Source organism: Vicugna pacos, chromosome 5 (assembly GCF_048564905.1).
Source record: "Vicugna pacos chromosome 5, VicPac4, whole genome shotgun sequence".
NCBI classification, from domain to species: domain Eukaryota; kingdom Metazoa; phylum Chordata; class Mammalia; order Artiodactyla; family Camelidae; genus Vicugna; species Vicugna pacos.
In genome coordinates this window covers 31,389,672-31,513,974 of record NC_132991.1, presented here as the reverse complement: position 1 = coordinate 31,513,974, position 124,303 = coordinate 31,389,672, and the positions used below count along the sequence as shown (strand labels likewise).

The window sequence follows — 124,303 nt, the reverse complement described above, 5'->3', positions numbered from 1 at the left end:
CCCTCCTTGGCCCCCCCACTCCCTGTCCGCGCCTCTGTGGCCCGGGTTGGAAGAAGCGAGGCGCGAGCAGGGGGCGGCGGGAGAGCGGTGTCTGTGCTGGTGCGTGTGATCAGCTGCAGAGCCGCGCTAGCCCCGCCTGTCCCTGCCTTCCCCCGCTGTTTCACCAGCCTGAATTGCACCTCCGCGCCTCAGTTGAGCCTGCAGTGTCTGGCGGCTCAGGAAAAAGCGAGCCCCTCCAATGAAAAGCGACTCAAAATCTGCTCCCAAAAGCCAGCCAACTCTCCTTCCTCGCCCCCCTGCATTGGGCAGAAAGCCCCCGGCAAGCAGCAAATGCTGCTCTTTGAGAGAAAAGAAGTACAATATGCCCCTGTAACTACCGTTCTCACTGAAATGGGTGCCTGGGTTTGAGGGTGCATCATAAGGAGACCCCAGCTGGCTTCAAGACAAGCGTGTTCAGAACTCAAGAGTTGCAAGGAGCAGAGGGGGCACAAGATGGGAACAGAAAGGAGGAGAGACGCTCATTCAGGAAAGCTTACCCACCGTCCGCCCTGAAAATGACTCTGTTGGAAAAGCTCAGAATGTCCGGAGTTAATGGGTGGCTGCCATTGAGGGATGAGGCTGAATTGTAATGGCCCGGGCCTGGCAGTTAACTTAATGGAGGGGCAAAGTGCAGAAACAGCTAATACAGTGCCATGCGTAAACATCAGCTTTTTCACCACATTTCAGGTTTTAAAATGCCATGGTCTCTTACGGCATATACCATTCAGTCCAGATCCATAAAATTGATTTTGTTAGAAAATCATCAAATCGTGGGATTACAAATGCAAAGGGCTGCAGTAAGACCCTTTTGCAAAGGAAAATAAGTACATAATCATTCTATCAATTCTCTGCTCCCTTCTAACGCTCTATCCCTAAACCCTGGTGCAAGTAAGCCCTGCACCTTGTCAGCCAGAAATAGAGGACTCTTTGTCATTGGTTAAAACGTCTGTCCCTGGTTGCAGACTCTTCTGTTTGGCTCTCTGAGAAGAGGTCAGGGACTGCGATTCTTTAGGGTTACATAAGAAGGAAAGTGGCACTGTGGGAAGTGGAAACTGCTCTGGGCTGGATGGCGAGACCTGATTAGAGTTCTGGTCCTGCCATTTACAAACTGAGGGGGCCCTGAGCAAGTTGCTGAACATCTTTAACCCCCAACTTTCTCCTCTGAAAAATTGAGAGTTTTCACATTTTCCCAAAGTTGGTATGTGAAAAAGAGAATGTGTGTGCTTTTATTAACTACTTTTGCTGTGAAGCATGTTAAGTACTGGGTTGTAAAGGCCACGAGATGAGGAATGGGCTTTTGGAGATGGCCCCAGGCTGTGAACTGACACCTATTCTCCTCTCACTCCTGTCTACTCCCCAACAAAGTCATGATGCCCTTGCCAGGCTGGCTTCTTTCAATTCCGGAAACTCACCGAGGAATAATCCCCAACCTTGCACCTTTGCTTATCTGTTTTCTTTTTCTGGAATGTTCCTGCACTGGTACTCCATGTTGCTGGTTTCTTCAACCATTCAGTTCTCAGCCTGAAGGCATCCTCCTCAAGGAGCCCCTCTGCTAAGCCTCGCATGTTCTCCCCATCACGTCAGTTTAGTTCATCTTTATAACACTTCCTCTTCCAGCTGCCATTTTCTTCATTGGTCTGCTGTTTCTCTCCCCCTCCGTCAGAGTCCTGCAGTGTAAGCCCTGCAAGAGCAAGGACCCTGTCGCTCTTGTTCACTGCAATGTCCCCAACACATAGAACACAACCTGTCACATACTAGGTCCGTAATCAATATTTTTTGGCTAAATAACATGTACCAATCTACATACATCACTAGAAACTCCACATGCATTGAGTAGTGCAGAACTGAAAGTCATCACTAAATCAGGTCACTTAAATAATTTAATATAAAAGAGCATGTAAATTAAAACAAAGTAATTCTTCCTGTGCTTGTTATCTTTAGAACTGATATTCCATCAGCTGCCAAATCCTTTTTATTGTTCTACTGTAATAACTCTCATAAAACTTCTCTCTTTCTTGGAAAAAATGCTACCAATTTCCTTCATAGCCCCATTTCACTTTAGGTCCAAAGTCAAATGATGTTCTTGCTTTCAGTCTTTTACTCCTTCAAACTGTCCTGGGTAGTATGACGGGATCTGTCTCCTTAGAATCATATACATTTATCAGCGGCATGGAAACCAAAGAGTTCTCTGATTATTTCATTTGATTATGTTATTTCCAAGCTTTTAAACGTTTCTACTTTTTAAAAAACACTTTTCTATGTTTTTCTTTGCCATTTTCCAACAGCCAAATTTATAAACAATTAATTTTATACCTAAAGAGACATGGTCTAGTCTAAAGGCTAGAAAAGGGAAATCACTTGCTCAAAGTCACGGAGTTAATAAGTGGAAACTTTGAGATTTGAACCCAGCCCAGTGTATCTCTAGCACCTGGGTGCCCTGCCATCCCTTACCAGGGGATGGAAAGGAGTCCAGGATTCCTAATCCACCACCAGGGTCTCCCTCCACTACATCAGGCTTCTTAGATAGGTTGAGATCGAAGGTCTGCCAGAACGTGGACTAACTTAGCTTTCCTAAATTATCTCCTACCTTCCCTTTAATATGGGCTCTGCTCCAGCCAACTTTGATTGTTAGCAGTTCCCCAAATGAGTCCTATATGCCTGTATTTGCTCAACTTCTTTCCTCTCACTTAAGTATTCTGTCTCTCTCCCTGCAAAGTCCAAATTACCATCTCTAGTGTACACACAAGGGAAGGAAAAAAAATTCTTCAGCTTTACTTCAAGTGCCACCTCCTACCAGCCGCAATCTATCCCTTCCCTGAATTCTCATTCCCCTAGATTTCCCAGGTGATATTTTTTTACTTTCTGGGCTGTATCTGAGCTCAGAACTCACCAAGATTTCCCCTGTAAAAAGGCAAGCACCCTGAGCATCCATCTCTTACTATTTTGACACCATCCAGCACTCCAGTTATCAAAATTTGCCTTGCACATGGTAAATATTTAAAACATTTTTAGAGAGAGCTAAAATTTATTGAGCCTACTTTACTGTGCCAGGTGATGTGCTTGGAACTTTACAGTTAGTAGTCCCATCACATAGCTAGAAAGATGGTAGAGCAGGGATTCCAAAGCATGTCTGCCCATTTTCAAGGTCTCTGTTCTTTTAGAGACACAGAACTGCCTGATAAGTGAAAGATTTTTCAGGATGCCATCATGTCACACTTTAAATGTGACTGAGCCTTTGACCTATTTGTGACATTGAGTCGCACTCCTTGAAAGTGTTTAAAGATGAACCAAATTCATCTTCCCCTGTGAGGACAGCTGCTTCCATGATGAGGTTCTGGAGGGCAGCCAGTCCCCTGGTGCCAAGACCGGGAGGGGTGTGTGGACAATGGATGACAGGAGGCCACCTAATCAGGTGCTGTCTGATGAACTGACGTGAAACACTGTAAACAGAATGGGTCACAGGAGGGAGAGGCACACAGTTTCAGCCACGGCCACGCAACCAGAACAACCTAGAAAATTTAACTACAGAATACACAGTCATTTGGAGTCTAACATTTAAAGACAGGGTGGTAGGTTATAAACAGACTACTGTACCGTTCTTAGCTGGGGAGTCGGGGGCAGGGATCAAAGCTATATTTAACTACAAACTCAGGTCAAAACAAGCTATATATTTATTCTTCCCAGAAAGTCCTTCTGGCAATATCTTATTTGCTGTGTCTAAAATTAGTAATAAGCTGAATAACTGTAACTTTAAAAATGAAGGATATGATTCTGTGTTTTAATCCTGAAAAAGCATGACTTTGCACATGCACTCCCCCTATTATATAACGGAACAGTGTGGAGAAAAGAGTATATTTAATGTAAAAGAAAAAAAAAAGAAAAAGAAAAACCTCTGCCCCTAAGAAGTCTAGATTCTAAAAATGATTTAATCTGCCAACTGTGAAAAAAGCAAGGCTTTGAATATCTCAGCAGACCTGGAGTCCATCTTCCCGTCATTCACTTATTGCGACTGCGACTCCCACCGTGGGATAGTCTGCATGGCCAGAAATATTAATTACTCCCAAGGGACAATAGTATTATATTCAATACTCCTTTACTCCTAATCCTACCATTCTCCAAAGTCCAGTGAAGAGATGGGCAGGCTTGGGGATCTGAAGCTCTTATGCTTCAAAGGTGACACTTCCCCATTACGACCATAAGTTCTGCTATATCTGGGAAGAGGTCACTCTTTGAAATTCTACATGCAATTTTGGGCAATAGGATGGTGTTCCTTTTTTTTTTTTAAACCTTCCTAAAAAAAGAATACTGGAGTTATTTTCTCTCTTGCTAAAAAAAAAAAAGAAGAAGAAGAAGAAGAAAAAATTGAAAAGGAGAAATCAGTTTGATATTTGATTGCGCAGATTTGAGAACAGAGGCACTGCCACACCACGACAGATGACTCACCCAGCCCTTCATCTTGGCTCTAAACACTGGCCTCTGCCCGCAGATTCAGAGAAAGGCAAAATTCCATTGTCACTTGGAGACCACTTATTTGGCAAGGTTTTCCTGACTTAAACCCTCTTTTTACTCTAATGCTGTACATGGGAATACTCTGGTTTATAAAAAAAAAAAAAAATAAAGACTTTTTAAAAGTCTTCCAAAACTCAACATCCATTTGAAAAGAAATAATTGTTTTATCAGACTCAAGGGTTTGTTGGAAGAGTAGGAAGAATAAAAGAATTTCCTATCTTTACCTATGTCAGTTGAAGTTACACTTCTGAGAATTTCTTCCCTGGGAATATCAGTGAAGTCCCAGGTGTCAAAATATGTCCAAGGATGCTGCTTAGTTCAATACAACACACACTTACTGTGCACGGACCATGTGCCCAGCACTGTGCCAAGGGTTGTGCAGGTCAGAAGTAATAACAACATCATGCCAACAAAATAGGTTAACTACAACAACAATAATAGTAATAATAACTAATATAATGTGGTAAGCTTCTAAAGGAAGAAGATTGCTTTATCAGCATTCAGAAGAATAAGTCTCTGTAGGAAATACTGTTCCAGTGAAGGTGAGTTTTCTAAACCTATCAAACTGGAATCACTTACATTTTGTTAAGCATTAAATCACCTCTGTTCAAATGACATCGTTTTAGAAATTTGAAGATGGATTTTTAATGGCAAGATCTCTGAGAAGTAACATTTGTACATAATTGGAATAAGATAAGAAATAAATAAATAACTCATAGAAAGTTACAAACATTAAAATACTGGAAGAAAAAATACACACAGGAGCATTTTACAGGGATAAAGGGAATTTTTCACTGTCATGCCTGTGTTTGTGTATGCAAAAAAGATTGCAATTATTTTCCATTATTGAAAAATAAAAATGCAAATTTTATATTAAAATGTTTTAAAAAAGATTGACAGATTGTGTCAGTACAGCTTGTCTGGGAAGCACATACTAAGACAAAGCTAGGAGGGCAGAAGTTTTCTTGAGGGGTAACGCCTGTGAAAGATAAAAGGGGAAGGGACAGGATGGAGCAGAAAGAACCTTTAGACCAGGATGCTGATCTGACACTAATGAAAGGAAAGTTGAGAGGAAGCCGACTTAAGTAGAGAGATGCTATGATGGAAATCTGCTAACCCAATGGGGAGCAAAAGTCAGCTATTGGAATAGTACAATGTTGGGCATAGATAGTCCTGTCCTAATGGGTCCACTGAGCTGTCTGTCATTGGCTGGGGGCAGCCCTAGAAAAATAGGACTTTGTTGGAACACTGAATCAGATTGGGAAAGGTGCTGTAGCTGGAAGCCATCCCGTCCCGTGCACCCCTTTCAGCTGAAGGTAAGTTCTTCTTGAAGGGCGATCAAACGGCACACCTCCACGGCTGCCAGTCAGAGAAGTGGAATTTATCAGTGTCTTTTCAGAAGTTCTGTTACAAATATCAGAAATACTAGTATAGTCTAACCAATTGATTATGACTGTTGGCATAAATCCTCAGTTTTGTCCTGATATAATGACACAAATCTCTATCACCCTTTTTTTTTTTTTTTTGTGGGAGGAGGGGAGCTAACAGCCCATGGCCACATTGACCTTGGCTTTGGTAATAGTCTTCCAGAAGGTAGAACTGGATGGCCAGGGAAAGACAGGAGTACTCGAACAGTTGGGCACAGGACAGGAGAAGAGAGTAAAAGAGAAGTTATAAAAGATGGAGAACAGAAACCAAACAACTTGTCCCTGCAGGAAACCCAGGTTGGAGAGGAAGGGAGAACACAGTATAGAATTTTCTGAAATCGAACTGTCTTGTTTATAGTTGTTAGCTGTGCATTAGAATCGCCTAGAGACTCCAACCCAGATAATTATACCAGACTCCCTGGGCATAGAGCCCAGGCATCAGTCTTTTTCAAAGGCTCCCGTGGTGGTTCTGACAGCACAGCTAAGACTGAGAAACACAGATCTGTGGCAGCTGCGTGGCTGCTAGCAGAGGCGCCCCCCAGGAAATGTCATACGTGGAAGTACCACCAATCTGTCTCCCCTACTCCCTAGGAGCCCCATCGTTTAGCACCAAAGAGAGACAGTGGGGATTAGTAGTCCCTTGTCCCCTGTACTCTCACAAATCACCAGAGCCCAACATGTGTGGCTTTGAACTCAAGGAGATAGAAGGATCCTCCCCTCCTTGGAAAAGCACCTGGGCAAAGCAGGGCACAGTGTGGGCTGACTGCAGTTTAAGCCAATTCTCCCACCCACAGTCATACATAGTGAACATGAATGGCAGGGTCTGGAGCCACTGAATTCTTAAGCCCATCAGTGTTCTAAGACTTGTCATTAATAACATTCCTACAGCTTTCTGTGAATGCAGACGAGAATGCAAAAATTCTGCCTTTATAATTTAACCTCTCTTTGCCACTATTTATCGTCCTTTCCTGAATTAAAGAAAGGGAGGAAGGAAGGAAAGGAGAAAGAGCACAAAAATTAAAACTCTCACAAAGATTACTGCTAAACCAGTGGAAGAGAACATCACGGTGAAATTGGTCACGCGGGCAGAGAGCCAAACTGGGATGGGCAGACAGACCTGGTCATTTGCTTTATATGATGTGATTATTCAGAGAGGAGCGGATGAAGAGGAATTACAGAAAGAAAGACAATAACCATTAGAAACTGGGATGTACTGTTTATACACACTTATTTCCAGAATCCCTCCCAGTTTTTACTCAGGGAAAACTCTCAAGATTTTTATTTGACCCTTCACTTAGGGAAAGACAAGTGCTTTGTGTTCACTCAGTAAAATGACAGGGTAAACTCACTCCTGTTAGCGATTACCCACTGGTCCACAGATCATCTTCATATTCCCCAGGAGATAACAGAAGAGGCCCTGGAGATTAGTAAGTTCCTGGGGTGGAGTGGGGAGGCATTAAAACTCTCCATTTCCCTGTTGTGTGGTTCTTCCTCCAATGTACAAAGCGCATGCTTCAGCAAGTCAAATTTCTGGTTGAGTAAGTTAGCAATTATTGTTCAAAACTGAGCTGAAAGTAAAAATTGTACCTAATTTATTCATTGAGAGCTTCCACCTATTTATTATGACCCCATAGATTATACTATAGCTCAAGAAACATCTTGGCATTGAAATCTTAATTAAATGTAAGGATTCTCCACAGCAACTCTTTTTCCTCTTCTCATCTCTATCTACTAATTGGAAAGCCTCTTCTCCAAACAGAGTTTTGGTGATTGACAGTTTTTTTTTTTAATTAGTGAACTTCTCTATTTGAGAGAGTGGATGGGTGTTAGCAATATGCGTAGAACGTAAAGAAGACGTCTGCTGCTCAACAGTCACATTTCTGTATGGCTTTTGTTTTGTATCAAGATGAAAAAAAATTAAAACATGCTATGAAATGACCAAATAATGAATTAACTTTCCATATATGTAGAAAGTTTTTTCAGCAAGTATTGTTTAGTAAAATCAAAGGACAAGGATATGACAATTAGAGAAGGGGAGAAAGAGAGGAAAGGTGGGAGCCCAGTTCTAGCCACCAATAAAGAGCAGTTTCTTTTTTCGCATTCTGTGAGGCTAAAGTCGCTGAAGATGAAACGTCCTCACATATTCTGTCAATGTCAGAATGCAAACATCACTAAATAAACCCTTGTGTCAAAATGTCACTTAGTGATTATTTATGCTTCTTGACAGCACCAATGAATGACAAGTCCGCCTCTATGGCTGGGAAAGTTTGCATACCAATTGTTAGAGGTAACATAGGTGGACGACGTAGTCAGCAGAATTCATTTACCCTGTGCCATTAAGTTACATACATTACCAGTGGCCAACACAGTAAATGTTTCTGTGATTCTCCTGAAAGAAAGAAATTGACTAAACAACTGAATACAAAGCGTTTAATAATTAAAATGTCTTTCTGACTCCCTGCTATCAAGTAGATAGTCAAACTGAGAGAGAAGTGTCATTTATTTTTCTTCTTTGTTTGCTCATTATTCCAAAGTATTTCTTCGTCTGGAACTGAATTTGAAGTCCACATATTTAGAGGAGACAGCAATTACTAACGAAGTTTGGATAACAAAGAGCAAACCCAAATGACACAATGATTAAGTCTTTGCAACATACACACGAAGTGACTGAAGATATCCAGCTCCTTAGTTGATCCTGAATCTCATATTGCCCCCTGTTCCAGTTCAACCAGGAGAGAGATCAAAGGCCTAGCACTGGTCAGTGGGACAAAATATGGATTGTGAAAACATTGTACAATTATATAATAATTATAAGTCTGTTATAATACATTTTAAATATTAAGGAATAATTAAAAGGCATTGTTTTATTAAGGATAACATTCTAATGCCATTCCCCCCACTCACCACACTGACACATACTGATAATTCCATGTTCAAAACATAATTCAAAGTTACCTAAATCACTAGGCCCTTTAGGATCTTGACTAAGACCTCTGATACTGCCCCTAATTGCTGGACTATGATTCTTGCTTTGAAATTTCTGGCTTTGTGACTTAGGCAAGTTACTAACCTCCCTATACTTAGCTTTTCTCATTGTTACAATGACATAGAAATAGCTTCTATTTCTCTGAGGTAGTATGATGTGAGAATTAAGTGACATTCTACATAAAGCATAGAGCCTAATGTCTGACACAAAATATTTTCAAATTCAGTGAAAAAAAAATAAATTCAAAATTTTTCCTTAAAAGAAAAAAAATCTAGAGAACTTCTAATTTGCTGTTAGCCTATAGATGATTTTATAGCTACAGAAATATAATGAAATTAAAGCAATAACTAAACTCAAAAGATTTCTAATATATTCACCCTTCTGTATAACATTGTGAGGATCTGTTTTCTCAACTCAGCAGAAGTGAGTGTGCCTGCTCTCGTCCCTGACATGCTCCCATTGTCCTGCTTCTGTTGCCATGTTGGCTGTGCGAATCTGAAGTCACCCTATACTGGGTCTGCTCTGTGTGGTCTAATGGGCACTTTCATTCACTCTCATTCAGGATATTTTTGCCTATTGATGGATTGAGGAGAGGAGAAATCCACCTACCATCCCATCCCATCCCATACCACCACCACCATCACCCAAGTCCTTGCCATTATATGAGAAAAAGAATTGGCTTCTTAACCATCCAACAAAAAGATAGCCCCCACCCACTCTCCGCAATAACAAAACTACTGCTAGGAGCAAATCAAAACAAAAGCTTCCTTAAATTTTCCTGTAACAAAATGGTGAAAGAATTATTCACCAGAATGCTTTTTGTGAAGTGTAAGTGGGCGGATGCTGAGACACTGAAAGTGGATGGAGCTATTTCGAGGTCAAACCTCAAGAGATGCTTGTTCGTCCTGAGAGGGAGGAAGGAGGGCAAGAGGAGGAGAGAAAGAGCTGAGAGAAGCATCAGTGCTGTGATGGGACACCTGTTGCTCTGGGTGTCCCACGCCTCCCCATGACAGTCTTCAAAATTCACAAAGTTAATGGGTCTGATGGTTGTTTTTGAAGCCAATGAAGTGCCTGGAATTCACACTCACCTTGATATAAGGCAAAGCCAAGGTGGTACTTGCAGGTGCAGGAGCTGAACGGTGAAGAGATGTGGGAAGAAATAACCCCTAAAAACAGAGAAATCTCTTTGAGAGCTTTGGATTGGATAAAGCCATAAAGTTAAAATCAAGTTGGAATAGTTCTGTGAAGGGCAATGAGGCTCCAAGATGATCCTCGGTTTATAATCCTGATTTTGTTTTTTGAGTTTACTTAAAGACATTTTCCTCACTAAGGCACAGAGACCAGGGAAATCAGTTTTTTTCACCATTAACCTTTCATTGTGTTCTGTGTGAGTTACAAAATGAATGACACAAGTAAGAAAAGAGCATTTTTGAAATTCAGAGATAGGGATGGGCTAGGCTATAGACTGCAAACAACAATCTAGAAACATTAGCAGAGTATTTCAAATAATGCCTTTAGAAAGTAAAGCCACCTAACGTAATAAATAATGCACATTTGAATTGGTGCTATTTAAAGGCAAAATATCTGTACTACAAAAAGTGACACTGATAGTTCAATTCTACATGCCTTTCAAACAGTATGAAAAGCTGGAACTTCAGGGTCTTTCTCAAGTAAAAGCAAATAGTTGTAGCACTGATTATATACATATGTATTATATGGATATATGTAATTTCCCGAGAAGCATCTTAAGGCACACATTCTAGAGCAAGAGAATTTCCTTTTCAAAAGCCAGGACACCTATAAGTAACAGATTAGTTTTATGAGGCTGACACACTGAGAGTGTGGAAAGAAGAAATATTTATATATTGTTGTTCAGAATTGTATATTATTCATCATCGATTTGCAATACGTTATGATTGGCTGCACTAATACCAGGGTTACTTTTGATTCTTGCCAAAGCTAAGTAACTCATGACCCCACGCACCTTCTAGAACTGTAACTGAACGTAGAGAAGAATAAAGTTCTTAAAACTCCTTAAAAGAAAACTTATGAGGAAGGAAAAATAAATCAGATAAAAGCGGAGCTATTCCTGACGAAGCTGGGTCAGGGCACAGAACTTATCAACCTAGACCTTTCCTCCTTTCTGATGGTGGTCCCCGGAAAAGCTGAGACACCACAGGGCTCTGAAGGACATGGTCCATCCTCCATGACTCTGGAACTTAACAGATGGGATGGAAGGGAGGCGGGGTGAGGGCAAGATGCCAACTTCCTCCCAAACTGTGTCCACTTCAGAGCTTCTCTGACATTTTTGGAATGACGGGGCCGAGCTGATGAAAGTAAATTCCTTGAAGGACTTACAAAGCTCATGAAAGAAAAGTCATTCCTTCCAAGGGCAGAAGGATTGAGGCTGAGAAGACAAGTAACAAAGCCTTAGTCACAGAGGGATGAGCAATTCTGCCATGGATTACCTGTCACACAAAATGTCTCTCCTCCAGGCACTAATGGTCTAATATATGGCATGAATCTTACAAATGTGTGGTGTGGAAGAGGATTGATGGGTTTCTAAATTTAAAAAAGAATAGGCTGTTTCATTAAGAATTCTATGGGAAAAAATGTTGAGTGTAAACAGTATGCTTTGGTACAGTTGTGTAGCAATAGTAGCACCACAGGACAGAGCTATTTTGAAAAAGCTTGGTTCCTAAGCATTGGAGTATCCAAAGGATGCTTGGCCTGGCTGCTATGGGATGAATTCATCTTGATTCCAGTTTCAGAAGAAGGATGGAGGCTGTCCACAGCTGGAGAGTAAAATGTCCAGGGGATGCAGCTCCATATGGAGTTCCTCAGGCGGGACTCAAGAAGTGACAGTTAGCAGCATACAGAGAGGTTCCTTCTCTATGTGGTACCTTCCGTTCTCTGAGAGGAGGGTGAGCAGGAAAAAGAGACCTGTTACTTGACCAGACCTTGACTTATACATCAACAATACTGAGTGACCACCAAAAGGTTCCCTCCAAAGTGTGATGGATGGTGGAAGCTGCATTAATTGAAAAAGAAAATGCTAGGATCCAGTGGCAACAAGAATAAGGTTAACCACATAGAATGAGATGGCATAACCTTTACTCCTTTGAGTTTAAAGAAAATAATTGTGGGGTGGATGGGTATAGGTCAGCAGTAGAGCGCATGTTTAGTATGCACGAGGTCCTGGGTTCAAGTCCCAGTACTTCCATTAAAAAAAAGAAGAATTGGCCAAATTCCTTCACCGCTCATGTACACACTCTGTCTTTGTTCCTCCTAGAGTATTCCAGTCATTCTGAGCTGTGCTAAGTAGAGATCCATGGCCCTTTGGAGCTCATGTGGAGGAGGGACATTTCCAGCTTGGTTGCCTTACAAGAGATGAGACGTGTGGATTTCCCTTCTTTCTTCTTTAGTGTGAAAAGCTGGTGCTACAATATGAGACAAACAAGGACGGAAAGCTACTGTGGAATCACGGAGGACAGCATTGTTGAGGAAGGTAATCCTTCTCGGCGTCACTGGGAATGGCTTCCCGGAAGCACAGAGGAGGCCAGTCTTTGGTAAAGGCGGTGGCCCCGAGGGGCTGAGAGAATGCAATGTCCATGAGGTGGCAGGGAGTTGTTGTCTAACCTGACCCGGTGCTCATGGCACTAGATTTGTCTTCCTGGGAGGCAGCCATGTATACGATCAGAAAATCTTAGTCACCAGAACGGGAACCTTCGGTAGAGAAAACAGACTCCCGGGTGTGCTCCAGAGGCAACTACCGGGTGCTGGTTCAGGCAGTGCCTCGCCCTGAGCCCCTTCCTCCACCTCAGCAGCGCCTGGCGTTCACAGTCGTCCGAGCCTCATGGTCTCCTGTTCATGCAGTGACAAGTTATTGAAAGGACTTGACTCTCAGGGCATGTGCCTCTTTGATTGAAGATTTCCTCTTTTAAAGATGCTTTGAGTGTTCTTTCTGAGAACCCTCAGAATTTCCCTGCTGCCACCCTCCAATTGCAAATGGACCGTGCTGGCTGCCTGTAATTCCTCCCTCAGCTTCCTGCCAGGGCGGACCTCTCTTTTCTCCCTTGCTTCCCTGGCAGGAGCAGCTCTGGAGGCCTTTCCAAAATGGCACGCGGCCGACTCCGCTCCCCGCAGACACTTTGCCCACCGAGTGCAGCTCGCTCGCAGTCAAGGCCTCCGACCTACAGCAGCCTTGGCTGCTCTGTCCAGGCGTCGCTCCTCCTTCCACTTTCCAGGTGTGGTTCAGGTTCTTGTTCCAGGGGCCTTCAAGCTCCGGGGAATCTATGTCAAGCTTTCCAAAATATCCTTTTGCAATTCCTTACAGCTGGCTTCATTTTTCACTCTCTCATGGGAAACTGTGAGGAGGACACACAATAATCTGTCAACTCTTCACAAAGCAGTCTCACTACAGACTTTTAAGTGGCAGGTGAAATACTGTTGACTAAACCAATTTCATAATCTCTGAGCATCTCTCAAAGAGGTCCAGCACTTTGTTTCAGAAACATAGGGATGTGGAAACTATTATGTTGTTCATGAATTTTAAGGCCCCTGACGAATGACATACAACTATAACTTTGATAACAAGACCCATGGATCACATGGCACCGTGATCAGATTACACATTACATATTGATAACATTATGCATTAACAGAAAAAAGGATATTTTGAAAATAGAGGATAATGTGAAGATAATTGGTAAATCTCATCCTAAAATGTGTTCTATAACTAATAAATAAGCTAAGTAAGTATCAGCTGAACAGATTATACACCCAGAAACCCACCTAATAACCTATGGTATCATAAAAGAATTCCAAACCAGTGAAGCAAGAATGGGTTATTAATAAATGTTGTTGGCATCATTGTTGAGAAATGTCAGCTTTGGATCCCTGGAAAGCAGATCCTGAGGCAATGGTGTGTAAAATACACCTGCATTAGGGAATCTAATCCCAGACAGCAAGAGTGAAGGAATGGAGAAGGAGGTGAGGAGGGGGGAAGCCAATGGAGGATACAAGGACTGAGCTGAATGACTGCCCTGCCTTGAGACTGTCTTCTAAGAGGCAGTATGGACAATGATTTCTCATAAGGCAGGAAAGTTGATCTCTAGCTGCCCCCCTCCCATCTGTCATTGGTTAGTCAAGGATGTGCCCCAAGGAAATTAATTACTACAGCTCTCCCAGCACGTGCACACACACACAAACACACATCCTGCTTACATGTATTTTGACATCAAATAGAAATGCATCTACATCACTGCTCGGCATCAGTAAGGAAGCTTAGGGCAGGAGGCAGGAGGTCTGTGTTGTGAAGTTGGTCACGGTTCACCCCCAGTTAGTCCTGGCTGTAGTTATTGGTGCTGGAGCAAGTGAACCAGATGAGACAGAAGGGTGAAGGCAGAAGCATTTTGTTGCGGTATATATCTCAGACAAAAAAATTAACTTTTGTGTGGAAGACAGGCATCAGCTTAACCCTATATGCCACATTTCACCCCCAAATAAATGCCAGTAGATTGGAGAACAGAGAAAATGAAACTATCAGATAGAAAGTCATGCTGATGTATATTCATCTTAAAGAAGAGTTTCTAAGCCCACTGGCAATGGAGGAGACTGTGAAGGAAGAGAAAGTGTTAAGAGAAAGAAAACGGTAAGTGAAGCCTGAATTCTGTGCATCATGGAGGGATGATGCTCTGATGCACTTCTTGAGGCTCTTTCCTTCCCTATCATCCAGAACACTACCCTCTCCTTATTTCGTTTCAGTGTTATTGAACTGCACTCTCTTGGTCTTCTCCAAGAGCGCTTTCCCATTAGTCTGCACTATACACATTAGTCTTAGCCAGGGACCTGTCTTGTTTCTGTTTCCTCCTCACTCCGCGCTCTCTGAATGTTCTTGTCGACATTCTCAAATTCAGTTATCTATAGGTTGATGACTTCCAAGTCTACTTTGTCAATCCTGATCTCTTTTGAGTTCCACATCAGTATTTCCACCTCCAATTGGGTATGCCCATGTGGTTACTTTACAGGTATATCAAACTTCGTGGGTTCAGATCTGAAATCAGTGCCCCCTTTCCCAGAACACATCAGTGCTCCTTCTTCTCTCTTACAGTGCTATTGGAATTAGCACCCATGCCACGCCCTAAGATGGAAATCTTAGAGTCATCATTGACTCTTTTCTTCCGCATATTCGAAGCATCCGCTTCTCTTGTCAGTTCTTTCTCAGAATGTCTCTCAAGTCTGGCTTGTCTTCTCTAATTCCACTGCAACTGCTTTAATTCAGAAACTCAGGATCACCCATCTGAAATATTGCAGTAGCTTCCCATCTGTTCCTTCTCTCACCAGGCTCTCCTACTATAGTCCCTCCACTAAATTCCTGCCAAGTGATCTTCCTGAAAGCATTTTTAATTGATCATGTCCCTATCCTGTTTTAAAACCTCCCTTGTTCTCATTTCTCATAGCAAAATTATGTTTTTTTTAAACAATGTTATTTTTTTTAACCTCAAGTTTACCTAGAAGACAAATATATAATCCTCTCCTTGTATCCTACTGTTCAGGCATCTATTAAACATCTAGATCCTGGCTTTGCAATTTATCCATTTGTGTTTCTGGAAATTTCAAACTGTGCCTTCCTTCGGAATAGAAGGTCTATATCATTCATACCTGTATGTCCCAGAGCATAATATATTGCCTAGTACAGAGTAGAATCTCAAACATGGTTGTTATTGAATGTGTACTTAAAGATGGGAACTGCTAAATTAGCACCTTCCAAAATACGTTCAGAAGCATGTTCAATAGTATTATGTATAAATATGGTTTTGTAGATAAACCAGTTTGGGACATTTTAGAAAAATAAATGAAATATTTTTTTTAACTGGAGTACTGCTCAAGAATCACTGGTATTCTTTAACACACATCATGACTCTTTATAAAAGCAATGCTAGTATAAAACATTCACTGAACTTTCTGAATACCAAACCAATTTTTCAAAAGAGTTGCATTTTAAGGAAGTTATTTTGGAAATGCTTGTATATGCAAATTCACTGTAAAAGATAATAAAGACAACTTCCTCTCCTGTATATCTTTATTCGTCAGGAGAATACATATTGTGACCCAAAGTTCAGACAGTTTTCTTATAATTAAATTTAGACTATTTTGTAAGGCAGGCGAAAGCAACTTAGGGCAATGTTACTCTTCCAATACCATTCCAAGCAAATATTATGGATGATGCCCTGTTCCTCTAACAACAACAATAATGAATGAAAGATCATATGTTATTTTTCTGGATTGTATTCATATTCTTCATAAAATTGTTGGCTCAAGCCCTTGAGAACTCAGGGCAATGCTGACAATGGAAAAGCAAGCACACCGATCATTACTTTGAATGTAGCAAAGCAAACAATCCAACAAAATAATAATAACCGCTATATGATTAGGGTATTCAGAAGAAACATAAATTATTCTCAAATTTTACCAGGGAGAAAATGATTTGCTGAGTTTTTAAAAGAGGTAAGATCTGATTCCGTCAGTCTGTATTGGGACTCGAGAATCTGTCCTTTAACATGGTTTCCCCTTAATTCTTATGCAAAGAGTCCAGAATTAACAGATAACACTTTTACGTATCCTGCCTTTGCTTAAAACAGTCTATTATGTGGCTACACAAAAGAAAGTGAACAAACAGGGTGTGATGGCTAATTTTATGTGTCAATGTGGCTGGGCCATGGTGCCTGGAGAGTTGGTCCAACATCATTCCGGATGTCTCTGTGAGGATGTTTTTGAATGAGATTTACATTTAGATCAGTGGACTTTGAGTAAAGCAGATTGCCCACTATAGGTGGGTGACTTTATTCAGTCAGTTGAAGACTTGAATAGAACGGAAGGCTGACCTCCCCACTCCCAACTGAGCAAGAGGTAATGCCCCAGGACACTACCTTTAGACTTCCTCTGCAACAGCACCTCGTTGCTCGCCAGAATACTGCTTTACTATAATTCTCCTGAGTCTCTAATCTGTTAGCCTCTTCCATTAAATTTTGGACTCAAGTCTCTACAATCACAGGCGCTAATTCGAAGGATAGATGGAGAGACAGACAGACAGATAGAGAGCTACAGAGATCCATCTTATTGGTTCTGTTTCTCGGGAGAACTCTGACTAAAACACAGGGGAAACCACGACAGTAATTGTACACTCTACTCCTGGCATTTTCCAAGCTGGGTTATGGAATTCCTATTGATTGGTTTGCCAGGACTCTGTAATCTTTGGGAAACTTCCATCCCATTTATTCCTCTACCTGTCCACTCCACCCTGCACGTCTGGTTAAACCAATCAGACTCTGTCCCTGGAACATCAGAAACAAAACTGAGAAAGTGAAGTCAACCTCCCTTGGGGTACCTGATATATTCTTAAAGAATCCATCCCGGATATAATAATATGAAGGCAGGGCTAAGAACCACTGCTATAGGTCCTTACGTACAATGTCAAGGCCAGTGGTTTTGTTTGTTTTTAAGTCTGGGCATCAATGGAAGCCACTGAAAGCTCTTAAATAAAATGGTGTCCTTATCAAGTTTGAGGGTCTTTATATGCTCATTCTGATAGCTGGGAGAAAATGAATTGGTTACAGAGGGAAAAAGTGTGACTAGAAGAAGATTAAGTGACTTGGATGAAGGAAATAGCAGTGAAGAAGAAAAAGTTGATGGATTTAAGGTACATTAAGAGATAAAACTGACAGGAAATTATCCACTGATTGGGTGCGGGCGAAGAGGAGGGAGTAAGAGGTGACTCCTGGGTTTCTACAAGCAATAAATGGCATCGAGATTCTGCGAGTTACTGAGCAGGAAACAATGCAATAGGATCAAGTTTTTAAGTCCATCTCGGGCATTTGAATTTGAAATGCCAGAAGCTGAGTATGTATTTCAGTATTTGAGAATACAGAAATAAATTCTGGAGTAATTGTTACACTGACAAGCTCAGTACTCTCTCTTTGGTAACACACTGGTTCTAGGGACTATGAATTATTACAGAGATGAGAAATGGGCTGATTTTTTTTTTTTAAGTGTAAAATGTTGCCCTAGGAACTTTTAAAAACTTATTCAAAGTATGGTCAAGGTGTGCTTCTTTTAACTCTGCCTAAGGTACTTCATTGCTTGGTCTGAGGAGGGGAGGAAAAAAAAAGAGATCAATGGTTTCTAAAGAATCCTTCAAAGCAATTTTTTTTCTTATCTCTTTCACTTAGAACTTGAGGGAGGTCACAGTTAAGAAGCAGTTTTTAGTAGCAGTGAAAGTCCACAATAATCCAGTTCTAATCATTTCAATTAAAGTTTATTTAATATTTTTTAATTTAATCTATTAATGGATCTACACATGACGATGCGATTTATTCTTGATATTAGAGAAGTATGTCTAAACATTGACCTACGAGGGGGACTGATTTTCTTGACTCCAGGGTTTTACTTCCATGGTGAATTGCCAACAGGGACTATGACTTCAGAAAACTAGAATTGACTAGAGAAAAATGGTCACTAATTTTTTTTTTCCAGAAGTTAGCAGTGCCTCCCAGAGAAAAACTGAGGTTCCCCACAAAATGATCCTTCTCTTACAGCCTGGCAGAGTGCGGGCCCAGTAATCATTTATCTCTGAACAACAATTGGTGGACGGCCATCAAAGACGTGCTGGCTTGCTTCCAGCAAACATATTCTCCCAAAAGATAAAATAAAATATTCTGACAGGTTATTGACACAGGGGCAACAGGTGAAAAACAAGATAAAACAAAAAGTTGGTTCTGACTATAGGATAAGTAATTTATAATTAGGAGATTTATTTGTTTGTTCTTCTTGATCATAAAGCTTAAGTATGTTTGATATACCATCTGTTTCAAAGACAGCAACTGTCCACAAAACCAAGTTTGTTTTTTGAAAACAACTCTAAATTTTACCAATAATCTATGGCAGTAAATCATGAAAACTAAGGGAGAACAAAATCATGATGTGAAACTGCAAAGTTCTGTAAATGCTGTAGAAATATTAAAAACAAGATTGTGTGTATTTTGACAATTAGCTTGATCTTGGAAACAAACTTGTTTTTAATTTTTTTAATAAAAATAAAAGACAGCAACTTATATTTACTCGTTATGATAGAAAAGTTCAGACCAATAACAAAAGACCAACAGTGAAAGAGATGAAAGAGATCTCAAACTCACAAATATCAAGACATTTGACATCCATTTTTACCACTAGAGTTGCGTTTTCTGAGTAATAAATCTTTCTTACATATTCAAAAGTCATTTAACTACTCAAGGGGTCCCTGTGGAAGGATCTAATCAGGCTATCATTTAATCAGGACTCATAGATTAGGGACATTCACTGGCAACCCATCTTCTTGGCTGTAGGCGCTGTGATTGGCAGAAGCCCATGACATAGCAGCTGTTAATATTTTGAATATCTCTCCCGGGCCTACCTGAAGCCATTATTAGCTAAAACCCGGAGGACTAGTTACACCTGATCAAAGAGATATGGTTAATCCAAAATGATACATGGTGTGAAAAGCATTCATATTTGGCTTTGAAATGTATTTTTGTACTAACATTTGAATGTGTGTCTGATGTTCTGAGAAATGACTTCAAAGAGATTAATGAAGGCATACTGTGCAGACCTGACTCAGGAGGGCTGGGAAATGGTCCAGCTTTCTCTTCATTCCGCTTCCCTGCCGAACTTCTCTTTGACTCCCACTCTCTGACACCACAAGGAATAGCTCAAATGTCTTTTAGAATCACGTCAGTCCATACAGAAAGGAGAAAAGAGCGCATGAGTACCACAGACCTTTTCTGCAGCAGGCAATGCAGATTTTAAAAAAATAACTGTGTTTGTGGATTATACCTTCAGTACATATTTTCCTGTCATCCTATCCTTTCCCAAGAGTCCCTGGCTTTTATTTAGAGATCCCAGTGCTTCCAGGAAAACTGGCTCCCCTCCCAGCCCCAGGTCCGGGTGACGTGACCTGGGCATCCTCCAAGCTTCCGGGCAGGAATATGACCTTGATTCAGCATATCCCATTTCCTTCACCACAGACATGGGGGTCAGACCTGAACATTCACTTGAAGCTGACCCAGTAACAGTAAACTTCAGGATCGCTGAAGTGTTGCAATTGGACTCCCTTCCTTAGGTGATGTTGTGGACAGCTCTGAGGCCTAAATCTGCTGCAGTCATTTTAATAAAGTCATCGTGAGGAAAAACCAATGTATGAAGGTGGACAGAGCTGAGGGACACAGAGCTGGATCCCTTATGAGATTATAAACCTCAGCATGAAGCCATGCCTCACCCTGCCTTTCCCCTTCCATCAATAAATGTACTCAGTGAAAATTGTCCTCTATTTTTTAAGCCAATTAAAGTGGAGCTTTTAGTTATTTACAATTCCAGGCCTACTAATTACAACAGTAAGTCAACAAACAGGTAATTAAGCTGATTAGGAACTGTCAATTATGTTAAAATAGAAATGTTGCCAATTAATATAAAGCAGAATTTCACCACAGACAATCCCAAATTGAAACACACATTCACTTCTCTCTTTCACACACACACACACACAAACCACCAGTCTATGCTGCCTGCTACACTTCAATTCAGTGCAGCTTATATTTTCACGGAACACATGACAAGAAGACAAAAGTGCTGTCTGTGTTATGAGTTAAGATTCACTTGATCCTGGAGAGCAGCCTGCACAAATATTGGAATGTTCGACCTCAAAAGTTCTAGGAGATTAAGCTTTTAATCAGAGGTAAATTAAATCTTTTTGTACAAAGAGCTATACAGATTTTGATTAGAATAAGGATAACCAGAAATGACACCAGCAATGAATGAGAATAACAAAGCAAACGCTGTAACCTAGGCTTTTATCTTTACGTAACCATGACACCCATACAGGCAGGCCATCATTGTCAATACTTCGAACAACAGTTTGATTTTCAGAAGACTCTTATGTTCTTTATAGGTATTTCCTTTGTTATATTATTTAAGTAATAAATTTAATAAATAAACTTTTCTTATATATGTTAGAAACAAAGGCAAAAAGAAGGGAAGTCAGCAGTCAGCAAAGTTAATGAAGTGAAAAAAATGATTTGTCATCTTTTGGAACATGATGATGAGTATAAATATATGGTGAATCTTTCCTCCTAAATTTTACTAAAACCGTTTCTTTGACATATGATCTAGGGGTGGCAGAAAAACAAATTCAGCAGATAAAATGTTGCCAGTATCACTGAGTATCTGCATAGAAGTAACTAAATATTCATGAAAAAGTGTCATGATCAAAGGTCAAGTTGTTGTTATTTGAGACCCACATCTAAGGAATTGCTTTCGCTTCGAAAAATTCTTAGAGCTGTTTCATTAGCCTTGTCCTGTAGTCAGAACAGCCGCAGTGAGGCTGTTCCTAAACGTGCTCATACGTGCTGCCAGGGGAAGGGCTGCGGGGGCGCTCTGCTCTCTGCTGCAGAGATGCTTGGGACCGACTGACAGGCTCGTCATCAGCGACAGCTGGGAATCAGGGATTACCATCCATTGCAGCCACAGCAGCCAGAGGGAAAGGCAGAGAAAGTTCAACGATGGTTCAAGCAGTTTCGGTGGCTTCAGTAGCAGATGTGTAAGATTGAGTTAGCGACTGAATTCTGAAAATCAGCAGAATCTTAGTGATTTCAAGGAAAGTCACAACCAAATCAAAAGTTGGTGTTTGGTATGAAAGAGTCCTAAAGAGAGAAGCTGTGCTTACTCTATAGCTAGGCAAGGGAATAGATGGGCTTACCCGCAGAACCCCGACTTCCTGTAATTTAAAAAAAAAAAATAAAGGAGGGGTTTATTATACTGTAGTCTATCCTATCATATCAATTGTATATTAACAATCAAAGAAATCGTATACTATTCACGTTTTTTCTTCCTTTTTAGTATATGAAAGCAATGTGAGGTGTCTCCCTCTTCACCCTAGCCAAGAACTTACAAATTTTAAAAAATTGTGATTATTGAGTTACACCATAGACGCAATTTATAGAGAACTAAAGCAGAATAACAACAAAGCAGTTTTACAACATCTTTTCAGCCTCAACATCATCATCACTATCACTGCAATCTTCATCACAAGACAAAATGACTCTCAGCTGGACTATATTCTGTAAGTTGTAAATATTATCACTCCTAATGTGGGACTGTGTTATCAAGAGGCAGATTTCTCTGCTGTGAAGACAGAAGAAAAATAAGCCCAAATGGGCAATTGTTGACATGCCAACAGCGCTCTATAAATAGGATCACAGATTCTATACATGTAACAGATACATCCAAGAGTAGGGATGGCTGTGTTCTATTCGTGGCTCAATAACACTGGCCATAGAAATATTGTAACTGACTCTGTTTCTTTTCTTTTCTTTTCTTTTTTAAATGGAGGTATGAACCCAGGACTTTGCACATGCCAAGGATGCACTCTACCACTGAGCTATACCCTACTCGCTAACTCTCCATTTTCTAACTTCATGGTCACCCAGTGATTTTTATAACAATTTGGTTTCTCAAGTAAAATTTCTTGTAGGAGTGAATATGATTATTATTCTCACTGAGTATTAGTAACTTGACATTCAGGTTTTTGTGCATCAGCTCCTTGTAGTGTATTTAACAGAAACCTGTCCCCCAGAATCCTGTGATCTCTAAATTTAATTTAATTTCTAATCATGAGAGGAGGGACAGATCTGGAAATGAGGACACCCAACTAGCAGCAAGACATCCTTCTCAGGTAGCATCCTATTCTCTTCCTCTGTGCCTCTGGTTTTCTGGCTTTCTTTATTTACTCTTACCTCTCATTTACCACAGAAAAAATGATCATTAAGAATGGTTTTGTCCTGTTTGCTAATTCTCAATAATGTTTCTAAAAAGATTTAGTATGTAAGAAAAATTTTAATCATTTTTTAGCAAGATGTGAGCAAAAAGCAAAGGAGACTAAGAAAGTACAGATAATGATTCAAAGGAAGGTAGTTCTTTGATAAGTAAAAATTTCCATAGTCATAATAGTAATTTGAAAAATTATAAAAATTCACAAAATATATGTTAATATAAATCTTTTGGAAACCAATATATGAGTAGATTTCAAGTATTGTAAGGATGGCCACAGACTTTGGACTGGGATTCAATTACTCAGATAGCATTCTAAGGAATAATTCTACATGCAGAAATGAGGTTCATATACAAAAATGTTCATTGCTTGCATTGCTTAAAACCTAACAAAATTGGTCAAACTCAATGACGTATGATAAGAAAATATTTAAGTAAACAATGATGCATCTATTGGATGGATGGTGTTTACTAAGATATTGGAATAACTTTGAAAAATATATAATTAGTTTTGTTCAATGAGTAAGAGAACAAGAAATACACTACTAATAACACTTGTCTTTGGATGATATGATTATGGGTGGTTTCTTAACATTTATTTTTTCTTTTACATATTTTCAAAATTTTTATTAATAAACTTGCACTGGTTTCATAATGAAAAATTGTTTCCTATTGATTCAATATTTAAAAACACTGGTTGGTAGATGAAATGGAAATTGTCACTCTAGACAAACTGATTTATGTATAAAAAAAAATCTCTCGTGGGTATTTATTTTAAGCCTTTTCCATCTTTGAATCAAACACTGACCTTCCTTTGGTTTGTTCACTTATCCAATGGATATTTATAGAGCACTTACTGCATATCTGATGCAATGATATGCTCTGATATGCAGTGAAAACTAGACCTTATTCTACTTCTAAGGATATTTCTAGTTTATATCACAGATGCTATTGTAATATCCAATTAAAATAGAGTGTGACTTGGACTTGGAAACATGGAAATACATGGAGGGCAGCTACTCCAGTCAGGGACACTTCCCCAGAGGAGGACAGCCTGTGCTAAATCCTGATAACTACACTTATTGAATGCTTATAATGAGTCAAATAATGTTCTTTTTCATGTAATAATGTATTTATTAAGTATAACAATCTTAGGATGTTAATTTTGATATGAATTTTATCATGCTTACATACAGATGAGAAAACTGAAGCAGAGAGGTCATACAGGTAATTAGTGACACAGCTGGGATTTGAACCTACAAAGCCTAGCACCAGAGTCCCTAATCTTAGCCATACAGTCATTTGTTAAACATGGTGCAGCTGACAAAGAGTAACCAAAGAAAGAAGCAGGTGAAATGGCAAACAGGTGAGAAAACTCAGGAATACAGCAGGTCGGGGAGCTGGACCCCACGGTATTAGTTAAGGGTAATGGGATGGAGGTTGGAAACGTAGCAGCCATCAGGTAACTATAGATCCTTTGTGCCATGCTCAAGAGGTTGAAATTTATCTTTATTTGATGGGGAAACAATGAAAAAGTGTTTTCCAAAAAGTGGCATGATAAAATACATTTTGGAAAGGTCATTCTTGAGTGAGAAGAGTAGATTGGAGGAAATGTAGATGAAGAGAGGAGGTGAGATGGAAGAAGATTTTATGATCTAACTTTAGATTGACTCATTATCAGGTAATTGTTTTCTGTGTTCGATGGTTTTACATGATTAGAATTGGGAATCTAATATAATGGCATCTCACTTAGACAATCAGTAAATGAGTGTAATGATTATGATTATCCTCTCTGAAACTGGACAGAAAAATAGTAATAGAATATTCATTGCATAGATTCAGGGCACTTGTTAAATTGCAATCTCTCCATAGGGCTTAAACACTTGTCTAGTAAGTCACTGAGTGAGAGAAGGAAGAGAAGTAAGTGGTCAGTTTGCTCTGTCCAAATGAATTCTGTTCTTCTTACACATCCAGATGTATTTATACAACCAAGAATCTTAATAAACCCTCTATTAGTTTTCTAGGGTCACCGTCACAAATTACTACAGACTGGGTGGCTTAAGCAACGTTCTTTTTTTCTCACTGTTCTGGACGCTGGAAGTCCAAGATCAAATGTCAGTGGGCTTGGTTTCTCTTGAGGCCTCTGTCCTTGCTCTGCGGGTGGTTGGCTTCTTCCTGTGCCTTGTATGAACTCTTCTCTGCACCAGCACACACACTGTGGAATCTCCAAATGCAGTCACTTTCTAAGATACTGTTGCTTAGAGCTTCAACATATCAATTTTGGGGGTTTAGAATTCAGTCTTTGACAATAATAGTTCTAATAAGTTGTATGAATTGTAAGTTTCAAGAGATGTTAATTATGTATTTCAGTTTCCTGAAATCAAGGCAAATAACTTACAAAGAAATGCCACTTGGTCAGGAGAACATATATAAGAACATATATAACAGAAACCAAAAGTAGTATTTCTATATAGTGCTGTAATTTACATAGGGGTGCATGTATCTTTTCAGATTAATGTTTTTGTATTCTTTGGATAAATACCCAGAAGTGGAATAGCTATATCACACGATACTTTTATTTTTAATTTTTTGAGGAATCTCCCTAGAAATTTTATAGCAGATGCACCAATTTACATTTCTTCCAGCAATGTATAAGAGTTCTCTTTTCTCCATATCCTTCTCACTATATGATTTCATCCATGTGTGGAATATAAAAAACAAACAAAATAAATAAATTAACAAACCAAACTGAGCAAAAACAAACACCAGATACTAAGAACAGAGTCATGGCTACCAGAGGGGAAGGGGCGGGGCTGGGGAAGGCAAAACGAGTGGAAGGGATCAATCGTATGATGAGCAAGGGAAACACCACTTTTTGTGGTGAGCCTGATGTAGTATACCAAAGTAGAAATACAATGTTGTACACATGAAATTTATATAATGTTGTAAACCAATGTTACCCTAATAAAAAAAATTAATTCATTAAAAGAGGTCTACTGTCTTAGCAAGTCATGTGATATTTTGAATACCAAGTACGAAATGCCAGGTGAAAGCTGTTAAAACGGGTTTTTGTCAGGTAGAAAAATTACTTCAAAATCACATCTAAAATAAATTGATCAGATTTAGAATTAGAGAAAAATCTGTTGTAAAGTACCAGATGATGACATCTCCTGAAGGCAAAACAAAAACCAAAAAAACTATTAAGAGCCAATCATTTTTATTTCTTAGCAACTAGTTGGAAGACTAGAAAATAGGTTAATATTAATGCATACATTCAAATTCATAATAATTTAAAAGCCTAAATTATGGGATTGGGGAGCTTTTATAATTTTTGAAGGAAAAGGCCATTGGCATCATCTGTTTCACCAATATAAATGCTGTAGTGTCCACTTAGGGGAAAATAAAATCATTGACCATAAAGTTAGTTGAAAAAAAAAATTCTTAGTCATATTTGTATATCTAAATAAGAGGTACTTCAATATTGAGTTTACTGAAATACACAGCATTTATTTTTGCTGCTGTTCACAGTTCCAAGAAAAATATAAACAGAAGAGAGAATAGGGCTAATTTACTCCATAATATCACACCCTTAGTTCTCTTAAAGTATCATTTCCTTGCAGAGTTAAAGAAAGAGAAAGAAGAGACTTTGGGACCAAGAAGGGCGTTGATCACAGCTTTTGAAGGACCTAGTCGTCCAGGTCAAGCTTCTCTATTAAATTGGAATAAAAATAGTACTTACTCTAAACAAGTAGTTTTAAAGATTAAGTAAGATAATACTTAAGTGCTTAATTCAGTGCTTATAACTGAATAAAAGGAAGAACTTTGTCTCCTTCAATTTCTTCACATCCTCTTTTTTTTTAATCCAAACACTAGGGAAGGAGTAGTATTAGAGTTTTGGGAACCAGAAATGAATGACTTCACATCCAAATCCAAAATATAATTATTTTTATTATTTTGGTTTATGTGCTTTTTCTTTATGTCAGAGCAGCCTCAATATTTCCTGTCAGTTAAAAAGTTTGTCTCTAATGCAAAATTTGTAGATAAGTACCAAGAAAGTTCTCTTTCAAAAAATTTCTACTCTTCAAGCCTGTTGTATTATTTCCCTGAAATTTCTCATTGAATGATTCATCTGTTTATGTCAAGTGTTGATCTGTCTTGTTAACAATAAAAATATTCTTACAATAGCAGGTTTCAAACCTTTCTCTTTGGTAGCCCAATGCATTATTAAAACAAGCATTAACAGAATTTGAAATACAAAACAAGTGAAACAGAGCTATTCTTGCTGAAGGAGACTCAGAAAGCTAGGAGCCCAAAATACTAAGCTAAAAGCACAAATTTGGAATACCATTACCTTATAGAATGTACTGTTTCCCAGTGAAAAAGTTTTGCCATTCATTTTCTGCGAAGGCATAAAAATGGTAAGTGTAACTAAATTAGAAACACAACAGAAAAAGAGATGTCTTATGATTTGAGGCTAGTACTAATTGGCCCTCTCTGAATTTTTTTTTAAGGATGCTTTTTTTCCCCCAGTATGGCTCAGTACAGTTACAGGAAATATATGAACAGAACTTACTCATTTTCCCACTTGTCTGCTTTTCCTAGAATCATTTTATCCATGTGCCCACTTGTTCACCCAACCATTTAGTTGTTTATCTCTAAGTACATTTTCATATACAGAATTTTAAAAATTATATAATGTTATAACTTGCACAAATAAATGTTTGTTTCAAAGAAGTCTAGTGCTTGTTGAATGCCTAGGTGGTACTGCAGTATGTACATATACTAAGAAATTAACAGCCATCACTTCATTGACTGGTTTGGAAATTATCTACTCAGTTGTAAGTCTTGTAGCCATTCCCCAGATGTTCATTAGTTATTGCTTATTCAGAGGATTGGCTATATTGGTCCTCACATATTTTTAGGTTTATTAGAGTGTGAAGATATACTGTAATTACATGATGCAAATGAACAACCATCTGCAGATATTTCTCCTCCTCTCAAGGACTTTCAGATCGAACTGAGTCATATTCCACTGATGAGTTTCCCCTGGATTAAAGCTTTACAGCACTGTAAATGACAATAATTATGGAGCTGAAAATATAATGTTTCTTTGGACTAGAAACTTCCTTTTCTGTCCTTTCATGCATTTAAAATAACTTCTAAAATAAACTACATCTTGTGTGATATGTTAATAAGCCCTTTCGGTCAACATTATTAGGTATGTTTTAAATAGACTGTTATTGATAAGGGAGCGATTTATTTTTAGGTCACAATTTAAAGACCAAAACAGCAACTTAAATATTCAATGATAATTTTTAAAGATACATCATCATTCATCACCTCAACACATCTTCCTTTTTAGTGCAAAGACTCATCCTATCTCAGTTGTGCTGTGTGTTTGTTTTATGAGTATTTTGAGAAAATACTTACTGGGAATGCCGACAGGAGAGAGGTTCTCTGGAAGCTGCTCGGGAATTCCTGCCATAGCCTAATGTCACCAATGGGACATTCCAATTCTATCAACAAATTTTGCTCATAAAAAATGAATTTTCAGAGTTGATTTGAAACAGGGGTACTTTAAAAATTGCATTTTCCTTTGTCTTGTGGATTACCCACTCAGAAATATATTATTTTAATATTATGGAGCAAAAGATGATGACTTTGTATGGTCTCTTGGAGAACTCTAGCTTTGTTTTTGAATTATAACAAATGAATAGGCTTCGGAAAGTTAATACACAGGTGTATAAAACTAGTATATCCAGTTTGAAAGATTTCTTCTCAATCTCCATGTTACATTATTCAACACACATTTATTGCATGTCTGAAATGGACAAAGCTCTATTCTATATTTGGTGGATCCAGATAAAAAACAACAACGTGGTTTTTGATGTCCTGCTTATTAACTAATGGGAGCAGTTAGACAAAAAAAGCCCAACTCTAGTAACAAGAGTTAACTAGAAATTGACACAACATTGTAAATAGACTATAACTCAATAAAAAAAATAGAATTAAGCTGGTGCCAGAATATAGGCTCAAGCAATGTTCTGGAAGAAAATAGATGAATAGAAAGGATTCATTCTGGTTGGGATTTCCCAGCTTCCTGTCAGCCAAGTATTCTTCTTGTCTTTTAGCTCAGCTCTTTAAGTATTTATATTCTTTTCTGTCATTTTGATGAATTATATGTAAGGGGTGGAAGATCCCAGTTTAGATTCAGTCTTGAAATCAGAAGGCCAACAAACAAATGACAAGCTACTTGGCATATGCATGGAGTTGCAAATTAAAGCAAAAATAATACACACAAAAAAAAGAAAACAGAAAAAGAAAAAGGTTGATAAGTTTGCATGGTGATGTGGAGAAACTGGTAGTCTCAAAAACTGCTGGTATGAAGGAGTCAACATTTATTTTTTCCATACGAATATCCAATGATTTAGCCCATCAGAGCACTGCATTTTCATAAATCAGGTAATTGTACACAACAGTGTCTTTCTAGATTCTATTTTGTTCTATTGGCCATTACTCACCCCTACACACTTGCACCAAAACCACAGTTACTTAAATTCTATACAATCTGTCTTTGATCCTGGTTGTGTGAGTCTTCCAGGTTTGCTCGGCAGAATTGCCTTAGCTCTTTTTAATCTTTGGATTTTCTTATGAATTTTAGATTCTCCATAAAAATACACAGTGCAATTTCTATTGGGATAGCATTAAATATATTGATAATTTAGGAAGATTTGATTTTTTCAAAATAGAGTCTCCCAATCCATGAACAAAAAGTATACCCTTCCCCTACTTAGGTCTTCTACAGTTTTTCTCAATATATTTTGACAGATTTTAGTATAAAGATCTTTCACATCTTTTGTTATGGCTATTCCTAGGTGTTTATGTTTTGGTTTCTATTGCAAATTTACTGCTATGTATTTGTTTGAGGCTGGCATATACAAATTTAAATGATTTTTGCACATTGACCTTGTATCCAGCAAACTTACTAATTTCACTCAATATTTCTTATAGTTTATTAACAACTATATATACATGCATGCCATTTGAAAATAATGCTAGTTTTATTTCTTACTTTCTAATTCATGTGTTATTTCTTTCTTTTACTAGGCTTTTTGCACTGACTAAAGAGAAAATTTAAAACTTTAGCCTATATGCCCAGCTGAATTCCTTTCTTCTTAAATGGATGTAGCTGCAATTCACCCTGAAATGAGATCACATGAGCATTTTAAATGGGTGGCTGAATCAACAGACCGATGGGAGCACAGGGTGTGGATACGGGAGGAGTAGGTCATGTTTTTGAAATTTAACTTTAAAAGTACTCAAAACTTCTTTAAAAAATCTAAAATAAACTGTATTGTAGGATCAAAAGACCCTTAAGTTATTCTCATCCACCCACTCTTTTGTCCAACTCTTCATTTCAATGTTCCTGACAAGGAATCAACCTTTCCCTTGAATGCCTCTAATCACAGGGAACTCACTGCCCACTGGGACATTTTGAACATCTCACTTTCTGAATTCTTTAATGGCTAGAAAATTCTTCTTGATTTAAGAGCTTAAACTTGGACCATATAACTCGGTCCTAGTGTTGCCGTTTGAAGTCATACACACACACACACACACACACACACACACAGCCCAATCTCTTTTTCCCAAGACATCTCTCTCCTGGGTCTCTTTTCCATGCAATGAGTTTTAAGTGCCTTCACCAGTCTGCCTACTGCATTATGGAAAATATAGAGTTTGCTAATAACATCTTCAAAATGTGGTTCCCATACTGAGATGTAAAACCTCTGCCACATCTGTTCCCAATGTGAAAACACACATGCATGTGTTTGCACATGCACACGGAAATAAAGTTCCTCTAACTGCATTTTCATCCTTTCCACATTTCACATCATATTGTCAAATGAATGGCTGAAATTCAGGTATTATATGCATAGCATGGTTTTTATCTATCACCATGTTGACTCTATCAAGAAAAAAGAAACTTAGAAATAAGGAAAGGTGCCCAGAAATGCACCGAGCCCTGCCATGGGTGGTCTGAAAACACAGGAATGGGCTGGACCTCCACTTTCCTTATTGTGGACCCTATTTTCCTATTAATTCCACCTTGGATTACATTAATCTTCATGGAAGTCAGAGCTCATTATTGACTCAAACTGAGCTCTGGGCCAGGTCATAGGCTCAAACTGTTGTTTCTGTGCTTTAATACAGGAATATCAGAAGAATTAGTAAGATAATGTATGAAGTATTTTGCCACCCAACTCTAGGATAGGCCAGCACTGGGCTTCAAAAGTCCCCCTGAGTGGGATTTTTGTTTAAAGGTCCTACAAGGGGTGTAGAAGGAGGCAAATGCTTTGGTTAGGGGAGATGGACAAGGTAGATCGTGGAGAGAATGAGTGCTTCCCCAAGACTGGGCAGAGAGAGTGATGGAATGGCCGCAGGCCCCTGGAGCTTGTTAGCAAGGAGGGCTGCTGTCAGAGTATTTTTAACCGTTCTACAAGAGAGTGTGTCCAAGAAACAAGGGTGGACTGCAGGGCTGAACCTCAGAATGAAGTAGAAGAGAAGTGATTTTATAGGTAAAAACCAAATGGAGCAAGGACCCAGCCAACATCTTTGAGTTCTGCCCCACAGAGGCCAGGAAGTCCTGGGTGATCATAAAGGGATGGAGACAGGCCCAAGAGGTGAGGAGGTTGGATTTCCAGCCACCCCACTGGGGAGTAGAGTAAATCTGCCTCACAGAAGTGAAGATGTATGATGTTGAATAAAGAATGAATGAATGGATGGAAGGAAGGGAAAGGAAAAGAAAAGAAAACAATTGCAATGAAAATAAAATCCCTGTGTCAAATGTGGAATTAGGTTGAATATCAAAGTCTGCTTAGAATTTACTTTGGAAAAGAAGTTTGGAATTAGGTATAAATGACTCTATTCTACCAGAAAGGGAGAAAAGAAATAGGTAGCTAGAATAAAACATGAAACTGTTTCAAAGTTCAAGTTATTTAGATTAGTCTCTTGAATTCTTTGGTCACATATTAATCTAATTCCTAATCACTTAAAATATCATCTAATGCAATGGTCTGAGTTCTTGTGTGAATGTAGTTTTTGCTAAGTGTCACAAAATATATGCAAACATATATACGTGACATCTTTACTCCACTCTGCAGAACTTTCCCAATGACCTCCCAAATCAATTCAAATCCTACCTACTGCCTTCAAGGCTCATCATTTTTCAGTTACCTTCCCAAAAGTGTTGATTGCCCACCACAATATGTTTCATCCTTTCTTGGGAATGTTGGAATACTCAGAGCTATTGCTGAGTTGTATATATGATCATTTTTAGGAGGAGTGCATGAATGTGGGAAAGGGAGGTGATAGATTGCTGAGGTTGGGAAGAGCACTGGCTTGCTGAGAATGATAAACAAGTAGGATTTGACACAAATGAGTGGCTTTTCATCCTCCAATTTTGGTTCCATGGAGTTGCCAAGAAAAAAAAAAATGCAATGGGACCAGAAGCATTATCTCAGACACAGTGTTTAATAGATCAAAAGAAGAAAAATGTTCTTAGGGTGAACATGAGCAAAGAATAAAGGACAGGAGTCAAAGTCTTGGGTTCAGCAATCAGTTAGACATAAGAATAGAGCAAAGACAGAAGTAAAGCAAAGGGACTTCAGCAATAAGCAGATCTGTGATCCTCAGAGCTTGTTTTTGGTGGGAGTTGTACCATGTTGTGTAATTGTGTTTTTCATTTATAGCATTAGAGCGGATGTCCAGTACCTTGATGTTGGATTTGCCCTCCATTAGTTCTTCCTCATTATAGAAATCTTCAGAGAAGATAGGACCAAATTCAGAGGGGTGTCTGGTTAATAAGGCTCAAATGATATCTCTATTGTCTGCTCAAGACATTGCTATTCTTTTCTCCCAGTTAGCCTATTAGACCTTTGAAACTAAATGTTCTAATAAAACTTCTAATGTATCATTGCATTGTAAAAAAATTTTAGAATGTCTCCTTTGTCTTTTTCTTTTAGTTGAAATCTTGAAATCTTACACCACAAATCAAAGAGTCTGACTTCTGCCTCTTGATTTGATTCACTCTGTTAGTAAATTTAAGAGTTATTCAAGCCAGTAACTTTTGTCTTTTTTCTACTCTTGCCCATCTTGGCAATTTCCTAGCAATATTCATATTAATATTCACAAGCAGGTACATAAAATTTGAAATTCAGATCAAATATATGTGTTGCATTATAGCAGAGCTAGTAAAAGTTTATGTGTAAAAGGTTTTTACATGACTTAAATAGAGGCATTGGATTTTTCAGAAATTATTTTCTCATTTGTTATAATTTTGTTTCATTTTGCCAAAGACATTCAAATATAAAACTCATGACATTAATATTTGCTAAGTTTTTCTCTTAAACCCGCTAGTCTTCATATTTGCATTCTCATTATGATGAATGCAATATATTGAATATAGTAGGAGCCCATTAAATATTTGTTAATCTAACGAGTGGCAAATGAATGTGTATTCAAATTGAATCTGCCCCAAAATGACTATAAATCTACCAACATTCTAAAATATTAACTGGTTAACTGCAATGAAAATAACTGCATCTGATTTAATATCTGTTTTATCCTCTCTGACAAACTTTATAGGTATGGTTGTATCCAAGACCACTGTCTTGGTCCATTTGGGCTGCTATAATAAAATACCATCAACTTGATAGATTATACACAACAGAAATGTATTTCTCACAGTTCTGGAAGTTGGGAGGTTCAACATCGAGGCACCTGCGGATTCAGCGTCTGGTGACAGCCTGCTTCCTAGAAGTCTCCCTGGGTCCTGCCATGGTGAAGGGGCAAAGGGGCTCTCTTGGGTCTCTTTTATAAAGGAATTAATTCCTATCATGAAGACTCTGATCTCAGAACTTAATCACCTCCCAAAGAATCTACCTCCTAATATTATCAACTTGGGGGTTAAGATTTCAACATATTAATTTTGGTGGGGGGACATAAACATTCAATCTTTAGCAACCACCATGTTATGCTCATTTTAAATGTAATATGTAACATTTGAAATGGGGAATATTATACATTCCTGGCAACAAAGAGTTTGTATCTGGAAAATTAGTGGTATGGTAAAAATCTTAATTCTATAGCAAGCCAGAAGGCAAAGCCTTAGGACCCTTAAACTCGGAATTAAATACAAAAGTACTAAACACCTAAGGATCTTCTAGGAATGTCCCAGAAACAAAGGAGATTGTCAGACAGATTCTCTCATTCATCCCTTCCACTCTTCTCTTTATCCTGGGAACTGGAATAAAACCATGTTACCCAGAGTGGTGAAAAGAGAAAATGTTATTTATCCAAGTGTGTATTTTAATGGGTAAGTGTGTGCGCTCTGGAATATGGCAGAGAGGAACTTGGAGTCCTGGGTCTGCTACTTACTAGCATATTCACTTGCCCTATCTGAGCCTGCTATGACAAAACACTACAGAGTGGGTGACTTAAGTAACAGAGTTGTATTTCCCACAGTTCTGAAGACTAGACTTCCAAGATCAAGGTGCCAGAAGATCTGGTGTCAGGTGGGGGGTGTCTTTACCTGGATTGGGAATGGCTCCCTTCTCACTGTGTCCTCACATGGCTTATCCTCAGGATGTGCTCTGGGGGAGAGAGCTCTTGTGTCTCGTTCTTTACTTATCAGGGCACTAATCGCATCATGAGCTTCCCACCCTCATCACTTCATTTGAACCTAATTACCTCCTAAATGCTCCACCTCCAATACCATCACATCGAGGATTAGGGCTTTAACACATTAATTTGCAGGGACACAAATATTCAGCTCATAATAAAACTTGAGCAGTGTAGTTAATCCTTACAAGTTTTAGTTGTCTTATCTGAAAATCAGGACAATGATAGTACCTACTATATGGCTTTTATATTAAATAATATATGTAAAGTATGTATCATCTCCTTATATTTTGGCACAATCTATATAGTAGCTATCATTTACTAGATTGTCTTTTTCCTTCTGTTAGACCACTGTTCAGCTGGTATCCTTTTAATGTTATCTTTGGCTGTAGTAAATGGTTTTATTTCACCCATGTGTGAAATAGGACAGTGTCTCTCTGTATATATGCCTGTTCACTTCTCTAGCTAGGTAGATGATAGATGGATAGATAGAAAGCATTTCTCTATTAAAAATATTTTTAAAATATCATTTAAGATCAACATGTAAAATGTCCTTCTCTTATTTTTATTCCAGTAGTCAAAAAATACCAAGTACCAAGAAAAATGTATGTGTATCATTGTGGTTTGAACATTGGCTTTGGTCAGTCTTTTTACTTGCATTTCTTGACTCTCTAAAAAATAGCTTTTGCTTCACTTTTCAATCTCAAAAGAATATTTTGCTCCCAGAATACTAACAACGGGAGAGGGACCAATAATGAGTGGCAAGTGCTAGCTTGAGTGTAATTTTCAAAGCCAATAAACCAATCTCATTTTTTTTCCAATCTCAACTTTTTTATGTCTGTTACAATTATATGATGGGTTCAGCATATCAGAGTAATCTAAGTCCCATACATTCCTGGATGAAAACTAGCCCAGAGGTAAGCCACACTAAAACTTACATTTGGAATATAGAGGCAATTTGGGGAATTACCGGACCAAGTAAAACATTGGCTTGCTCAAACATGTCAACAAGGGTGGAATAGTTGATGAGAAAGCATCTTCAGAAAAATCATCCTTAGAGGAAGAAAGATGAATTTCAAAAATTATGCCCAAGGCACGGTTGTCATTTTGCATTCCAGTTTTCTTGTGAAGGCAAAAGAAAGCTTTTTAAGTATTATCCAGTTTTGTTTCAGGGCTCCTGGATCTGTTGGCCTAAACATCCTTCACTGTCAGATATTATGTCACCATCACATTGTGACTGAAGGGGCCAAATTCAGAACTATATTGAAAAAAAGAACAATCAAACAATGTTATAACTACTCAAGTCACATCTCTCAGCTTTTTTTTTTGTATCATATAAAAATTAATCAATGGTGAATTACTTCCTCTTCAAGTTAATTGTTTTTGAAAAATTGTGACGAATTTTTCAAAGTCACACACATTGAAGGTTGAAATAGAACACAAAAAAATTGCAATAAATTTGCTTTTAATCTTTCCTATTTTAAACTACAACTCCTGAGGAAGAAATTCTACAAATCTACATATCTTTACCGTAAAACTTACTGTGTACTAAGCCTGGTACCATGTCAAATTCAAGTTACAAAGTCAAAGAAACTATATATAATCAACCCACCTAATTCACAGAAGTATTGCCGTAATCAATTTCAAGTCTGTGCAAATATATTTTGTGTCACTATAACACATTAAATATTATTTCATATTGTAATTATTTAGAAGAGTGTCAGATAGGTTAAGTATATACAGTTTCCAAAGGTTTTACAGCAGGAATGTCTTACATGAACTCTGGTTTTGTACATAACTGATTTGACCATCTGGTAACTTGTTACTGTAGCAGCAACACAGTAAAGTGGGAAATGCCACAATTATAGAAGAATTAAGACTTACTCATGTTAAAAATTGCAGCTCCAAAGCATTATATGGCTCCAAGCAAACTGTATAATTCTTTAGTCTTAGTTTCTTCATCTAAATAATAGATATAATAACATTCACTCATAAGATTAAATACACCTACAGAAATGCCTAGTTTACCACAAAGCAAACGCTTAATAAACACTGGTTGTATCCAATGGTCTATTAAATAAAGCATTAGTTGCTTTGTGAAAACACATAAAAGTCTCTCTCTTGGCTAATTTGATCATTCTTCTTCCAACTTCTAAATAGGGGAGCAAATTAGGGGAAAAAAGCTTAGAAAAAATAAACACTTCACGCCTGGTAATTCTAGCATGAGGCTGACAACAATAGCCTTTTATTCTTTCACTTCAACTGTGAAATAAAGCCTTTTACCTTAAGATATCAACAGTTACAGAATACAGTTTTATAACTCTACCTTTTCTCCACTGTTTTATCTTTATATGTTTGAGGAAGGAAAAATAATTCAAAGTCTCTAAGTATGACTTAAGAATCACAGAATTTTGGCAAGAAGTAAAATCACCATTCTGAGTACTATTTTGTATATACTCAAGTTAATTAACTTTAAATGTTTAAATCTATAAAAATGGGTAACTAAAATGCCCTTTTTTTAAATAAAACTATCAATACACTAAACTGCTACGCACTGTGTTTATAAAATAAGCATTTTAAGTTCAAATGCTGCTGTATTTTAGGATATTCCAAAATAAAAATCAGTTAAAGATAAACTACCAAAAGCTGAAAATACTTCAGATCCACATTTATGACCACTTTTTTGCAATTTAGTAATCTTTGGAACTCTGTATAACAGTGTTTGCAAAAGAAAACCCCACTAGAAAGATAACTATGATTACAAAGCTGTGTTTTCTATTACTCAGAGCCCTCCAAAAATTCTCCTGCTGAAATGACACAGTTACTGTACCAAAAAGCATTTTGCCTTTCAAAAGCTCAAAAAAAAAAACTAAATATATTTTTATAGGTCCAAAAATGAAGATAATGAAAAACCTCTTCACCTATAAATTGTAAGCTTGTAACACATATCCTAATATGAACATCATACATAATTAATAATAAGAAATGCTTTTAAAATATTTCAATTGCATATCTAAGTTTAGTTTTGAATTTAAATTAAATTTTAAAACAGAGCAATGTATTTTGCCAATAGCATTCACTGAAATAGCTTATGTAATTAATATTATAAACCACATTAAAATTAGAATCCTGAAATGAATAAAAAGTAGCCATACAATTTTATGTAAATGCTCTATTATTTACTCAAGATTAAGCTCAGAAGAAATTAGATGTGTACACTCATAAATATGCAATTTGATTAGCCTTGTTTTAAAGCCCCTCTCACAAGAGTGAAGGGATGTTTCCCTGAAAATATATTAGAATTACAGGTTCAGTTTCAGAAGGCAGAATTGGGATTGACTGATGCCCATGACTGGGCAACAGAGTTAAGCTCAGTACAAGGAGACATTTTCTAACGATTAGAACTCTGCCCCAGGATGTAGAGACTTGGAAGAATTCACCCGGAGACTGAACTATCTTTTAAGAATGATCAGTAGAGGATCAGTGCAGGTAACTGTGCCAGTCCTCTAAGAGGATTTTCTGTGCACATTTTCACTGACCAAACTGAAAATAAAGTTGGGCCAGACTAATTGTTAGGAAAGGAAGATTAGTTTAAAAGCAAGAAAATACTCCTTTTCAAAATTAACACAATAATGTTTTAAAAATAATGATATTATTAGGAAAAAATCATGAAAACACAAGTATTTTGGCTGTTTCAAATAGCTATGTAATCCTTTCCCACTTGCTAACAAGGTATGGAGTTGCATTAAGTATACTACACTTTGATTTTTCTCAGTTAATATGTTATGAACATTTTGTAAGATTTTATCTACTCATTACAAAAGTTGACATGCAATGATAATAAAAAATTATGATCATTAAGAAGGGGAAGATGACTGAATACATCAATTGAGTGCTTCTTATATGCCAAGTAGTCTTGGAAGCCTTTGGGGTGGATTATTTTATTTAATCCTCACAACCCACTTACAGATAGGGTCATTTAGGCAGAGGATTTAAATGTTTTCTCAGCCATAGAACTATTATGTGGTATAATCAGGTCTTTATGCCATAGGCTGTTATATCATACTTTTAAAATGCCTAGATGGACCTGGAACTTTTTCCAGAGTAGAAGGAATAGTACTGTGTGTCATAAAATTTTTAAAAAAATTTTTTTACAAGAATATGGCTAGATTCTGCACTGAAAACTACAAAGGTAAATATCACTGAAGGTGTAAAGTGTGGTGCAATGGAGAGCTTAGCTCTTATTTGTCTCCAGATGGTACAAATTACAGGTTCCAAGTTGGTTTTGTTTTATTATTATGGCAGTGAAAGGGACTACACTAGAATAAAAGTTTCCAGACGTTGCAGTGGAAGAAATTTTTGAGAATTTACGGAAGTTTCAGCACTTGCTCCAATGTAGCTATTAGGCGTTTGGAGGTTATATCTGCAGTTTTTCTTTATCTTCACTAGGATATATTGGGAATTCCAAGTACCAAAACTAAAGAAGAGGGTTCTTCCTAATTAGTTGGTTTGTTAACAGAGTAGGAAAGAAAAAGGAAATTTGTTTGCGAACAATTAGAACCACTTTAATTTTACTTAAGTCTATTCATTATCTTCCTAATGCATTTAAACTATCCATATCCTGGAATAATGCCTGGCCTGAAAGATTTCAGTAATTTGCTTCCACTGAGAGAAAGTGTCTAGAGAGCTTTCTTTCTCAGGCCAGAATTCCTCCAGTTTCAAGATTTCTTCTCTACCATCTCCTTTCTTGCATGTGGCCTCACCATTGGCCTTGAATTAAATCCACAACCCCAAAGTTAATCCCCAGCCTCTGGGTTGCAACCATTATATTGACTTGTTCTGACCCACCCTCCTGTGGATGCCTACTTTGCCTTGAGAAGAAATCACGAGATGGGAAGAGGTCAGGAGGAGAGTGAGTGTAGACAGCAGAGGGGCCACTGCACTCTGATAAAGTCCTTGGTCTAGGACCTGAGGAAAGAGCAAAGCAGACTGTTGAAAGTCAAGAAAGGGGTCTAGATGTAATAAACAAGAAAGAAAGGAGATATTGTTCTGAGGTTGAAACACTTATTAATAATGACAAGGTCTAGATGAGATATAACCATAAGAGTAAGCAGTAGATTCCTAGTGGAAGACACAATCACTGCCAGAAACAAGATGAAGCATCTCAGAGGTCAGTGTAATCCAAGAACCATGTATATGAATTTGGAAGTACAAGAATCAATGACAGCAAACTAGAGAATTTTCAAAGAACAAAGGAAACCGACAATGGATAACTACAAATAAGAATACCAGAGAGGAGATACTTGTGCAAAGAGCTCCAGAAATTTGCATTAGGGTCTGTATTTATTTTCTATGTTGTATAATAAATTACCACAAACCTACTGAGTTAAAACTATATGCAGTTATTTTTTCACAGCTTCTGTAGGTAAGAAGTTCAGACACAACTTAGCTAGGTTCCCTGCTTCATAGTGTCACCAGCTGCAATCCAGGTGTCTACTGAGGTTGTGATCTCATCAGAGTCTTACCTGGGGAAAGATCTGCTTTAAATCTTCCTCAGTTTGTTAGCAGAATTTATTTCCTTTTGGCTGTAGAACTGGGGGCCCTAGTTTCTCAATGGATGATAGCTAGAGGGTGCCCTCTGGTCCTAGAAGCCACCTTCAATTTCCAGCCACATGGCTTTTTTCAAAGGCAATTCGCAGCATTTTTTTTTAAGAAGAGTGAGTCCTCTAGTCTGCTTAGAGGGTATTTTGTATAATGTAAAATTTATAGGGGCGATCTTACAAACCCCAGCATCTTTGCCATATTCTCTTGGCTAAAAGTAAGTCACGTATCCTGTCCACGCTCAAGGAGAGGGGATTACATATGGCATGCCATTAAGTGGTAGAGATCAAGGAGGGCCCAAGGTGTTCTAGAGTCTGTGGATGAATGTTAATTTGTGCATGCACAAAGTGAAAGCCCATAAGGCAGAGGAGGAACAACTTCAAAGGAAAGAAAGATTGTCAGGCTGTTGTAAGTCAAGTGGTTTCAAGAGCTCATACAGTCAGCAGTCATCTGAGTCCCACCAGTCAGAGTAGAGACACATGTTGAACGCAAGGAGCATTCAGTAGAGACCCGACATGGGTCATGCTTTGATAGTGAATTGAAACCAGCCTTGGAGTAAGAGTTACTACAGACCCCTTTTAAGAAGCCTGAAAACAAGCCTGGACGCTGTAACAAGGAGCCCAACCTGAAAGGCCGTACACGTGACTAGGCTCAGGTCTTTCCAGGGCCTCTGATTGCTCCAGCATTTTGAAGGTTACTTGGGTAATAATAACGACATATTGATTTTTGTCTCCTGTTTGCTTCATTTTAAATAATGAACTAGCATTAATTAATTACTGTGATCTGCTGGAAACTGGTACTTAGTTGAAGAGCATGCCACTGAAAGAGAGTATCATTTTAGGAGTGATACAAGCAAGGCTCAAGAAATCACTTAGTAAATGTAAATGATTCTGCTAGGATGAGGAAAATGAATTGTTTCTACGCTCCAACGGAATTAAAAAGGACATTAACATTATCATCAAATCGTCTTCCCTCTACTATAACCAATTTGCCATGTTCTTTTACCTTTCTTTTCTATTTCTTGTTCCCCGCTGCAAAAACAAAATTCTATTAGCTACTTCTTTAAAATAAAAGCTTAAAATGGAAGTCTAAGAAGTGATAAAACTTCAGGGGAAAAATGTATTGTGACACCATCATTTAGCAATGAAATATTAAAGCCACAGAGATTCTCTGAGTATGAGTAATTCAATAATCACTATAAGGGGGAAATCTCAGAAATAAATATGTATGTGACATTATTCTTCATAGAGATTATCTCTGATATTATTAAATGTATATCTTCATGTGTTCCAAAACAAACTTTTGAGAGTTCAGAAACCCACTGAATGCATACATCCTTTGACCCAGTGAAACTATATCTAAGAGTTTACAGAAATAGACATATATTCTCACACATATGTGAAATGGCATTAATGCATTGTCTATAATAGTAAAATATTGGAAACCATCCAAATTTCTTAAATAAGTTACATGCAGTCAATAATAAAATACTATGGAATGCTGTGCAGCAACAAAACAAAGTAACGGTAGAAAACTCCATCATAATTTCAGAAGACTCCCGAACAACCACCCTAAATACTATTATTACTCCTGTTACACTGGCAAGGAAATGTACACAGACGCTAAGCAACATGTTCAGTGAGGTTACAGAACTGGAAAGAGTTGGAGCAGAATTTTAGCTGAGGTATTCTTTGCAAATACCTTTGCCACCTAGGGTGAACTTATGTCCCAATTTGTCTATAGTAATTATTACTAGCACTCCCTTTCATACTCAAATGTGTCCTCATTTGCAGGATAATTTTATGATAACCCTATATATGAGATGGAATCTATGCCTACAAGAGAAAAAATGACAGAAATGAACATTCTGCAATCATGTAGTACTGGTTTTCATTTTAATAACTCTAATTTTTCTCATTACTATCTTTCTGCCATCCTGAAATTATATTTTCATTTTCCACCATTACATTTCAATAACCATCCATTTATTCAGATCTTCTGGGGAACATTTTAGATTTTCCACATTTGCCAAGTTTGGTAGCTTTGGCTCATACAGTCATCTCACGTGTGTTTAGAGTCCATTTCTAGGTATTAGTGTGCCCCTTCCATTGTGATCTCTGATAACCACACTGAATTTCATACTCTAGAACTTTGAGAATGTGCATCTTGCATGAAACAAGATGCAAAGCTAAATTCATTCATTTGGCCTTTGGAGCCTATTCTGAAATCTGAAGTTAGTCTCTTCTGATGCACACATTGTGATCTTTTTTAACTTATTAGGAATACTGTATTATGATCTTAAACTGATATTAACCATATTTTACCACTCCATGCATGTTATTACATGAATGCAAACATTAGGTACAACAATTTAAAGATATCCAATGCTGAGACATTTTGGTCATTCAAAGACAAAATCTAGACACTAGGGTTTCTTAAGGAAATCACCAAACAAAGAGCAAAGCATACATGGTAATTAGAATTATATTGTCAATACTGAAGTCAATTCAAAGACATCTTCTCTCTTGGCTCTGACACAGTCATCCATGTGTTCTAACTATTATACAAAATACTGACTTCGGAAATTCAGTGCATCACTTAGTTACATGAAATTAGTTACATAAAAATTAGTAATTTTGAGACACCTACATTAATCAAGCCTTCCTTATAAATCATGGTGCATTGTGTACACTTCTCTTCTGCATCTGAATCACAAATGTGACCTTCCTCAGTCATCTTTGCATTGCTAACTTTTAACATTTTTCATCTACATTGTATCTGCAGGTGACAGACTAATGATTTATGTGATACAAAATAATGCAATTTCCCCACTTTCTATTATTTAAATCCATGTCAAAATGCATCTTTTGGCTCAGAACTTTTACTGAGAAATGTCATATTCAAGACTCCTAGGTCCAACCACATAGAATGAAAAAGTGCTAATTTCTCAGAGCACCTCAGAAAGGATGTATTATCTTTTATAGCTTCTCTGTTTTCTTTATTCTTGCCATTTATAAGACATTTAAAATTAGAATAAAATAATACTGTAGTTACTTAACCTTGCCTGCCAAATCAAAAAGATAAACATTTGTTTAATATTTTCTAACAGAGGTCAAGAAAAGGAACAATTTTCACTTTTATTTTATTTTAATATGATATCATCATTGCTAATTATGATAAATAACACATCTGAAAAACAATGTATATACATGTATCTCCATATATATAATGAATAACTGAAGGGTGGAGGCCCAGATCCCCAGAGAGCAAATTATAAGACTCTGAGAGGGATAAACTAATAACCTTGGTGTTGTAACACTTTTTTCTCACAGCTTTAAGGAACAGAAGGAACACAAAGTGGAACATACTTCAATCATGGAAGATAACATGGGCAAAAAAGGGATCTTGAAAGAAATTGATGTGTGTGTTGTGAAATGAAGTAGGCCTACTGAACATGTATAACGGTGTTATGTTCCTTCTTTCCAAACTGGTTTTGACTACATCTTCTTACATATCTAGCTTACTGAGTAATATAATTTTATAAAGTATTTGATTTTTTTTTTGAACCTCCCTATACATATTGGGAAGCTGGGAGAGGAAAGTTACTAAAAGGGTTCAGATTCAGACACTTACCTGGTTTAACAGACAGGAACCCAAATCAAGCACAATCCACTGCATGAACAAAATTTCCATTCTATAAAAGTATTATTTCTCTAAAATGTTTCACAAAAATTGGCCTCCTGATAGTATCAGAATTCCAGAAGAGCTGGCTACTGCAGCCTGAGCTGCAATTTTACTTCTGTCAAGCCAGAAGTAATAGAGATAAATTTGTAACCAAATTAGTGACATCAATTCAGATTGACAGATTGAAAATATAAAAGTAGTTGGAGGAAATGTATCTTTTTTCTTTATGTCCCATAGGTGGGGTCTAGAGTTTGTAGCTTGCCTTGACTTTAAAATTTCTTAACTGATAGAGATATCAGTAGTCATGATTCCTCAACAGTACAAGCTAGGCTGAATTTGTGTTGGTTCTGCAAATTGTACAAGTACTTCATTTTCAACTACATAAATTATAGACTGAGTGCAAGTAAGGTCTGAATTCCTTTCCAAAGTTGTCATAGCTTATTTTCTGGATTTGATTTAAAAGTTAATTCAATTCTATGCAAATAAATAAATAATATGTTTTCTTTAAAATCAGTGCTATAGAAACTTTTTGGATGACAGAAATATTTGAGAATCTGCTTAAAGCTACTGAGGCAGTGGAACTGACAGTGACATGTGTTCTCACTCAGTGTCCACCTGTGAGGCAGGGCAGTTTATTTATTATCAGATACCTCAGGGTCAATTGCCCACTAGGATAGGATGGCTGTCAGAGCTATTAAACATAGCAGGTGTTTAACTCCGTTCACCCAGGGCAAGCTGAAATAGCAGGAGTCAGGGTTCAAGTTCTTAAGGAGAGTGATTAGTGAGACCAGGAAGAAGTCTGTTCTGAAAGGCAGATTGAGAAACACTGCAAATTTTTGGAAGAGGACTTTAAAACAGGGTCTGAACTAGAGGACGCAGGAAAATTCAAGCTAGGGAACATGGCCCGGGGATACAAAATATCAGAAAAGGCTTTCTCTGAAGGCAATGGAGCAACTAAGGGACTCAGCAGACAGCATTAGGATGTGAAACTCCAAGTGGGAACTACACCAAGATGAAACCTGACTTACACTGTGGGATCCAAACAGTGCTGAGGAATAATCCTTAAGGCTTATTAGCAAAAGTGAGGGAATCAAGAGGCTAAGAAAACAAACAGTTAGTGCTTAAAAAGGTTTGATTTGGCATGCATTTAAGTGTGTTTGGTGAGGTTTTAGTAAACTTTCCTCTAAAGGAGAGGATGGATGCTGGTGGTGGTCAACTAGTCAGTGTTGGAGACGTGTAGCAACTAGTGAACTGATCAGTATCAACAAAACCCACCTTCCTTATACCTCTTTAACCATAGGTGTTTATGTTCATTGCACAAAAATTCTGTACAAGTTTGCGAGCCAGTGCAACTCACATAGGAACTTTAATCCTTCAACAGAGAGATTTAGCATTAGTCTTAGCAGATATTGGTCTCAAATAAGGGGCTAAGCCATGGGAACCTCTATGCTTAACAAGCAATAGCTTTCTTCTACCCTCAGCCTTCTTGGCTTTTTCTGGTTTCATCAGCTTAGAGTTCAGTCCAAACTACCTTGAACTCCGATGGTTACAGCGCCTGACAACTCACATAGGTTTCAAACCCCTGTTTCATTTGCCTTTCTTTGATGGATGAGGGTGGCTTGTGATGATAGCGGTGTCAGAGGTGGAAATAGACCCTGATTTTTTTTGATCTGTAGAATCGTAAGGACTGAGTTTGAACAGTGATTCTACCATATACTGGTGATATGATCCTTGAAGGGTTGAGTATTTATTTCATTGCAGTGTTGGGAAGATTAATTGAGATAATTCATATAAAGAATTTAGTAGAATACTTAGGACTGAGAAAGTATGTAACGAAAGTTAGATACCAAGTACTGTCTGAGATTCTATGCTCAGAAAAACTAACCCAGTGCTCTGATGTTATTGCCCTAAAGATTGTCCTATTTCCTTCTTTTCTGCCCTAAAACAACAACAAAAATAATCATTCCTTAGGAAAATATCTAATCACATGTATGTGTGTGTGTGTGTGTATCTATACACACACACACATATATAGTGTACACTAATATGCCTGAATTTTAATAATTGTCAGTACGTGTCCATTGCCACATTTTGTCCTTTTGAATACCAGTATGGTAGAGACTGTTGTTTGCTTATCTAGAAGCCATTCTGTTTACTACTCCTTCCTAATATAATCACCATTTTGTCCAGATGTCTACCCCTCCCAGCTCAGCCCATGTTGACTCAAGGGAAGCTGACGGCATTTTCAGCTCCAGAGCAGGTCTTACTCAGTAGGTCTTCATGATTCCCAGCCAGTAACGGCAATCCTATACCACATGTGTCTGAGCTGGTGACTGTTATCTGACCAGGGCAGAGGCTTTACTTGGTTCTCTCATCCTGAAGGGAATGGCTTTTAGTTCCATGGTTAAGAGAGAATTTTTCTCTGTCTCTCTATCCACACGTATAACCTTCATGGCTTCTAGCAGCCATTGGGTGTTGATGAGTGAAGCCAGCCTGAGGAAGAATTTAAAGCTAAAAAATCATCTGACCATGTTTATAAAGTCCAGGGAATGGACTTCCTCCCACTTGAGATAATTCCTCTCCTAATTAAGCCAGTCCAAATCAGTTTTTTTCTTGTTGTTACTGTTGCTCAGTGCATCCAAAAGCATCTAAACTGACAAAAACCATTCTCTGCACTTCTTTTTCTTTTCTTCTAATCATCTGATCATATCTGATCAGGTCAGATTTTTCTGATCACAGTCCTCTTTCTTTATTTTGATCTCTATGTTTCCTGGGTTGATTTCATCCATTCTCGTGGTTCCAGTGACCTTCTATGTATGGACATATTCAAGTCAGACCTCACTACTGAGCCCCAAACTCATATTTCCCAATGTCATTAGTTAGCTCCCTCCTAAGTCACCCACAAGCTTCTCAAAATCAACATTCTAATACTGTAATTCTCATCTTGTGTAGTACTGCTCCTTCCTCCACCAGTATTCTCATTATCTGTTGTATTGTCATCCACCTAAATTGAAACTTCAAGGTTTTATTCTCTTCTCTTTCCAAACCTGATCCAATCAGCAGGGCATATTTGCCTTTTTGACTCCCTGAAATATTCCTGAATCTGGTTCCTCTGTGCCCTCACTGTGCAGCTCTGTAGGCCAGGTTCTTGCTCGTCTCTCACACAGAGTGCTGCAATCTCCTCTTGTTTGAACTCCCAGCCATGAATCTCTCCTCTTCCTATCCATCCTAGAGACACAAATGCCAGCATTATCTTTCTAAATCAAGAAGTAATTCACCTTGTTTTTCCTGCAGGGAAATCAAACTGCCCAGCATGCCTTCCACAGCTCTTCACAATCAGACCCTGCTTCACCTCTCTGGGCTGATTTTCTTCTAGTACCATCTTTTCCCACCGTTCCAGGCTCCATTTCCTAGAAATGTCCAATGAGGATGTCTCACTTGTCTTCAAGCATGCCTTGTTTCCTCTTGACTCCATGTAATTATACGTGTTTCCTCCTCTGCCTGGAAAACTATGACTGATGCTCGAACATCCAACTCAATAATTTCCTGAAAACATACACTTAGCAGCAACCTTAGCTCTCAGCTGAATTAATTAATTAATGTCTTCTCACCCTGATTCAAAGAGTGTTATACAGAACTTCTCACATGGTGTCCCCACCTCACACTATGATTTGTAGTTCGTGAATCTAGATCTGCTCTTAAACCATTAGCACTTTAACAAAGAAAAAAAAATGCGTAGTTCACTGGGGGAATCTCTCAGGCCAGTCAACACAGTGTCTGGCATAGAATAATGTTTCAATACAAGCCCACGGGAAAAAGAAGCTGCAGGCCCTCTCAGGGCACCACTCAGTGGGAAATGCAGGCTTTCTCAGGAAGGGTTCAGGTTTTGTACCAGTTGTCATTTGTGCTAACTACACTCATACTCTGTCATCTCTCTATCTGAATTTCACTTCACTTTCTAGGTTATCCTCAAGGGCAAATAACTTGGAAACTCCTCTCCCAGCCAAAAGCTGAAGATGTACATAGCTAATGTCCTGAATCCAAATGGTATCATGAATTCATTTCTAATAAACAACCCTTCACATCCTAAGGCTCTTAGGAGTGAAAAATTCATGGTATCTGCGTCTACAAAATGCAATGAGGTTTGAATAAACTCAACTGAGAAGCATAAATTGATATAATGATTTTTATGTCCTACTATTACAGCTGTATTGGGATTTTTTTTTCCCAGAGTAAAATCCTTTTAAGATAAAGGGAGCCTCTTGCCAAGAGCAGGGCAGAAAATGCAGAGTCAAACTTAATTTGACCCAAACACAGATCTTGTCTCAGGAGTCTTCATAAAGAGCAGTTCACCATATGTGCTACAACGCCTATGGGACACAGTGAGATTCTGTTTCCCAGCTTCCTAAAAGAGATGATGGTCTGCAGCCAAATAGTATGGACTATGTTTCTAAGTAGCTTTGCAATGGTGCTAAATTCTTTTAAAGTGTTGCTTTGCCCTTTCTTGCATGAAGGTCTTGGCACACAAGGCGGGAGGCTTTGAATGGTTTATAAGAATGTAATTTCCGAGTTTCATGTAGGTCTGGCACACTCATGAAAATAATGAAATTAACTAGATTGAAATGGAACCCAAATTGTCATCATGAGGCAGTTCTGAATAAGACATGTTCCCTGATGAATCTCTGCTGGAATAAAGCTGTAAAAGAACACAGTTCAGGCGTGGCATATTTCTGTATTGTAGCCACATTCCAAACTTGTTTAATAGGAAAAGCAGTTGGGGAAATCTAGAATAAATGATTCTGGGTTCATCACCATCCTAATTTCTTGAGAGTATCCTGTGCGTCAAGTGCTATACCGTTTTAAGCACTTTGAAGATACTTATGCATTTAAATATCCTAAGAATCTTATAAAGCAAGGAACTGCTATTATACCCATTTTAGAGAAACTGAATGACAGGGTCTTGTTGGTGTACAAACTGGCCTCCCCGTACATGAAAGGAAAGAAGACACCAAAGAAAGAGGCAGATCATTCCAGATTGGTAAGTGGCAGATTTAATAAGATAAGGAACTTCCATACAAGGCTTGTGTTGGGTGGCCGTAAGTCAAGTAGATCTCTGCACCTGCCTGTCAGAACCTGAAAAAAAATGTATATAGAGGCCTTAACTGGGTTCTGTCATGTATCCCTTCCAAATGATCTCAACAGCTCCTTACTTTCCCAAGGCTGCATCCTTGAAAACGGCCCCTGCTGTGGAAATGATGGGCAGGGCACACATTCCAAGAACAGGAGCAGGGACAGGGAGCCTCCAGCCGCCCCGCCCAGGTCCAGCTTGAGGGTCAGTTGGTGGTCATGTCCTCCTGATTTCCTCCTCCAGCAGGTTTAAAAATAAGTTGCCCAAGAGCACACAGCTAGGAAGTGGCAGCACTAGTAGTAGAATCTAAACTGGCTTCACAGCCTACAGATGTTATCAACATGCAACCTGTCTCCCTGTTGGAGTGTCATCCAAGGAGAACAACTGATCTTCTGAAAAAGGTGAAAACTGGCCTTGCACATTGCTGAGGTCAAGATATTGGGCCAATTATAAAGTTTACTTTATTTTAGACTTTAAGCATGCCATTTGCACTTGTGCCTATCCAAGCCTTGGATATTCAGGAGTCATTTAGATGTAAATTATCTTTACCCAACTTCTGCTAATTTAACATGATTTAATCATTGAATTGTGTGTTTGAAAATAATTCATCAAATACACAAGAGAAAACAAAGCCAGGTTGTTTCAAATAGCTAATTTGAATACTTCCCCAAAAAACAAATAAGCAAGTTATTCAAGGTTATTCTGAAGTCCAACAGAAACCTAACTTAGTCAGTAAGTGGTGGTCAGGTAGACAGTATTTCATGGTACATATAAGACTGCAAGGAACAGCTTTCAGAGAAGAGAGGAGTGGGCCTAACAGTCACCCCCAAATCGAGTCTGCAACCCCTTATGCACAACAGTCATCTAATTAAAATTATAATTAATGGATTTCAAAGACCAGCTTATCTCTATTATTACAAGCAGTGAAAAAGGAACTCTGAAAAAGAGAGTTTCAGCTTAGAAGATATGAATTAAAACACTGCTAGGATATCTGCATATCAAGTGGGGGAGACCCTTGCCAACTCACTAGGAGAGGAAACACTCTCCAGCTTTCAACTTCCTACAGGAGCTGAAAAGTAAAATATGTTCAGAAAGCAGAATGGAATTGATCTCATAGCAACCAAATGAACCTTCCGTTAGCAAATAAAAACCACAAATCCTCATGCAATCTCAGAAGGTAAGGAGTAAAAATCCCAGGAGCTCAAGATGGAAAACATACCATTAAAGTTTGAAAAATCCCATTTATCAGTAAAAACAAGCTCAGAAATCCAACCCTTAATGCTATCCTTTCATAATTTATCAAGTACAATTTCCACCTTCAGCTAATACATCGGGTAGGGAAAAACTCTTTATATGAGTCATGCTGAGGAAGAAAATGAAATGTTTATACAGTAGAAAGCTCAGTGCAAGGAGAAGAGGTTAGAAATGGAATTTCCATGTCAGTACTGCGTGGAAGGGAAGAAGGCATTCTGCCACAGAAACTCTCAGAGATGACTGAGGGAAACAGAGACAAATTCCAGACCTGTTTAATGCATTTGTAATCCTTCCACTTCGATTTAGCTAAACCACCACAGGAAGCAATCTAGGCTTTTTCAAAAGGAGGGAAAAGGGAAAGAAAAATATATATATATAAATATATATACATATACATATGCAATATATATACATACACAGTATATATACATTATCTAAATAACATATTTAAAATAAAAAGAAACACGCATGTATAGAGTCTTAACTAGCATTTTGGATGTCATGTAAAGATCCCCAACTTGTTCAGCAATGGTTTTCAAGTTTTATAGGTCCATCACCATAAATGCCAAAATCAAGGTTAAATTGGTTTATGCAATAAGAGAAGGTAGTAGGAGGCTCTCAGCTGTGATAGATTGCAGAAGACAAGAGTCAAGTGTGACCTAGTAAATAGAAATTCTGCACCCCGATGTTTTACAGGTTTGCTTATTTTGTTAACCAACGTTCCATTGATACAGTTCATCCACAGACTTCTCACACACTACCTGCCCCATGGTTGAGAAAGCACTGGAATTAAAATCAGAAAACATGGGCTGAAGCCTGGCCTTGCCACATGCTATCATTTAGCAACAGTAATTTCGCTTCTAAAACTGGGGAAAGTAAAACCAAAAGAATGTGTTTGTGATGAGGAGTAAGTGACAGTGCATGTGCAAAACCAACTTATAACCATACTGTTACTACGTTTGTAAACTATAAAATGCTAGGCAAATAATGCCAATCATAGTAAAAATTACTTTTGGTTATCAGTTGTCAGTATTAAATTATAATTCATCATTTTCTGGATCTAAGGAATGGATTTTGCAACATTGAACTTACAATCAGAAGAGACAAATTAACTTGCTACGTATGGTGAAACTGTATACAGAAATATAGGACTTCCTGGTTAATACGGTAACAAGAATTTCCAGCTTTAACACTTGTCCTGTATACTTTCTATTCAAATGTCTATCCATCTAGTCAAAAAAAAACAAAAACAAAAACAAAGAGTAGCACTGGGACCAAAGATAAAATTAAAACCATAGCAGAGAAAAGTTCATGAACCTTATTACTGGTAGTAATTTATAGAGAAGCAGAGGCCTGAGTTATACTTCTGTGTTTTACCATTGGGAAATGAACAAAAACAAAACAAAACAAAAAGCATACTCCAGAGGTTTCTCAGAGTGTGGTCCTAGGACCACAGACCAACATCCCGTTACCCGGGAGTTTGTTAGAAACATAAGTACAGCAAATTCACAGGCCCAGACCTCAAACCCACTGAACAGGAAACTCTGTGAGTGGGGCCCAGGAATCAGTGTGATCTACCAAGCTCTCCAGGTGATTTTCATACCCACTGAAATTTAAGAACCACTGGCACAAACACAAAGAAGATAGAGGAAAAGTTTTTGATTCATGCTCACCCTATGAATTAATTCCAAAAAAAGAATTTGCAATGGCCCCAAGCAGGTACATATTATTATTCCCACTTTCAAGTGAGAAAATTAAGAAACAGGAATTATGAGACTGAACTAGCTCAGCACAATCAGAAAGAATCACAGTTAATGTGCTAATTATTTTACCTTGAAGACTATCTCTTTCTTAATCATTGCTATATGCAGTGTCCCCAGTATTGAGGAGTAGTTTGAAAACTATTTTCCTAAGTACACAGAACAAAAAATTGGAAGATTTCTGTCTGAAGTCTTCAAAAACATTATAAAGGACATAACGCAGATGTCTGTAAGATATAAACAAAGTTAAAAGGATGGTTGAAGTCGTAAAAGAGTGTGAGAAATCTCAAGACAGTGGTAGAATCAAATCTACATTAATAAGGGTGGAATAAAAGCTAAGTGGGGAGACAACAGTACAGAATACGAAAGTAAAAGACATATTGTGGGAACTATGACAGAGAAGATAAAAGATATGGAATTCTGAGAACTGAGACCTAAATAAGAACGGCATTTGTTTCTAAGTGAGAAATATAAAACCAGGAAGAGAAGCAAGAATATATGATACAATATGGAAAAAAAGTATCTGGCAATGAGAAAAAGACTGAGTGCGCTTACTGATAGTAATCACAGAATTCCACACAAAACTAAGGCTAGAAACCAGTCTACAATTGGGCATAGTATGATAATTTTATATTATTTTAATTTCAAAAGGAGAAACAAAAATCCACAAAGTATCCAGGTTCAAAAACATGTCACCTTGGAAATAAATGAAGACTACCAAAATGAGAACAAACAGACGCTATTTACTCTGAGCTTACTGTAGCAAGGGAGTCACCCACAACCACTTGCATTTGCCAGAGACCTAAAAGCAGGCAAGGAAAAGCTTTATACTGAGAAGGAAAAGAAAAAGAAGAGGAATGCTTCAGGTAAGCATTGATCGGATGCTGCTGGCACGAGAAGGTGGGCTAACTACAAGTGGGGCATCTTACGTGCTTTCTGAGGGGAATGTATTTGGCTTCCTCTGATTGGTCCTGAGTTGGAAGTGAAGGCAAAAATCAGAGAAGCTGGAAGTCATTCACTAAGCCTTGACAGTTCTAAGCGGAGTCTACCGAGGTTGTGCTTTGGCTTCACTGCTGGGGAAGGCCTGTTGCTGCAGAAGCCATAGGTTAGAGCTCTATTACCATTCATATGATGAATTAAACTTCTCAATTCTCTTCTAACTATAACAGCTTGGAGGCAATAAAAATCCACTTGGTCATAGCCAGTTCTGTATTAATTGGACTCATACAGATTAAATGTATTAAAAGGTATTTGCAGGGAGTAATGTCAGTATCATGGTAGAATGAGACACCCGTTTTGTCTCTCCCCTTCAATCTACAGCCAGTGAAAGATCCACAACTCTACAAAGGTGCTCTGCTCAATACACCAGGACACCGGAGAATTCCACACATCTGCACATCTAAAGGTGGGTGGACTGGATCCCATCGTGAAAGTAGAACCAAGGGACAGGGGAACCAGCGAGGCTGCAATCCTAGACCCTTAGCAGCAGTGGCTGAGCCCGTGGCCCCAGAGAACCCCAAAGCATCAGGGGAGGCAGCACAGACAGTTCCAGCCTCTCTGCCACCCTGATACCTGTGGCCACAGGGAACCAACCAAGCAGCAGTGGCAACGGGGACTGTGACCCTATCCCTTCAATCATGGAGGAGCTCATGATTCTGACTCCCTACCCCTGCCAACAGCATGGAACTCGCAAACCCAATAATCCAGACATGACAGAGGCACCCATGACCCTGACTCCCGCCTAACCTTCACCCTCCTGCCAAGGCAGCAGAACTTGCAACTCAAGAGACTGCAGATGTGGCAGAAGGACCTGCCATCCTGGTGACCCAAGTGGTGATGACAGTAACACTAGCCACAGGAAGGTATCCATGACCCGAGAGGCACGAGCAGGGACAATGAGAGCACCAGGCAACACCTATGAGAGAGGTGGTGGGGGGTGCAAAATGCTAACTCTCAAATACAACCAGAGGCAGCTCAGGTAAGGGAAACCAAAAGTTTGTGCTATAGCGCCACCTACTGGAAACTCATAGAAAGGTCTTTAATTTCTAACCTGTTGAATAGTCAAAATCAAGTTTAAAAAAAGTTTGCTACTTCAAATGCATTAGCAGAGCAACAACTCATCAAGTACTATGAAGAACCATTGTAACAGTGTCACAAAAATAAAATGACAATTCTCGAGAAACAACTAAACAAAGACAATCTGATAAAGAATTCAAAACAGTTATCATGAAGAAAATGAGTTGCAAGAAAAATTAGAAAGGCCATTCAATGCACTTAAAAATAAAACTCATGAACAGGAGGAATACTTTACCAAAGAGATTTAAACTCTAAAAAAGAACCAAACAAATTCTAGAGCTAAGGAACTCAATAAATGAGGTAAAGAATGCATTAGAACGCATTTAAAATAGAGCAGACCATGTGAAAGAGAGAATTAGCAAATCTGAAGACAGAAATCTAGGAATGATACAGGTACGAGAGGAGAGAAAATTAAGGTCTAAAAAAAATCAATATTCCTCAAAATATTAAGAGTAGAACTACCAAATGATCCAGCTATTCCACCTCTGGGTATTTATCTAAAGAATATGAAACCATTAATTCAAAAAGATATGTGCAACCCTATGTTTATCACAGCATTGTTTAAAATAGCCAATAAATGGAAGCAACCTATGTGCGCATCAATGAATGAGTGGGTAAAGAAGATGTTATATACACAAATCAGCCATTAAAAAAAAAAAAAAAGATAAAATCTTGCCATTTGCTACAACATGGATGGACCTTGAGGGTATTCCAAGTGAAATACGTCAGATGGAGAAAGACAAATATCATATGATTTCACTTGTATGTGGAATCTAATAAAACAAACAAAACAAAACAAATAAACTAAATAAACCAAACCAAAACAAACACAAATATACAGACAACAGTGTAGGGGTTACCAGAGGGGAATGAGGGGAGGGTCAACTATATGACCCTATGAGTAAACAGGGTCAACTATACAGTAATGGATGGAAACAAAACTTCTGGTAGTGAGCATGCTGTAGTGTGCACAAAAGTCAAAATATATTGCACACATGAAACTTAGATAATGTAATAAACCAATGTTACTCCAATAAATTTTTAAAGTCAAGTAGATCAATAAGTCATAACGAAACACTAAAAAAAGATACTTGGAGTATTTCAAGCATCAAAACCCCCCACATTTTTAATAGTTTCAACATTTTAAGCCAGTAATACATAGAAAAATGTACAAGAATATTTACTGACATTTAAATAATGGAAGGTTTTCTGACCTTAATAGCAATAGAGGATATCACTAATATCTCATAAGACGAATACGTTTTACTGCATAAAAACTAAGCATTTATATAAATCAAAGTATAAAGTAAAATATTAAAAATGTGCAAGTACAGAAACAATGCTTTATTTTCACTTCACACAACTTTTTAGCTTGTCTTTTTTTACACTTTATCAAACAGAATATACCTATTTTTAAAAACCTTCTAGCAAAATAACAGATCCTGCCCCAGCCACCCCACTTCAGTTTCTACTCTCCAGAGATAGCCTCTTTTCCTCCTTACCTTTTAGCTATCTAGTCTGGTATTTGCTTCCTATTTCTAAATAATATGTGCTCTTAGGCTTTAAGTTTCACACAGCATGCACTCTTAACTATGAATTTCCAACTGATAGGGTATTATGCTGCCACTGTTTACTGTTTTGAACAATTTTAAAGACCATATGGAATTGCTAGTGTTATAGCATCAGGTGAAAATACATAGGCTATTAAGTTATACGTACAATACAGTGTTCTCTGGAAAAAGAGGGCGAGGGAGAACAAGCAAGAGAAACATCCGCTTAGAGAATTATGACTTTATCAAATCATTTTTCAAATTTTGCATTTTTTCAAATAGAACAAATAGAAAAAACTCAATAGTAGTTTTTAGAAATATATATAGATAAATATAACATCATATGTAGAGAGAAATAGCGTAGGAACAAAAAAATGACATGACTTGTTTAAGTTTTAAAATCATATTATTTCCAAAAGGAAAAAAAGTTTAACTTTAATTTGAATGTTTTTTTTTCAATTTCAAAACAGACATCATTGCTTTTAGAAATAATTCTGGAAACTGCTTCCAAAATTAACATGATTAATATTCTCAATCACTATTCCCTCAGAACACTAAAACAGCTAGTGAATTTGATTTTTTTACGTTGAATATTTCATAATGCTTAACTTGTCCTTTTTTACTTGATGCTATGTTCACATTTGACTCTGCTTGTTATTATTAATTTCAGCATGAAGGATTCAGCTCTAGAGTTATACTGAACCTGGATAAAGTTATACATTGATGAGAGAGGGTAGAAAAAAACAATATTTAAGGACTGAATCTCTGAATATTCCAGAAATAACTGATCCATGAAAAGCAATGACAAATATTTTTCTCCTTACCTGGACTTCTGCTTGGTAGAAATTGACCCTCTGAAATGTCATTATCTTTTATGCAGTACAACATTATGAAGTCCCTTCAGAAATTGTCATCTGCCCAACTACTCAGTGAAGGTATAGATGAAAACTAATTTGAACCTGAAATAAAATAAAAAGGAATAAGATTTAAATGAATAAAGACATCTTGAAGTATAAAATATAACAGGGATATTCAAAAGGTGAAAATAAATGACACTATATCTGTTCAAATTAAGAAAATCTGTAGACCTAATTCTCAAGATATTTGAGATTTTATTATATTTTTACTTAGGTAAAAGACCTGACATTAAAGGTTAAAAAAAATTCTGGGCATTTTTTCAGCAAGGTAGCAGGTTACAAAATTAACGTTCAAAAATCAGTTGCCTTTCTTTACACTAACGATAAATCAACAGAAAAAGAAAGTAAAGAAACAATCCCCTTTAAAATAGCACCCAAAGTAATAAAATATCTGGGAATAAATCTAACCAAGGAGGCGAAAGAATTATACACAGAAAACTATAAACCATTGATGAAGGAAATTAAAGAAGACTTTAAAAAATGGAAAGATATTCCATGCTCTTGGATTGGAAGAATCAATATTGTTAAAATGGTCACACTGCCCAAGGCAATCTACAGATTTAATGCAATCCCTATCCAATTACCCAGGACATATTTCACAGAACTAGAACAAATCATAATAAAATTTATATGGAACCATCAAAGACCTAGAATTGCTAAAGCATTACTGAAGAGAAAGAAAGAGGCTGGAGGAATAACTCTCCCAGACTTCAGACAATACTATAGAGCTACAGTCATCAAGACAGCATGGTATTGGTACCAAAACAGACATATAGACCAATGGAACAGAATAGAGAGCCCAGAAATGAACCCACAAACTTTTGGTCAACTCATCTTCGACAAAGGAGGCAAGAATATACAATGGACTAAAGACAGTCTCTTCAGCAAATGGTGTTGGGAAAACTGGACAGCAGCATGTAAAACAATGAAGCTAGAACACACCCTGACACCATATACAAAAATCAACTCAAAATGGATTAAAGACTTAAACATAAGACAAGATACAATAAACCTCCTAGAGGAAAACATAGGCAAAACATTATCTGACATACATTTCAAAAATTTTCTCCTAGAAGAAATAAAAGCAAGAATAAACAAATGGGACCTAATGAAACTTACAAGCTTCTGCAGAGCAAAGGAAACCAGAAATAAAACAAGAAGAAAACCTACGGAATGGGAGAAAATTTTTGCAAGTGAAACCGACAAAGGCTTGATCTCCAAAATATATAAGCAGCTCATATGACTCAATAAGAAAAAAATAAACAACCCAATCCAAAAATGGGCAGAAGACCTAAACAAGCAACTCTCCAAGGAAGACATACAAATGATCAAAAAACACATGAAAAAATGTTCAATATCACTAATTATCAGAGAAATGCAAATCAAAACTACAATGAGGTATCACCTCACACCAGTCAGAATGGCCGTCATTCAAAAATCCAAAAATGACAAATGCTGGAGAGGCTGTGGAGAAAGGGGAACCCTCCTACACTGCTGGTGGGAATGCAGTTTGGTGCAGCCACTATGGAAAACAGTGTGGAGATTCCTCAAAAGACTAGGAAAAGACTTACCATATGACCCAGGAATCCCACTCCTGGGCTTGTACCCAGAAGGAAATCTACTTCAGGACGACACCTGCACCCCAATGTTCATATCAGCACCATTTACAATAGCCAAAACATGGAAACAACTTAAATGTCCATCAACAGGTGACTGGATAAAGAAGAGGTGGTATATTTATACAATGGAATACTACTCAGCCATAAAAACCGACAACATAATGCCATTTGCAGCAACATGGATGCTCCTAGAGAATGTCATTCTAAGTGAAGTAAGCCAGAAAGAGAAAAAAAAATACCATATGAGATCGCTCATATGTGGAATCTAAAAAACAAAAACAAACAAACAAACAAAAACAAAGCATAAATACAGGACAGAAATAGACTCATGGACAGAGAATACAGACTTGTGGTTACCGGGGTGGGGGGCGGGGTAGAGGGTGGGAAGGGATAGACTGGGGTTTCAAAATTGTAGAATAGATAAACAAGATTACACTGTATAGCACAGGGAAATATACACAAAATGTTATGATAAATCACAGAGAAAAAAATGTGACAATGAGTGTGTATATGTCCATGAATGACTGAAAAATTGTGCTGAACACTGGAATTTGACACAACACTGTAAAATGATTATGAATCAATAAAAAATGTTAAAAAAAAATAATGATTTATGCCAATGAAATAAAAAAAAATTCTGGGCATTTGAATAAATGTTTTTGTTCTTCTGATTTTGTTATTGTGGATTTCAAAATATCTCTTTGGACATTTTTCTCTCAAAATAAAATTCCTTGGTCTAGAGATGAAAAGCATTTCTGTTTCGTTTTCACTAAAGTAAAATTTGTAGATTAACTTTGTTATATCCAGGCCTACTTAAAGGTAATTTTATTTAGAAACAAAATCTTCTAAAATGTATTGTTTGTGTTCTCTGAATTTTGGCAAGTCATTAGCAAATAAAAGAATCAGGCAAAAAATATGTATATGTGTTCAAAATTTATCATTTTCTTCATTATATGGCTAAGATACTAGAGTTTATTACTCAATGTAACATCCTTCAGTCATTCAGTTCATATATTAATTCCTTCATTTATCCATCCACCTATCCCAATATTAAGTGCATACTTCAAGCCACGTATTATGGTAGGTTCTGGTATACAGTAGCACAGAAATTAGATGTAGTGTAATCTCCTCCCTTGTAGAGTTGACTGAGTAATGAATATCTTGCTTTCTTTCTGAAGAAGGAATAACTCCTTTTTTTTTTTCCAGAATAAATGAGTATATTGACAGTAAGACTTTGCTACTGATTTCGACAGTTTTTGATGGTTTGATCAAAGGGGCAGTTGATGCAAAGGACTAGCAGCTTGTCTTGTCTACCTAGTTACCATATCCAAGACAAAAACCTTCATTCTTCCATGGTTCTCAGGTAAAGGTGTATGTTATCCGATTGCAACATCTCTTCCATTTTTATCCATAAGTCTGCCCTTCATAATAAGGAGCTGCTTTTTACATAAAAATGGCCTTCCAGCCAAAAAAAAAAGAAAAGGTTACTTTAAAAGTAGAACAACCCACTGATGCTGGTATAGGAAAAAAAACAGGCACTCATATTCATTATTCATGGAAGTATAAAATTGTACTATTTCTTTGACCCAGTGATGACAGCTAGTTCTAAAAATTTACCCTAATATCATTTTCTCAACTTGATTTTTCTGTCTACCTGCAGGATATCAATATGTTATCTTAAGTGTTACTGGAAACTATGGGATAAATAGTCCATTTTCCTGGTTCATGTTTTGAGAAGGGATTAATAGGAAGTTTTAATTTTTTCTTAAATAATTCTGTCACATATGTATATTCAAATTATCAGCACCCTGATCTGATGTGGGAGCATTCATTTTTTGTTGACATCAAAAAAGGTACATTTCTATGAGCATAGACTGACAACTGTGGAACTTTCATATTACTGAACCCTGTAAAATGCAGCCTTTGTGAACTGGGCTAATGGCTACTCTTGGCTCCTTTGAGTACTTAGGCTGGATTGTGTGATTTCTTGGTGAGTCCAAAGAGTTCACTAAAATTCATATTTTTAAGTGTCTTGTAACTAATTATTTTTCCCTATGTTTTGACTCACCTCCTCAAGAAGCTATATTCTAATAAATCAGCTAAACTCCATGTGAATGTTGCAGTTAATTATACTTAGTAGCTTTTCTCTGAGTTACTTATTAAATGTAAAGATTAAAAAATGGGAAATCAGTCATTTTAATATTAATTTATATGGCATTTTTAAAAGTATAATTTTAATTGACAATGTAGAATTATACATAAAAACAGAAATTTGATGCATAACTTAAAACTCTGATAGGATAGGTAGAAAAGTAGAGTACATAAAACCATAAGTCTTGAGTTTTTAATTGTCTTTATATTGACCTGATAATGAAGTGACATTGAAGAACCATAAGAGTGATAGTTCTTGTCAAAACCTTTATACACCAGAATCCACTTCATTATTATTCATTAAATATAAGTTGCATCAAAGGCTTTGTTTTTCTTGATTTTTTTATTTGTTATGCTCAATGAAATTAAGTTTAGAAAAAAGTAAATGGCTTGGGTAATTATTTTTAAGAAATATTTAATGAAATAGAGAAAATTTTTAAGACCCAGTTCTAGGAAAATATATGCCCATTTAGAAATAACATTCTGATAGAGTTTTTAAACTCTGTTGTATTGGTATTTTTTGTTGTGGAAGAAAAGAGCATAAAAACAGAGAAAATAACTAGTTAAGGTCTTTAACCTTTTTATTAACATAAAAATAAATTATGATTATTAAGTTGACTTATTTCACAGATTTATTTGAAAATATTGTTAAAATTCTGAATGTTAAAAGTGAGAAATGGGTCACTGTTTTTACAACACATGACAAAACACATGAAAGCAAGTTTGAGTATTTGGTGAAAAGTGTTGCTGATCAGTCTCATGAATTAATTAGTGACCTGGCTCATTTGCACATGATGAAAAAATTACACTGACTGTGATAAAATCAAATATAATATTATTACTCATCTTTCTGCCCAGAAAGTAAAAGAAAAAGAGGGGAAGGGGGTTTTGAAACAGTGAAATAGACTAATAAGTAGATCAGAGACTTTCAATCCACTACAAGACCCAAGTGACTTCACATCTAACCACGATGAGATTCAACAACATTTCCATAAGTGGACTGAAAGGCCTGCACATTCTCCAAGGTACCATTTATCTTCACAAACTGTTGTAAAAGAAATAATGAAATATTATTGTCATTTGTACCTACATATATATGTGAGTTTAATTTCTTGGAGTATCAAAATACCAAGAAGAAGACAAAAAATTAGCAGAATATATATAAAATATCCCAGAAGAGACGCTTCAGACTGGGCTCATATTCTTCTACTCTCCTCCACCCAGGGCAGAACTTGAAGAACACTGTCCTTACAAGTGATCGTGGTAGCACATAGAGCTAGTTTGCTGATTGATTATGGAATTATTGTCTTAGTGAAAACAGAACAAAAAGCCAAGAAAACAAACACATAAAACAGTGTTAGAGTCTTACAATGTGCTTCGTTGCAGTTTATAACAACTGTTGCAGGGCGAGGGCATGAGACAGCTGTTGTTTGTCTGTTTGTCTACTAACTTGTAAAGAGTAGTAACTAAGCCCTAGAGATTTAATGCATAGTACAGTGAATATAGACAATAATATTGTATTATAATCATTAAACTTTCTGAGAGACTAGAACTCAATTATTCCAACCACTGAAAAGGAAAATATGTAACAAGTTAGAGGTGCTAATTATTGCTACAATAGCAATCATATTACAATATATATTAAAATATCACAACAGCATGTTGATACACCTTAAATTTGCAGTTTTATGTCAAACATATTGCAATTAAAAATTGTTGCAGTAGAGTTTTGTAATGACATGGAGCTATAGACAATTTGTTGAATTTGTAGGTTGACTCTAGCAGGCTATAAACAGTATATACTGCACTAATGCATTTTTATAAAATTGTGTTTCATGGGTGTGGAGGCTCTGCACCACTATGTCGAGACTTGTTATCTACAATGCAGCAGATATTACCAACATTTACAACACATAGTTCTCCTCTAATTTTAAATACACTTAATAGTTGGTGACATGATGATGAACAAAATGGACAGAGTTCATCCTTCATAGAGCTTCCTGTCTAATGGAAGAGACAGATATTTATGACTAATATAATATTTAGAACTTTCAAGAGTGCTAGCAGGTCAAAATATCACATAAAATAAACAGTGCATAATACTATCTTGGTCTAGTACAGAGTCTCAAAATAGTTTTGCCTAGTTAAGCATTCCTGGAGTGACTAACAGAAAAAGGAGTAGAAGTTGAGTAGTGAAAGTGAAGTGCCATGGACTAATGTGGTCTAGACAAAAGGGAGAGAATATTAAAAGCCTTGAGACATAAGGAAACATTGTATGTTTGAAGAACCAAAACACTCAATATGGCAATATTGAAGAGAAAAGGGGAGAGAAGGTGGTAAATACAACAAGATGGAAGTAGAGAAAGAGATGAGAGTCAGTTAGATAAATCATGGCCTTGAATGATCATTGGGAATAAAATGGTATGTTTTAAGCAGAAATGATATTGGCATATTAAAGATTTTAAAGGGCCTCTCTGAGTGCCATGTAAGAAGAGGCTGAAATAGGATAAGGAAAGATTTACAGAGAATCCTTAGGAAGCTATTGCAATTCTCCAAGCAAAAGATGATCATAAATTTAATTATTATAGTGAAATGATGAGGACTCATTTGTAATATGTTGAGAAGTTGATGACATATTAAAGAAGCAGAAAGAGAGAGAGGTTCCAAGGAATACTCTGTGCCTGATTTGTAAAATAATAAGAATAGTGGGGACAATTAATAAAACTAGGGAACAATGGAAGAAGATTACAAGTCAAATTGGGAGATGGTTGTGAGTTTCACATGAATACATACTTAGAAAATTAAAGTGTAAAAACAGATTCACAAATCATTTAGTTAAATCCCTCAGTTTTGCAGGTAAAGTGAGAACCAGAAAAATTAAGAAGGGGGAGGGGAGAGCTCAGTGGTAGAGCTTGCGCTTCACATTCACAAGGTCCTGGGTTCAATACCTAGTACCTCCACTAAAAATAAATAAATAAACCTAAGTACCTCCCCCACCAAAACAAAGACCAGCTCGCAAAAATAAATAAGTAAATAAGGAAAAAAACCTAAAATGAATAAATAAAATCAGAAAGGTTAAGAGTACAAGATTTTTTAGCATTATATAAATGTATATACTTTGCAAAAATCTTGCACTGTGTTGCCAAATTGTCTATTCTGCTATGCTCTGTACATGTAATCCATCATTCTGAAGTATTTGAAGATTTATAGTCAAAGAAGCAACATGAGATTTTGTATAATTTTCCATGGGAAAAAAGTATAATTGAGAAGCATTCATCACAACCCCAAATTGGACAATTAATTATTGAAAAATGAATGAAGGAAAAATACTTTGAATCATAAAACTCTTTTCTCTATTGGCTGCATATTGCTAGCACATTTTGCAATGCAGTTGGTTAAGGTGTCCAGCACACCAAGAATACTACAGTGTAAGATATATCTGAACATGTACTAAATCTTTCTGTGATGGTTAATTTCTTGTGCCAGCTTAACTGAGCGAGCGATGGGTTGTCCAGAGAGCTGGTTGAACATCATTTCTGGGTGTGTCTGTGAGTGTTTCCAAAAGTGATTAGCATTTGAAATGGTGAATTGGGTAAAGCAGATGGCCCTCTCCCACGTGGGTGGGTGTCATCCAATTCATGGAAGGCCTGAATAGAACAAAAAGACTGAGGAAGTTTAGATTCACTCTGTCAGACTGCAAGCTGGGACATCAATTATCTGCCTTTGACACTTCTGATTCTCAGGCCTTCAGATGGGGATTGGAATCTACACCATCTACTCTCCACCACCCAAGCCTTTGAACTACACCACCAGCTTTCCTGGCTCTCCAGTTTACAGACAGCAGATTGTAGGACTTCTCAGCCTCCAGAATCATGTGAGCCAATACCCTATAATAAAGCTCTTTATATATATTTTTATATATACATGAATATTATGTAATATTAATATATATTATATCAAATTGTATGTTCTATTAATATATTAATATATTAAATCATACATATATTATATCCATTTGGTTATTATAGTATATATATAAAAAATATATACACTGCCTTGGTTTAATGTAGAGGAGAGGATTCAAAGGCTTAGGGAGATTGGAATGTTAGAGTATATTGGTCATTTAAGCCTTACCCACAGTGGGAGAGTCCATATCTTTCATCAATACTGTAAGAAATAAATTTGTGAGAGAGCCCTGGCATCCTTGAAGAGCTCTGTGAAGGTTCTTATCTGTAAGCCATATGTTACAGCTACAGTGGGAACCACTTGACACTCATTTGCAAAACCTAAATGTAATGGAAATAATTGGTTCCTTGGGTCAGAGGCCACGGGGTGGCATTCAACTGCCAAAGGCAGGTGGGCATGGTGACTGCTGACTGTAAAGGGCAGCAGAGTCAAAGCAGAAATCAGAACAGCCTGACTCACACAGACCTATGACACTGGCTAGTTGATCATGGTATTTCTACAAATGAAATAGATAGGACACCTTATAGATTCTTACCTGATCTGTAAAGGCAGAAAAATTCTAGGTCAAGGGAACGAAAGTCTAACCTGAATCTTAAAAACAGACATGGTTCCTCAGTCAAATCTCAGATTTGAGCCAGTTGATAGTCCCAGAGCTCCCTGAATGAAGGGGAGGCCAGATCCCCTTGAGGAATGACCCTGGAATCCTACCAATAGTTTATACCATTAATCTTTCTTCCAACCTTCTCCAGAGGTCCTGTAGCTTTTTATTAGGGTAACTGTGCATTGAAGAAATGGAACTAATCAGACTTCAGGGGGACTACTGGACACTGCCTTTGAAATGACACCAATTTTAGGAGACTCACAACATCACTGTGGACCACTAGTCAGAGTAGGGGTTACTGGAGGTCAGGTGATTAGTGGAGTTTTAGCTCAGGACCATCTGACAGTGGGCTCAGTGGATCCCTGAATCCATCCTGCGGTTATTTCCCCAGTGTTAGAACTCATAATTAGAACTGATACACTCAGCAGCTGGCAAAATCTCCACATTGATTCCCACACCAATCTGTCAATCCTTTGAAGGCCTGAATAGAACAAAAAAGGCAGAGGAAGTTTGAATTTGCTCTCTGCCTAACCACTGGGCTGGGACATGGATTTTCTCCTGCCCTCTGCCCTCCTGGTTCTCAGGCCTTTAGCCCCAAGCCTGGAGTCCACGCCGTCAGCTCCTTGCCTCTCAAGCTTTCCAATTACACAACTGGTCTTCCTGGGTCTCCTGCTTGCAGATGGCAGATTGTGGGACTGCTCAGAATCCATAATCTTGTGAGCCAATCCCTCATGGTAAATCATTTGCTGCTGTTTTTCTGGAGAACTGCAGCTACTATATCTTTCAAAAATAGTAATCGTATTATTCTGACATTGATGAATTTCATAGGAAAATGGTTAAATCCAGAATTTTAAATGGCCAATTAAGTTTAAAATATCAATATGTTTTTTTTAATATTTGGGATAGTTTCAAGTTACATTTTACATAAAACTCAATTAATTGAGTAAATAAATTTCTGAAGTAACTATGTATACTAAAATTAAAATGTTAACAATAACCTTAATTCTTTGAAGACTGAAAATTCTTTTATACCAGATATATTCAACGGGGTAATAGCCTTACTCTTTAGAATTTGTGAAATATTCCTTGAAGACCCAAACGGCTCTACAACATTTCAGATAGTGGCAGGTATCTATGTGTTGTGGGGCATATGTAAAGTTGGTACATCATTCATTATATTACTCAACAAATAATTTGCGAGGTGTCTTTAATGTGCCAGACTCCACACTGAAGAATAGAAAAATGAGCCAGCTATAACTCCTGCTTCCAGGAATTATCAGTCCTGTGATAGCCTATTTTAGGCTCCTAAAATAGTGAGAATTAAAAGATACAGATTCAAAAATTGTGGATTGTGAAGGGTGGATGAGAATCATGGAAAAGAAACCATGAAGAAGACTTTCTCTCCGAGAGCAATGCAGAAACATCTTCATGTGCTCCGCCATTGTCTGGAGAAGGTTGTGTGTGTGTGTGTGTGTGTGTGTGTGTACACGCACACACACATGCTCACAGACACCGCTGGTGGTACAAGAAAATGCCTCCTCATGAGTCGAAGCTATAAAGGCAAAGGAACAAAGGACACAACCAAAGGGTATACTTCACTTCCAGTATTCCTTATCTCTTGATACCCATTTGAGAGTCACATTTAGAAATCACAGCTTTTCCATAACGTGCTGAGTTCATGACACTCTGGGACACGACAGATGCATCTAACAGAGGATCCAATCCATCTTCTAGAGATAGGAGTTTTGTTTTTGCAAAGAGTAATTCAGACGATGAAAAGGCAAATTATGAGTTAATACTTATTGAAAACCAAAGAGGCTAAGGAGAGGCACTTATTATAACACACATTGAGAATACACTCGAGAACAACTGCACCAGATGCCAAGTTGCAGTGTGCTCTAGGGGAAAGGAGGAGGAAGTGGAAACGGCTTTCCAAACCCAAGGTAAAAATGAGTACAAAGAGTAATAACACTAATAATACTTGCAAATGAAGAACTCAATTACAGAATATTTTTACACTCTGAGTCCTGGTGCTTCTTAATTTTGAGATATAAATTTGGTTAAATTTCTTCTATTTTAAAAATGATTCCCTCTGCTATAATCTTCTTTAATATATAGCAATAGAACAGCTCGGGAGCTTCCTCACAGAAGGTTGCCACAGCAACATCCCTTCAATACACATGCGTGGAACTAGGGGGCTGGGGAGAGGAAGGGGGGGGATAAGATGAAATGTGGTGGACTGTGGAATGTGATATGGTTGATTTTCGGGAGAAAGAAGAAATCAAAGAGAAATGGAGGAAAGGGAAGAAATCAGGCTGTGGAATATGCAAATTACTTTAGCATTGGTCATCTTGGGTCTTGTATAACTCAGAATATCCCTTCGGAAAGCTGAAAACAGAGAAATGCTGCTCCTGAAAGATAGGCAAGGAGAATGGACACAGAGCATCCTCAAAGCCGGAGCAAGGGAACAGACTGTCTCCCAAGGCTGGCCCACAGCCAACTGAGCTACAGAGAAATCGCCGCACGAGGAAGGATGCTCAGCACCTTGACTCCCAGCTGCCTCTGAAACCAAGTGTTCATATGTCTTTGCCAATTTTTTTCTGCTTGGTACACTCTAAAGAAAAATTGACTTGAACCAAGTTCAGCCTTGAGTTTAGCTAGTTTATTTTTTTCTTGAACATTTTGATCCCAGTGAAAGAAGAAGTTCCTGGCTGAATCAAGCCAGTAACATGTATAAACAATGCAGTGCTTGACTTCAGTATCACTTCCCTGCTTCTTTTGGTGACCTCTCCTTTCTCTCTTTCTTTCATACCTCTATTCTCAGGTGCCTAATAGTCATGGACACGTTGGGCGGCCTCCAAAATTCAATACCCACCATTTATCTCTTCCCTAGAACTTCCTCCCTATGTAATCTTCCCTTTTTCTTTATTTCCACTGAAGTTCACATTAACCTGTCCCTTTTCCTCAGGGCCATGGTAAATAATCTCAATCAATCTAACAGGAAGGGCTAACATTTACTAACGTACTACTGGCCTGTTGATGCTAAGCCATTCATAGGCATAATCTCCTTCAATGCTCACCACCATACTTTTCGTTTTTAGGGTGAGGAGTGTCCAAAGTGTGCCATCACTTTAATAAAGTCACAGCTAGTACATGACAGAGCCAGAATTTGGACCTGGCTCAGTCGAGTGTGAACTCAAGGCTCATGCTCTTAAGAATCATATTCACCATCCCAACTAAGGCAACCCTTGTGAAGACGTCTAGGAGCTGTAATGCCCTAGAGTGTTTTTATTTTCTTCTGAAAACTATTTTCTTTTCTCAGAGGAATCTTTAATGCACCCGTAAAATAACAGATTATGAAAGCTATTAAGTTTGAGAAATGTTTGACATGATCTCGCCAATTCTACCACACAGGTGACTGTCCTTTCTATTTTCACTAGCATTTTTGTTTGAGCCTCTGCTCTGTCTCTGTCAAGGATAACCTCATGTTGAAACTCGGGCATCTGCCTACCTTACTGAGTCCAATACTCAGGTAATGCAGGTGGCTGAGGCTTTTCTGGGTGACGCACTGCTCCCTCTGCTGGATCGTGGGGGAAAGAGAGAAAAGCATCTTTAAATCCTAAAATTTGACAATGGCATCCAATTTTATTTACATTTATTGAGAAACTAGGAGAAGAAAATAACGATCACAAAAAATTCAAGAGCACAACGGTCCAACAAAGCTGAGGAATAATAAGGGATTCCAATGAAGCTTGTCCCTAGCAGAGCTGTGCCTTCTGTGACTAAGTTTTATTTTTTTATTTTGGGGGCACAGCAAAGACGTGTTTTCACACCAACAGGAGAAACTTACAATTGTCATTGTGATCTGTTTTAAAGATAGAGCTGCCATCGCTATCTTAAATTTCCATTACTTGTGAACCATTCATGGTGTGTAGACTGAACATGCTTTACCCTTCTGGAAATACTGTACAATCAAGAAAAATATCAGTATGGAAGACTACTCACTTACAAGGTAGAGCAATTTTAGCAAAGACAATCTAAGTTAGTCATAAGATAGACATGATTCTGAATTCCATGTAGGGCAAAAATATGGACAGAACAGTTGTTGAGTCATTTCAAAATTTAAAAGACAAGCTAAGTTTGTATAAATCCAAATAACATGGCAAGATTCATGGTTTGTTAACCTTATTTATCCATCCATTCATTCAACAGTCACTTAAAATTCTGCCTGTGTGAGTTAGAACTCAGAGTTAGATGCATCTCAGAGTCAGATGCAAGGAAAAATTTTTATGTTCCTCCCAAAAGCAAACTCTGAGACAAGGATTTGGTTGTAAGGTGTTTCTGTGGGAAGTGATCTCAGGAAGCACCTGGGTCTGAAAGGAGGGAAGTGAGAGGGATGAGACAGTAGCTGATGGAGTTTGCATGATTCAGTGTGTTACTACTCTGAGTCACTAGAATTTAATCCTGCTGATAAACTCTGGAAGGCAGTGTAGAGCAGGCGCCCCACAGTTTTCCCACCTGGGGGGCAAGAGGGCTGGACTATTTATATATTAGCTTTCTTAAGTCATCAGTTGAGGGCTGAATCCAGGTCAGAGGAAGGGGTGATTAGTTCTCTAAGACCTCCCCATGAGCTGCATGTGAGCAGAGCAGCATGGCCACTAAGGAAAGCACAGGCAGAGAGATGCAGGGGGTAGTGCCTTAAAAGAGTAAAGCCCAGGGGATAGGGGGGTCACCTACACACCTGCTTCAGAACACCAGGCATGTGAGGTGCAGGGACGGCTCACAGTCTAGTTGACACAGAGGTCAGGGACACATGGGGTTAATCTGAGTTAGTCTGGATTGACCTAAAAAGAGAAAAATGCCCTGTATTATTGGTGATTAGAAGCAAGGAGATAGAGAAAATTGAGAAATAGCTAACTCTGTCATTGGAAGTGGAAACAGTTGATAAATTAAAGAATGCCCACCTCATCTTCTGATGATGTAGGACCTGGATTATCCCTGAGAATCGAAAGAGAGAGAGTTCAGCTAGAGACGTCAGGGAATTGGAAAGGGAGACAATCAAGGACTTTTTAAATTTAATCACACATAAGGTTGAAAGATAGAAGAGAACAGAAAAGCAATTTATAAATATTTTCATCACCAAACATAAGTTTGGGAGTCTCTCGGACCACATGTACAGAAGTGGGGAGATATTTTAATGAAGAGAAAATCATGGATACACTGTTTGACTTTCCTAGTATCATATCAGTTCATGGTCCCTTGATCTCTAAAGTATATGGTTTTGCTATCAGTCAGCACTGAAAACATCGGTGTTACTAACCCACATCGAATTACCCACTCAAAATCTCAGCTTATGGAAGTAATATTTGTAGGAAGTTGTTTAACCAAAATGGTTTCCATCATCCATCCACTTCTATAAGTATTTTTTTATTTGGATCTGGTTCTTATTTGGACCACTAGAAAAATGCATGCCTGGTTCACATTTTCTTAGTGCCTCAGAGTAACTTTCACTGAATTATGAATATTTATTATATTTTAAGACTGTTCAAGATCTGAAATAGTCATATTACATTTGCTTCTGTATTTGTCAAGAATGTATCAATGATATTGCCCATAATATCATCCAATGTCTGTTTTGAAGGCTCACGTGAAAATTTTTCTTACTTCAACTGAAGAAATGATATGCACCCTCCCCTCTGATGATAAAATGCTATAACTTGTTTTGCAAATGTTACCCTGCCAGAGCTTGGAAACAAACATGAGACCTGAATTCTCTTTTTTTTTGCATTTACCATGTTGGCCATTTGCTATATTATTCAATTATGATTTTTCTAAGTCTATTTTTATGATCATTGTCATTGGGAAGTTTGTGTGTGTGGCTGAAAGGCTCATTAGAGAAAACTGAGAATAAACAAATATCAAAGTGAAAATAATTTTTGGAGCTATGTAATCTGTTTTTAATTCCAAAGTATGATTATCCAAAGGGCACACGACTATATATAGAACGGAGCCGTTAGTCCTATTTGCGTTAACCCCAGGCATCAATATCACTGCTCTGTCTTTGCCACCACACATCTCTTTATGCTGATGTGGTTTACAGTCTACAGGAAGTCTACAATATAAATGTATCTGCATTAGAGCAGCAGGAAGCAGCTATTTGCCACACCTACACCTAGAAAGGGGACCCAGATTCAGTGCGATTCCATTTGTCACTTTAAGATGATTAATGTATCACATCCTCAGAAAAATCTCATGAGGCAGGACCCCAATTCACCCAGGCTAAGTAAACTTGCTAGTAACACAAGGCGTCAGGAATCAAACATAGGTCTGTCTGAATTTAGGATATTCTTCTACCGGAACACTTTATTGTGACTTATACTTTCCAACTACACAGACAATAATACATAAAGAAGGAAAGAGATATATGGTATTAACACCTTTCCAATGCTTGGTGACTCTAGAAGTATGAAAAGCCTCACCGTGGTAGCTCTAGCCCAGACCATCACTTGCATCACATCATTGACTAGTTTCATCATGTAATCTGACATTTTGTTCTTGTGTGTTTTAAAGAACAGTTAATACATTTCTATGGGGCTTTTTAAAAAATCATTAAACCTGTGCATGTCTGTTTTCTGCGGGAAAAGGTGATGGCTCCAATAGCGAGGCTGAGGCACCTGAGGAGGAGGGTCACTGAGACCCTGCTGGCAGAATTGAAAGGAGGAAGGTGGATGGCAATAAAAATTACAGTGTTAGTAGCATTAAGTGGTCTCAGGAAAACAGCCATGTAAGAAATAGAGTCAGAGCATTTCTCCTCTGAAGCTTGGGTGTAAAAGGATGCTGGCTTTTGGTCTTCTCTAATTTGCACATGTGATGTGAATGAATCAGTACACTGCCATTTACGCTGAGATAACAAACGCAACCACTGACAGATTATCGCATCATGAGAAAGTGCTGGTGGCTAAAGGTAAGGGGTTTCTCCTTTCTGTGTTCACTTGATTCCCTCCATCCTTTCGCTGACAGTAATAGCAGTTTCACAGGTCAGGGGTAGCGCAAAGACGTATCATAGTACTTGGCTGTCACTGTTTGGGCAAAGACGCCTGAGGAGCATGCTACCTGCTGTTACAGTCAAAATCGTGTTAACAAGGTGGGTTTTTGCCAAGAGTGAGGTGGAAGTGAAAGCTACATCTCAGGTAACGGGTCTCCCACCCAATTATCATTACCAATGGAGTTGTGAAAAATAAAGGGAAATGTCTGATTTGGCACCTTTTACGCTATGGCTTGAGCTTCTACAGCAGAATCTCCTAATGGTGTTTTTTTTTTGTTGTTGTTGTTGTTCTTGTTCTTGTTCTTGTTCTTGTTCTTGCTTTTAAAATCTAACAAATAAGAATCTCTGGAAGTGGAACCCAGAAATCTGCATTTTTGACAAGCAGATCAAACCTATTAATATTGAAGTTGATCTCTATTCCCTCTAGTAATGTATCAATATAACTACTCCAGCTTGATGAAATATGACTTTTCCCTTATTATTCATCAGCAAGTGAAATTGTCACTATGATAAGGATTGTGTATAATGAATACTTCATTTTAAGTGGTCAAAATTTTGAAAAATTCTGAAGCCCAGATCTCAGAACATACGCTGATTCTCCTACTCTCATATTTAAAATACAAGAATTTAAATAGTTTACATCAAAGTGATAATTATTGAATGCTTTTAAGAATTATTACAAACATTTTAGAAATACAATGACTAGATCCCTACATTTTTTTAGGCTAGAGCTATCATTTTAGCAAATTATCCTTGCCTCTCTATAAAGAGGGTTTTGGTAATTTTTGTGATTGGTTTATCAGAGGACTAACAAGAAGACTTTGCCAACTGATTAACATGGTTATGAATAAACCATGGTTTATTGGTTTCCTGGTTGGCCAGTCCTGTCACTTGTTATTTATAAAGCTCATATAAAAGGAAAACAACCGTATATTACATAACGTAGTTTTCTTATGAGATTCTGAGTAAATATGTATGGTCCAAACTAAGTAAGATAAACTATAGGTAGAACAGATAACAATTAGAGATTGGTAAGTACTAAGGGGGAAGAGTAAAACAAAAAAATAAAAAGTTAATGAAGTCTTAGCTTCTTACAACCTGAGATCATTTTATTATGAAATTGTTTTAACATCTATATCTAATGAATGGGGTTTGATTCAATAGTGCTACATAAGGATTTCAATATTGTTTTCTCACCTGAGAGCTATAAATTATGGATCCATTTTTTTAACAAGCAAGACAAAATTAAACGAACAAATCCTGATAAGATTTCTAGTGTTTTGCTACCTAATGACCAATCAAGTTCTTCATGTTCCCATCAAATAGCTATTTAATAGTGCATTAGTACCAGAAGTGAAAAAAAGAAAAAAAAAAGCATTAGTATAACAGCATCAGCTTCAGAAATTGTATATTTACGACAATTTACAGTTATTACCTCTCTCCCAAGCTACTACAATGGAAATGTAACACTAAATCAAAGCTAGAAATTGATTTTTTTACTTGAATTTTCATCTAATTTATTAATTATCTAATAATGTGGGGTTTTACGTAGACACTCTGAGTTGAAGAAACAACTATTTGATATACATCATGTATATGAATTAGTGAGAGTCTACATTTGGAAGAATGATACTTATGTTTAATTTTACATTGGCATAGTGCTTACAAATACTAATTCGTAATCCTCATGACAGTCCTATGAGGTACGCATAACTATTATCATCTCTGTTTTTCATATAAGCAAAATTATGGCACAGAAAAGTTAAGGAGTTTGCCCAGGGTTACACAGATGGTAAGTCACCATGTAGCAAGATTCAAACTCAGTCTAAAGTCCATGTTCTTAACAGCTATGCTATGCTGACCCTCACACAAGGCCACTATTAAGAGATAAAGATGCAATCTACTTCTAAATCATTTTCTTATTATGCTCTTTAGTCTATATCTATTTTTTAATCTGGGAGAATTACAGACATTTTGAGACACCTTCCTACCTACTAAAATGATGTTATGGCATTTTTAAAAGTCTCTACTTTTTAAAAGTTTCCAGAAAATAAAATATAATTTTTATTTTATAATTTATGTTTTATCTTCTCTATAAAATATCCTCATTGGTGACTATAGGTAGTAATGGTTATACTACTTATAATTTATAGAAATCACAGTAGAACTTAGAATGCTCTAGAGCTAAAGAGGATACTGTAATGATTATTCTAAATAACTGATTCTGAAGATAAAGTTCTGAGAAATTAATGTTTCGTGCTTGTTTGCTGTGCAGTGGACATTAGTTAAGTCTTGTCTGCCAAGGATCCTTGCCTCCTTCCTCACAGCATCTACATTTCCTCTTGGGGGATTACTTCTCCCCAGTTTTGGTCATCTTGGAGGTATTGGACAATTGATGTTATGGCCACATCTTGCCTCATGTTGCCCAACTGCACCTGGGCATATGTATGTCACATCCTGGTCAATTCTCCCTTTAGAGGCAATGGCTCCTGAGCATCTGGGGCAAGAGCAGGAGGACATTTAGAAGTGACTCACCCCAGCGGAGATGATGGCAGTAGCTGATGATATTCTTCATCTTATACCTGTAGCTCTCCCAGATTTGAAACAATTTCTGATTTTTTTGGTTTCTGGCAGGACAGGCATTCATTTCAGCCTATCCTCAGTCTCGCAGCCTTATATAAATCTTTTCCCCAAAAAAATCAGGTTTCACTTAATTAGCTAGAGTTCCTTTCTGTTCCTTACAACCATGAATCCAAACATATATAGCTTGTCTATTCCTTTGCTCATGGTCACACAAATAGTAAATGGCAGATGAGGGACTTGAATGAACCCAGCTCTCCTTACTTTAATTCTCATACCCTTTTCACTAAGGAGTTCTGCTTGCCCAAGTATGCATAGTACCTTCCCCCTCCTTTACATTCAAACCCTTGCTGTCTGAACTCTTGATATCCCAAATCCCAGAATTGAATAGAGTTAGTGATACCCCTTTTTACCTAAATTGTTTATGTAAGTGATTGTTACTCAAAATGAAGAGACAAATTGATTAGGGTTGAAAGGAATACATTATGGGCAAAGCTCCTGCTCTACAGCATCACTCAGGGTGGGTAGCAAGTGGACAGTTACCAAATATATTTTCTGTACAAGGAGCAAAATTTTATATTAAGACTCAGACTGCAATTGTGGAATTAAAGACCTTGAGAAACAGAGTGGAAAGATAGGGCCCTATCCTTTCAAATAGCTTGCATTCCTTTAAAAGGTAATCGAGTATTTTCTAAAAACATTGACTGCAACTGCCCCCATCCTAAATTCTCCTGGGGAATTTTCTGACTCATTATAGCAAACTGCCTAAAAGGTCTGTATGCTACAATAAGGCTCTCCTGAACCATATTACAAACTGTGCTTTAGAAGCTGTTTTCAGGTAGGAAGAAAACTAAAATTTTATTTCCTACAGATTAAGATAAACACACATACCCTAAAGAAAACATCTGTTCTATGAATAATCAGAGACTGTTTGATCTGAAAGGGATCATAGTGATTATCTAGCTCAAAATTCATCTATCTATAAATGTGGAAACAGAAGATCAGGCTGACAAAGTGGAGTGTATAAGACTAGAGAGCTTGTTAGTTAGAGCTTTCCTGACTCCAGGTCTAGTATCTGTCCTATCACACTCTACATATGGTTGACAAAGGAATGAAACTTTTATTTCATTTAGTTCTTGGTCATTCTAACATGTACTTCTCCAAGCACATAGATTAAATTTTACACTTTTTAATTCACAGTCATATTTTATTAGGCTCTCTATACCATCTGTTATTACATCATCATGTTTTCAGATGCTCGGGGCTTTGGAATGTTCTATTTCACTGGCTAACAAGGCCAAATTACAAAGAAACAGTGTGGGCTTACAGAGTCATGAAGCAAAGAAGACTGATGTAAGAAGCAGTGCAGACACAAAGTAAAATAGAAAAATACTCCAAGCAAAAAACAACTCATTGGGCTTAAGTCTAAAAAAAAAAAATAATGTGGGATTCTATCTGACAGCAAGAGAAAATGCTCAGTAGGAAACATTAAAAAAGGAAATGATTCACAGCACTTCACTTGAGTCTTTATACATAAAGGACATCATTTGTGTTCAGACAGGCAGAGAAAGTCACAGAGTGGGGAGAAAGGCAGGAAGTCGTTCTGAAATAGTGACGAAGAAAATGCCTACATGAACTTTTGATCCCTGCAGGAGCTATATATTAATAATTTAAGTCATTTTTCAAGACCCTATCAAGTTAACATGAATTATTTTTGACATTCAGAGAAGAAAGATAGTTGGATGTGAAATTCGGAAAAACTGAAGGAGGAAAAAACAATGAAAGAAATGGAAACTTTTGAACCCTCCTCTTCTACCATCAAAACCTTTTAAATAAAGTTTTCTTGTTTTAAATACTCAGGACTTCGAAGATCCACCTTCTTTTGGATTTCAGAAAATATATACATTGCAAAGCCATACATTTATGACACTAGTGTGGGATTTCATCACAATTTCCTTATGCCTCTACATATATACAGAGCTGGTGCTCTCTAGGTGTTTGTATATGTATTTATTTATTTTTATTTTCTAAGTATAGTCAGTTTACAATGTTGTGTCAATTTCTGGTGTACAGCATAATGGTTCAGTCATACATATCCATACACATATTCATTTTCATAGTTTTTTTCATTATACGTTACTATAAGATATTAAATATAGTTCTCTGTGCTATATGATATAAACATGTTGTCCAGTTGTTTTAATGCCACATTTCTACAAGAAGAAATGACACATGGCATAATTATTATAATATTTATTTTATGACTGGTCTCAATCTACCACGGCTGCTGAATAATTATAGAAATTAAAGAGATTATTCTCAGATAGCCGGACATCAAGCATTAACAGTTTATAAAAATGCTTGGCTTCCCAGAGATATGAGGTGGGTTATCAGTCCATTATGCAGAGGTTTCGGACAGCTGTAGGTATAAGACAGAGATTTTGTCTTCTGCTCTTTTGAATACTGAAGCTGCTACTGCCTGGATCTCCATTTATCACAGTCTTGGGCTTTTAAACTGTACCTTTTGCCCCAGGTCCCAAGAAATTTTTTTTTTTTCTGGAAGACACTGTGAGGCAGCATCTCACAATGACAGCACCCTCTCAAACTTATTATTTCACCTGGGCTTTACAGAGAAGGAGGTAGGAAGGTTTACTTCTGAGATGTGAGATGAGTGCATGGGCAAATGTCAAATGCCAAGTAGGCAGCAGACTAGAAAATTCTGCCCCTGTGAGTGCCCTCTCTGGGATAATCTTTAGAATCTTCATTGCTTTGTCAGAATATACTTCTATTGCTTGAGAGGTGTCATTATTTTTTTTAATCTACTAGTCCCTGTGAAGGCAAAGATAAAGTTTAGTTTCTTAGATTAATCAGAAATGGTTCAGAAGATACAAGATAGGTACAGTCTGATGAAAGAGAAGCTTGAAAAATAAAGCTACTAATCAGAGAAAATACTTAGATGGGAAAAAAAAATGCCTGAGCAGTCACAGAACAGAATGAATTCATCAAATTCAAATAGCATAATGGCTGACACCAAAAGAGGTGTGGAGCAAAGACGAATATTAAAATTCACCAATGTTCACTTCAGATTCCTGAGACTGTTTTCGAATAGGTAGCAACCTCGATAGCAGGTCCTCTCTACTTTCCTCCAAATGAGCGACGAAGAGATACTGGAAGCCCCAAGGTTCAGGCAGGTTTTGAAGGAGGGTTATCTACCCAGAGATCATGCTATATAGTTAACAGATGTCAAAATACTCCAGAGGAAACATCCTTCAGGAATACTGACCGCAGTAATGAATGCTATCGGTTTCCTACCTGTAAGACCATCCTCCACGCTCCTTCATCTTTACAGACAGAGCCCTGATTTTGTTCAAGTAATAGACAATCACCTGTTTCAGAGGAATGAGTCTAAGCCAATCATGGTGGTCTCATTATTTTTGCCATTATAGTTAATTGGCTTCGACAGAGCAAGGGTTTCAATTCCAGCCAATGAGATGTGACTAGATGTCTGATTGATACCACCTAGTAAAGTTTCCTAACTCTTATATAAAGGGACATAATATCATCATGGAAAACTATCAGTTTTCCTGTGACATCTGGAACTGAGAATCATCTTGTGACTATAAGGGTAGCTAGTCCAAAAAGTCAACTCAGTGAGAAGGATTGAAAGAAACTGTATTCTTGGTATTTAGCTGCTCAATTAATCAACCTAGTAGTTGCCCTATATTTTGAATTTATCAGATAAAAATCTATCATTAAAAAGAAAAGGTTGTATTTTTTGTTGTTGTTGTTGTTATTTGTAGTTGAGCACACCTTAACTTTATATAGTAGCCAATTTATATCCTGATACGGAATTGCAACTCCATACCTTCTTTAGATTGGAGAATTGAGTTAGCTGGAAGATGACTAAATTCATGAGCATAAAATAAAAACTACAGCTGCTTTATGAAGCAGAAACTAAAACAATAGGTGAATCTATTACCTATTAGGAGCAATGACTCAATCAAAATGAACTCACCTATGAAGGAGACAAAAACATTAACTACACTGATGAAGTTAATAGGTGGGAGAAATACTTCCAACTCAAAAAGCAAAGCATATTGCTTAAAGAGAGTCCACATTCATGATGCAAATGGAAGACTCTATGGGAGAAAAGAGAGTGAAAGTCAGGATGATTATGAAAAGATTTGGAGGAATTTCAGGTCTACCAAGTAACTGCAATCCCTTTAGGATCTCTCTGGGTGAGTTAGGTACTCGGTGACTTGACTGCCAGCATCCACATCTAGGAAGCAATATAAGATTGAAGTTTTATACCTCCTTAGCCTCCTTACAGATAAACCTGAGTGAGTCATTAAGCTTGCCATTTCCAACGTGATTCTTGAATTCATCTCTACACTGCCATAGTCCAGGCCATTGACATATCTGATCTACATTAAAGACTTCTAACAGGTCTTCCCAGTGAGACAGGCTGGGATCTGGGACCCTCTGCCAGAGTACTTGCACCTGGACTAATGTCTCCTTGAGCAACAGAATATGAAGAAACTTTGATTAACTAAAAACGAGTGCACACACATGCAGCTGGGGCACTCATGAACAGTGCAATACAAAAAGGCCACAAAGCAACTGCTATTTCTCGCTGCAGCAGAGCCCCAGTAAAGCCTTGCCTGAAATTCTTGTCTGGTCACTTATCAATTTCTATTGATTAAAGAATCCAAGGGGCCTGGTCAGTAACACTAGTGCTAATTTTTACACTCTTTTAGCATGATCTTTTCAACACAGATTTTGTAAAGTAAACCTCATGCTCAAAAGTTATTCACTGGCTCTCCATTAAGGGCCTAAAAATTAATGCTCAACTCTTTATCGTGGCCTCAAGTACAAAGATTTTCAATTTCATTTCCTACCATTGCCGGGTACATAAAAATAGTCACATTTTCTGACGAAGTCATGTGCTTTTCATTCTATTTTTAAAATCAGATATGTCCATACTTGCATTTACTTCATGATGTTTTCTTCTTGTAATTTAAGAATAATTTCACATTCAAGGTTTCTCTTCCTGGAACTTCTTTAAGTCATCTTTGAACCACCACATCCTCTATGAAAACTTCCCCAAATTCTCCAAGTCAGAAATGTTCTCTTCATTCTTTTGGTCCTGGTAGTAATGCCCTTGTTATGGTCTAGCTCATTTCAGAGTATCTCTTGCAATGTTTTGGTTATAAAAGTGCCTGTCAGCTCTTTGAGGTCACAAATCATATGCCTTTAAATTCCCACCTTGCTGTATGGGATTGATGTTGGAGGAAGAGTAGAGTTTACTAGACACATGGACCAACCGGTCTTTGTGTCATTGAGAGGAAGCTCCTCCTTGCTCAAGCCAGAGAGGCCACAGAACAAGAAAGGACACCTTAGTAAAGTGTAGGTATAAGAGACAAACTTATAAGGCCTCTGATAAAACTTTTTTTTTTTACCTTTAATAGGAAAGATTCTACGAAGAATCATGTTACACCCAATGCAGCACATTATCTTTCAAATAGAAGCAGTGCTAGATCCATGCACCTGTGTGAGCCTGTCCCTCCCCATAGAGTTTAATTAGAGTCCATTCTTCATTCATGATCTTTAAAAATATGATTCAGATCCTATATTTCACATAATAAAAATCCTCACTATAGTATTATTAGAAAAACAACACAACACAAAAAACCGCTCCTTCCTTCCCTTGCCTGAATGACTCTTTTCACTCTGGCGGCTGCAGCAGCCTCTTAATTACCTCTGTCTCTTACCTCACACTTCATTCATCAGCCTTCAGAATTCAGCATTTTTCCGCTCCTCATTAAGCTCACGCGAGTCTCAGAGGTTTAGTTCTTATAGTTGGTTCTGCTGGAGTCTTCTTACACCAGCCATCTACACAGTAGGCTTATTTTCTCACTCACGTCTCAGCTTAAACGTGTCCTTGACATGGTCTTACCAAGTCATCATCACTGATATAGCACCTTGGGTTTTTTTTACTAAAATTCTTTGAATAATTAGTCTGTTTTTCGGCTTGCTGTGGGTTTTCCTGATTAGAATATAAACTCCTTGCAGGGAAGACAGACTTTGTCTTGTTTACTGCTGTGTCCCCAACACAGAATATAGAACAAAATTGGAGAGCAATACATACTTGTTGAATGAATGAAAGGATGAATGAATGAATGAATGATAGCCTCAAAAAGATTTTTGGAAAATGGTTAGAGAAATGGACCTCAGCATTCTAGTGCAAGTGCAGGGCAGAGGGTTTATAGGCAAATTATGATGTGCTGGCCTTTCCAAGCGACCTTCTGAATTAGGAAAACGCTGATTGAGGGCAGTTTAGATAGGAAGTGTAAATACAGTGAATAGATTTTTCCTTTTGGTTTTAGGCAGACTCAGTGTATTCTTTTATGCTCTTTAAAAATAGTATTTCTTTAATTCTAGTGTCTTATTATGAGCTATCTGAGGGCAAGACCATTAAAATCCTCTAAAAAAAACCAGTTTTGGTTTCTTAGCTGCAATAATTATCTAAAGGTAAATTATATGCTTGCTTTGTCTTAAAAGACTTTCTTTAGGATTTTAACTTGGAAGTAATGCAAGCAGAACAAAAACTTAAAAAATAAAAAATGGTAGACTTTTCAGTGCTTTCACAGAGAATGGCAATCACATTTAGCATAGAATAATAGTTCTTTATTCTTAAATATAAAGCTGATATTTTATAATCAATCATGAGTTTTACTTATTTCTAAGCTACTAGGGTGTTTTCTTTTTTTTTTTCAGTTTTTTTTTTAATTCTTTCAGCTGTTGTCACAAATCTGCTTCATCTAATGAGTTCCCAGACAAACCCGATATGAGCAGCAACCGGCTTTTCAAATTGTGTTTTTATGGGAAGGAAGATTTTCCTGCAGGAAGTTATGCAAGTGAGGAATCAGAGGTTGGGCTCTCCAAGCTCTCCAGTTCTTACAACAGCTGCATGGAGCTCATTAAGACACGCTGAATTGGCAGGGAGGGTATAGCTCGGTGGTCAAAGCACATGCCTAGCATGCATGAGGTCATGGGTTTGATCCCCAGTACGGCAGTTAAATAAAAACAGTAATAAATAAATAAACCGAATTACTTCTCCACTCCACCCCACAAAACCCAACCAAACAAAAAAAGACATGCTGAGTTGTAACAGGTAAAGCAGGTCCTGGTTTTACTGAAAAACATAATAGGCCTACATCAAAGCTAAAAGGTTAAAAAAATAAAATAAAAAGCAATTTACATACAATTAGTTTCAAAACTGCTTCCTTCCCCTCTTTAAACATGTTGACTCAGATGACACAATAACCTAACTGAGTTTCTGAATTACCTGAATACTTAAAGTGATCACAGCTATTTCTTTAAATTCTAATTTTAATTTTAATTTTTTATTGAAGTACAGTCAGTTACCATGTGTCAATTTCTAGTGTATAGCACAATGTCCCAGTCATGCATGTATATACATATATTCATTTTCATATTCTTTTTCATTAAAAGGTTATTATAAGATATTGAATATAGTTCCCTATGCTATAGAGAAGAAATTTGGGTTTTTTTAATCTATTTTTACATATAATGGCTAACATTTGCAAATCTCAAATTCCCAAATTTATTCCTTCCCACTCCCTTTCCCCTGGTAACCATAAGATTGTTTACTATGTCTGCAAGTCTGTTTCTGTTTTGTAGATGAGGTCATTAGTATCCTTTTAGATTCCACATATGAATGATATCATATGGTATTTTTCTTTCTCTTTCTGGCTTACTTCACTTAGAATGATGATCTCTAGGTCCATCCATGTTGCTGCAAATGGCATTATTTCATTCTTTTTATGGCTGAGTAGTATTCCATTGTATAAATATACCACAGCTTCTTGATCTAGTCATCTGTCGATGAATATTTAGGTTGTTTCCATGTCTTGGCTATTGTATATAGTGCTGCTATGAACATAGGGGTGCATGTGTCTTTTCAAATTAGAGTTCCCTCTGGATCTATGCCCAAAAGTGGGATTGCTAGATCATATGGTAAGTTTATTTTTAGTTTTTTGGGGAATCTCCATACTCTTTTCCATAATGGCTGCACCAAAAAATGGGCAGAAGACCTAAAAAGGCAATTCTCCAATGAAGACATATAAATGACCAATAGGCACAGGAAAAAATGCTCAATATTTCTAATTATCAGAGAAATGCAAATCAAAACTACCATGAGGTATCACCTCACACCAGTTAGAATGACCATCATTAAAAAGTCCACAAACGATAAATGCTGGAGAGGGTGTGGAGAAAAGGGAACCCCCCCTACACTGTTGGTAGGAATGTAGTTTGGTGCAGCCATTATGGAAAACTGCTAGTGTTTTATGTAAAACCAGATTTACCTATGTATTTAAAAATTGATTTTTTTTTATTAGGATAGCATTATTTTAGGTAAGTCAAATAACAGCATTGCTTGAAGTCACAGTGCCAAGACTTGGACAAAAATACAAACTCAAGGGACACAAGTGAGATGCTTAAGAATTAAATATTTAATTGCCTAGCCACTGAAACCAAGTAATTTACTGACTTATTTCTCAAGAATCATTTGGACTTACCGCCTACTTTGACATCATGTTGCTTAAGGACAAAAATAAAGGTCTATGGTCACGTAAGCATTTCTGGGTGAGGGGTAGACGTGCTGAAATGGCCACACAGAGCAGGAATCAGCCATTCCATCAATGACACTTGACTATCGCAACTCATGAATGTAGCATAAGGTAAAATTCACTTGGAAATGATAAAAAAAAAACTATTTGTAAATTAAACAGGCAAATGAACTTTAGAGGATTGTAACATTTCTGAAGTAAAGACAGAGAAACAAAGCAATTAAAGGAAAGATATGAAGTTGCCAAACTTTTGTTTCATTAAGTCTGAAAAATATATAATAATATAAAGATGGGTTTTGATTGAATTTATCCCATTATAACCAGAATGTATTGGAAGGAATAAAGAACTGTCGATGAAAATAACTGTTGAAGTTTTTCAATGCAGTAAAAATCAAATATCAAATAGACACTTGGCATAGATTTATGACTTAGGAAATACATGCACTATAAAGTCTCTGCCTTTCCTAAATTCATATTGGTTAATGCTTTCTAATTATCCCAGAGCTGTCAGTGGAACCATTTTTGAGAATAGAGCTTCTCCCTTTCTTAATGATTCATATTAAGAAGTGAGGTGGCAGTGAAGCCTTTAATGAGAGCTACTTATTTATGTATGCTAGACACATAGAAGAATTTGGGCAGCAGACTCTCTACATATGCAGCTGACTATGGATCATCCTGGGGAAATCTGACAAGACTTTGGGAAGACTGTGAAGTAGAAAAGAAGAAACACAAACACCAAAACATTTTAAAAATATTATCATGGTAAAGATGAAATGAAAGATGAAGAGATTTTGAAGAGACACACATGTATGGTCTTCTGAAAACAATGCCATTCAATTCAAAAGAGCCTTAGGATGCTCGTGATATCCGGAAAAGAAAAAGAAAAGCCCACTATATTTCACTACTTAGGGAGTTTCCATCAGCAATTCTGGGAGTCAGGACATAGGCGATAATACTTGGTGCTTAAAGTGTCCTCAGCAGCTATTTTGTTAGAAGCAATCTCTTTCTAAATGAAATGTAAAATTTTAAAATTTGACAAAATGAATCAAGTCCTGTCATCTCTCTGTCTATATTGATATCAATGTGTATTTACAAATGTATATTCCATGAAAAGCAATTCATAGACACTGGCAATTAATAAAAAAGTTAGCCTCTCTTATGTGATTATCACAATTCCCACAATTCTAGGTACCAGCAACCTGATACAGTTTATTGCCAGTTTTTAACTTTTATGCCTGGTCCCAAGGATTGGTGCTTAAGACACGTTTATTCGTGAATAAAGAGAAAGAAAGTGTGTAAATGAATATTTGAGTAAATACCAAATCCTTTGGAGATTTTTGGTCATAGAAACAGCATTATTTTAGTTTCAAGTATTCTCTGAAAATTGTCTACTGAAGCCTAATAATTTGTTTAGCCATATCTCAATATACTTTCATAAGTCAAGATTCAGTTTTCTAGTTGTTTTTGTTATTTTGGGGACAATTATTCATGTGTTTGGTTTGCAGGCCCAAGGTTTATTCTTTACTCTTCTTAAGTTGTGAAGGAAAAGCTGGGCTGGTCTAACAAGATAACTCACAAGTCTAGGAATGTGAAGGAGAGGCTGGGCTGGGCTAACAAGATAACACACAAATCTAAGTATTGGAATACTGATCTGAGTTCTGCTAGACTAACTTGTAAATCTAGGTTAATTAGTGTTGGTTTGCTGTTCATGTTTTTTGCTAGCCAGCTGGGTTTTCAAAGATACATATCTGGCTTTGGAATGTTGGTTTGCTGCATCCCTGCCTCCACTTTTGTGATGATAATGCTGCTAAAGCTGTTCCATGCCTATTGGCCAAATACCCCAAGCTTGTACTTTACCCTATAAAACCTCATGTGCACATCTTGAAGGTGCTCAGAGCTTCGGAGCGGAAGCCCCTCTGAGCCCACCGGCGTAATACATCAGAGTACTCCAACCCTCCGAGTGGTGCTTGTTTTTGACTGGCCTGTCGTTTCCGTAACAAAGTGACAACTAGTTAAGAAATCAGGCTTTTCCTGTTGGTATGGTAATATACTACTGAATTTTAAAATTGCAGTCTGCTCGAGCTCACAAAGGAAATTGTGCCATTGAAATTCACTTCAGTGTAAGCTAGTTTAGTTAAATATCAGATTGCCAATCAATAGGGAAATGGTGGAGACATCAGTGGATAACGATCATTTACTGCGTTAGGAAAGATCCTAAAACACCATTTTACACATACTAAAGAGTGCCATTGTATTGACATTTATACAATGAAATAAAGATACAGATTTCCATTAGGCTCTTTCCATTTGCAAGATTTACTTGATTATATCTGCTATATCCTGGTAAATTTATTTCCACTTTGCTAAAATCTTGATCTATTCTCGTACTGTGTCTTTTCATCAATAACTACATTGCTTGTTTTATCTTCTGGGGCCTAATTTGCAATCTCTGCAAGTGTATGTGTGATTAAAGAAAACAATTAGTCTGCTGAAGAAATGGAAAGGCATTTTCAAGTAAACTGACACCAGTCTTGCTAGAAACACCATGATTTTGAAAAGGCAGGATGCAGGTTTGAGGGCGAGTTGTAACCCTGCACTTGAAAGAGACATAAATAGTATAGTGAGACAGAACATGAGTGAACACATTGCCTGGGTTTATTTGTTTGAAAACCTGCAGTTGCTCTGACAGCTGTTGTATAAATACAGACAGGAAAATAATTTAATATGGCATACACAAGATTTTCTATTCTCATCAATAATGTTGATATGAACAAAACAGAATTTTTGCCTTCTGCTCTTTAGTCAGTCTTTTCTATTAATTAAAAGTTCTGTGAACTTTACCCCTGTATGACAGAAATGTCCCTTTCCCTTCTCTCACCTCTTTAAATGCAGATGTCACTCGGAAGGTAGACTCTAGAAATCTAAATCTCACCTTTTTCCTGGTAGGTTTCCTTGTTATTATGTAGAATGCAATGACTACTTTTTTTGATATTTTATTTGCTTTGGAATTTTCCCACTTAAAATGTGAAGTGCTAAGCTAAGCAATGGTTAAAAACAGATACTGAAAGAGAAGGTTTTCACTCTCTCCGACCCAGATGGTAATCAGTCCTGAGCTTTGCCTCTAGAATTCTGCAAGAACCATCGTTGCCCCAAGCTCTGCCTATGGTTCTTCAAGCAACTAGCATGGAGAGAACAATTTCATAGGGCAGAGAAACGCCTTTTTCTTCTTCCCTTCTAAATTCTCAACTGGTACCCTTGTAACAAAAGACAGATTAACGAGAGAAATATATACACATTTATTTAATTTAAGTTTTAAGTGACACGGGACCTTCATAAGGGAATGAAGATTCAAAGAAACAGTTAAACCTGGGTGTTTTATGCCAGGTTTGATGAAGAATGTAACGTGGTGCAGAGATGTGATAGGACAAAGGTGGGGCAGGGCCCATGCAAACTCTTCCCTGTGTCCCTTCGTTTCTGGAGATAAGGGTTCTCCTTTCCTTGAGTAAAGAGAGGACATCCCTCACATGAGTGTCTCATGACCTGCTTCAGGGGAAGGTCAGAAAGTCCTTCCTGCACATATCATTTCTCAGATTCCTTCAGCTTGAAATGTACACTATGCCAAGGGGCCATATGCAGGGGAGGTGTGTCCTGAACCACACAGACTTCCATCAGTTCATGTTTGAACTGAGAATAAAACTAAACAGCACAAATAACATAGTAAATCTCAAAACAGACAGTCTCAGGTACAGGGCTGGTGGGGTGAAATGCAGAGAGGAACACTGGCCAGCCAAGGCTGGACTTACTGCGGATAATCTCATCCCCTGCTGTCTCTTACCTTTGTAGGGATTTGGGTGGTACAGGGGAGAATCAATCAAGTTAGAAGATCCAGAAAGCTTTGTAACCAAGGTTTTGACCTTGCTACTGTGAGAAACCTGCTATTCTGAGACAAGAGCCTGGGGAATTTGCACAAGAGTGCCTTTGCTGCACTTCCTGCTGAGCTGGCTTGGCCACCTAAGGGGGAACTGCCTGGGACATTCAGTGCACAGTAGGTGTGCTTCTCTGCAGTTGTAAGACTGTGAGCTCTCAGGTGGCTGACAGCTCCGCCCCACAAAGAAACAAGCAGGTCTTAACCTGTATCATTGTTTTCATAACTATTCATCCCCTCTTTCACTTTAGAGCCTTACTCAGAGCAAAAAAAAGTTCAGCGATGAAGGGTTCAAGAATGCTCAAAGAGAGATGTGCTTTGTGTCTGGAGGAAAGTAGGGAGTAAGGTTCTTAGAAGGCACTAAGTAAGGAGGCAATCTTGATCGCAAGTGAAATAGCCCGTTGGAATTCTACCCCTGCCCTTCTCTCACTGTAACTCTAAAGACAATTTTCTGTACAATAGGGAAAATAATACCTAATTCACAGGGCTGTTATGAAGATTCAGTAAAATATTGTACATGAAGTACCTAGTCCAAAGCTTGGGCTAAATATATGCACATTTTTCCTTCAAATCTAAAGGTTCACAGCTCCCTCCACATCCTAAGTTACTTCCCCAAATCCAAATTTTACATAAATAAATCTATGGGTTTAAGAGAGCAAGTGAATCTCCATGACCCTCCTTGAAATTATCCAGTTAGTCAACATCAAATCTTCAGGCACTATCTAAACCACACCACCTCTCATAGCCACTTTGGAAAGTAACACTTGAGTAATATCTCTGTATGTGATTGAAAAAGATGTTATTTCACTTAAGAGAAGAGATGCAATTTGAACCTGAATGGCAGTCTAGGAGTTTTCATTCTCAGTTCAGCAATTTGCTAAGGAATTTTGATGACCTTGAGGATTTCAGAAACTTAAATGAACAAAAAGTACTCCCTTGTAAGCCCCATAACTAATGCAATAAAAATAATTACAGGTAAACTTTTGTTTTATGTTACACAATCTCAAATAATGATGCTAAAAAGGGACTTGTAAACCAGTGTCTAATTGTTTTTTTAGATCTCTGGAAAACATGTGCAGATTAATCACACATAGTTCACTGGCATGAGCAATCAAGAAAGCCAATTAATACTTTACAAAGCAAAAAAAAAAAAAAGTCCACAATTTATACTTCTAGAAATCTTCCATTGAAGGAAGGCCTATTATAATAGCCTTTGAAGAAATAGTTCAAATCACCACATTCATATTTAAATATGGGAAATAAAATTAAACACATTTAGAATTCTATGATGTTCTTCTAACATGTCTTGAACTAAATAGGTGCTTAATAAATATTTATTGTTAGATACACACACTTTGACCTTTGAAAATAGAACATACATTTAATTTCCTGACTTTCAAACACAATGCTTGAGCATAATCATGAATACAGTTATGTTTCTGGGAGATAGTAGCCTGGAAAGGAAGGAAAGACTGTGATAAACTACTCCTCAAATCATATTCTTTTCAAAGCAATGACCCAGGTCGCAGCACCACATTTTTTTATCATGTTAAGTATCATTTTCACACACACACACACACAAATACCCATCAGATTTGTAATCACGGCTATAAGAAAGAAAATATCTTAAAGATAGTGTGGTTGCAAACTCAACTAAGTTCTGCACTTGTTCTGAGAAAAGACTGGCTCTGGCTACAATCTATTGCAGGAACTTTCGGTGTTGTCCTGTCCCCTGCAGTGGATGAATTCAGCCCTTTCCACCATTTGGTCACAGCAAAATGTTTATTCACAAACAGCATACTTATTCCTACGATATCAACAAACAGACATCCAACATAGACTTTCACTTTTGTTTTCCTTTCTCAAAGCCTCTCTGAATTATATCTCCTGTTCGTTTATGATAATTTCCCTGGTAAATGAAACTATTGTGCCAATGGTTGTTACTGAGTTACTAATCAACTTTTCTATGTTTGATAAGATATTTCTGGAGATTCAACCTCCTTGAAAATTATTTGTGTTGGAGGAATATCAGGAACATAAAATATTGTGTCTGAGCAGATTTGCTCCCTTTTAATCTTTCTAGTAAAAGGTCACCTCAGGACCTGGTGAGTTTACTATAATCAAATTTGTAACTGAAAGAATAGATATTTTCTGATTTTCCCTGAGGAGCTGGTTTGCAGCTTGGCCAAATAAGCTGAGAGTAGAAAACTAAATGGATCCAATACCAACTGTGGCTCAGGCTCACTGGCTATTATAATCATTTTCACCCAGAGAAAAGGAAAATCAAATTAAGGTAAATAAAAAAAAAAACTTATTAGGAAATTTTACAACTGCCCTCAGAACCCTTAAAATGTTCCCATTCTACATTTTCTAAAAGTACTCCTTGTTTTCGTCATCTTCAATAATTACATTATGGACTAAGCAGAATGTATAAAGCAAAGGGGATTTAGCTTCAAGATATTAAGCAATACTCTTTACTATTGGAAATATCTAAAATATGTTTCTAATAATGACAGACTAGAAAGGATTTTAATCTTAGTTTGCTGTCATACACTTAAGTATGTTTAACAATTTTTATAATCCATATGTTGCTGAAAAAGTGTTTGGATTTTGGTATGCATATTAAATAAGTTAACACTAGCTATTGTATTGCATAAATCCTGAAATCTCCACCACTTAGTAATATTGAAGTTTATTCCTTGCTTATTTAAAGTTCAGCTAGAGACAAGGGAGGGGATAGGCTCTATTTAGTGATTCAGGAACTCAGATTGATGGAGGGTCTGCCATCTAGAATACATGTCCTCCAAGGTCACCTTAGACATAGACATCCAACCAGCACACACAGAGAAATAAAGACTGAAGTTTCAAATGAGAGATTTTTATAGGCCAGTGTTGGTAGTTAAATACATCACTGCCACGCACATCCTATTGGCCATAACTCAGTCACAATAAAGGTAGGTTTGGAAATAGTTTTAAAAAGAAAAGAAAGAACAGGGAAATAGTTACAGTAAACATTTAATCCGTGTCTTTTGTAGTCCTTTATTTCTATTAATATCCCCTTAATTCACATTATAATTTCAATATATGTTCCTTTAAAAATGTTTGATCCCCAGATATAATTTTTAAGCCCATGAAAGAAGCCAAAGAACATTCTTCTCAAATTATGTGTACCTGCAGATAGTGAGTTTCTTTTAACTCATTCTGAACAATAAAATATTTTATATATATATGTATATATAAAATCATGGTTAATAATGAGACAGGTATTTGTTATAAATATCAGTTCATGTAAAAGAGAGCTTGCAAGGGAATAAAGGTGTAACATATGTTGACAGTACCTAACCACATCCACTGGAACCCTGTGTACATGTTCAAAATGCCTATCCTTCAACAGCCACAAGAGTTACTCAAGGCTCACACCTGTAACTTCTCCAGTAACTTCTGAGACTTGTCCCTGGGCAATTGAAATCACTTATCTGGGAGTTGCCTTTTACAACCAGATGTTTAATAATTTAAAGACTGGTAGGGATTACAAAAGTTTTTGCTTTCTTGCCTAATACTGGGACAGAATCTGTACTGCAGTGTAAGCTCCAGAGTTTCTTGAGGAATAGTTGGAGGCTGGACATCAGCTGATGCCAGGACCTCGTACTGCTTCTGTCCTTTCTACCTAACTCCCTTACAGGTTTCTCCAAATGCCAGTCCCTTAGCAAGTCTCTTTCAAGACATGTTTCGATCTGTTTCTAGGGAACCGGAGTCCATACAGAAGATAAGTCATTTAAAATATGTCTTTAAGTCTCTGGCATCTCTAGACATATTTAGTGCACGTGGTAAAGCTGCAAAGACTCTGAATTTACATTTTACCTTCTGGAAAATATGTCTGCATTGTCTCAACGAATCAGGCTTTTCTTGTTTTACAACTATGCTGAGAATCTTTGGTTTCCTTGATACTCATCAGGAGCACACATGAAAAACTAGGAATAAAAATAAGAGAAAAGAATAAAACTTGAGAACCAAGATCCAAGGAAAGAAAGTTGGCCTCAGCAAGTTGATGAATAGAAAAGATGGCAATGCAAAGTAAATTGATTACTGGCAGGAACTATTTCAAGTTAACGTTGAATCAGTAAGTGCATGTGTAATTAGAGTCAGGTATATTTCATGTCCTAAAACAAATTAGGCATGCACTGAATGACTCTGGCTTATACAAGGTTAGCTTACATTAATAGAATATTTTTAAATAGATGTAATTATTTGGAAAATTTAAATGTACCGTATAAATCTGGCAATAATTGCAGACAAAAATATAAAGGTGTTACATTTGCCAAATTAATATATAGATGTTTTGCAATCAAAAGAAAATTTCAGTAAATGTGTGTATGTGTGGAAACTGGTAAGTTGATGATCATAATTATCTGTAAATGTAAAGGGCAAGAATAACATTATAGTGAAGAAGAGCAATCCTTATACTTATCCTACTGGGTATCAAGATCTGTTATAAAAACTCAAAAAGTATGAATGAGGAATAGATGAATGAAACAAAATGGAGTTAAAACACGAAATTATACCTCTACCCCAAATACATATCCACATCTTAATTGCTGTAACCGTTACCTTAAATGACAAAAAAAACTTTGCAGATATGTTTAGGCACAAACCATCAAAGAGATAAATAATTGAAGGATTTATTTATAATAATAGAGGGTTAAGAATCAAGAGAAACAAGAATGGATATATAAGAAAATTTACCCTTTGGATATATTAGATACCTAAAATATTTTTATTTTAAATTAGCAAAAGAGAAAAATGATCTCTGTGAATAGTCTAAACAATAGACCAAATCACAAGTTTCAGTTAGCCAGAAAGATACAACAATGCTAAGTTTATATATGCCTAGTAAAACAGCTTCAAAATAAATGAAGCAAGTGTTTATAATAATATAAAGCTAAATAAATATTACATATTACAGACAAAGTTATATATTTTACATACAAAGTTACACAGACAATCAAGTTTTATAAGGCTACAGTTATGTATTTAAAGACAAATCCACAAATCTAGAGAATAAACACACACATACAAATCTCGAGTATCCAAATGTCAACAATAGAAAGAGTAGAAAGAGTTGTATATATACATGGTGGAATGCCATTCATTAAAATTTCTTTGAACACAATGAAATTAAGCTAGAAACAATAAGAAAATATGAGTAGACAATCCTATATTTGTAAGTTTACAATACAATTGCAAATAAAGTAGGCTGTCCTAATCTGTGGGTTCTGTATCCACAGATTCAACCAACCACAGATCAAAAATATTTCTCCTCAAAATTCTAGAAAGTTTAAAAAAACAAAACTTGAATTTGCTGCACACTGGCAACTATTTAAATAGCTTTTATGTTGCATTAGATATTACAGGTAGCCCAGAGATGATTTAAAGTACATGGGAAGTTGTAGGTTAAATGAAAATACCACACCATTTTATAAAAGACTTCAGACTCCCCAGTTTGCAGTGGGTCCTGGAACCAATTCCCCATGGATACTGAGGGACAACTGTAACAAATGGATCAACAAATAAATGATAATGAGAATTTTAATGTAGTTTAAGATGGATCATATAAAAATACAAGGGATACAGCTAAAAGGTTACTTTGAAGAAAATTAAGCCCTATGTATGTATTAAAAGAATAAGGACTTTTGAAATAATAAAGTATTCACTCTAAGAGCTAAGGAGGGAGGGACCAAAATCAGCAAATAAACCCAAAGAAAGTAAAAGGAAGGAAGTAATAAAGATTAAAGTAGGAAATAATAAAATAGAAACAAACATATAATAAAAGATTCACAAGCTAAAAGTTAATTTTTTGACAATATAAATAAAATGTAAACATCTGTAGTGAAACTGATTAAGAAAGAAAGAAGACACCGTAAAACAATTTCAGGAACGGAACGGGTGCATCACTACAGAAACTTCAACATTACAAATATATCCAAATGCTACCATGAACATTACACCAAGAAATTTGAAAACGTAGGTAGGATGAAATAGACAAATTCCTGGAAAATTCCAACTTATAAAAGCTAACTCAAGAAGAGACAGAAACAGTGATGGAATCCAGGATTTACAGAACCATGGCTCGTCACAGTTTCAGATATTGAGCCCATGCAGACTATGCAGTACCAGGGAAAGTTTGCTTCTTTTGGGTAAGAGTGATTCTTATCAGTCTGCTTTGACAGTTTAATCCTTTATATAAGCACAGTTTTATTTCCTCTAAAAAAATACTGGATTTAAATTTTATCAAATATTAACAGTAAGTTTTTTGGTGGATAGTGCTGTATTTGTTATATTGTTGGGGGGATTTTATTTAGTGTTTTAGTTTACAAAATAAAATTTTAAAGTAAGTTTTAGGAAATGTAACATACTTGATAACACTGCATTTTTGCTCGAGTATATTTTATTTAAAACTTATTTAATAGAACGAATACTCTATAAAATTATTTAGCAACTTACGTATTCTTTAGCAAGTTGCAAATGTGAAAACTTTTTATGCAGCAAGTTGTTATGAATAATTCTGAAAACCTGAAAGTAAAAGTATATTATAGAAACATTTATTCATAGCTGGTGTTTCTAAAATGTAAAGTGGTTTTCAAGAGAAGTTAGTGACATATTTAGAAAGCCATTCTCACATATATTCACTAAACAGTGTCAACTGGTCTTCAGTGTTATAATATTAGTCAGGTACCGCAGCTAGAGAACCATCTCTTGCACAAATGACTCAATTTTCTAAGGCCAGGAACTATTCTGGGCTTTAAAAATCATTTTAGTTTCTGAAAAATCTCCTTCTCATGTCTCTTTTTATTTAGATGTTGTTTTATCTTCTACTTTCAAAAAATTGGAAAGAAAGTCTTTTTTATGAAGTAATATATATATAGAGAGATGCAAATATAGAACTTAGGTCAATTTTTAAATCCTCATTTTAATAAACAGCAATAAATTAATTTTCTTGTATCTGAATTATAAATGTGAGCACTATCTATGATTTGTTCAATATTAACTTGATTTTTATCTCTCTGTTCCTTGAAGGACAAGTTAAATTAGAGTACTAAATAATGACTCAAATACAATCCTACACAGTCTTCATATCAAAATATTCTCTAATCATCAGGGAAATGCAAATAAAACCCCAGTGAGATATCACTTCACACCTGTCAGAATGGCTATCATCCAAAAGACAACAAATAGCAAATGTTAGTGAAGATGTGGAAAAAAGAAAACCCTCATACACTGTTAGTGGGAATGTAATTTGGTAAAACCGCTATGGAAAACAGTATGGAGTTTCCTCGAAAAATTAAATGTATAACTGCCATATGATCTAGCAATTTCACTCCCAGGTATTTTTCCAAAGAAAACAAAAACACAGATTTGAAAAGATATATGCACCCCTACGTTCACTGCAGCACTACCTAGAAGATATGGAAGCAACCTAAGAATCCAAAGATAATTAATGGATAAAAAACATAGAATATCACACAGAATGAAGAATGAAAAAGAATGAAATCTCACCGTTTGTGACAACATGGATGGACCTAGAGAGCATTATGCTAAGCAAAATAAGTCAGAGGGAGAAAGACAAACACCATATGATTTCCATAATTCATGGAATCTTAAAAACAAAACAAACAAATATGAAACAAAAACAGACTCATGGGTACAAAGAACAAACTGACGGCTGCCAAAGGGGAGAGGACTGCAGGGATGAGTAAAACAGATGAGCGAGAGGGAGATTAAGATTAAGAAGTATGAACATCCAGTTATAAAATAAATAGGTCATGGATGTAATATACAGCATAGGAAATGTAGTTGACAATATTTTATTAACATTATTTGATGATAGGTGGTACCTGAGCTTACTGTAGTGATCATTTTATACTGTATTAAAAATATTTAATCAATAGACATATACTTGAAAATAACATAATATTGTAAATCAATTATAACTGAACAAATAAGAGGCATAGAGAGAGAAATGCAACCACATATTTAAAAAATTTCTTTAAAAAGACTAAGAATATTGGCAGCATGGGGGGAAGCCCGCTTGTCCCCTTGCTTATGTTTGCATAAATTTCCGTAAGCCTTTGAAGGGAAAGTTAGCAGTATCTGTGATATTTAATATGGGCTTCATTTTTATCCCAGAAACTTCATTATTAAGGATTCTATACAGTCACGTGTATACAATAATACAAAAGTATTCAGAGTCATATTGCTTCTAGTAGCAAAATTACAGTGATAGCCTAAAAGCTTATTAAGAAGAGAATGACATTAGATCATGTTACTGTGAAATATTATATGGCCATTCAATAAAATCTTTGTATAGGAATGAAAATATAGCTTAAATACATTGCTATGCTTAAAAACCCTCTTTACCTTTTCTAATCATACATACTGGGGAAACAGATTCACACACTGGTGGTGGAAAGGGAATAGAAAATTGTAAGAAGAAAATGCTAATAAAAGAGCAGAGAAGTATATCAATTTTTCAGTTTAAATGTTGGCTCTACCCTTGAAGAAACTAGTTCAAACAAAACATGTCTTATTTTTAACAATTTTCTCTCTGATGAGTCATTTCGGAAAAGGACTGTGCCCTGGTGAATTGCCTGATTTACTACTACTGTAACGTATACCACAGATTAATCTCACATCTATTCTATAAACTGCTACCGTGTGTATTCATCATTGCTCTCATCATAGTCAAGGTGTTTTATCAAACTTCTGATGGATCCCCTGCAGCTAAACACTATTATCATTGACCTGTTAATGCAGACTTGAGGACTTGCGATGAAATCTACGTCTACGTTGTACAAGTGAGTCAATCAAAACAACTTTGTCATCCTCCTAAAATGAAAAAGTATAGCACGTAGTATAGAGTACATGTTCAGTCTGAAGCAACTGAATAAAAAGATAAATCTTACTCTCGTTTTGCAAGTCATCCCCATTTAGATCTTCAGGGCATTTCTATTCAGATAATGTCAAAAGTCAGTTCTCCCCATTAGTTGGTTGTGACACCAAAAAATGTGTAACTCCTCAAGTTTCTTTTCTCTACAAAGTAATATCTGTAAAGATATTTCATTTGATGAAAAGTTGAAGGGACTGGAATGAGAAGTTTAGACAGATATTTATAATATATCCATATCTATTTTAGGTCCCCAAATTTCAAACATGAACAACACAATTTCTAATCTCTTCAATTCACAGGTGTCTCTTTTGACAATTTTCAACTCTCTTGAATATCCAAACCCTCAATCATGGAAAATAATTCAATGTTTCTTAAATCACTCATATAATCAAGCTAAAATGATGCATGATTAGTCATTGTTATAATGAAAGGGGAAGATGTAAGTAAATATTTATAAATGATAGTCAAGATGTGATCGTTTTGATGAAATTCATTTTTCCACAAAAGCTGATGAAATAATCATTTTAATGTTGACAACCTTTTTTGGACAAAAGACAATTAAAAGTAAGTATTAAACTATCAAGATTGCAATTTATTCATCTTATGAGCTTAAATTGTTGCTCATAGTACAAAAATGTTTTCATATAAAAACCTTCATATAAAAATTTCATTTTCTTATAAAAATTCCAAGCTGTTTTAAGTTTTTTATTGAAAAAAAATTTTCTTCTAAATGATGATGTTATTCAGTCCTCAGAAAAATCCCTTAAAGTACAGTACGTAATCTTCTTATTAGAGTGAGAAATCTAAAGTTCAGGCAGTACAGGATACTTACACAAGTTCTACAGCACAGATTAATAAAGCATGGACTTGAGAACTAGACAGTCTGGGTTCAAATTTCCACTTTTCATTTATTGGGTGACTTTGTGGAAGTTACTCAAACTCTCTGTCTTCAGTTTCCTTATCTATAAAATGGGGTGATCGAAATGATAGTATCTTTTCCAAACCCTTATTATGCTAAATAAATGAGTTTAAATGCTCCTAAATAGTTCTTGGCACATAAGCACAATATTAAGTATTGGATATTATAATTATAACTCTGGTAACTGATGAAGTCTAGACTTGAACTTAAATCTTTTGATGCCAACTTTAGACTTTGGAGTAAGACAAACCTGGATTTCATTCTTACTCAATCAGGCAAAAGCTGTGTGAATTTTGGGTGAGCAATTTTCTTCATAGATAGAATAGGAATAAAAATTCCATGTACACATAATAGACTTATTATGAGGATTACATTTGTCAATATAATACAGAAGCTAAATAGTGCCTCATATAGACCAGCAGTACAGTAAATGATAATTTCATCTTCAACTCCTAGGCAAGTACTTTAATGCCTCTACTTACATATGATATGCTGATCAATTAGTATTTACTTAAAACTTAATGCACACACACAGGCTCTGCTGGATTTACTGACTCACTTCTCAAAGGTACTCCATAAGGCATCATCCTCATTCTACAGATGAGGAAACCAAGGCAGAGAAAGATCAGACAATGTATCAAAGATCATTAGACTAAGTGATGGGATCAGAATGAGAATCTGAACAGTGTCGTATCCAACACTGCATTCTGTGGCTTCAGAGTGTATCCATATTTAGATGCAGTTCCTAATATGATAACTTTTTTTAAACAGAACACATAAAACTGGTATCTATTCTGGAAACTCAGGAGTCAATACTGCCTAAACATGCTTCCTACTACCAAATATTTAGAAATACTGAAACAAATACAAAAAAATGTTCCCTCAAATTAAGCAATATGCCCAGAGGTTAGAAATGACAAAAGAGTGGCAACAAGAGTTTTAATCAGTTGTCAGGGGTACGCCAATCTCTACAGCTGAGAGACTTCTGACTGAACAGGTACACAGTGGACAGAAGACTTTGGAATCAAGCAAGGTGGGGGGTTGGCATGCCCCACAAAAGTCAGATCCTTAAAGATCATTTACTGGCCCAAAAAGGGGATGGACTGGGAATACATCTGTCCTGGCCAAGGCTCTGAGTGGAATAAAATGTCTCTGAGAATTTACAATCACTGGATTGAGATTCAGTGGTTTGTCCTGCAGTTGAATGAATGTAAGCTCACAATTCACACAGATAGGGAATGAATGTTATGAATGAGAATTGGCAAAAACAACACACTTTAGTCCCATGAGAGTTTTGTGCATTTAAATTATAAGATGTGGAATACAAAATTGTATATTAAATAGAAATTTAACAGTCTATTATAGAGGAAGACAGGATTTTTAAAGTAAATTAATTAATTACAATGATGAAATAAATGCTTAAGTTACTAGTAAGAAAAATAAGGACCTGACCAAGGAACATCAATTCCTTCTACAGGACACAATCTTAAAAGTCTAGGCATATTTGAAAGGAAATTAGAGTGTATTTAAGGAAACAAATGCAATCATTAAAATAAAATATAACTCCAAGGACAGGTTAAACAGCACACTTGACACTGCTAAAGACAGATTAACGATGTGGAAATATGAATCTGAAGGTACAACCCAAAATGTAAGAGATGGAAAATAAAAAGCTCGTGAAATGTGAACGAGTGGAAAGTTCTCACAGAGGTCCAACTTGAGTTCCAACCGTCTGATTCACGGTGCATATTGATGCAGCATTCTTAATAACAGCAGAAGACGAAAGAAAGGGAAAAATGTTTTTAAGATGCTGCAAAAAGTCAGAGTTAAAACATACTCAGATTAGACTTATTGAAAACCGTGGGTGCAATAAAGGCATTCATTGTGACACAAGAATAAAATAAAGCCATTTTCAGACAAATGAAACTTTACCATCAATATTCACTAAAGGAATTTCTGAAGGATGTACTTTAGGAATAAGGAAAATGTGAAAAATTATCATGGAGAAACACCTAACATTCACCACAGCAAGGTGAACAAAGAAATGAGAAAGTAAGTACTAAGATGTAATTGAAGAGTAATTGAATAAAAAAAAATAATAGTATAACAACCTCTATTTGGGGAATAAAAGTTCAGTGCTTGAGTTCTTTCTGCCAACAATAGCATGTAAGTCAGGACTGACAGGTCAGACATAAAATAGTTTTAAGGTTTTGTATTATTCAGAAAGAAAGTAGAGGTTGATTTGCTTTAGACCTTGTTAAGTATAGAAAAATTTTAAAGTACCCAGAAGAATACATATACAGTATTTAATACCCAAACAGTTATAGGAGACTTAGGTATTGCAAAAGAAGAGAAGAAAGGAGGTTAAAAAAATAGAGAAAGCAGGTCTTATAGAAAGCACAATAATAAGGGATAGATAAATCCAAATATGTCAGTAATCACAAGCAAGGTGAATAGAGTAAGAATGTTTGGTGATCAAAGATTTTCTGGATACAAAAGAAAATTCACTTGCATACTGTTTAACAGATTTACATTAAAGACACAGTTTGAAAGTTAGGGGAAAAAGAAAAGAAAAAATGCCTAGTCAAATCTAAGGAAAAGAATGCTGCTGTTGCTATATTAATTAGAGGCTAAAATAGTCTTTTAAGACACAAAACACTGTCAGGGAGCAAAAAGGTCATTACTAAGGAACAAAATGTTCACTTTTTGTTCTGTTCTAAACTTGAAAGTTTATTAACACAGCCTCATCAAGCAAACATTCTCCATCAAATGGAGATTTTAACTTTCTTACTAAATTGGTAGCTCAAGTTGACACAAATTTATGGAAACCATTTTAACAATTCAGTTTGTCAGTTTGCAATCTCTACTTCTCAAGTTAGAGAATGCATACTTATCAAGCTTATATTAATGCATACACAAAATGTCACATTTTAAGCCATAAAGCCTCAAAAATATTTCATAATTTTCATATAAATGACAATGCCACTAAGTTAGAAATAGATTTCAGAAAATTAGAGTACTCAGAAAAACCCATATACCTCTAAGTAAAACTAACATACCATCTCAAATTATCTAACTGCCCAAAAAACAAAACAAAAACAAAAAAAATGAGATAAAACAATTACAGTATAAATTGAAAAATAGAAAAAAATGAATGATAAAGAAAATACTACAAATAAAAATATGATGCTTACAGCTATCGGGAATTTAAAGAAAAACTTTTTTCTGTAAGTTTTTATACCAGAAGTAACAAGAAAATAATTAATGAGCTAAACTTTCAGTGTAAGACTTTAGGTAACAAACAACAGAAAAATTAAAATATAAGCAGGAAGTAGTAAAAAGAAAAACAAAAAACAAGTCAAATAAGTAAAAAGTTGTGTTTAAGTCAACTAGGCAAATAAAACAGACCCAAACCTCTGATTGGCGTACAAAAAGAAGACAATTATGGACAAAGCATAGGTGAAAGAGAATTTTAAAATTACTTTTATGCCAAAACATAGATGAAATGGAATGTTTTCAAAAAAGTAAAAAATTTAGCAAAACGCACCCCAAAAAGTAGAACACTTGAATATACTTATAATTATTTTAGAAATTAAATCAGTTGATGTGAACCTACATATCCACTTCTCAAAATAAAAAAACAAACCAGAAACAAAGCACAAGAGTATATGGGTTTTCAGGTAAGTTCACTATGTTATCAAAAGAATGGATGATTTCACCTGCATTCAAGCTCTTTCAGGAAATATAACATTGCCAGCTCATTTCATGACAAATTCAGAAAAAAAAATTACAAGGAAGAGAAACTGAAGTTTAATATTATGAAAATGGTTCAAAAATTATAAACAAAATACTAGTGATCTGAGCCCTTCAACATACAAAAATAGAATAGGTCATGAGAAAGTTCGGTTTTTACCACTTATGCTAGGATGATCTACCAATTAAACACTGGTTAATATAATTTGTCACATTGACATATTAAAAGGCAAAAACATATGAACAGCTCAATAATCACTGGGAAGTATTTTTATAAAATGAAACTCCCACTCAAGAATGACTAGCACATTAGTAACTTAGACGTGATATAAAGTATTGGTGACAGAGATGGTGTGCTGATCAAACAGTCCATGTTCCCCTACATTTCCCACAACTTGTAGCTAGGCAGAGCCATGTGGCTACTTATGCCCAATGGATTATGAATAGCTGATGGACAATTTTCCATTTTTCTTTCCCCAACATGGCCATAAATGTGCCACAAGTTGAAAGCAACTTAAATCCCCAAAGGGTTGCCTAGACATGAAGCAGAATTTGTGTCACGCCAGAAACAAACTGCTGGTGCATTAATTCAATGAGATTTTGTAGTTATTTACTACTGTGTAGCCTCTCCTACCATCAGTAACACAGACAAAGACTTCATAACCATAATTAAGAATGAACAGCTTTACAACTCAGTAGGAAAACTGTAAACTACACAATGAAAAAATTGGCAAAAGACATGAACAGACACCACAGAAGGTAAAACTGAAAAAACTAAAAATGAAATAAACATAAAAGATCCTCAATCTCATTATTAAATGGAAAAATGCAAAATAAAACCAAAGGGTTTGTAATTCCATACCTATTCTATTGGCAAAATTTTGAATATCTGACAGTGTTAACTGCTGGCTAGAAAGTTGAGCAACAGGAACTCATACATGGCTGGCGGGTGTGGATTGAGACAACCACTTCAGCGAGCAATCTGGTAATAATTTGCAAAATTGAAAGTGCTCTAATTTCAACTTACGCTCAAGTGCTCTGACTTCTATTACCCTTTCCCTGACCCTCCAAACAGTCTGAAGCAAATCTCATATTGGTGCTGAATTACATGAATTTCCATTAGAGTTAAAAGCAGACATTAGTTACTTCAGGGGTTCCCAGAATCCAAACACACTTTCCCTCATTGGGGAAACATAAGATGTTAACCAGAGAGGTTTGCTATTTGTAAGCAACAACCTTGATTCCTCCCTAACATCCTTGAGGCTAAAGCAATTATTTTTTCATACCTGTGTGCTCAGCATCTAATAGAAGACCTGGTTCACAGTAAGCACTCAAACAAGACTGTTCAATTTCAAATTATTGAGTAGTTCCCAGGTACAAATTAGAGTCTATGCAATGTGGCTCATTAGGGCATTATTTGTAATATCAGAACAGAAGCTTAATAGACAACATTCTAAGAAAGTTCTTCAGAGATAAATTCATTCAGTATGCAAGATTTGGCCTATTTTATGTAACTCCTAATTTCTCCTCAATTTACATGTTATTTTCAAGGTACTATTTTTCTCTTCTGGGAACAAATTATCTGAAGAACCCAAAGTAACTGTTAGGGTGTTGTACTTCAGATGTGATAGAAATCTATTTAATTTAGGAATGAAACTAGAAAAAAATGCAATAATTCACATATATATGAAATGCATTTTCATTTTACAAACATATATAGCCCTTTCCCTCTCACAAGCTCCCTGTGTTCAAATGTCCATGAAACATCTGAACATAATGAGACCTGAAAACTTCCCAAATTGAAAAACGCAATGGCTTTGCAAAACCAGGGAGACTTAGCACTGTTTTTTCCTTTTATATTCTTGTCGTAAGTATTCCATGGCATATTCAGGGAGATCAATGTGGCTTTAGTTTTGTTTTATATAGCTGGACAGGCAGAATAGTGACCAAAAGTTCATCTGGGTTTTTAATTGAATGTATTCCTAGAGATGCACCAAAAGAGATCAGAATGACTTGCTTTTAATTTCCTTTGGGGACAACTTGCTGGCGTGGGCAATGCTGAATTACCATTTTGCCTCTTTTGCATTTTTCTCTTCGTTTGAGTTTGTCCCTTTGAGCAACACTGCAATAGCTGCTGGCTATGCAATTAGGTGCCTCTGTCTGCCTCCTCTTCAATCTTTTTCTCCTTATTAAGCTAGTAGGAAAATGTTAAGCCCCTAGGCATTTACATCTATTAATAGGAAGAGGAGATTAACTGTCACCCTTGCATGGATTCATGATGAGTAGACTGCTGGCGATTCTTTTATTTCCTCCTTTTTACCAACAAGAAAGCCATGGACATCTTTGCAACATCACAAAGTGGCTCTGCAGTAGGGTTTCTAATCTGGTCTATGATGGGAGATCGTTGTTCCTCCATCTTGAATTGTTCATCCCCAGGATTAGGACAAAGAAAACAATTAGACTTAGTCCAAGACTCTCATTTTATAGATGAAGAAATAAAGGTCATGTGATGAGTCAGAGGGCAGGCAGGTAATTAATGACAAAGCAGAAACAAGTAGAGTATCTAGGTGAAACTAAGCCATGGACACCTGTGCTCGCAGCACAGAAAGCCAAACTGACAGCGGGTGTTTGCAGCAAAGTAAAGGTTTATTGCAGGGCATCAAGCAAGGGAGTGGGAGACAAGTTTGAGACCCAGTCCATCGTAGTCTCTGACTTACGGGTTTTTAAAAGGGAAGAGCAAAGAAGCTGGGGTTAGTTGTCATCTTGTGACATTTCAGGAATCAGGATGTCTATGGTTTACAAGTCTCTGGTCTGGTGGTCCATGACCCAAGGGTTTGGGAGCTTATCTTGCGTTGGAGAAACACCCTGAATTTGAACATTAATAATGTTATAGACAACAGCAATTTTAGACATCTGACTCTGGTTGGTTATTGTTAGCAAAGGACTGAGGTCAGAGGGGAACAACTAATGGAACAACACAAAAGAATAAAGCTTTGAATAGAGGGGTCAATCATGAACTTGGCAGAGGAACTCGGTTTTAGGGGAACTCAGTTTCATATGTCTCTATTTACTTTTATAAAAATTCTGGTATTTTTATATCCCTTATTATTTCAGGACCAAGATTTAATATTTTTCATAAGTGAAATATTTAGAAAATTATTTCTAAGAGGATAAAAAGAAAATTTATGAGCAGAACTGCCTAAATAGAATTACTGGAAAAGGGTTAGTTGAAAGGAAAAATGTGTGTGTGTTTGGGGGGGGTGGTATGAGACATTCCAAAAGAGTTTTTACTTAATTCAAAAATGCTATTTTCAAACCATTTGAGGATTCTCAATTCACATCATTCATGAGTCTAGTTTTTTTCCTACAAAAAGACAATTTTAAAACAGAATTGTGTAAGTTAAAATTAGCAAACACAAAGAAAGAGAAGTAATTTGTTGCATAAGAAAGTGATTTGCCAAGGATGATGCCTATAGAATGAGGAAGGTCACATTAATATTTCTTATACCATAGCGTTATGAAGATTTAATGAGTTGATATTGAGACAGGAGGGAAGCGGGCAAAGCACAAGCACTGAAGGAATGATGCAGCCATTGAGGACAGGACAAACTGATTAGAACCAAGATGGTGGAAGATTCGACTTCCAGTAGACCTTGAGCCTCACGGCACACCCACAGGCACCATAACAGTTCCTAGGCTGAACATAACAGATCAAAAAATGGGCAGGGGCCCGATTTCTGGAATTCCCTGCCCCTTCCCCAAAGTAGTTGGAATAATTCTCCTACTTATTAGCATATGAAATTACCGAGCCCATAAAACTTAACAATTCTGCACCTCTAGGTCACTCTCTCTGCCTTCTAAGATGGCCTGTCCTCTGTCTATGGAGTATGTATTTACTTTTACTTTAAACTAAACACCCCACATCTCTTAGCTTCTCTCCCCCTCACCTTTTGAGATGGTCCACATTCTGCCTATGGAATGTATATCTCCTAAGCCATTTTCCTTTCTGAGCTGGACCCCACTCTGTCTATGGAGTGTGTCTCTCTAAATAAACTTGCTTTCACTTTATGCCTTGCTCTTGAATTCCTTCCTGTGCAAGGCAAGAACCTATTCTATGGCAAAAATATAAGTAACCTACTTAGAACAGTGCCTGGCATAATATAAGCACTATGTGTATCATGTCCTCTTGCCATTAACATATTATCACCCTACAACTAATCTATGGGATTAACTGATTGGAATTTAGCTTCAGGAATGGCCTTGAAGAACAAGACTACTATAAGTAATAGATAAAAAGAGACGCTTTTTAAATTCCTATGGGAAAGACAAACTTGAGTTGAGTGCATCACTGAGGTACATGAGAAGTAAGGCTGCTTATGGATGTAGCAGCCTCTACCTATAGTTAAGAAGTATTTGCAACAAAAATGCAATATACAACAAACCTCATTGCTTCACATTTCATCATGAGCTTTCAAAAGGTATGCATATCTTCTGTGGATAACAGGGCTTTACTTTCCACAAAGAATCCTCAATTGTTTCCCTGGTTCTTTGAGACAACGAAGCTGTTTCACCTGTCCCTGGCCTAGTGTCACTTCATAAGAATCTGTAAAGAAATCTGTAAAGGAAGAAAATACTGAAACATCCTTTGACTAGGAAACAAAGGAAGGAAGCCTGTCATCTTTTATTCTTTTTCCCTCTTTCACCAGTGCTTTTCAAACTTGAATGTGCATACAAATCACCTGGGAAATTTGTTCAAATGCAGATTTTGATTCAATAGGTCTCCCTGGGGCCTCAGAGTCTATGTTTCTAACAAGATTCCAAGACACGTCAATATTGCTGGCTCAGTCTTCATACTTTCTGTAGCAAGGATATTGATCATTTCTGATTTTTAACAACTACTCTTGATTCTTCACGGACTCTTAGATGACATTTCTTCTGTAGTCTTCCTGATTCAGGCACTTAACGTTCCAACTGCACTTCTGATTCTCAGTCTTCCTCACTCCAATTCATGGGTCACCGCTGCCCAAGTCACCTTTTCCAAGTAGTGTTTTGATCTCATTCACCCTGCGCTAAAAAAAGCCTTCAGTAAGATGCCCTGCCTAAGATTCATTTACTAGGCATCAGCTATGTGATGAGGGCTCTACTTTATCTTCAGAAGACAAAGATGAAAAGACACAGGGTCTATCTTGAAAAGCTCAAATATAACTAGATAATTCTAAAACAATTTTTGAAAAGGCAATGCATGAGTTCTGTGAACAAAAAATACTGCAAACCATATCAGTAAACAAAGAATGCTGAAGCCATCAAGTCATCAGCCGCTGCTGCCACCCCCCAGTGAAGACAAGCCTGCAGCCCAGCCTCTGCAGCCGCTCACAATGGTGCACCCTGAGGGGACTCACAATAAGAAAGGACAAGATACTGGCCCTAGATAGCTAGGTGCTTGTCAAAGGAATGAATTCAATGAGCCTAAATGTTTGTTTCCTCCCATACATAGAAAAGCACTAAATTCTTTAACTTGAGATGCCTGGTTTTCTTTAGATAACAAGTAATCTTTTATTGTTCCAACTACCTGGTCTTTGTTGTAAAGCTCCTATATATCCTAGCTCCTCCCCTACCTCTTTGGAGCAGTCCCTCAGAGCGATCTGAGAGGCTGTCATCCCAGCTAGAGTCCTCCCACCAAATAAAACCTAACTCTCAACGTTTAGGTTGTGCATTTTTTTCAGCCGACAGTTTTTATGAAAGTGGCAAGAAGGGGTTTAATAGGTTACACATTAGCTGTGTATTAAGGGATAGATAAGTAGCTTTGAAAATAAAGTAGGTGAAAATGACAGAGGTTATGGAAAAAAAAAGTGGTCATCAGAACAAAGGCAAAAAGGTAGTAGTGAGCTGCTAAATGTTTAACAACGGGCTCTGGGGTAGAGATGTGCATAACTGGCCCTTGCAAGCAGGTAAGAACAGACTCCAGCACATCACTTATTAGAGTTAAGCAACAATGTGGAAAGATGAGCAGGGAAAGTTGTTTGGTGTTACCAGAACAGAGTACAAATTTGCTTGCTATTACTCAAGATTTTCCCCAGGTTAACTTGACTTTTAGGTCTAACAATTGCTGGGTGAGTCACAAAACCAAACTCCTTGGGCGTCAATTTGATTTTCAAGAAACCAAGGGATTGAATCAGGCAAAATCTAAAAAGGACTACTTCTCCACTCTTACAGGTGTCATTAAATTTTAGCCATTATTTACTATCATTCTCCTTCATATGCACCATATTTGAGCAGCCAGACTTTCTAAACCATCTCCCCAAAGCCTTGTAACTTTCCTTCTTTAGGTCATCCTATAAAAGTAAGGTCCTTAGCCAAACTTGCTATGTACAATAGTAGGCAAAGGTGTGATTTAAGTTCACTTTCATTAGAGTAACCATTGCTACCAAAGCTAGAACTGTGGTTTTTCAAATGACTCAGTTGAACTCAAAATATATAGAGTAGTGTCAGTTGGTGTGACATCGTATTTTAGCCAGCTTTTGGCCAGAAAGATGCTGTTCCACCACTTAGAGGTATGCTATTTGGAAAAGATATTTAGTGATCCTGTATCTCTGATTTCTCATTGGAAAAGTAGAGATGATAACTGGACCTCTGAGTTTCTGAGATGATTAAGTTGAATATGATAATGAAAGGGAGCAGGACTCTGTGCCCCCCTCCCACCATCCTGCCTCTTGTTTACAGAAAAGCTCAAGTCTCCCAGGCCTCCCTGAGTCATAGAAGAGCAGGTTCAAGCAGCTGACTGGGACAAGCCTGCAGGTCCCGGGGGGTGGCAATCTCTGACCATCTATCTCAATGATTAACTGAGATTATTCCTTCATTTCCCGTTAAAACTTTCATGGCTGAACAGAATCTTCAGAGTTTTTTTGAAGTGGGGATGCTGGGTCCACTACATTGCAGGCATTCTGATTAAAAGCAACTTTCCTTTTTTGTTACCAAGGCCGTTGCCCCCAGGATCATTCCCCTACCCCTTCCTCAAATAGAAACCAATTACTCTTCTCTAAGTCTCTGGAGGCAGCTGCAGAGAAACAAGAATTGGTTAGAGCCCACCTAATCCAAGATGGTAGAGGATTTGATTTATTGTATGCTCATTGTAATGTATTACATGCTGAATGACACACCCATCAGTGCCATGACAGTTGATGATTGCCATGACAACAACTGGAAAAGCCCACACAAGAACTGAAAAACTCAAACAAGGACTGACTGGCTCCATCACACCCAGAAGGAGGACATGATGGCAGAAACCTCCCATGAGAGTCCACATGGCCCTACTGTGGGTGGAGCTATCCCTACCACCCATCTTGGCTGACGGCTCCCTGCTCGAGCACTTTTCTTTCCTTCTCTCTGCTTGAGCACTTTCCTTCAGTTTCCTCCTCTGAGCAATAAAGTAGCTGTTCACCTCATTCCTCTGCTTCTGCTGTGTGAATTTTATCACAGCTGGTGGCAAGGACCCACACTTTGTTGGGCTTCCTAATTTAAGGGTCCTTTCATCTGCCAACAATAAGATTAAAGTCCAGTTTAAGTGGCAGGCATGTACTGGATTCTCAGTAAATATTAGTGTGATGGTAAATTTTATTTGTCAGCTTGGTTGAGTGGGGTCCCAGGTATTTGATTGAAGATTATTCTGGGTGTGTCTGTGAGTGTGTTTCTGGATGAGATTAACCTTGATGGTCTGAATAAAACAAAAGGTTGAGCAAGGGAGAATTTGCTCTCTGCTTGACTGTCTTCAAACTAGGACATCAGTTTTCTACTGCTCGCAGAATCTTGCTGGAAGTTTCACAATTGCTTCTCCTGGTTTTCAGGCCTTTAGACTCCAATTGGAGACACACCATTAGCTCTCCTGGGTCTCCAGCTTGCCTATCGTAAATCTTGGGACTACTCAGGCTTCACCATCTTTAGTGAGCCAATTCCTTATTATACACACACATATTCACACACATGCCCTATTGGTTCTATTTCTCTAGAGGACCTTGACTAACACAATCAGTTATTATCAGAAAGACAGCTCAAGGGGACCAAGATTCACAACCATTTACTCACAGTTAGTGATCTTGTTACCAACAATTCTGTCTCTGCACCCTGAAAAACGAATTCAAACTCAGAGGCACAGTTTTAGAGTGTCAAAAGAACCCCAACGTGGCCATTTTAGGGCCCAATTTCCTTCAACTCGCAATCAAGCACCTGCAAGCATATATAATTCAATGAACCATCCAAAGGGCATTCTCATCTGATTCTAAGTGATCTTATAAGTAAAATCTTTCCAATGAGACAGACTTTGGCCAAAAGGGCTCTGTGGTGGAACAGAACCAGAATTTCCCATTTTACAAGACAGTAGAGTAATCACAAGACATGAGACACAAGATACAAACCTCACATGGCCATATACACAAAAACAACAAATCCAAGGGACTGTGATGGAACTGAAACGATACTACTGCCCATTTTGTCAATTCGTGCACACTTCTACACACAAAAAAACCCTTCAAAAAACTCTTACACACTCAAAACCTCGACTGGTAGGTGGAAGCACTAGACCAAAGTTTCAGATTATAAAGGCAAGCTTTACAGATAGCAGATTACAGATGACAAATGCCGGCGCGAATTCGAAAACACAATTACAAATTCAAAGCACGCTTCCAAGCTCGCTAAGCCCGGGACCGCTGTCCAGCCGGCGGCTGACAAACGGGCTTTCTCTCAGGGAGACAGCCCCGTCGCATGGGGGTGGCTCGCCTGCCTCAGGGAGTCCCCGCAGAGGGTCAGAGGAGCCCCTGTCATCAGCGGGAAACTCACCCTAGTCCTGGCCAAGGAGTCGCGGCAGTCCTAACAGTGGTCCTCCTGCTCTCAAAGGTGTGCAGCCGTCAAAGCGCCCGGACGGACGGTGAAGCAGAAGGAGGAAGTCCCCAGAGCAAAGAGACCCCGGCACCTGCTGGGGCTCGATCTCTCGCGTTCCGTTTCCTGCTCCGAGCGTCAGCTGCCGAGGCTGCAGACCTAAGGGGCTCAGGCAGAAATGCCCTTCTTAGAAAAGACGGGGACATCGTGCCCCACGCTGGGTGCCAAGGTTTGTTACCAAAAAATCAGCCTCTGCACCCCAAAAAGCAAATTCAAATTCGGAGGATTTGCCGGGCGAAGGGAGTCACAGCAGACTGATGCCTTCAAGACTGTGAGCCCATCTTGCGGCTGGGGTCAGGAGGTTTCACAGAAAAACTGGATGGAACAGAGAAGGTGGTAACAATCAGGGCATTTTATGGGGTGCTACATTCCTCTTAGCCTCAAAGAATCTTCAGGAGCAGCTTCAGAGGGCCTGTCCATTCCTCTGAGATAAACAGCTTCTGTTATCTCCTTCCTGGAGCACAGCCTCTGGATTAAAGTTATTCTCAGCAAAGAATGAATCAGCAAACAGTTTCGCATTAGGTAAGTCAGTTTGTTAGTTTGCTTTATACTTCTTCAGTCTGAGTGAATATTATGGAAGATCAGATCAGAATGCTAGAAAACTTTTGCTGTTAGGATTACAGCTTCTCATTTTCCATAGCCTTTTATGCCAGATTAGCCCCACAGTTAGGACATGTAACTCTAGAATTTTAGGGATTGGAAATTTATTACTTTAGACCATAAATGATCTTTAGAACTCTTTGGTGTCTATGTTGGTTATTCAAATTTCATTTTTGTTGTACTGAGAGTGAGTCACTTTGGGGGTTAAAGGATGGATAAGATGACTGTCCCTGAATCTCCTAAAGGTTCTATAAGGTCTCAGATAAGGGCCTTCTATCAGAATATCCGTGTACAGAGTCATCTTACTTTTTCTCAGGTTTCTCATATTTGAAGCCACCTATCCCATGGTACAACCTGAAGTCTGATCAGAATATGAGCCCCCGATAATGACTTAAACATGCCTTCTCTCCTACGGAAAAAGCTTTTTTTCCTCTGAAAAAAAAAATGTTTCTCATGTAAAGGTCCAGCTTTAAACCACTTCCCAAATCCTTCTCTATGTTGTTTTGAAGTAACCTCTGGTTCTTCTTAACACCCAGGCATTTTCATGGCTAGATACTTGGTGGGGATTTCTTACATGCTTTATATTTTCTAATTGCTTCACAAAGTTTTAGAACTTAAAAGGCAGAGACATCCTCTGGTATGTCTATGTACTGTAATCCACAGACCACTCTATATGCTAGTCATGTTAGTATTTTCATAAACACTTGATAGTGAAGATGGTGATAATTGGGTTCAGCACTGGGATAATGTCCTTCTTCCAGGGCCACATCCAAATGGAAGGTCTCTTTCTGAAAGGACAGTTAAATGTGTAGACTACATCTGGAGAAATGTGTATGTCCATCAGGACGTTTCTGGGTGCCTTGATAACTGTTTTCAAATATTGAATAACCCTCCTGGGAGACTGGAATTGGATTATTATTTGTGACAGAATATTCTGCACTGTATCTGCATTATTACTTTCACTTCAGGCTAAGCCCCAAGACATTATGGCACTGGGTTGCATGGACCAGTTTGAAAAGAGGAGGAAGCCCAGTGCATGTGGGAATCAAATCTATAGGACCTGACTCACTGTCTAGCTATGCCCAAGGGTGGATAAACTGCACTTCACCTTGTCCAGACCAACACACTAATATATAATGGTTGGCTCAGAAAGAAGGCAGGACTGAATCTGGCACTTAGTAGTTTCAGTGCCTGCAGCTGAAAAGGGCTAGAGTGGGCAAGACTTAATATGGAAGAAAGTGACAGAAAGAAACATTTCATTTCAATATTTTTGAAAATATGCTTTATCACTATTTTTAAAAGTTCTTTGCTTTTTGAGAAGGGATGGGGAATTATATCATGGGAATATTTTCTGATAAAACAAGACATGCTTTCAATAAGAAACAAATACTGAGAGTTCACCAAGTTGTTCAGTCCTCTCTATATAAGTGGCAAACACGCAAACACAGAAGAATAAAGGTAGAGAGAACCTCTGAGTATGGAGTCAAGTTTACATACAATTTAATAGGCACCATCTACCACAAAGACCTGTAAACACTACATTGCTGACATTGACATCAGATACCTTTGATACCTTTTTTTAAAATGAACTTTATATTTTGAGCAATTTTTGATTTACAGAAAAATTAAGAGGATAATAGAGTTCCTATGAGCCTACACTTAGTTTCCCTATTATTAACATCTTAGCACATACATTTGTTATAATTAAAAAATAAATATTGTTACATATTCTTAACTAAAGCCCATACTTTAGCCAGATTTCCTAATTTTTAACTAGTGTCTTTTTTCAATGCCTGAATCTCTTCCAGGATACCATGTAACTTTTACAAATCATGTCTCCTTAGGCTCCTTTAGGTTGTGAGAGTTTCTAAGACTTTCTGTGTTCTTGATAACCTTGACAGCTTTGAGGAATATTGATCAGATAGTTCATAGAATGACTCTCAGTTGAGATTTTTCTGATGTTTTACTCATGATTAGTCCGTGGGTATAGGTTTTGAAAGGCAAAATACAGAATTGAAGTGCCATTTACATCCCATCATATCAAGGATACATAGCATCAAAATGACTATTGGAATTTTTCTACGTGGTTTAATTTTAAATCAACTTGAGCAAATTCTCCCCTATTCCTAGGCTGCTGTGAGTTTTTGTTTTTGTTTTTGTTTTTGTTTTTGTTTTTGTTTTTGTCTTTGTCACAAATGGTTATTGGATTTTGTCAAACGTTTTTCTGCCTCAATTGATATGATCATATTGTTTTCCTTTTTAACCTGTTGCTGTAACAGATTACATTGGCTGGTTAATTTTCAAATATTTCATCAGCCTTGCACACCTGAAAAACATCCCACTTGGTAGTGGTGTATGGTGTTTAATTTGCTTTATACATTATTGCATTTGATTTGCTAGTATTTTGAAGATTTTTACATAAATGTTCATGAAAGATACAGATCTGTAGTTTTCTAGTAATGTCTTTGTCTGGTTTTGGTATTAGGGTAATGCTGGCCTCACGAAATTAGTTAGAACAGGTTTTCTCTGCTTCTATGTTCTGGAAGAGTTTGTAGAGAATTGATGTCAATTATTCTTTAAATGTAAATTTTAAAATTCTTTAAATGGTAAAATTCATCAGTAAAAAAAATCTAGACCTCTTGCTTTCTTTTCTGGAATACAGTTGAGACTTGAACAACATGGGTTTGAACTCTGCAGTTCCACTTATACAGGGAATTTTTTCAATAAATACGTAATACAGTGCCACATGATCCATGGCTGGTTCTCTCAGGATGTGGAACCATGGATGTGGAGGGCTGACTGTAAAGTTACATGTGATTTTTTGCCTGCATGGGGGTCATACCCCTAACCCCCATATTGCTTAAGGGTCAATTGTGTATTAAAATGTATTTCAGTTTTTTAAACAGATATAAACTAATAAAGGACGTGGTTGGGTGTGGGCTCCAATGGGTTGGTTTGCATTTGAAAAACACAGTTGCTGGCAAGTTGCTCACTGTCTCTAGGAATCTGCTAACCTTGGGAGGGGCAGTTGCTTCAGAGTCAGCAAGTCCTCAAATGTCAAAACATCAGAATACAGATAATAAAAGACATGGTTGACACATGGGCTCCAGAGACTTCCACTCCAGGTAAGCAAATTTCAATTGTAGCTCCATGATTTGCTCGTCTCTCCAGATTTCAGCGTGAAAGTTTTCCCTGATGGGTCCAAGAAGAGTTACTGATTTTCAATTTGTTCAGCTTTTTCTGATTGCAAGGAAGGAAGTGATGACTTCTCACCCCATTACATGTCAGAACTGAAACCAGATGTCTCCAACCAATTTTTAATTGTCCTGCTGACTTTAGTTTCATGCCAAGCTGAACATATTTGCAGTAGCTTCCAGATTCAATGGAATTAGACTGAGTTTATTTTTATAGAACATTTTGCTCGGCCTGGGAGTGGGATGACAGGCAGTTCATTCATACAGTACCATGTGCTTTTATTTTGCTTTAAAATGTAAGATAAAAAGATATAAAAGTGTTATCTCATTTTTTTTAGGAAACTGCCAATCATTTAACAAGTTAGTTATTCATACATTATTTAAAGCAGCTAGGAAAGAAATGAAATGAAACTACGGTAATTTTTTTGTTATCTGCTGACAAAAGGAGTGGATATGATATTCTGGCTCAGGTTTGAGTATTGATTACTAATTAGCAGCTGGGTATTGTCGATTAAAATTAACGCACAGCCTAACAGTTGAGAGTTATGCTTTCTTTGGTCGGAGGACTCTAGCCAGGATGACAGCCTCTCAGATCGCTCTGAGGAGCTGCTCCAAAGAGGTAGGGGAGGAGCTAGGATATATAGGAGCTTTACAACAAAGACCAGGTAATTAGAACAATAAAAGATTACTTGTTATCTAAAGAAAACCAGGCATCTCAAGTTAAAGAATTTAGTGCTTTTCTCTGTGTGGGAGGAAGCAAACACTTGGGATCATTGAATTCATTCCTTTGACAAGCACCTAGCTGTCTAGGGCCAGTATCTTGTCCTTTCTTATTGTGAGTCCCCTCAGGGTGCACCATTGTGAGTGGCTGCAGAGGCTGGGCTGCAGGCTTGTCTTCACTAGAGGGATGGCAGCAGCGGCTGATGACTTGATGGCTTCAGCATTCTTTGTTTACTGATATGGTTTGCAGTATTTTTTGTTCACAGTATCTTTACAAATAGTTCACTCCTATATTTCTCGGTTTGTGGATCTGATAATATTGCTCACCTTTCTAACTTATAGCGCAGTTGGGAATATAAAAGACGTGAAAGCTTTGAATCTGTGTTGTAAAACACTAGAGAAATGTAGAAAAGAAATCTCCTTATTACTAACTCCCATGCACATTTTCCCAAGTGTAGGCTCTAAAGGGGGCAGAGAGCTTCTAATTCTGGTGGAAAGAAACCACAGCCTCAGGACACATGCGTGTTAAGAATGTGTCATTTGGGCGCCCAAATAGAACACTGATGGAAGAAAGACATAGGTTCTGTAATTCTTGAATCTCTTACCCTTAACTGAGGGACAGAACCTGAAAGACTCTGATGTGAGAAGAATAAGTGAGCATAAGCAAAGAAGGATAACAGATAAGACCTGTCAAAATGAACAACCAAATGCATGGTTTCTCAGAAAAGTTATCATTAGGAAGTTTTAATCGCTTCTGTGATGGCGTATACTCCTGTTACTGGCTGAAGAGGTCAATGGAGGTGGGGGGTGTGGTGGAAGTGGGGGTCGGGGGGTGGGGGCATGGGGAGCCGAATCCCAGCACATCTTACCACATCTATTGGCAAGACAAAGAGAGGACTTATGTTCCTGGCTTGACAATATGTCTTTTTCTTTGGCAGTAAATTCAACCCAAATGACAAACTACAGACAGAAAACGATCATAGACTGCGCCGTGAGTAATAATACTGGGCAGCGAACTCTATTGCCCAATAAACTTTTGTCCCAGGTGTATCATAAAGCATAGAGGTGAGGGCAAAAACTGCCCCTCTATTGTCTGTTTTCCACAATTGTGCTCCTATTTTTTAACACTGATAGGAAGTTTTATATTACTCACTAGTTGTTTGTATCTCACTTCCATAGCAAATACAACATGTCTGGCTCAAGTCTAAATGAATGTACTTCCCCAGGATATGCAGTCATAGGAAAGAGTGAGAGGAAGAGAGTCAGCATTTCTTGAGCACTTACTGTACACCTATCTGTGGGAGCTGATGTATGTGTATGTTAGAAGGAAGTAGATGGCAAGTCAGGCTAAGTTGGATTTGGATCCTTGTTTACACAAGCTGGGTGACCTTAGGCCCTGTGCTTACTCTCACAGAAACTCAGGCCTTTTTTTTTCCTGTTCTTCGTAAATTTGGGATAATGATACATTCTGCCTTAAAGGATTTTGGAGATTGGATATATGCAAAGTACTTATTGCTATTCTAGCACAGAGATGTCATGTGTTTTTTATTTGCATATATTATCTCAGATCACCCTAAAAAGCTCTGTAAATTAGGTATCTTCCTGCCCCATGGTATAAAAAAGAAAGTGAAATTGAAAAAAGTTAAGAAATGTGCATAAGTGAGGAATATGGGAGGATTTGAAGCAGAGTTTTTCTGGCTTCCATATCTTCCATATCCATAGCTCTTTCCACTCTATATGAAATTGTGGAATAATGAAATTTTCATATGTAATATTAACATAGTATATATGTTATATGTCATAAGTCTTATATAACATCCATGTTATATATATCCAGCCCTTTCTATCTTCTCTTTAATTTAAAATATTAACTTTGCTTATGTCTTTCTAAAAGCCCAAGGTTTTGAATCTGAAGTGAAGTGGTAATTTATCTCTCAATCACATTTCTTTGTGAGAAAAATTCAGACCACTCTCACACTGTGAGAATAGGTAAAAATTTCAGCAACTCCCAATTTGATTTATGTGTTCAGACCCCATATGGATCATTGTGTCGTATGAATTGAAAGGTGAATAGTTGAAACAAAATAGCAAATAAATAGCAAAATAATAAGACATATTATGATAATATTATTTGGAAAATGTTTAAAGACATTGGTAATGATTTCTATAAAATTTTTAATTTATAAATTTATATTTATAATTAAACTTGTGTTTATCTTTGATTCCTGTATGGCAAAATTGTAACCAGTTCTGAATATCAATTCATTTTCAAATACAAGAAAAATATGGACTAGGCAAATTAAACTCATTACAGAAATAACCTGCATAATATTTTATAAAATAGAAAAAAAATGGAAGAAAATGTTTGAAAATACACCATTATACCTGGAACCCTTTGATTCCTTAACTGGTAAAAGAACTGTGACTTCTTTAAAGGCTTAAGTTTTTTAAAATTGAAAAAAAGGTGTTTTTTAATTTTTGAAATTTGACTGCAGATAAAGTAGAGTCTAATCATATCAATTTTATTTAATTCCCATAATGTGTTTGAGAGAGAAAAATGTAAATGAATTGTGCGTGGAATGCTGCCATATTTTGATTATGTAAATTAAAATTTTAATGTAGCTTTATTAAGCAATTTTCTCGATGCTAATGTTTAACAGAGTAAGGCTAATTTTCTTTTCCTTGTTTTGACTAATTAATGGTACTTTCATAGAATTTTTAAAAGACTCTTGCTTAAATTTTAATGAAGCCAGTTAGTACCCAGAAGATACTGATAAGACATTGGTTGCTGAAAGGTAAATAGGAGGCCTAATTATTTAAAACAGGCCATTTCTCACACACATGCACTGAATAATGAAAAACCACATTTTCATAGTGGAGTGGGAAGACTCATGAAAGTGTAAAAATCATACTGAAGGTAGTGACAAAAATAAAAAGTCAGATTCATAAATATTGTAAATTTACCTACTCTGTATTAATGCAATAGAAGTGGGAGCAATAATAAATATGTTTATTTATATTTGTTTTTAAAAAACAACTTCGAGTAAAGTCTAAGATTTCAGAAATAATTAACTCAAACTACAGTGTTGTTTGATGGAGGAAATTAGGGGAGAGGTTATAAGATTCTAACCTTGATCTTGAAATTTCTTATTAAAAGAAGATCCTGAAATAAGCAACATACCTAAAGAGGTTTTGTTGGACACTATCTGAATTTTGTTCTATATCCTACTTTATTTGAGCACTGCAAATGGAAAAATTTCTGTGAAATTCACTACTGGAGTCATAATTTTAGTGCATTACAATCTAACATAGCAAATTGATTAGCAAATCATATTTGGTATATAAGACGTAAGGTTTTCACTATGTAAATTAAACACTTGGGATGTTTAGTGCACATTCATGGAATATGAAGTTACTCTTAAAAGTTATATTTAATCTTAGAAAGTAACTATATACTTCTCTTACTTTACTTTTCTATAAACCATGAAGTGTCTCAAAAAAGTAGTCTGCCCACACACAATACTCTAAAATCGGAAATTAAAGATAAAAAATCATTTACCTTGCATTTTAAAAAGGCACTGGAGGTCACCACAGTGGATGATCAAAGTCTTATCATTAAGTAATAATGCTAGCTAATAAAGAAAAAGTGACAGAATTAGAAAAATCACAATTTTGCAACCCCTAATGAAATAATTGACTCATTCAAGTATCATGAAGAGATGATAAACCATGAGATGAAAAGTTGATGAAGCAAATATTTGTACATTGTCTCTTAGATTACTTTCTAAATGCAACAGAAAAGCCTTTCCAAAGAAAATACCTGGCCATCACTACCATAGCCAAGTGATCAAGCCTAAAACCACTAATAGTGGTATCACCTAAATCAAAAGCTTTCTGCTCTGATTCAGTATAAAATATACAGTATTATCAATGAAATATTCCTAACAAAAATTTATTCAAAAACCTTTCAAGCCTTTAGCCCTAACTCAAAACATTTCTCCAGTAATTTTATTATCATATTAACATTAACAATCTATGAATGTTTGTATTTCTCCACATCCTCTTTAATATTCAAGGTTCTTTTTTTTCTGCTTATGACTCTTTGACTATGGAATAATTTTCAACAATGTTTTAATTTTCATTTCTCTGATAACTAGTTAACTCACATACATTTTTACACAATTTCCCTTCATGGCCATCGATATTTCCTATCCTCTGAATTATGAGCTTGTAGAGTCCATTTTTGTATTTGTCACAGGTATTTTACAGAACTTGTGCATACTTTGTTAAGCACAGGCATATCTCAAAGTATTGTGGGTTTGGTTTCAAATCACTGCAATAAAGCAAGTCACACAAGTTTTTGGTTTTTCAGTGCATATAAAAATTATGTTTCCACTGTTCTGTAGTATATTAAGTGTGCAAAAGCATTATGTCTAAAATTTAAAAATACTTTATTGTTAAAAAATGCTAGCCATATATGAGTCTTCACTTTTTGCAATAGTGACATCAAAAATCACTGATCACAGGTCACAATAATAAATATAATAATAATAATGAAGTAGGAAATAATGTGAGAATTACCAAAATATGACATAGAGACATGAAGTGAGCAAATGTTGTTGGAAAATGGTGCCAATAGACGTGCTTGGTGGAGGGTTACCACAAACCTTCAATTTGTTAAAGATGCATTATCTCCAAAGCACAATTAATCTTCGACAAAGGAGGCAAGAACATACAATGGAATAAAAACGGTCTCTTCAGCAAATGGTGTTGGGAAAACTGGACAGCAGCATGTAGATCAGTGAAGCTAGAACACTCCCTTACACCATACACAAAAATAAACTCTAAATGGATCAAAGACTTAAACATAAGACAAGACACAATAAACCTCCTAGAAGAAAACATAGGCAAAACATTATCTCACATACATCTCAGCAATGTACTCCTAGGGCAGTCTACCCAAGCAATAGAAATAAAAGCAAGAATAAACAAATGGGACCTAGTTAAACTTACAGGCTTTTGCACAGCAAGGGAAACCATAAGCAAAACAAAAAGACAACCTACGAAATGGGAGAAAATTTTTACAAAAGATGAAACTGACAAAGGCTTGATCTCCAGAATATATAAGCAACTCACATGACTTCATAAGAAAAAAAAAATAAACAACCCAATCCAAAAATGGGCAAAAGACCTAAACAAGCAATTCTCCAATGAAGACATACGAATGATCAATAGGCACATGAAAAAATGCTCAATATCACAGATTATCAGAGAAATGCAAATCAAAACTACAATGAGATATCACCTCATACCAGTCCGAATGGCCATCATTCAAAAGTCCACAAATGACAAATGCTGGAGAGCTTGTGGAGAAAAGGGAACCCTCCTACACTGTTGGTGGGAATGCAATTTGGTGTAGCTACTATGAAAAACAGTATGGAGATTCCTCAGAAGACTAGGAGTAGACTTACCATATGACCCAGTAATCCCACTCCTGGGCATAAATCCAGAAGGAACCCTGCTTCAAAAAGGCACCTCCACCCCAATGTTCATAGCAGCACTATTTACAGTAGCCAAGACATGGAAACAGCCTAAATGTCCATCAACAGATGAGCGGATAAAGAAGTGGTATATTTATACAATGGAATACTATTCAGCAATAAAAATGACAACATAATGCCGTTTGCAGCAACATGGATGTCCCTGAAGAATGTCATTCTAAGTGAAGTAAGCCAGAAAGAGAAAGAAAAGTACCATATGAGATCACTCATATGTGGAATGTAAAAAAAGAAAAGAAAAAAACAAATGAACATAAATATAAAATAGAAACAGATTTATAGACATAGACTACAAACTTGTGGTTGCCAAGGGGGAGGGGGGTGGGAAGGGACAGACTGGGAGTTCGCAATTTGTAGATACTGACAGGTATATATAGAATAGATAAACAAAATTATACTGTATAGCACAGGGATATATATACAAGATCTTGTGGTAGCTCATGGTGAAAAAGAATGTGACAATGAATATATGGATGTTTATATATAACTGAAAAATTGTGCTCTACACTGGAAATTGACACAACATTGTAAACTGACTATAACTCAATTAAAAAAAAACCGAGATATGCCTGTATACGAAAATAACTTTTGTTAAGCAGTGGTTCTCAACCTTAATTACACAATAGAATCACCTGGGAAGCTTAAAAAATGTCTATTCCCAGGCTACTGATCTCATACAATAATTGAAATCTTTTTATTTGTCTTGCACGGGCCATTAGCACTCTATTTTCATACTTTCCCCCTTGGCCTTGGACCTTGTCACCTATATGTTGCATTTGATCTCCATTAAACCACCCACATCTATCTTTTTTTCAGCTTTTGATGAAGCATCTGCCCAGCTCACTGGTTATGAGCTGGGTTTTTTTTGTTGTTGTTGTTTTTCCATTTTTGGTATACAGAAGTGTTTAACATTTTGTTGGGTTATCAGTTTTATTTAGCACCGCTAATCTTTTTAAAATGTTGTTTATATGCATTGGTATTTTTTCTGATGTTTTGAGGGGAGATGCTAAAATAACTGCACAAGGCTATGCTAACCTCCTTTTCTTTTTTTAACTTGACAGCTACTTAGATCATTAAAATCAGTAATGAAGAGGAGGGTGTATCTCAGTGGTAGACTCATGCCTAGCATGCATGAGGGTCCTGGGTTCAATCCCCAGCACCTCCATTAAAAATAAATAAATAAACCTAATTACCACCCCCCCTCAAAAGAAAACCAAAAAAAAAAAATCAGTAATGATTTCTAATTTTTTTTATCTTATTCATTATTCAGTCAGTGAGGTAATAAATACATTTGATTTGCCATCTGTTTGCCATGCACTCTACTAAGCACTGGTTGTTGAATAATAAAACCACCATCTTACTGCCCTCCTCCCATGAAAAAAGACAATAAAACCGAAGAACAAAATGTTTGTCATGTAGCTCATAATCTAATAGGAGAGCCAGCCCTCAAATAATTTGACAAAATGTAAAATTATAGCTGTGATAAATATTAAAAAGTGGATACTAATGAAGCTATAATAACATAAAATTTAGGTAATTGAATTGATCACTAAGTTTGGTAAATCGTTTCTGAATTGTTGATGGTTGAGGTCTAAAAAATACATAGTGCATGGAAGAGCTAAGTTTCATGCTGCTTTGAAAAAAATATGTTATACAAATCACGGAAAAATTATCCAATATTACATATTTGGTCATGTCATTTCCTGTGATTAGATCACCAATGACGGCAATAGATTGTTACCAATGATTTAAAAACATCTAGCAGAATCCAAACATCCCAGGATAGATTATATCTTGACCACAAATCATTATGTTACAGGAATGAATCATAATTTTCAAAAGCATCCTACTTCTACTACTCCTATAGATGTGTTTTTCCATCTATGAGTACATGTAACCTGTGCTTTTAAAGAAATTTTAACTTGTTGATACCTCTGACTTGGTCTTGGCTGTTTCATGTGAAACTCTCTCATGCAGTCTATTCTAACAGATATGAGAGATTTTTTGATAATGCCTTTTACATGCTCCTTGTTGTAAGCACCTTATCATTAAGACTCAATGACTAAACACTAATTAGGAAAAATTGAATACTTACAATTTTCTAGTGAGACTCCTCAATGAAAATTCTCTTCTAAATACACTAGAGTTAGATATCTAATCTATTCAAAGTCTTAGAAAATCATAACAAAATGAAGATAAGAAAAAACAAGAAATAATTTGAACAATAGAGAACACCTAGAGAACAACAGAACAATATCACTTTTCTATGATAAAATCTGAAATCTAAAGCAAGTGATAATTAGTGTTGGGTTGTCTCTTTTTAGTTTCAGTCACTTAGTTCACCCATCTATAAGGGCAAAGAACACAAAACTTCTAAAGTGCTAAGAAATTCCAAGTTGTGTTTTTCTGGCTTTATAGGAACATTCATTCTCAAAAGTTAAGGGTGCAAAACATAGAATATCCAATTGCACAAAAATACTGTTTTTCTATAGTTACAAACAAAGCATTTATAAGTAATATTGGGAGAATGCAACATTCACATTTACCACACAAATGCTGGCAAATTGTTAATATTCTCCAAATGTGACTCTAAGTAAACTTTTTGGGGAAGCTTCGTTATTTGTACAAGAAGCTGAAAGAACTGGAGATGGTTAGCTTGATGTAGTAGTTGAATTGAAATGGAAGAGTGAAAATAAATCCAGTGGAAAGATGCAGCAAAAATACAAGGGAAAAAATGAAAAATATAAAGATAACTCATTAGTGAAAAAAATCCTAGATATTAATTCCTTAAAGTGTAAGGGATTTTATTTCAGTGCAAGTGACCCTTAAGTATATGCAGAAAATGTAAACATTCCCTGGTTTCTCCTAGGTACTCCATCTACAACAAATGTAACTTAAGGTACATCCATCCTTTCAGAAAAAGTCAATTTCTTCTTACATATATACGTGCACAGTTATGTAGTTTTCATAAATACATAAAGGTCAACCAATCATACGTAAATTTTTAGCATTGCAGTTATTTTTAGTTTACTTCCTTTTTCCCCTCATTGCCCGAAAGAGGACTTTTGACCTGATCAGCGTTCTGGGATATTCCAAAGCATTAGCCCTACTGATACTGGGTGAGCAATATAAAAAATACTCTGATACATGAGAAAGATCTTATTTTCCGTATTCATTCAGAGCACATGCACAAAGTAGGAATTTCTTAGGTTATTTATAATGGATTCATTATTTCCATTATTTCATTCATCTACAAGTTAGAGGTAATGACATTAATCTTTCTCTAAAATTTTGCTTTAGTTATGGTGAAAATTGAGAAGTCCTAAATGCTCATCTACCTACCAAAAGGTTAGTTTGCATAGTAGTTCTAACGTATATACACACATATACACATAGAAGAAGGATATCTTTACTCCATGTCCATGTGCCCTTCACCATCATCTGTAACATAATAAAATAGTACGGAAGAATCAACCACCCCATTAAAATCAAATTCTGTGTATTATTATGTTAAGTAAGAGTTTCTTCCCTAGCAGCAGTTGCATAATTGTGTTCACAGAGTCATAGGCGATTACAGTAAACACATAGCACATCTTCCCTTTCACTCTTTAAATATTCTGGGTTGAAAAATTCTTCCAAAATATTTTTCATATTTTTAATTTCTAAACAAAATAATACATGCCTTTGCTAGGGGATGCTTCTGTCAAGGACTTGGCAAGAGTTTAATTGAACTACAAACTATAATTGCCATCTGAGCACTTAAGCTCCTGTGTCAAGGGACTAGCCCTCAAGAAGAGATGGGCTGCTCTTACACAATGGGTGCATTTGAGAAGATGGTTGGCACTTAAGTGACCAACTTCGATGCCACTCTTTGCTCCCCTTTGTCAGTTTTAACAGTAAATGGACTGAGAAAGTCATGATGACCAGAAGTTCAGAACCCATAGAAACGAAGGTCAAGACATCAGGAAGACAAGTCCATTGGAATTCTGTAAGAGATTCTCGGACCTTATTTGAAGAAATGGATATGAGCCAACAGAGAGTGGTCTGTAAAGGAGGCTGGCTGTATCATCCACACCCTCTTCAGGGTGAAAGGCTTTGTTACCTCAACTGCTGGAAGTATGGCCAGACATCCCTCACCTAGCCGTCCCCTTTGAGGATTGCCTTAGCTGACACCTGCCTCACTTAAGACCATTCTTTCTTCTCAAAGCAGAATACAAAAAGTGCTTAATTGACGTGGGGTAAACATTTGGTCTTTTCATCCAACTTTTGGGACAGCTCTGAAAGTTTATACCATTTTGAGATTCCCGATAAAGTCAGCTGATACATTCCTTAGGCCTCTCTCCCTCTGCCCAATCTAGCTCCCTTTCCTTACCTCCCACAGGTGTTTTCCCCAAGAGCACACTTCATAACAAATCTCCTATTGGCTAAAAAAAAATCAAACAAGCAAACAAATCAACTATGAAAGATGGCAGGGGATTTAGAGTGTAAATTTCAACTCCTTATAATTAAAAATAATCTTTACATTGTTCTTGTTCTATACCTGTGCTGTATATGATCGTTCAGTGTCTCCATTCCCACTCTTTATATATTTCTACTTCAGAGGCAGGAAAGCTACATATTATTTCCTCATAATCCAGTATAACTAGAATTCTGCATATTGTTCAGATTTCATCACT

At 36.9% G+C, this 124,303-nt stretch overlaps 1 long non-coding RNA gene across 2 annotated transcripts; it reads right to left on the bottom strand.

Annotated features, from left to right (window-relative positions):
* Positions 1–48,813: 48,813 nt before the first annotated feature.
* Positions 48,814–109,561, bottom strand: LOC140696596 (uncharacterized). 2 transcript variants are annotated; one of them, XR_012073091.1, is made up of 4 exons: positions 109,457–109,561; positions 90,873–90,982; positions 56,378–56,512; positions 48,814–48,918 (listed from the first exon to the last, which is right to left on the bottom strand). It is a non-coding gene; the product is annotated as an uncharacterized lncRNA (long non-coding RNA). The 2 variants fall into 2 exon arrangements; XR_012073092.1 differs by lacking the exons at positions 90,873–90,982; positions 109,457–109,561 and adding an exon at positions 66,812–66,897.
* Between the last annotated feature and the right edge of the window lie 14,742 nt (positions 109,562–124,303).